The sequence below is a fragment of the Dendropsophus ebraccatus genome, chromosome 13, assembly GCF_027789765.1.
Source record: "Dendropsophus ebraccatus isolate aDenEbr1 chromosome 13, aDenEbr1.pat, whole genome shotgun sequence".
In the NCBI taxonomy this organism is placed as follows: Eukaryota; Metazoa; Chordata; class Amphibia; order Anura; family Hylidae; genus Dendropsophus; species Dendropsophus ebraccatus.
The window spans coordinates 39374483-39518661 of NC_091466.1; the positions used below are offsets into that span (position 1 = coordinate 39374483).

Here is a 144179-nt window from a genome sequence, read left to right on the forward strand (position 1 = left end):
CACGGATCTCACATTGATATTACACAGAGAGGGATGCCCCGCATCACATCCAAGAGAGTCCAGCCTGGCCCAAAGTGGTTCTGGGTATAAAAACTGGCATCAAAGTGGGCACATAGCCATTTTTTTCCTAATTTGAATAAGTAACAGGTGTTTTCAAAGGGTTAAATGAGTTTGGGCCACTGATCTCACACTGATAATACACAGAGAGGGATCCCGCGCATCACATCCAAGAGAGTCCAGCCTGGCCCAAAGTGGTTCTGGGTATAAAAACTGGCATCAAAGTGGGCAGATTGGCATTTTTTTTCCTAATTTGAATAAGTAACAGGTGTTTTCAAAGGGTTAAATGAGTTTGGGCCACTGATCTCACACTGATAAAACACAGAGAGGGATCCCGCGCATCACATACAAGAGAGTCCAGCCTGGCCCAAAGTGGTTCTGGGTATAAAAACTGGCATCAAAGTGGGCAGATGGGCATTTTTGTCCTATTTTGAATAAGTAACAGGTGTTTTCAAAGGGTTAAATGAGTTTGGGCCACTGATCTCACACTGATAATACACAGAGAGGGATGCCCCGCATCACACTGATAATACACAGAGAGGGATGCCCTGTGGGTCCTTACCAGACTTTGGAGCAAATGCCAAACTTTACTGAAACGGTAATGAGGATTAAGGTAAAACACACCTCTATCCATGGTGTTTTTGGTGCAATAAGGAGCTATCAGCAGTTTAGATTAATCTAACTGGCTGACAGTTCCCCTTTATTAATGGTCATTATTTGCCCTTATTTTTACTTTGTTTAAACATAGCCTAAAGGGGTATTCCTGGAAAAATTGAAAAAAAAAGAACCAAAATTAACCCTTAACTAAAGAACTTATATATTCCTTGTTGGCTTTACTCGGAGATTGCTGGTCCAGTCACATGATGCAACCTTTCTTACAGTGATGTCCTACTTCCTTTCATCTTCTTGGGTATGGTGACGTCAGCACTTGGGGGCAAAGCCATCTCTCGTACCCAGAACGGCCTTCCTACACGTGCGCAGTGCGATCATTAGTATTGCAGCATGCATCTGCTAATCCCACTGGGTACAGGGACATCAATGCTCCCGTAATCAGGTTCTGCTGGCTACAAGGGCGGTCTTACTGGCTACAAAGGGGTCCTATATGGCTATTAGGGGACCCTGACATTGCAGGCAACACATAGGACAAACATATTTCAATGGCCCTGTTCACACATCTGTACAAGTGTTCAGGTCCACGTCCCGCGGTACAAAAAAATAAAGGATAGATTATAGTGCGGACTTGCATTTGCGGCACAAATCATTGTCTTCTACATAGTGCTCCGTAAACTGCGTAGCACTGTTACTGCACATTCATAGTGCGGTCCACCATTACAGGTCCGTATTCACTGGCTGAACTATGGATGTGTGAATGAGGCCTAACATAGCCTAAAGCAGACCTGTCAGCAGAAAACATTGCTGCAGGTATTGTTACTATAGAAATGTATTCAGGGTTAGCCGAGAAATGTTTAATAAGACGAGATGGGACAGCGAATTCTGGGATCCTGTTATGCTGACAAATGCCTCCTGAGTACTTTAGCCCTGTTTGCTTAAAGGGGTAGTGCGGCGCTAAACATTTATTCACAAAATACCCAGAACCACTTTGGGCCAGGCTGGACTCTCTTGGATGTGATGCGGGGGATCCCTCTCTGTGTAATATCAATGTGAGATCCGTGGCCCAAACTCATTTAACCCTTTGAAAATAGCTGTTACTTATTCAAATCAGGAAAAAATTCCAATCTGCCAACTTTGATGCCAGTTTTTATACCCAGAACCACTTTGGGCCAGGCTGGACTCTCTTGGATGTGATGCGGGGCATGCCCATCTGTGTGTACGTAGTGTGAGATCAGTGGCCCAAACTCATTTAACCCTTTGAAAATAGCTGTTACTTATTCAAATCATGAAAAATGGCTATGTGCCCACTTTGATGCCAGTTTTTATACCCAGAACCACTTTGGGCCAGGCTGGAGTCTCTTGGATGTGATGCGGGGCATCCCTCTCTGTGTAATATCAATGTGAGATCAGTGGCCCAAACTCATTTAACCCTTTGAAAATACCTGTTACTTATTCAAATTGGGAAAAATGCCAATCTGCCCACTTTGATGCCAGTTTTTATACCCAGAACCACTTTGGGCCAGGCTGGACTCTCTTGGATGTGATGCGGGGCATCCCTCTCTGTGTATTATCAGTGTGAGATCAGTGGCCCAAACTCATTTAACCCTTTGAAAATAGCTGTTACTTATTCAAATCATGAAAAATGCCTATGTGCCCACTTTGATGCCAGTTTTTATACCCAGAACCACTTTGGGCCAGGCTGGACTCTCTTGGTTGTGATGCGGGGCATCCCTCTCTGTGTAATATCAATGTGAGATCAGTGGCCCAAACTCATTTAACCCTTTGAAAATAGCTGTTACTTATTCAAATCATGAAAAATGCCTATGTGCCCACTTTGATGCCAGTTTTTATACCCAGAACCACTTTGGGCCAGGCTGGACTCTCTTGGATGTGATGCGGGGCATCCCTCTCTGTGTATTATCAGTGTGAGATCAGTGGCCCAAACTCATTTAACCCTTTGAAAATACCTGTTACTTATTCAAATTAGGAAAAAATGCCAATCTGCCCACTTTGCTGCCAGTTTTTATACCCAGAACCACTTTGGACCAGGCTGAACTCTCTTGGATGTGATGCGGGGCATCCCTCTCTGTGTATTATCAGTGTGAGATCAGTGGCCCAAACTCATTTAACCCTTTGAAAACAGCTGTTACTTATTCAAATCATGAAAAATGGCTATGTGCCCACTTTGATGCCAGTTTTTATACCCAGAACCACTTTGGGCCAGGCTGGACTCTCTTGGTTGTGATGCGGGGCATCCCTCTCTGTGTATTATCAGTGTGAGATCAGTGGCCCAAACTCATTTAACCCTTTGAAAACACCTGTTACTTATTCAAATTAGGAAAAAATGCCAATCTGCCCACTTTGATGCCAGTTTTTATACCCAGAACCACTTTGGGCCAGGCTGGAGTCTCTTGGATGTGATGCGGGGCATGCCTATCTGTGTGTATGTAGTGTGAGATCAGTGGCCCAAACTCATTTAACCCTTTGAAAATAGCTGTTACTTATTCAAATCATGAAAAATGGCTATGTGCCCACTTTGATGCCAGTTTTTATACCCAGAACCACTTTGGGCCAGGCTGGACTCTCTTGGATGTGATGCGGGGCATCCCTATCTGTGTGTACGTAGTGTGAGATCAGTGGCCCAAACTCATTTAACCCTTTGAAAACAGCTGTTACTTATTCAAATTAGGAAAAAATGACAACCTGCCCACTTTGATGCCAGTTTTTATACCCAGAACCACTTTGGGCCAGGCTGGACTCTCTTGGATGTGATGCGGGGCATCCCTCTCTGTGTATTATCAGTGTGAGATCAGTGGCCCAAACTCATTTAACCCTTTGAAAATAGCTGTTACTTATTCAAATCATGAAAAATGGCTATGTGCCCACTTTGATGCCAGTTTTTATACCCAGAACCACTTTGGGCCAGGCTGGACTCTCTTGGTTGTGATGCGGGGCATCCCTCTCTGTGTATTATCAGTGTGAGATCCGTGGCCCAAACTCATTTAACCCTTTGAAAATAGCTGTTACTTATTCAAATCATGAAAAATGCCTATGTGCCCACTTTGATGCCAGTTTTTATACCCAGAACCACTTTGGGCCAGGCTGGACTCTCTTGGATGTGATGCGGGGGATCCCTCTCTGTGTATTATCAGTGTGAGATCAGTGGCCCAAACTCATTTAACCCTTTGAAAACACCTGTTACTTATTCAAAATAGGACAAAAATGCCCATCTGCCAACTTTGATGCCAGTTTTTATACCCAGAACCACTTTGGGCCAGGCTGGACTGTTTTGGATGTGATGCGGGGCATGCCTATCTGTGTGTATGTAGTGTGAGATCAGTGGCCCAAACTCATTTAACCCTTTGAAAACAGCTGTTACTTATTCAAATCATGAAAAATGGCTATGTGCCCACTTTGATGCCAGTTTTTATACCCAGAACCACTTTGGGCCAGGCTGGACTCTCTTGGTTGTGATGCGGGGCATCCCTCTCTGTGTATTATCAGTGTGAGATCAGTGGCCCAAACTCATTTAACCCTTTGAAAACACCTGTTACTTATTCAAATTAGGAAAAAATGCCAATCTGCCCACTTTGCTGCCAGTTTTTATACCCAGAACCACTTTGGACCAGGCTGGACTCTCTTGGATGTGATGCGGGGCATCCCTCTCTGTGTATTATCAGTGTGAGATCAGTGGCCCAAACTCATTTAACCCTTTGAAAATAGCTGTTACTTATTCAAATCATGAAAAATGGCTCTGTGCCCACTTTGATGCCAGTTTTTATACCCAAAACCACTTTGGGCCAGGCTGGACTCTGTTGGATGTGATGCGGGGGATCCCTCTCTGTGTATTATCAGTGTGAGATCAGTGGCCCAAACTCATTTAACCCTTTGAAAACACCTGTTACTTATTCAAATTAGGAAAAAATGCCAATCTGCCCACTTTGATGCCAGTTTTTATACCCAGAACCACTTTGGGCCAGGCTGGACTCTCTTGGATGTGATGCGGGGCATGCCCATCTGTGTGTATGTAGTGTGAGATCAGTGGCCCAAACTCATTTAACCCTTTGAAAATAGCTGTTACTTATTCAAATCATGAAAAATGGCTATGTGCCCACTTTGATGCCAGTTTTTATACCCAGAACCACTTTGGGCCAGGCTGGACTCTCTTGGGTATGATGCGGGGCATCCCTCTCTGTGTATTATCAGTGTGAGATCAGTGGCCCAAACTCATTTAACCCTTTGAAAATATCTGTTACTTATTCAAATTGGGAAAAATGCCAATCTGCCCACTTTGATGCCAGTTTTTATACCCAGAACCACTTTGGGCCAGGCTGGACTCTCTTGGTTGTGATGCGGGGCATGCCTATCTGTGTGTACGTAGTGTGAGATCAGTGGCCCAAACTCATTTAACCCTTTGAAAATAGCTGTTACTTATTCAAATCATGAAAAATGGCTATGTGCCCACTTTGATGCCAGTTTTTATACCCAGAACCACTTTGGGCCAGGCTGGACTCTCTTGGATGTGATGCGGGGCATCCCTCTCTGTGTAATATCAATGTGAGATCAGTGGCCCAAACTCATTTAACCCTTTGAAAATACCTGTTACTTATTCAAATTGGGAAAAATGCCAATCTGCCCACTTTGATGCCAGTTTTTATACCCAGAACCACTTTGGGCCAGGCTGGACTCTCTTGGATGTGATGCGGGGGATCCCTCTCTGTGTATTATCAGTGTGAGATCAGTGGCCCAAACTCATTTAACCCTTTGAAAATACCTGTTACTTATTCAAATTGGGAAAAATGCCAATCTGCCCACTTTGATGCCAGTTTTTATACCCAGAACCACTTTGGGCCAGGCTGGACTCTCTTGGATGTGATGCGGGGCATGCCTATCTGTGTGTACGTAGTGTGAGATCAGTGGCCCAAACTCATTTAACCCTTTGAAAATAGCTGTTACTTATTCAAATCATGAAAAATGGCTATATGCCCACTTTGATGCCAGTTTTTATACCCAGAACCACTTTGGGCCAGGCTGGACTCTCTTGGATGTGATGCGGGGCATCCCTCTCTGTGTATTATCAGTGTGAGATCAGTGGCCCAAAGTCAATTTTATTCTTAAACAATAATTTTGTGGTTTTACTTTCATGCCCATTTTTATGCCAACCGTGGGGTCTTTTTTGCCATTTTTATCACCAGTCCTCTCAGGGCCCCTCACTTACGGTAGGGTATGAATATTATACATTTTCTGTAAGAATAATAGCTAAAACAGGAAAAAGAAAAAATCCTCTGAATAAGAAACTGCCGAATAAGAAACCAACTTCAGCCCCGAATAAGAAACTGGCCGAATAAGAAACCAACTTCAGCCTCGTAAAACAAATGGATTTTTGATAGTTTTAGAACTGGGTAAGCCAGGTGAGCAATACTAAATACTTCTGCAGCTGGTTTATTTTTAACCCCTCTCTGAAGTATCCCTTTAAATTGACTCATTGACATTTTTGCACCCCCCTCCTGCAGGCTTGGATCCCCAATGCTTCCCCACCACCACATGCACAGTTAGTGGACCCCTTTTACATTCACACTTGGCACCCCGATTGTTCCCTGCCCCCACCTGAACCGTCTCCAATAACCTGCAGTCCTACTGGCACTGAGGAAAGAAACTGAGCGCCGAGCGAGCATATACAGCGCACAGTCACATGACAGCTAAAGCCACGTGACTGCTCACATCCTAGCGACTCCAGTCTAGCATTTACTGTGGCGGAAGCGGGGAGGTTGCCCCGACCATACATTTTGGCGACTCCTTAGTCATGTGTAAAATGCAATGGCTTCTGCTAGATAATATCACCATTAAAGTTTATCTTTAGTCAGTTGTCTAGAATGGAGTTATTGTGGTGAGGACCTTCAGGGAGCAACTCCATTCCAGACGCAACTGACTACAATTCCTAGCGTGCTTCACGGAGCGCAGTGACAGACAGACTCTGATTCCTACAACTCCCAGCTGCCTTTGCGGCGACACCCGGAAGAGAAGGTGCTGTTGGCAGATTCTAGCTGACATCGGGCAGCTGAAAGATCAGTGATCATGAATGTGGTGCTGGCGGTCAAGCAGTATGTGTCCAAGATGATAGAAGACAGCGGGCCTGGCATGAAGGTGCTGCTTATGGACAAGGAGACGGTAAGAGGCTGGAGGATACAGGATACATGGGATGGCTCTGGCTCACCAATGACAAGTGGCTCTTTTTATTTACATACATTTTGCATCTTATGCTGCCCCCTCCCCTGCCCCCACATATGTCCCTTATTTAATATCTGTAATGCAACAAAAAATGTTGTGCCCACCAGGGGTAAGGACCATCATCTCCCCAGCTGTTGCAAAATTACAATTCCCATCATGCCCAGACAGCCATAGCATCAACTTTGGCTGCCCAGGCATGATGGGAATTGTAGTTTTGCTACAGCCTCCACATCCCTGCTTAGACTATAGTACATTGCAGAACATTCATCATATGTGGTGCCCCCACAATGCTGCCATAACCATTTATTACCAATGGGGGTCCTCATTGATTATAAAGAGCCCATCATCTGTAGACAGATATTCTGCAGGCACCACTACTGTTAAAGGGGTTATCCAGCGCTACAAAAACATGGCCACTTTTCCCCCTACTGTTGACTCCAGTTCAGGTGCGGTTTATAATTAAGCTCCATTTACTTCAATGGAACGGAGTTTCAAAACCCCACCCAAACTGGAGTCGAGAGTAGGGGGAAAGTGGCCATGTTTTTGTAGCGCTGGCTAACCTTTTTAAGTGCATCTCATCCTGTCTTTATGACAAATCCACTAATGTTCTCATGTGTCCCTTTCCTACAGACAAGTGTGGTCAGTATGGTTTACACCCAGTCCGAGATCCTGCAGAAAGAGGTCTACCTGTTTGAACGCATTGACTCGGCCAATCGGGAAAGCATGAAGCACCTGAAGGCCATATGTTTCCTTAGGCCCACCAAGGTAATGTTGGAATGGTGTAGACACAACGGGTTAATACATCTGTGGGAGCTTTTCTGCTTGATTTTGATTGACCCCCATGAGAACCTACAGATTCAGGACCCCTGGGAGACAGCAGTATGCTATGAATGTTTCTTCTAAACTAGCTGACATTTTCTCTGCAGTCTGTAGGGAAGTGGCTACCTGGTATAGAATGTAACATAATGGCATAAAGGAGTATAACATGATGTTTATGGCACATTCACACTAATAGCACAAAGGACAGTCCTTTCCAAAGGTAGGACCCTGGGTATAGTCCATAAATACCTGTTTATGGAATATCTTTTTTAGGTTATGTCCACACAATGTCTTTTTTCAGACTGCCATATTTTGATTATTACGTATGTAAAAAACACTTGTCTGAATATCGCAGTAAGGCGTATTAGGGTGAGTAACTTTTATGTTAATATGTACCTGTCATTTTCAAAAACTTTTGGCACGTCATAGAAGATAGAGGGTCCGACAGCATCCAGTGGTAAGGTTCGGAGTTTTATTGCAGCATCTTCAGGTACATCAGGAAAATGTGATGTTTAGACTGGTCTTTATTATTATGATCAGTATTATTGCTTGATAAAGACTGGTTAGGTTGAAATGGATCACATTTTCCTGATGTACCTGGACATGCTGCAATAAAACTCTAGATCAGGGGTGGGGAACCTTTTCCATGTCGAGGGCCGGTCGGGCATTAATAAAATCATTCGAGGGCCGCATACCGTGCGCGGCAGTTAGTAGCGGGGGTTTGGAGCACCCAGGACAAGGCATAGTATTGTTCCCCTAGTGCCCCTGCTATTGTAGTTAACCCCCAGTGATGCCCCTTGTAGTCTAGTTAACCCCCAAGTCATGTCCCTGGTAGCCTAGTTAACCCCCATCAGTCATGTCCCTGGTAGCCTAGTTATTCCCCCCCCATCAGTCATGTCTCTGGTAGCCTAGTTGTCCCCCCCATCAGTCATGTCCCTGGTAGCCTAGTTGTCCCCCCCCCCCCATCAGTCATGTCCCTGGTAGCCTAGTTATTCCCCCCCCCATCAGTCATGTCTCTGGTAGCCTAGTTGTCCCCCCCCATCAGTCATGTCTCTGGTAGCCTAGTTGTCCCCCCCATCAGTCATGTCTCTGGTAGCCTAGTTGTCCCCCCCATCAGTCATGTCTCTGGTAGCCTAGTTGTCCCCCCCATCAGTCATGTCCCTGGTAGCCTAGTTGTCCCCCCCATCAGTCATGTCCCTGGTAGCCTAGTTGTCCCCCCCATCAGTCATGTCCCTGGTGGCCTAGTTGCCCCCCCCCCCATCAGGCATGTCCCTGGTAGCCTAGTTAACCCCCATCAGGCATGTCCCTGGTAGCCTAGTTGTCCCCCCCCCCATCAGTTATGTCCCTGGTAGCCTAGTTATTCCCCCACCCCCATCAGTCATGTCTCTGGTAGCCTAGTTATTCCCCCCCCCATCAGGCATGTCCCTGGTAGCCTAGTTATCCCCCCCCCATCAGGCATGTCCCTGGTAGCCTAGTTATTCCCCCCCCCCATCAGTCATGTCTCTGGTAGCCTAGTTGTCCCCCCCCATCAGGCATGTCCCTGGTAGCCTAGTTGTCCCCCCCATCAGTCATGTCCCTGGTAGCCTAGTTGTCCCCCCCCATCAGTCATGTCCCTGGTAGCCTAGTTGTCCCCCCCATCAGGCATGTCCCTGGTAGCCTAGTTGTCCCCCCCCCATCAGTCATGTCCCTGGTAGCCTAGTTGTCCCCCCCCATCAGTCATGTCCCTGGTAGCCTAGTTGTCCCCCCCCATCAGTCTTGTCCCTGGTAGCCTAGTTGTCCCCCCCCATCAGTCATGTCCCTGGTAGCCTAGTTGTCCCCATCAGTCATGTCCCTGGTAGCCTAGTTGTCCCCCCCCCATCAGTCATGTCCCTGGTTGCCTAGTTGTCCCCCCCCCCCATCAGTCATGTCCCTGGTAGCCTAGTTATTCCCCCCCCCCCCCCCCATCAGTCATGTCTCTGGTAGCCTAGTTATTCCCCCCCCCATCAGGCATGTCCCTGGTAGCCTAGTTGTCCCCCCCCATCAGGCATGTCCCTGGTAGCCTAGTTGTCCCCCCCATCAGTCATGTCCCTGGTGGCCTAGTTAACCCCCAAATAAAAAAATAAACATCCCACTCACCTTACCTCCGGTCCCACGCTGTCCAGGTCCTCTTCTCTCCCAGGTCCTCTGTGCCGGTCTTCTCCTGCAGGCGGCGCGCGATGAAATGACGTCATCGCGCGCGGCCCGCAGGAGACTAAAGACACGCGCCGCTCTGTTGGGGAAGAAGCCGGCACAGACAGCATCCTCCGGTGTCCGGCAGCTGTCACAGACACCAGAGGATGCGGTGTATGCCGGCTTCTTCCCCAGCAGAGCGGCGAGCATCACAGGGGAGCTGCGGGCCGCGGGCCGCATCGGGAGGTCTCAGGGGCCGGATGCGGCCCGAGGGCCGGAGGTTCCCCACCCCTGCTCTAGATGCTGTTGGATCCGCTATCTTCTCTGTGCTACAATTGTGCCAGTGTCTTGGATTACTGGCCCTCTGGCGTTCATCCGACACCACACCAACTATGTGGACTTTATAGAAAAAGGTGCTGTTGGACTCTTCTCTGCTGTTACGTCATAGAGACATGTCAAAAGTTTCAAAGTGTTAAGACCACTACTGGTCATTAGAGCTGGTAGAACAGCTTGGCTAAGTGCTTCATCTCGCTGTAGGAGACAATCTCCTAACATTTAGAATGGAGACTGTTGGCAGGCAGTAAGGGAGTGAAGCACTCCACCCAGTTCTTGGTGGGGATTTAGGTGTTTAAACAATTAGTATATTTGACATGTCTCTCAGACTGTTGCACCACTTTTTACTTGCTCAAAATCCACTCTAATATTATGTTTTTTCCCTTTAAAAGGAAAATGTTGAATATCTGATCAAGGAGCTACGACGACCAAAGTACAGTGTCTACTTCCTATGTGAGTATGTTTTAAAGGATCTGAATGTCCAGCTTAAAGGGATTGTCCAGCAAAAAAAAATTTTCTTTCAAATCAACTGTGTATAAAGTTGTATAGATTTGTAATTTACCTCTATTTAAAAATCTCAAGTCTTCCCATACTTATAAGCTACTACATGTCCTGCAGGAAATGTTGTTTTATTTACATTCAGACACAGTGCTCTCTGCTGACATCTCTGTCCGAAACAGGAACTGTCCTCAGCAGGAGAGGTTTTCTAAAGGGATTTGCTGCTGCTGCTGGACAGTTGCTGATATGGACAGAGGTGTCATCAGAGAGCACTGTTTTTAAATGTAAATAAAACAACACTTCCTGCATGACATATAGTAGCTTATAAGTATGGAAAGTCTTGAGATTTTTAAATAGAAGTAAATTACAAATCTATATAACTTTCTGACACCAGTTGATTTGAAAGAAAACCATTTTCGCTGGACAACCCCTTTAAAATTGAAGACATTCAAGCTAAGGGCCTTTTTGAACCGTGAACTATACTGAGCCTATTACATGGCTCAGTGATTGTGTGGACAGGGCCGCAGGGACATTGCCAACAGTGTCCGTGCAGCCCTTGCTTTGAAGGGGTACTCCGGCATCGGTATATAGGAAAAAAATTAAAGATCTTTGGGGAGATTTATCATCATTATAGACCATTTTTTTGGAGTGAAAATGTCGCAAAATTTTGCGCACCCGCATAGCTGCGCAAAATTTTGCGACATTTCACCTACTTAGACTGATCATGCCTACTTCAGCTTAAGCTGAAAGTAAGCATGATTTATCACGTGCGACTATCTAAAATGGTCGCACATGTGTCGCAAACTCACTCCACACTAGAGGTGGTCTATTTCACCACCTATACTGTGGAGAGAGTTTGCTCCGTGGGTCGGGTGCAGTGCACCCGGTCCACGGAGTGTAAAGGGTTAAGTAGTGATGCAGCAGCATCACTACTAAGCCCCTGGGGCTGTACAGTAAGGAGGGGTGCTTAGCGCACCCCTCCTTGCAGTACAGAAGCAGGGAATCCCCTTAATTAAGCCGGGATTCCCTGCCTACAGGGTTTCCCACTCAAAAGCAGAAAGCAGTGTGGTGCTGGGCGGGAAATTTAAAATCCTGGCACAGAAGTTACAGTCTGGCTCCCAGGGGCTTGACCCTTGGGAGACAGACTGTAACTGCCATGCCCATGCTGGAGGTCACCCAGCTTTCCCAGCATCCTGTAAGGTTAACCCTTACAGGATGCTGGGAAAGTTGGGTGACCTCCAGCATGGGCGTTACAGTCTGGCTCCCAGGGTACTTAACCCCCTGGGAGTCAGACTGTTCTGGCACTACATCTGCACCAGCAAGGAAGGGGGTTAAGTGCCCCCTTCCTTCCTGGGGCAGATGCAGTGCGATCTCCATGGGGAAGGGGGGGGTTGATGTTGGGGCTGGGGGTTACCTACTGAGTCTTCTTCAGCAGTTGGCAGCAGCCCCCGAATGTCCCGATAAGCTCCGCCCCCGCTACAGTAAGCCCCACCCCTGAAATCGGCACGGAGCTTATCATCGCGGGGGCGGAGCTTACCGGGACATTCGGGGACTGCTGCCAACTGCTGAAGAAGACTCAGCAGGTAACCCCCAGCCCCTAGCCTCAACCCCCCCCCCTTCCCCATGGAGATCGCACTGCATCTGCCCCAGCAAGGAAGGGGGCACTTAACCCCCCTCCTTGCTGGTGCAGGTGCAGTGCCAGAACAGTCTGGTCCCCAGGGGGTTAAGTCCCTGGGAGCCAGACTGTAACTCCCATGCCCATGCTGAAGGTCACCCAGCTTTCCCAGGATACTGTAAGGGTTAACCTTACAGGATGCTGGGAAAGCTGGGTGACTTCCAGCATAGGCATGGGAGTTACAGTCTGGCTCCCCGGGACTTAACCCCTTGCTTGCTATTTGTTTTTGCTTTTTTCTTTTCAAGATACCGCATGCAGAGGATTACGTCAGATTCGTTTGGACTACGTCGATGACTGGTGGACTTTACTGTTCAATAAAATGGTCAACGAGGGGTGTGGGGGTTTATTTGAATAAAAACATTTTCTCGGTGTGTTGTGTTTTCTTTCATTACTTTACAGACTTAGTAGTGGAAGCTGTCTAATAGACGGAATCCATTACTAAGTCAGGGCCTAGTGTTAGCCGGTATAAAATGGCTAACACTAACCCCGCCATTATTACCCCAGTACCCAATGCCACCAGGGGTACTGGGAAGAGCCGGGTGCCAGTGGTCCCGGAGCATCAAAATTGGCGCTCCTGGACTGGGGCAGCAGCAGGCTGGTAATATTTAGGCCGGGGGGGGCCTAAACCAATGGCTCTTCCCACCCTGGTGTTACCAGCAGGCTGCTGTTGCTTGGTTTTTATCCCGGCTGGTTATGAAAATAGGGGGAACCCTATGCGGGTTTTTTTTTTTTTAAATAAATAATTTAAAAAAAAAACGCATAGGGTTCCCCCTATTGTGATAAGCAGCCGGGTTAATAACCAAGCAACAGCAGCCTGGTAACACAACAGGGTGGGAAGAGCCATTGGTGTAGGCCCTCCCCAGCCTAAATATTACCAGCCTGCTGCCGCCCCAGTCCAGGAGCGCCAATTTTGACGCTCCGGGACCACTGGCACCCGGCTCTTCCCAGTACCCCTGGTGGCATTGGGTACTGGGGTAATAATGGGGGGGTTAGTGTTAGCCATTTTATACCGGCTAACACTAAGCCCTGACTTAGTAATGGATTCTGTCTATCAGACAGCTTCCACTACTAAGTCTGTAAAGTAATGAAAGAAAACACAACACACCGAGAAAATGTTTTTATTCAAATAAACCCCCCCCCCCCCACACCCCTCGTTGACCATTTTATTGAACAGTAAAGTCCGCCGGTCATCGACGTAGTCCAAACGAATCCGACGTAATCCTCTGCATGCGGTATCTGGAAAAGAAAGGGAGAAGAAAATGCTCATTACCTAGGAGGCAAACCAGGGCCAATGAGACTATTTAGAGACAATTTTTAGACTATTCAGAGACAATTCTGAGCCAAACAAATCAGCACCACAGAAAATAGACCAGGCTTATCCCTGATAGTAAATTGCACTTTAAATACACCAGTCTATTCATGCCAAAGCAGAAATAGACCACATCTAGAAAAATCCCCTGTTGATAAATCTCCCCCCTTGTGCTTACTTCTCCATACTCCCCTGTGTCCTGCCATGTCTCTGGGTCTCTTCTAACCACATCTGCCGCCACTTTCACAGACGAACCAGTCTTGGAAGTGACAGCCTGCTCAGCCAATCACTGGCCACTGCAGTCTCCAGTCACTACACAGACTGGACCATCTGCAGCAGAGTCAGCAGGAGACCCAGAGATACTGCAGGAGGACACTGGGGAAGCATGGAGCTGTAAGCATAACATGTTTATTATTTTCTGGTTACCGACGCTGGAGTACTCCTTTAATCAGCTGTCAGCTGGTTAAAGCTATTACACAGAGCGATGTGTGGCTGGTGATTTTTAAACTTGCTGACAGACAGTGAACAGCAGACGAGTAAACGATTGCTTGCGACTCAGCTGATTGTTGTTTTTTTTTTTTTTTTTTTTTTTTTTTTTTTATTACACAGTGCTATATCTGCCAAATTTGACCTATGTTCAGCATAGCGACCCATCACTTTTAGGTTACAAACCCACTTGGCGGGTCTGCAGCGAGTCTCCATGCTGCGTTTTTGCAGCGAGACTCGCTGCAGATCCCGGCCCTATGCTTTTAATGGCAGACAAACACGCAGCAGGGATGTACATCCCTGCTGCGAGTTTGTCTGCAGCCCACCCCATTAACCCCCCGGCCGCCGGAGCTGATACTTCCCCTGATCCCGGCTCCGGCGGTTCCCGAGGTCTTCAGCAAGCCGGAGCGGGGACCAGGTGAAGTATATGCTCCAGCCAGCCGCAGCCCCGGCCGCCCGATCGCCCCCGCAGCCCCGGCCGCCCGATCGCCCCCCCCCCCCCCCCCCCCCCCCCCCCGCAGCACCGATCGCACGCCCCCCCCGCAGCCCCGATCGCCCCCCCCCCCCCCCAGCCCCGGCCGCCCGATCGCCCCCCCGCAGCACCGATCGCTTACACGCCCCCCTGCAGCCCCGGCCGCTCGATCGGGGGGGGGCGTGCGATCGGTGCTGCGGGGGGGCGTGCGATCGGTGCTGCGGGGGGGCGATCGGGCGGCCGGGGCTGCGGGGGGGGCGATCGGGCGGCCGGGGCTGCGGGGGGGGGGCGATCGGGCGGGGGGGGGCGATCGGGCGGCCGGGGCTGCGGGGGGGGCGATCGGGCGGCCGGGGCTGCGGGCGGCTGGCTGGAGCATATACTTCACCTGGTCCCCGCTCCGGCTTGCTGAAGACATCGGGAACCGCCGGAGCCGGGATCAGGTGAAGTATCAGCTCCGGCGGCCGGGGGGTTAATGGGGAGGGCTGCAGACAAACTCGCAGCAGGGATGTACATCCCTGCTGCGTGTTTGTCTGCCATTAAAAGCATAGGGCCGGGATCTGCAGCGAGTCTCGCTGCAAAAACGCAGCATGGAGACTCGCTGCAGACCCGCCAAGTGGGTTTGTAACCTTAATGTGATTAGCAACACTGAAGAGATTTGCCTGCCTTATTATTCATGTGGCTCAGCACATAGTTGAGAACAGGGACACATTAAGGGACCAGTTTAGGGGGGCACTTTTATGTTCCTAATGCCCCTACGTAAACATTTCTCACTCTGTGAATTCTTCATTACTTTTATATTGTACTGATCCTGAGTTACATCCTGTACATCTTGCTGGGAGGTTCAGGTGTAAAGTCTGCAGAATACTGATTGCAGCTCTGGAGTATCATACAGAATGTAACTCATGATGAGTAATGCATGTGCATAGTGACTCTGCCAGCATTATATTGAGTGCAGCTGTAGAGTATGATACAGTATGTAACTCAGAATGCATACAGGATAACTCCACCAGTAGAATGGTAAGTACATCTCTGAAGTATAATACAATGACTTTGAATTTTTTTTATAGATAAACTGAAATTGGCTTCTAAGGTGGCCATACCCTTTATAAAAACCCAGGAAGACTAGCAATGCATTTTAAAATTGTGCAGTTTGTACCAAAGTTATTATAGCATGAAATAAGGTGTAATTCAGTTTTTTTATTTTAGATTTTAGCAATGTGATAAGCAAGAGTGATGTAAAGTCTCTGTCTGAGGCAGATGAACAGGAGGTGGTGGCAGAAGTGCAGGTAAGCATACCCCTTTATTTATTGGTAAGCTCATCTTCTGTACATGGGTTGCTGTGTGTAGAATCTCATCCAGCTTTACAAATTTGCAGCATTTCTGTCCTATGTAATTTCACTCTTTGTAACATGGTTGACCACATTTTTGTGTACGCTATAAGGCTATGTTCACACAGCGTAAAAGTACGGCTGTTGTTGCCATCGGCAACAACGGCCGTACTTTCTACGGTGTGGAACACTTTCTATTGTTCTATGAGATCCCGGCCGGAGCGTATACACATAGTATTCGCTCCGGCCGGAATCCCATGCGGGGCCGCAAAGAACTGACTTGTCAGTTTTCTGCGGCCACAATTCAGTGGATTGCGGCCGCAGAAAGACCTGTCAGTTAACACAATAAGGCAAGCGGCTCTGGGCAGGTCACAGAACGGCTGGTCTCATACATAGTGTTTTATTTTTTTTTTAAGTATACTTTTATAAAATTTTATTCAAATATATATATATATATATATATATATATATATATATATATATACATATATAATTTTTTTTTTTTTTTAAACAAGGACAATAACAGTAGTCCATACTCCTAATAAAAAGAAATAACAAATGTACAAAAACTATACAGACATCAACAAAGCATACCATAATGACATCTACCTCCAAATGACAGGGTTAACACTTCTAGAGTAGCCATAATTGATCTGTTTCTTGATCCTTATATACCAAGGGCTCCAGATGGCGGCCAAAATGGTCGCCAATGCGACTGATATCTTGCAAATGGCGCCCAGGTTTATTAATCTGGGCGCCATTTGCTACTGGCCCCGGCGGCGGCTGTCTCTTTAAGGACTTCCGCACGCTGCACCGAAGCACGTGGCGCCTCTGCGGCCGTCCGTCCAGTGAATGACGGACGTGCTGGATGACGTGTGCGGGGACACGCTTCTCCAGTGACGTCATTCATTGGACAGACTGCCGCAGAGGCGCCACACTCCTCCAGCTCCTCTCTCCCGCCTCTCCTCACCCAGCGGTTCTTCAAGTACACCCCAGCGGCACCAATTTGTGGATAGTGTGTGTGAGTACAACCGGAGGGACGGCAGGGGTGGCGGCCGGCCACTAATCTGTGTGGGGGGACCGCGGCCTGGGCGGCTGATTGGTAGTGTCTGTTGTGATGGCGGCCAGGTGCGGTAGTCAGTGCGTGTGGGGCGCTGGGGGGGGGGTATGTATAGACTGCACAGTACCACTTCCCTCAGTGTCAGTATGTATAGACTGCACAGTACCACTTCCCTTAGTGTCAGTATGTATAGACTGCACAGTACCACTTCCCTCAGTGTCTGTATGTATAGACTGCACAGTACCACTTCCCTCAGTGTCAGTATGTATAGACTGCACAGTACCATTTCCATCAGTGTCTGTATGTATAGACTGCACAGTACCACTTCCCTCAGTGTCTGTATGTATAGACTGCACAGTACCACTTCCCTCAGTGTCTGTATGTATAGACTGCACAGTACCACTTCCCTCAGTGTCTGTATGTATACACTGCACAGTACCACTTCCCTCAGTGTGTGTGTATGTATACACTGCACAGTACCACTTCCCTCAGTGTCTGTATATACACTGCACAGTACCACTTCCCTCAGTGTGTGTGTATATACACTGCACAGTACCACTTCCCTCAGTGTCAGTATGTATAGACTGCACAGTACCACTTCCCTCAGTGTGTGTGTGTGTGTGTGTGTATACACTGCACAGTACCACTTCCCTCAGTGTCTGTATGTATATACACTGCACAGTACCACTTCCCTCAGTGTCTGTATGTATAGACAGCACAGTACCACTTCCCTCAGTGTCTGTATGTATAGACTGCACAGTACCACTTCCCTCAGTGTCTGTATGTATAGACTGCACAGTACCACTTCCCTCAGTGTCTGTATGTATAGACTGCACAGTACCACTTCCCTCAGTGTCAGTATGTATAGACTGCACAGTACCACTTCCCTCAGTGTCTGTATGTATACACTGCACAGTACCACTTCCCTCAGTGTGTGTGTATGTATACACTGCACAGTACCACTTCCCTCAGTGTCTGTATATACACTGCACAGTACCACTTCCCTCAGTGTCTGTATATACACTGCACAGTACCTCTTCCCTCAGTGTGTGTGTGTGTGTGTGTATATACACTGCACAGTACCACTTCCCTCAGTGTGTGTGTGTGTATATACACTGCACAGTACCACTTCCTCAGTGTGTGTGTATATACACTGCACAGTACCTCTTCCCTCAGTGTGTGTGTATATACACTGCACAGTACCACTTCCCTCAGTGTCTGTATGTATATACACTGCACAGTACCTCTTCCCTCAGTGTGTGTGTATATACACTGCACAGTACCACTTCCCTCAGTGTCTGTATGTATATACACTGCACAATACCTCTTCCCTCAGTGTCTGTATGTATATACACTGCACAGTACCACTTCCCTCAGTGTCTGTATGTATATACACTGCACAGTACCACTTCCCTCAGTGTCTGTATGTATATACACTGCACAGTACCACTTCCCTCAGTGTCTGTATGTATATACACTGCACAGTACCACTTCCCTCAGTGTCTGTATGTATATACACTGCACAGTACCACTTCCCTCAGTGTCTGTATGTATATACACTGACTCAGAACCTGACTTGTAGACCACCTCACACATTCTAGTGGACTGTATATTGTTGTCAAGTTGCAAGCTTTTAAGTTCAAGTTCAGAAGAGTAAGCCTCATTAAAAGGCTAGCCAAGTGAAGCTGAAGTACTGAGTCAGACTGTATATGGTTGTCAAGTTGCAAGTTTCCATGTTGAACGTTTTCAAACTAAGAAAAGAGAGAATCTAAAGGAGGAGGATGCTGCCGTGGCCTCTGCACACAGTAAGTCCCATTTAACATAACATTAATTTTACATGTTTTAAAATGTTGGCGACCAAATATTCTATTTGGCGCCTAAATTTTTCAGGTTAGGAGCCAATGGCTCCTAGGTAATTTTTTAGTCTGGAGCCCTGTATAATATATATATATATATATATATATATATATATATATATATATATATATATATATATATATATATATAATTATATAATTATGATGGAAGTCAATGAAAAATAGATCAAAACAATGGATTTTTTTTTGTTTGTTTGTTTGCTTTCTTCAATAAACTTTGAACAGAATGTAAAAATGCAGTGTGAACCCAGTCTAAGGCTATGTTCACACAACTTCAAAATGTTATTTTATAACAATGGCCATTATTTGCGTTTTATAAAAACGGTTTACTTTTGTGTTATAGTTTATGGACAATCATATGTACATGTTGACCTTATTATTTACTGCGTACTGACCTTACCTTGTCCATTATTTTTTTGTTACTGTTTACAGGAATTTTATGGAGACTATATTGCTGTGAATCCTCACGTCTTTTCTTTAAACATAGTAGGCTGCTATCAGGTAAGATAACCTCTTGGTTCTTCTGATTGGCTGAAAAAGCTCATTGACAGGCAGGATGCATCATGTTTTAGACATTTCATATTGGCCTTTTATAAATGCTCCAGGGTTTTTTCTAGAACCAGAATTTCTCTGAAATGTGAACAGTATACAGTTCCCTGCTCTTTATACTGCCCACAAAACAGCAGAACCATTCGTATGTTACAGGTAGTATGTTGAGGTAGTGGCCTTTGTGTTGTGCATGTTGCTTGACATCTATTTCCATCTGTTTAAGGCAGACTGGTATACTAGGCCCAAACTTTTTCTGGTTGGCCAACAAGGACGAATAAATGGAGCTGTGGGTCACGGGGCAACTTGCGGCTCCATCCAAAACAAAGCCGGGCATGGAGAATGGACCCCCCGCAATCTCATACTTGTCCCCTATCCTATGGTTTTCAATTGGGAAACCGTTTTTTAAGTTTGTTTTTTTTTCCAGATGGATAAATAAATATATAGCAAAAATTACTCTCCATAGGGAGGAGGTGGGGGGATGTTTTGAGTGGCCCTCATATGGATTATGCGCATATGTAAGAGGATGTCCTCTTTTATTTTACATACATTAAAGCTATCAAATTCCAATCGAGATTCACCAGCACTAGAAGTCCCAGGATTAGGCAGTCAGCAATCAGACAATCACATCAATAAATCGATGCTATGAGTGGTGCTCAGCTGTCACACATAGTCCATGTATAAATATAACTGAAGAGAAGTCTCAAGCGGCACTCACCCTAAAAAACACCTTTATTGCACAATAAAACGCATGTTAGCACTTCAGAGAACGCTCACTCCCGATCCATGACTGTTTCGCACCCCCTGTTGATTTCTCAAGGCATGCAGTTCATGTATTTACATCTCCTGTTTACTTTTCCGTTGTAGGGAAGGAACTGGGATCCTCTTCAGCTGTCGAGAACTACACAAGGACTGACCGCTCTGCTCCTCTCCCTCAAGAAATGTCCCATGATCCGCTACCAGCTCTCTTCAGAAATGGCCAAGAGGCTGGCAGAGGGAGTGAAGGTGGGGGCAAGTCACTGGTGTCTGATCTTGTTCAGATTATGATTCAGGATTATTTATTTTTTCATCCATTATTTTTCCAGCAAGTCATTACGAAAGAGTATGAACTGTTTGATTTCCGTCGCACAGAGGTGCCCCCTCTGCTTCTCATCCTGGACCGCTCCGATGATGCCATTACACCACTACTCAACCAGGCGAGCTTTTTTATGTTTTTTCTTTGCATTATTATGCAAGGGGATTAAAATAATTAATCTCTGTGATGTGACACATTGTTATCCCTCAATAGTGATGGCTTGGAATATATGAGAGTGACTATAAAGCAATTGCATGTATGTTTATATCGCTATTTTTCTTTGTTCCTAAAGTGGGCCTACCAGGCTATGGTTCATGAGTTACTTGGCATCAACAACAATCGCATTGACCTGTCCCGTGTGCCTGGAATTAGTAAGGATCTAAAAGAAGTTGTTCTTTCTGCAGAAAATGATGAATTCTATGCTAATGTAAGTCAAACACAAAATTGATCCAAATTAAAATCCCTTGAACCACTTAGATGTCGCAGCCACCATTGAAGGAAGCACCAAAAGAGTCACTATTCCTGCAGTACTGTAATAGTACTATGCCATATTCTCTTTTCCTGCAATACTGTAATAGTACAATCCCATATCCTGTCTATTCCTGCAGTACTGTAATAGTACAATGCCATATTCTCTCTTTTCCTGCAATACTGTAATAGTACAATCCCATATCCTGTCTATTCCTGCAGTACTGTAACAGTACAATGCCATATACTGTATATTCATGTAGTACTGTATTGGTACAATCCCATATCCTGTCTATTCCTGCAGTACGGTAATAGTACAGTGCCATATCCTGTCTATTCCTGCAGTACTGTAATAGTACAATTCCATATCATATCTACTCCTGCAGTACTCTAAAAGAACAATCCCTTATCCTGTCTATTCCTACAGTACTGTAACAGTGCAATGCCATATCCTGTATATTCATGTAGTACTGTATTGGTACAATCAGATATCCGGTCTATTCCTGCAGTACTATAATAGTACAGTGCCATATCCTGTCTATTCCTGCAGTACTGTAATAGTACAATCCCATATCATATCTACTCCTGCAGTACTCTAAAAAACAATCCCTTATCCTGTCTATTCCTACAGTACTGTAATAGTACAATGCCATATCCTGCCTACACCTGCAGTGTTGTTGCTGTGAGCTAAGTCTGTCCTGCAAGATTGTAATAGTTAGAGATGAGCGAACCGGGTTCGGGTTCGGGTCCATCCGAACCCGAACGTTCGGCATTTGATTAGCTGGGGCTGCTGAACTTGGATAAAGCTCTAAGGTTGTCTGGAAAAGGTGGATGCAGCCAATGACTATATCCATTTTTTCCACATAGCCTCAGGGCTTTATCCAAGCTCAGCAGCCACCGCTAATCAAATGCAGAAAGTTTGGGTTCGGATCGACTCGAGCATGCTCGATCTTCGCTCATCTCTAGTAATAGGACATTGCTGTAAGCTATGTTTAATGTGTGGGTAAAGGTTAAATAATGAATAGGTCAGCGGTAGTTGCTAACTCATGAATTTTTATAAGCTGACCAGGCTCCGCCCTCTTTATGAACATGTTTTCAGAAACTTTTGCTCTCTAATACACTGTATCAGTAACAATCACTAGCCTTCAAGTTATCCATTTTTTAAGGGATGTCCAAGATTAGTGTTGAGTGAACTTTACGTGGCCGGACTCAAACGCTCGGCATTAAGCCCCCAACATCGGGAGAAATTGGATGCTGCCCTAGGGCTGCAAGGAAAACATGGATACAGCATCCATGTTTTCCAGGATTTCCTAGGGTGGCATCCAATTTCTCTAGGCACTTGGAATTGAATGCCCAGTGGTCGAGTGGCCGCACTTGGACACTTTTCTGAAGTTTGCTAACCAATATCCAGGATTAGAAAAACACATTTGGTTTCTCCAAAATCAATGCCACTCTTGTCCTCGGGTTGTGTGTGATATTACAACTTCGCTCCATTCAGTTTCTGAAGGAAAGTAGACATGTTTTTCTTATCCTGGACAACCCTTTTAAATGCCTCTGTGGAACAGTACTAAGATTATTCCATGTGCCTTTTTGCAGAACATGTACTTGAATTTTGGAGAAATTGGAACCAACATTAAGAATCTGATGGAAGATTTCCAAAGGAAAAAACCCAAAGAACAGCAGAAGCTAGAGTCCATTGCTGATATGAAGGTAAAAGATTGTATAACTTAATAGTCGGACTCCCTACAAAGCTAAGAAGACATTCTGTGTGTGTTTAGCAAGAGACAAGCACAAGGATTGTAGGATCTCTTGTTGATCACATCTTTTATGCAAGCATTTAAATAATTTCTAGTTAATGTAAATGTGCAGATAAACATGATGACGTTAATAGGCCACACAAACAATCTAGCAGTCATTTGTGTGGGTTGGCCATATACTTAATTGAGCCATATAAAGGCCCTAAAAATGAGCACCGATTTGTGGTGCTACATCAGGCCATTTGAAAGTCCCCTTATGGTGTGTTTACACAGAGAGACTTATCTGACAGATCTTTGAATCCAAATCCAGGAACAGACTATAAATAGAGAACGGGTCATAAAGAAAAGACTGAGATCTATCTTTTTTTTCAAATCCATTCCTGGCTTTGGATTAAAAAATCTGTCAGATAAATCTGTGTGTAAACGCACCATAATGGTTGCATGTTGACTGTCAGCACAGCTGGATCTTATTTCTTTTGTCATGGGACAACAGAGTAGATGCATGTGTGCCTACTTTACACCTGGAGATATTAAAAAGGTGAAGAACAGGGGAGTTATTAGTTTTATACCCAGGTATGGGTGATTAGAATGAATAACCTACACTGACTTCCCTTCCTTTCACGCCTCCACCAGTGCGGACAAAGTTACATAGTTCCTCTCATAGAATAAACTAGAAAATGTACCCGGCGCTGCCTGGGTATAAAGTTTCAGTGTGTTAATTAGATTTATTCTAAGGTGCCCAGGAGGCCAATCTATGTCCATGTTTTTTTTGTTTAAGGGGAAATCGCCAGTAGCCCTATATGCCCCTATATACCCGACAATTCTGTTTATGTAAATTGTAGCTTATGCACATTAGAAATAAACTAAAAACTTCAAACATCCATCCTGTATACCCGTAGTGTATAGTGGGGGGTGGGGGCTGTATATCTGTGGTGTATAGTTGAGGGGGTCCTGTATACCTGTAGTGTGTAATTGTGGGGGTTGTATACCTGTAGTGTATAGTTGAGGGAGGTCCTGTCTACCAGTAGTGTATAATTGGGGGGAGGGGCTGTGTACCTGTACTTTTTAGTTAGGGAAGTACTGTATACCTGCAGTGTATAGCTGGTAGAGGTCCTGTATACCTGTACTGTATAGTTTGGGGTCCTGTATACCTGTAATATATCGTTGGTGAAAGTGATGTATAGTTGGTGGAGGTCTTTTATACCTGTAGTTTATAGTTTGCGGGTCCTGGATACCTTTAGTTTATGGTTGGTAGAGGTCTTGTATACCTGTAGTGTATAGTTTGGGATCCTTTAAACCTGTAGTATAGAGTTGGTGGGGGTTGTGTATACCTGTAGTATAGAGTTGGTGGAGGTGCTATATACCTGTAATATAGAGTTGGTAGAGATCTTATATACCTGAAGTATATAGTTTGAGGGTCCTGTATACCTGTAGTATATAGTTGGTGGAGTTCCTGTATACCTGTAGTATAAAGTTTGGGGGTCCTGTATACCTGTAGTGTATAGATTGGGGGTCCTGTATACCTGTAGTATATAGTTGATGGAGGTTCTGTATACCTGTAGTGTATAGTTTGGGATCCTTTAAACCTGTAGTATAGAGTTGGTGGAGGTGCTGTATACCTGTAGTATAGAGTTGGTAGAGATCTTATATACCTGAAGTATATAGTTTGAGGGTCCTGTATACCTGTAGTATATAGTTGGTGGAGTTCCTGTATACCTGTAGTGTATAGTTTTGGGGTCCTTTATACCTGTAGTGTATAGTTTGGGGTCCTGTATACATGTAGTGTATATATATGATGAAGGTCCTGTATACCTGTAGTGTATACTTTTGGGTTCCTGTATACCTGTATGGCAGTGTTATCCAGTCACAGTATGGCAGTATTGGTCAGGTCTGGTATGGCAGTGTTATCCAGTCACAGTGTGGCAGTATTGGTCAGGTCTGGTATGGCGGTATTGGTCAGGTCTGATATGGAGGTGTTAAATGTGACCTCTGGAGCTATTATCTACCAATCTCTCATGATGCTAATTAGTGAGTGAGGATGGGGGGTCCTCAGGTTTAGTGCTTAGGACAGCAGCAGCTGGTAATACTGCCCTGTATACATGTACTGTATAGATGGAGTAGGGGGTCCTGTATACATGTACTGTATAGATGGAGTAGGGGGTCCTGTATACATGTACTGTATAGATGGAGTAGGGGGTCCTGTATACATGTACTGTATAGATGGAGTAGGGGGCCCTGTATACATGTACTGTATAGATGGAGTAGGGGGTCTACCAGTTATTACTGTGGATGTTGTGAGGCAGCTACCTTAGCAACCATTGCTCCCTGTGAAAATGAAAGTAGTAATCCTATTGGTTGCTAAGGCTCTCAACTGCCATTTCCTCTGGGCAGCTGCAGCTAATTATGTCCCCTGTGTGTGCAGTGTGGAGATTTTCCCATTCATCTCTATGGGGCGCTCTTCTGCATCCCCCTCCTCTTCTGTACATCTGGCGGGGACTGGACCTTTGCTATAACTTTCCCGGGCACCCAATGTATCTGTGTGCCAAATTTGGGGTCAAACGGTTCAGGCGTTTGGAAGTCTATATGGGACAGACAGACTTTTATTTTTATGATATAGATGTTACTTTTCATTTAGATGTCTGTGACTGCAGTGTGCTATAAAAATTCTATTTTATGTTGCAGTGAAGTGCAATAGAGGTGTGGCCCAGGGAGTTTAGCTCTAATCTACCTGGGCGATACCTCTTTGGCACTTCACAGCAGCATAAAACAGTATTTTTTAACACACTGCAGTCACAGACCGCCAATGAAGTAACGTGTATCAAAGTAATGCTAATGGAGTAATGTATATCCTTTCCATATGAACTATGTAACATTGTCAGCACTTTGGCACTCAATTTCCAGTTGACAGGTTTACCTTAAATGGGTTCTGTCATTAAAAACATTTTTGCATATTCCAACAGAGGCTTCAATATCTAGCCCCCTCCCCCAAACCCACCCTATCCCTGGACAGAGCCCCGCTGCCGGTCCAACCACAGAGATCTGGCCAAGGCTCAATATGCAACTGAGCACAGATGAGTCCGATGGCCATAGGAAATTACTGGAGCAGTGATTTCCTTTGGCCAACGGACTCATCTCCGCTCATTTGTATATTAAGAGCAGATGAGCCGTGGACAGATCTCTGCAACGAAATCGGGAGGGGGTACCTATGCGGCTGTCCAGGGGTAGGGTGGGTTCGGGGGGGCTGCCTGGGTTGACAGGTTCCCTTTAAGTTATAACATTGACCACTAGGTGTCACTAATTTTAGCTGCACTGCCCATTGTCAAAGATTAAACATCAATAATTATAGCGCACTTGACTGTGAAAAGTAAGGGAGGGAGATTTAAAGCTCTGCTCTAACGCTGTCAATCAAAGTGCAGGGATAGCGCAACAGACATCAGAGGGACACAGACAGAGAGGCATCATTTCAACATTTAGATACTCTCTATATATATGAATGTGACATCTATAATTGATTTAATTTCATTCTTACAGTATAAGGCTGGGTTCACACTACGTATATTTCAGTCAGTATTGTGGTCCTCATATTGCTACCAAAACCAGGAGTGGATTAAATACACAGAAAGGATCTGTTCACACAATGTTGAAATTAAGCGGATGGCCGCCATATAACAGTAAATAACTGCCATTATTTCAATATAACAGCCGTTGTTTTAAAATAACAGCAAATATTTGCCATTAACCCATTAGTGACCTCCATGCTACCTTTTCACGGCGGCCACTAATGGGCTTTATTCCGATGCGTACGCCTTTTAACGGCGGGCCTATCGGAATAAATTACCGCCCGGCGGCGGCTGCAAGACGGGTGATCAGCGGTCAATGTGACCGCTGACACCCTCCTGTAACTGCCCGGAGCAGAGGATTCTCCGCTCCGGGCAGTTTAACCCGTGAAATGCCGCTGTCAAACCGTGACAGCGGCATCTAACAGGTCCCGGTGGATCCCGGACGGCGCCGTGGGTCACTTACGTGATTGCAATGTCCCGCGGCGCTCCCCGGTCCTCCGATGTCTCCATGGTGATACCGGGGTCCTAATGAAGGTCCCCGGGGTCTCCATGGAGATGCCTCATGCTGACAGGGGTTGCCGTGGCTATTGCCTGTCAGCATGAGGCATGATACAATACATTGCAGTACATCAGGTACTGCAATGTATTGTATCAGTGATCAAAGAATTTTACACTAGTGTACAGTAATGTACACTAGTGTAAAAGTGAAAAAAGTGTGCACCAAACACAACACAGCCCCCCCCAGCTCCCCCCAATAATAAAGATGCATTACATTCCCTATACCCAATAAAACGTGACATAAGTGATCAAAAACACAAATCCTATACATATTTGGTATCGCCACGTCCCTAACGACTCAATCTATAAAATGATATCAATAATTATATCGCACGACACACGCTGTAAAAAAAAACTAAAAAAAAAGTACCAGAATAGCTGTATTTTATCAATCCACTTTAGAAAATACGTCATAAAAGAGATCAAAAAGTCATATACATATAAAACTTGGTATCAATAGAAACTACAGATCTTCCCGCAAAAAATAAGCCCAAAACCAGCTCTGTCGCGCAAAAGATGAGAACGCTATGGATCTTGCAATGCAGGGACAGTTTTTGTGGGTTTTTGCTAGGAAGATAGTTTCTATTGTGCCAAAGTGATAATAGTTAAAAAAACCTACACAAATGTGGTATCGCCATAACCATAGCGACCCAGAGAATACATGTATTATGTTATTAGTGACCGCCGTTACGGAATTTTACGGCGATCACTAATAGGCTCTATTCTGCTGCCATCAGCTCTTTATGGCAATGGTGCAGAATAGTGCAGCGGCGCCGGTAATGCCCGCAGCCCCCTCCTCTCAGCTATCGGAGGTAGCTGAGGGGTTGGGGCAGATCGCCGTTATTACCAGTATAACGGCGGCAACCGGTAACAGACATTGCCAGAGCAGCTGAACGTTTTCATCTCTTCTCACCGTGAATCCACAGTGAGAGGAGATGAGAACATGTCCCCCCCTGTCCCCAGAATTAACCCTAGTGACCTGGTCACTGACCCTCCCCTCCCAGACTCTGTTCACAGTGATGGATTCCTAAAAATGATCAAAGCTTCATTCTCTCCACCACCGGAGGTGGCGGAGAGCATGGGGCAATGATCTGTGACCACCCGGTGTGGTCCCAGTACAAGTGATCAGCGGTATATACTATATACCACTGATTTCTTGTTCCAAACGGTGATGGCACTTTTTACGCCTGTCACCAAAGTCAAGTGCCCTGGATTACCCGTAAGCACCCTGGATTACTTATAACCACCCCAGATTGCCCGTCACCACCCCAGATTGCCCGTCATCTCCCCCCAGATTGCCCGTCATCTCCCCCCAGATTGCCACAGACTGCCTGTAACCACCCCAGATTGCCCGTCATCTCCCCCCAGATTGCCCGTCATCTCCCCCCAGATTGCCACAGACTGCCCGTCGCAACCCCAGACTGCCCGTCGCAACCCCAGACTGCCCGTCGCAACCCCAGACTGCCCGTCGCAACCCCAGACTGCCCGTCGCAACCCCAGACTGCCCGTCGCAACCCCAGACTGCCCGTCGCTACCCCAGATTGCCCGTCGCAACCCCAGCCTGCCCGTCGCAACCCCAGCCTGCCCGTCGCAACCCCAGCCTGCCCGTCGCAACCCCAGACTGCCCGTCGCAACCCCAGATTGCCCGTCGCAACCCCAGATTGCCCGTCGCAACCCCAGATTGCCCGTCGCAACCCCAGATTGCCCGTCGCAACCCCAGATTGCCCGTCGCAACCCCAGATTGCCCGTCGCAACCCCAGATTGCCCGTCGCAACCCCAGATTGCCCGTCGCAACCCCAGATTGCCCGTCGCAACCCCAGATTGCCCGTCGCAACCCCAGATTGCCCGTCGCAACCCCAGATAGTCAGTAAACGCCACCAGATTGCCCATAACCACCCCATATAGCCAGTAAACACCCCATAACCACCCCATACAGCCAGTAAACACCCCCAGATTGCCCGTAACCACCCCAGATTGCCCATAACCCCACCAGATTGCCTGTTGCCACCTCGGATAGCCAGTAAACACCCCGAGATTGTCCATTACCACCCCAGATAACCAGTAAACACCCACATATTGCCTGTAACTAAAATGACACTCCTTCTCTTCTGAGCCCTGCTGTGTGCCCATACAGTGGTTTATGCCCACATATGGGGTACCATTGTACTCAGGAGAACCTCCATTACAAATTTTGGGGTGCTTTTTCTCCAATGTTCCTAGTGAAATTGAGAAATTTCAAACCAAACAAACATGTTATTGGAAAAATTCAAATTTTTTCCTTTTTTACGGTCTAGTTTTGAATACTTTGCTCTAATACCTGTGGGGTCAAAATGCTCACCACACCCCAAGATGAATTCCTTGAGGGGTGTACTTTCCAAAATGGGGTGACTTTTGGGGGGGTTCTATTCTGCTGACACTACAGGGGCTTTGCAAACGCACCTGGCGCTCAGAAACTTCTTCAGCAAAATCTGAACTGAAAATGCTAATAGGCGCTCCTTCCCTTCTGAGCCCCGCTGTGTGCCCATACAGTGGTTTACGCTCACATATGGGGTACCATTGTACTCAGGAGAACCTGCGTTACAAAATTTGTGGTGCATTTTCTCTCATGTTTATTATGAAAATGAGATACTTTAATCTTAACAAATATATTATTGGAAAATTTCTATTTTCCATTTTTTTCTGGCTTATTTGTGAATACTTTCCTCCAGCCCCTGTAGGGTTAAAATGCTCATTATACCCCTAGATTAATTCTTTAAGGTGTCTAGTTTCCAAAATGGGGTCACTTATGGGGGTTTCCAGTATACAAGCCTCCTAAATCAACTTAAAAAAAGAACTGGTCCCTAAAAAAATCAGTTTTGGAAATTTCATGAAAATTTGATAATTTGCTGATAATTTCTAAGCCCCCTAACACCCTAAAAAAGTGAAATATGTTTATGGAAATGAAGCCAGAATAAAGAGGACATATTGATAATGTGACTTACTAACTAATTTTTGTCATGTGCCTTTTTTTTTTTAGAAGCAAATAATTTCAAAGTTCGTAAAGTGCAAAATTTTCAAATTTTTCATTATATTTTGATGTTTTTCACAAAAAACACAAAAGACAGTGACCAAATTTTGCCACTAACATAAAGTACCATGTGTTACGAAAAAACTATCTCAGAATCGCTAGCATACGTTAAAGCATCATTGAGCTATAAGCACATAAAGTGAGACAGGTCAGATTTTGAAAAATGAGCCTGGTCATTAAGGCCCAAACAGGCTTGGTCCCTAAGGGGTTAAATGGCGGCCATCCACTCAATTTCAACATTGTGTGAACAGATCCTTTCTGTGTTTTTAATCCACTCCTGGTTTTGGTTGCAATATGAGGACCACAATACTGACTGAAATATACGTAGTGTGAACCCAGCCTTAGGGTGCGTTTACACAGACAGATTTATCTGACAGATTTTGGAAGCCAAAGCCAGGAATGGATTTGAAAAGAGGATAGATTCCAGTCTTTCCTTTATGACCTGATCCCTGTTTATAGTCTGTTCCGGGTTTGGGCTTCAAAGATCTGTCAGATAAATCTGTCTGTGTAAACGCACCATAAGGCTATGTTCACACAATGTAAGTTTCGTACTAATCACGGCCATTGTTGCAACGGGCATGATTGGTACAGAACCTATGTTGTGCTGCAGGGTATACACTCTGGCCGGGATTCATAGCGGTGCCGTAGAAAACTGACATGCAGTGCACACTATGGAGCGAGCGTCTCCGGCTGCACGCTACAAAGTGTGCAGTGGGGATCATCCGGACAGTACTGCAGTACCGGCCAGGATGATCTATTCTGAGACCGGCTGTTCAGTGACCTGGCCGGGTCACGTAACGGCCTGTCTCATACTATGTGTGAACATACTGTAGCCTAAGGTTGTAACAATGTATGACACGGCCGTTGTTGGCAGTGCCAAATAATAGCCGCTGTTTTGCATGTTTATCCAGCCGATACAGCATTATCGATATAAGCATTAATTGATTTATACTGTACAAATATAATGAAATTATAGATATCACAATCCTATACACAAAGTATAAATGATAGGTTATCTCCTGACAGGGCCGGCTCCAGCTTTTTGTGGGCCCCTTTGAGGAGCAAATCATGGAGAGACAGGCGAGGAAAGATTTGCAGCAGAAGAAACATGCGGCTGCTGCATATCTTTCTCCTCCTGTATCTCCTGATCTCTGCAGTAGTCAGGACTCTGGAGGAGTCAGACCCAGTCACAGGATTATATATATATATATCATGCTGGTGCTGCTAGTTCTCTAGTATACAGCTCCTTCTGTGTGTGTGTGTATGTATATACACACACACACACACACACACAGAAGGAGCTGTATACTAGAGAACTAGCAGCACCAGCATTATATATATATATATATATATATATATATATATATATATATATATATATATATATATATATATATATATATTTATTTATAATATGAACATGGTGAGACATCTAGTTCTCCTATATACAGGCCCTGCTGTGATATACAGTGTGTGTATATATATATATATATATATATATATATATATATATATATATATATATATATATAATATATACACACACACACACACTGTATATTACTGCAGGGCCTGAATATAGGAGAACTAGAGGTCTCACCATGTTCATATGATAGATAGGAGATAGATAGATAGATAGATAGATAGATAGATAGATAGATAGATAGATAGATAGATAGATAAATAGATAGATAAATAGATAGATAGATAGGAGATAGGGAAATAGATAGATAGATACAGATATCTAGTTGTTTTGTGTATAGAGGTCCTGCTGTAATATATATATATATATATATATATATATATATATATATATATATATATATATATATATATATATATATCTATCCTGCTGTAATAGATATAGATATATTACAGCAGGACCTCTATACACAAAACAAGTAGAAGAACCAGCACATACAGGACACTTAGTTTGCAGAGCCTACCTGCTGCCCTCTATCAGGTCATGTGTCCGATCACATGACCCGTGACATCATCAAAGGTCCTTCAGACTCAAAGGTCCTCTTTCCTACTCGGCTGTAGGGAAGATTTGTGATGGAAGACAGGTGCTCGGGGGCCCCAGTATGGATCGGCGGGCCCCTAACTGTCACATGCGGCCTCTAGGGGCCCAGTCCCCTTTGTTACTACACTTTTTTTTCTTTTTTACTAACAAAAAAAATGTAGTAACAAACGGGAGTGGGCCCCTAGAGGAGCTGGGGGCCCCGGCATTTGCCCTACTTAGCCGGGTGCTGACGCCGGCCCTGTCTCCTGAACTTAATGTTGAGTTGATGCTTCTCTGTCTCTCTGATGTCTGTTGCACTCTCCCTGCACTGTGATTGACAGCATGAGAGCAGAGCTTTGAATCTCCTGCCCTTACTTCCAGGATGCCATTAAAACTTTGCTTTATTATTGACCAGCATTCATTGAAAATGGCCAGTTGAACTAAAATAGGGACAACTAATGGCCAATGTTATAACTTTGAATTACACATTAATGATGGGTAATCTTTTTAAGATTTAGCGATTCAACTAATCACTGTCCATTCTAATATGGTACACCACTAGATGGCAGAAAGAGCCCTATTTTATTTATTTTTTTTGGCACATGTCAACACCTCTCGGTATAGGAATAAGATATTAAAAACTACATTAGGGATCCACTTTCCATCTAGTAGCTTTCATTTTATTGTTTTTTTTGTGTTCTTGAAGCAGTCACTAACTATGGCCCTGAAATGGCAAAAAAATTGGTAGTTTCAAAAGTAGTACAGTGGTGCCTTGGATTACGAGCATAATTCGTTCATGCAGCACTCTCTGTCCAGGGAGAGAGGGGTTACAGCTATGAAGAGATTACCTCCACAGTCCTGTCCCCTGATGTGAGCCCCAGCCTGAAGTGGATCTGCTATGATTTGGAAGGTGAGGGAGACTTCCTGGGTCAGAGTACAGGGCTGTAGACCACGCTATGAAGACCATTCCCCTCCCCCACTCGCGCTCCCACCCAGTACAGGGAGCTCTTAAACCAAAGCAATGCTCTTATACCAAGTCACAATTTTGAAAACTGTGAGCTCTTAAACCAAAACCCTCTTAAACCAAGTTACTCTTAAACCAAGGTACCACTGTAATTCCTCTGCCAGCCAGAATTAGCATAGCTAATGTATTAAGAAATTGCTACACTGGCCATTCTGTAACCTGTTTGAGGTAGCTTCAGACATGGAGCTTCACTATTGATAATTGCTAGGAGGCTTCAAAAAAAAACTTAAACACACAGATCTTACTATAATAGTATGCATACATGGACTTTAGCAAACCCATGTAAATGTAAGGCTTTACAGTAAGTGGCACTATGAACAAACCACACATCGTTAGATCCTTCTCAGTAGATTGTATTGGAAGCTAAACTGACATCTTTTTCCAACACTTGTCCAGTCCTACACAGAGGCACAGGTGGCGCCTTGTTACCAATAGCAGTAATGATGAGGTACCTACTTATCACAGAGTAGGTAAAGAGGTAAGCAAAAACCTGGTTAATTTTTTTGCTGACCTTTACGGCCTATGGACAGACTTTTGCTTATTTTCCAGGCTTTTGTAGAAAACTACCCACAGTTCAAGAAAATGTCTGGTACTGTGTCCAAACATGTGACTGTGGTGGGGGAGCTGTCACGGCTGGTGAGTGAGCGCCATCTAATGGAGGTGTCTGAAGTTGAACAGGAGTTGGCCTGTCAGAATGACCATTCCAATGCGTTACAGGTGAGATCACACCCCCAATGTAGTGTCTGTAATTGGTCCTCAACCTCCCTCCTACATTATACAGAATATTAAAGTGAACACTCGCTGGCTGTTGTGGGGATCAGAATTTAATGCCCTAGATAATGCAATCAATAGCGATTGGTGGTTAGATGTCATTTGTTGGGCCTTTCCATTGATCGCTTGTATAGGTTCCATAGGACAATGAAAATTGTGATCACTATAGCAAGAAGGTTAACCTCCTAAACAACAGCACAATACAAAGTAAATGAGCAGGAGAGAATATAATTATAATGAATATTTGGCGTGGCCACCACTTGCCTTTAATACTTCATCAATACAAATACATCAAATGTGTTAAGCAGGAAGACCAATAAATTCACAGCAGTTACAAAAGTGTAGAGTAGGAAGCAGGGATGATTTGGAATGTTTATATAACAAATAATAAAACATAACCTTTTAAAGTAAAAATGTATAATGTAAGGGGAGGGCAAGAAAAGAGGGAAGTTTGGGTAAATTAAATGTTAATTAATGTGTTCTTCAGAAGATCTTTAATAATGGCTCACCCTGTAAGTCCAAGTGCCTCCTTCTGGACCCATTGTACATCCCATGGAGCCCAAACTGCCTCAAAAAGCTCAAATGTATTGTTTTATCATTGCTATCAGGTACTCCATGGTACACATATCCAGCATGCGTGCCAAGAAATCATTGAGTCAGAGGAGGGGATCTCTTCCAAAACTTAGCAATAAGGCAGCGAGCAGCCGTAAAAAGATGTAGCAACAATATTTTTGCAACCCAATAACTGTGAGGGTGGACACAGTGGTGGTTTGAAATAGGGAAATGACGTAAATGAAGTAAATAATGGTATTGAGCGAATGCTGGCAGTTGGTGATCTGGGCATAGAGTAGTAAAAGGTAAGATTGACTTAATATGAGGGTCGACAATGTCAGCAAACCAAAATCGCTTATTGTTAAACAAGGGTTAAGTCATTTGGCTGGGAAAATGGGATGAAATCAAAATCATAGGAAATGAAATGTCATAGAAGATGGTTTAGAGCCTAGTGGAAACCTTGATACAGGTTCTCCATATATGTCTAGTAAATACTAGAGGTCCCAAAGCAGAAACTGGGAGTGTCAAAAGTAGACCATAGAAGTGAGTTAGGATGGATTGGGGTCTTCCAAAGCTTCTGCACTTCCATCCACTTTGTGTAGGCTGGCAAAGCAGACCACGCCAGAATGCAGCGGAAATGTGCCACCCAGTAAAAGCACAGAACATCAGGTAATGCCAGACCCCCAGACTCTTAAAGGTTTGCCTATGGGGCCTACTTGAGACGCAGGATGGATGCCTGAACTGTCTTAATGGTACTAATAGGAACCTGAACCTGTAGGGACTCTAAATAATTAAGGATTTTTCGCAAAATCATCATTTTCTACTGCAGCCATTCGTCCTAAGGGTGCGTTCACATGTACAGGATCTGCAGCAGATTTGATGCAGTGTTCAGTTATTTAGTTACATTGATATCTGTGCCATCAAATCTGCTGTGGATCTTGCATGTGTGAATGCACCCTAAGAGAGAAAGTGGCAAGGTATTTCATTTGTCTAATAAGATCTATAAATCTATGAAAATTATGTGTGTGTGTGTGTGTGTGTGTGTGTGTGTGTGTATATATATATATATATATATATATATATATATATATATATATATATATATATATATAATAAATATTTAGTTCAACTTACACTTCCATAAATATATAAGTCAGAAGTCTGTCAGTGATACTTATAATTAGACTTCAGGATTAAAAGTAAGGGGTTTGGGATGTTTATAGGAAGGGCTTCAGTTTTCAGTATATTTATTTTATATCCAGCTTTCCAAAATGGCTCAACAGAGCATTGAGGTTTGAAAGCGAAGTGTGCAAGGTTATTGGCAAGGAAAGTTTAAATTCTTTCCCTCAGACCTGTACCTCATGTATGTCTGCATGACCACCGCCAGGGGCTCAATACAAAAAACAAAGATAAGGGGTGAAAGAGGACACCCCTGCTATTATAATTGTGCATAGGAGTGGATGTAAGATTTAACTGTTTAAATAAAATTACATTTTTGCTGAGGGATATATGTCCTTTTCAGCATTCAGGGAGGCAGGAACGAGACGTGACCTATATTAAGGGGGCGGGGTCTAATTTAAGACCAGTGTTGACAAATGTTCCCTGGCTCGGACTGGCCCACAGGGGAGCAGGGGAATCCCCTGGTGGGCCCTACCCATTGGTGGGCCCCTGAGCAGGAGGTCTGCATCCCTGTTTAGCAGCTTCGGGATGCAAACTTGCTTTATATCTCATATGTTTTGAAAGTTATAACGACAGGTACACTTTAGGTCTCACTCCTTTTGCAGAGTTGGTTGCAGCCCCCTTCCACATTGGCACATTTGTATATATTGTTGAAAATGGTGGCATCTGCTAATCTATGGATCATAGATGACTGTAAGAATAAAGAGACCCTATACACTACTTCAGGAATTAACCCCTCACCCACTCACATGGCTGTTACTTTGAGAAGGCCACGCTCTACCACATCAAAGGGTTATCAATTATGGTCATTGTACATGTCCTTCAGTTGCCTTATTCTCTGCACAAAGCCACAATTAAGAGACGTTGTGCCCAGTAGTGGCAAGGTTATGCCAAGCCATAACCCCCCCTTCCCGTGCTCTCTGGAAGTTGATGACACAGTCTTGTGTGTAGGTCTGGGATGCTGAATAAGAGACTGTTTGTACCCAGAATCCCATCGTATGAATAATGAGCCAGAGACTCCATAAGTGTCATGCAAACAATGGAGGGGCTGTGCAGCGCACACAAACGTCACTGGCACACTGTGTTCTTTCCATTCAGTCTATGATGTGTCTGCTGTGTTGCCCTCTGAAGGTTACATACCAACAGGGTGACAGACATGTGGTGCACAAGACATTTATCCCTGTCTGTTAAAGGGGTAGTGCGGTGGTAAACAATTATTCACAGAATAACACACATTACAAAGTTATACAACTTTGTAATGTATGTTATGTCTGTGAATGGCCCCCTTCCCCGTGTCCCACCACCCCCACCCGTGTACCCGGAAGTGTGGTGCGCTATACATACCTGTCACGTGCCGACTCGTCTCCGATCTTCAGTCAGCGATGACGTCTTCGGCCGAATCCCTCCGTCCGTCCCGAGTGCCGGCCGACCTCTGCCGCGTCATCAGCTGCTCAGCTGCGATTGGCTGAGCCAAACTGTGCCGTCCGAAGACGACATCGCTGACTGAAGATCGGAGACAGGTATGTATAGCGCACCACACTTCCGGGTACACGGGTGGGGGTGGTGGGACACAGGGAAGGGGGCCATTTACAGACATAACATACATTACAAAGTTGTATAACTTTGTAATGTGTGTTATTCTTTGAATAATTGTTTACCGCCGCACTACCCCTTTAAAGATTCCATTACTTTCCCTAGCTTACCAAGACTCCTAAATGGCAAATATTTTCCTATTGTTACAAAATATATATATTAATTTGAATTAATACTTTAGGGAAGATTTATCACACATGGTGTAAAGTGAAACTGGCTCAGTTGCCCCTAGCATCCAATTGGATTTCATCTTTCATTTTCCAAAGAATCTGAGGAATGAAAAGTGGAATCTGATAGGTTGCTAAGGGCAACTAAGCCAGTTTCACTTTACACCCTGTTTGATAAATCTCCCCTCTTGTGTTTTCACAATGCCCTTTTAAACAGCCTGTCTATCCGTAAATGTCTTTTAGCTTAACATAGATCTAATCTGCATAATAAGATGAATTAACTTATAATTACATTACTGGAGTAAATGTTCTTACATTACTTGTCCTGTACCAGTTTGCATTGTACCTCAGAGCTGCACTCTGAATTCTGCAAGCTTTCGAAATGCCTTTGCATTTCCTCCTTATTTAGTAGAAATCTTTACACTAGCCACTGATCAATAATCTGCTTTGCTTTGTTAAAAACCAATCCCCCCTGTATTTTAGCTGTATTCCGCACGGGCGTGGAATGCCTGTAACAGACTTCTCCCCCCGCCCAGGCAGCATCTGTGATAAGATGCTGGGAGCCGGGGAACTGTATATATATAGATATGCGCTGCGCTGTAATGAATCAGCCGCAGCGCATATCTGTACAGTTCCCCCGCTCCCTATTTTTTTTGCTATATAGAGCAAGGCCTGCACGGACCTCGCTAAATATCAAGCCATGTAATAGACTCAGTAAACGAGACTCGTTGACATTAGCTATTGGCCGTGTAATACCGCCCCAAAGGTCCCTATACACTTCATGCTGATGCAGGCTGAGCCCACCGCTTCTTTCATCAGTATAAAATGTATAGGAAGCCTCCAGAGACTCCACCGATAGATACTGTTGGCAGAGGTAAGGGTCAAGTATGATGGAGTTTCACTGCCTGACCCTTTTGTTCTCTGAAAAATAACCCCTTCATCCCCAGGGAGAATTGTGTTGAATGTTCATGTGTATGGGAGGATGGGAGGAATAACTGTTGGCCCAATGATCGATTGTTTGGCCACCCTAAAGCTATAAAATATTTTGACCATTCAGTTTTAGTTAGCTTAGGGCATGATAAGAATTTTTGCAATATACGATAATAAACTAAAATGAACAGTTTTTTTAAATACATGAAGATGAATGTCCTGTCAGCTCTGTGTCTACTTCTGTGTTAAAGGGGTAGTGCGGCGTTAAGAAATTATTCAAAGAATAACACACATTACAAAGTTATACAACTTTAGGCTGGGTTCACACTACTTATATTTGAGGCTGTATATTTCAGGCCTCATAGCAACCAAAACCAGGAGTGGATTGAAAACACAGAAAGAATCTGTTCACACAATGTTGAAACTGAGTGGATGGCCCTCATATAACGGAAAATAACTGCCATTATTTCAATATAACAGCCGTTGTTTTAAAATAACAGCAAATATTTGCCATTAAATGACGGCCATCCACTCAATTACAACATTATGTGAACAGAGCCTTTCTGTGTTTTCAATCCACTCCTGGTTTTGGTTGCTATGAGGATCTTACTTGAGGACCAAATACAGCCTCAAATATACGTAGTGTGAACATAGCCTTGTAATGTATGTTATGTCTGTGAATCGCCTCGTTCCCCGTGTCCCACCATCCCCACCCGTGTACTCGGAAGTGTGGTGCAGCGTCACTCGCTGAAGATCAAAGACGGGTGTCGGCACGTGACAGGTGAGTATAGCGCACCACACTTCCAGGTACACGGGTGTGGGTGGGGGGACATGGGGAAGGGGGCCATTCACAGACATAACATACATTACAAAGTTGTATAACTTTTAATTTTTAAATTGTGCAGTCCTGCTTGCCATGCCCCTCCCTGGAAATCCGTACTGTGTACGGACTCTGACAGCAGCATCAGATAACACACAGCACACTATGTGTAAGTACACAGTACACAGCCCTCCCCTCTCCCCCTCATGGACTTCACTAAGGGCCCTATTACATCAACAGATTATCTGACAGATGTTTGTAAGCCGAAGCCAGGAATCGATTCGAAAAGACGAGAAATCTCATTCTTGCCTTTATGACCTGTACCCTGTTTATAGTCCATTCCTTGCCTTGGCTCAAAAAAAATCTGTCAGGTAATCGGTGATAGGGCCCTAAGAAACAAAACATCCTCCCCCACCTTCTCCACTTACCAAGCACATTCTCTCATCCCGACTCCCCCCCCCCCCCCCCCGTCCCCCCCCACAGAGGTCACTTAGCAGAGCTGAAGTCCCGGGTGTTGTCTGAGGAGCAGCGAAGGGGAGGAGCTGGATGAAGGGACAAGTGTATCCAGTGCTTCACCAGCCACCAGAACATGCCAGCCATGACTCCAATGTACTACATGAGGGAGAGTGGGTGAGTCACTGAGGAGAGGACTACAAGTCCCAGCACAACACAGCTGTAGTCCTTCCATAGTTCACATAACACTCACTATCAGCATATACAAGCCTTTCCCAGCGAATGTGTCTGCAGCTCATGGTAGTTCACCAGCACTCCATGGCTAGTTGCCACCAATATTTTTAAATTTTTCTTTTTTTGTCCCTACTTTTAGAATGTGAAACGCCTCCTGCAGAACCAGCGTTTGTCGGAATTGGATGCCACACGTTTAGTCATGCTGTATGCCCTGCACTATGAGCGGCACAGCAGTAATGCTCTGCAGAGTCTCCTCACTGACCTCCGTACTCGGGGAGTGTCGGAAAAGTATCGGAGGGTAAGTGTTGTCCTTAATTCTCCATAATTTTGTCATTATGTAAGTAGATTGTAACTTCTCTGGTTGTGTTGGTCAGCTGGTGTCTTCTGTGGTGGAATTTGGTGGCAAAAGAGTGCGAGGCAGCGATCTCTTCAGTCCAAAGGATGCTGTGGCCATCACCAAGCAGTTCTTTAAGGGACTAAAGGTCAGTGATGTTATGACAAACCATCAACGTTATTATGTCTTTGTGGACAGTAGGCAATTTAGAGCCACGTTCACATCTCATATTTTCATCCCCTTGAGATGTCCTCTTTTATTGTTGGCTGAATTCTTTAGTAGCACAGGATGCAACAACACAAATACAATGTAGATTCCTTTTTATTCTGCCCTATGGAACGGGAACAGAATAGGCATTTTAGAGTGATGATATATCCTGTACTCTTCAATACAGATAGATTCCTGTGATTGTGCCAACCTTTAATGAAAAAGAAAGTAGAAAAATAATCAAGTGATAGTAAATGCAGTGACTAGCATCAGCTCATGCCATTTGCACCTTTTTAAGGGGGAGGGGGAATACATTGGGCAGCAAGTGAATAGTCCAGAAACCGGAATAATGGGTATGGGACTGTGTAGTATACAACATTTAGCTGGGTACATTAGAATAGGGGAAAAGTTAGTTTTGCCTGGACAACCTCTTTAAACTTTTAGGCTATGTTCACACACAGTAAGAGACCGGCCGTTCTGCGACCTCGGCCGGGTCACGGAACGGCCAGTCTCTGCCCATTAGAGCTTCCCCCTACACACTATAGAGCCAGCGGCCGGAGCCGCTCGCTTTACAGTGTGAGCTGACAGGGTTTCCTGCGGCCGCAATTCATTGAATTGCGGCCGCAGAAAACTGACATGTCAGTTATTTGCGGGGCCGCACGGGATCCCGGCCGGAGCGTATACGATGTGTATACGCTCCAGCCGGGATCCCATTGAAACTAAAGCATTGTTCCACCCTGCAAAAACTAAGGCCGTCACCATCAGCAACAACGGTCGTAGTTTTACGTAGTGTGAACATAGCTGTTGCTGCCCAGTCGCAGAACATAACAAACAGGCTATCCTTTTCCCCAGGTGTTCTCCTGCGTCATCTTCAGGCCTGTTTATATTTTGCGTCAGGACAGAAACATGGTAAAAGTTTAATTTAGAGGAATATCACTTCAATTCTGCATAATAGAAACCTTGTCCCTAACTAGTAAACACTCATGTTATGCTGCTGATTTTAAAGGGAACCTGTCACCCCCCCCCTGTGCCGGGGTGACAGGCTCCCGACCCCCCGCTACAGCCCCCTATACTCACCTGATCCCACCGGGTCCCGCTTCTGGATCCTTTCGGGTCACGGAGATCTCAGCCGCTGCAGCCCAGCACGAGCGCGCTGAGAGATGAGTTCAACGCTCATAGAGAATGACGGAGTGCTGGACTCTCCGTCATTCTCTATGCGCGCCGGGCTGCAGCGGCTGAGATCTCCGTGACCCGACCGGATCCAGAAGCGGGACCCGGCGGGATCAGGTGAGTATAGGGGGCTGTAGCGGGGGGTCGGGAGCCTGTCACTCCGGCACGGAGGGTGACAGGTTTTCCTGGGCTTAAAGGGAACCTGTCATTCCTACAATAACATCTGCAGAGGAAAAAGAATATAGAAACCCACACTATTGGATTGTGCTGCAGATTCATACTTTGACTTCCCCACAGTCAGATGTTTCTGCAACATGTGGCTGAGGTTTCTTTTAATCTCATCTACTTTGCTGCTACTGTAAAAGCTAAAAGAAACAAATGATATCATATCCGAATGTGTTCACCTATGTGTTTTTATGTAGGGGGTGGAGAATGTGTACACCCAGCACCAGCCGTTCCTCCTTGATACCCTGGACCAGCTTATTAAGGGGAAACTAAAAGACAACATGTACCCATATGTGGGACCCAGCACACTGCGAGACCGGTAAGACACGTCACTGCCCCGAGACAAGATATCTGAAAAGTTACTTGCCCTCTTAACCTTTCAGGATTTTTAAGGTTCATATAGTAAAAAATTTACTCTTTTTATTCCTTTTGTAATTTAAATGGTTTATTCCCTTGTATTGAAGTGATGACTTAAAACTAAGATATGTCATCACTTTTTGATCAGTATGGTCAAGCATCTAGGATATCCACCAATCCTGAGACTAAATCCTGACCACCCACTATTGTGCAGCAAATGGCACTGAATTATTGGGGGCCCTAGAAGTTGGGGCCCTATGAGGACCTGTCACTAGGCAAACATAAGGAAACCAGGAGACTCGCCTAATTGCTGCTGCCTCCTGACTTCCCGTGAAAAAAAAAAAACATATATATGTTTCCCAGACAACCCCATTAGGATAAATTCCGGTGGATTCCGTCGTTAGTGCGTGGGCCTTTCAGCCGGCTCCGTAGACACCATTCTATGGGCGGGCTGATTCCGCTGTCCGCCAAAAGAATAGACATGTCAGTTCTTTCGGCGGACAGCAGAATTGGCCCGTCCATTAAATGGTGTCTATGGCACAGGCGGATATGTGCGCCGCCGTGTACGGGTATGAATGCTGGAATCCGCTGGCACTTATCTGCAAGGATTCCGTAGTGGGAACCTTCCCTCAGAGGGAAATGCATTACGATCTGCCTTTATAGAAGCCCATGTTCTATCCACATATGATAATGACATATATACTTTGTAAGTGTAAGTGTTGTGGTAATGTTTGTGTGCCAACCCTGCTTGAATTATTCTGTAAAGTACTGCTCTGTCTGCAGGCCTCAAGATATCATAGTCTTTATGGTTGGAGGAGCAACTTATGAAGAAGCTCTAACAGTTTATAATCTGAACCGGACTACACCAGGGGTCCGCATTGTCCTTGGTGGAACCACCATTCATAATACAAAGAGGTAAGATGTGAGCTGCCTTCCATATCCATTGGATGGCATCAAAAATGTTGTCTGCCTGAATTATTTATCTGGGATTGCTTCATCTATCTTAACCTGTTCCCACATATGGGCATTACTCCATGTACATTTTAGCAGTGAATTTTATAGCATATGGACATACAGTGGCACCCATGGAATAAACAATCTCTGTATCCTGTGACGCAGAGATTTCTCTGCGACTATAGCGGTCTGTGACAGCTAATAGTCACCGCTAACTGTCGGACCAATCATACTGTCCCCTGATGGTGATCGCTGTGATCAGTCAAATGTTGATCAATGTGCTGTGGTCAGTCAAATGTTGACCAATCACAGGCATCAGGCATGACATTGTGACATTTACCAGCCCTGAGAACCTCATTTCTGTGAGAGTTGGTTGTGCTGCAGAGAGCGCCCCCCAAAAAAACAAAACAAAACTGAAAAAGCGCAAATATTTTCCCAAAGTGTCTGATTGGCACACCAACCTGGTGTTCCCCATTTCCCGATTTCTGCTCTGATATTGGTGCTGTACTCTGGTCCAGCACTGTCAGTGGTGTCCCAGAATGTGTCCCCTTTCCCCTAAACAACCTGGAGTGTTCCCGTAACCCTCTGATCGCTTACCAGCTTGTGCCCCAGATCGCTTGTCAGTGCCACGATTGCTGCTGCTGTGATTAGGCACCTGTTAATCAGCTGCCTATATTGTGCCTCCTGTCGGATCTGTGCCCATACCCTATATATCTTTCCTTTCTGAGCCATGCAGTGTGCCCCCATACAGGGTAATGCTTTACTCGGGAGAAATTGCTGAACACATTTTGGGGTGCTTTTAACTTGTTCCTTGTCAAAGGGCTAACTTTTAAATTAAAGGTACAAATTTATGTAAATTTTCATGGCCTAATGCTAAATGCTTTTCTCAAACACTTGTGGGGTATAAACGCTAATTATACCCCTAGCTGAATTCCTTGGGGCTATCGTTTCCAAAAAGGTCACTTTTCTTTTACCAATAATTAGAAAATCAATCAGTTGTTGTTTGTTTGTTTTTTGAAAATTGCAAATTTAATTAAAAAAAAAATCCGTGTGTGCTCTGCCCTGCCAGAAGCACCTCGCAATCCAGTGGGAGAGTCTGCCTCACAGTACAACCTCCCTCACCCTGGTCGCAGCGCTTCCTTATGGACGTTGTTTAGGGAGAAACCAGACAACCAAGAAGCACGTCTAATTCCCAAGGTGCAGGGCCACAGTGACCCCCAGATGCAGGCAGGCAGCACTGTTTGTGACGACCTCTAGCAGCCGGAGCTAAAGCTAGAAGAGTCTGAAGAGGGAGAGTGCCCCTGCTGTATCCCTACTGCCCATACACAGAAGTGGCAATCAGCAGCAGCCAGCCCCTAAAGAGCCCTTGGGACCATCACCAGTGGTAAGGCGGTGGAAGGAGCAGGAGAGTGACCCAGCCCCAGAGCACTGGAGAGCAGGGGGAGGAGTCAGTACCCCACGGCCACACCAGCTACTAAACTGCTACTACTACTACACCCCTCATCTATACCTGTACTACTACTACACCCCTAATCTATACCTATACTACTACACCCCTTATCCACCATACTTCTATACCTCTTATCCACTATACCGCTACTACTACACCCCACATCCACTTTACATCTACTACCACTACACTCCTTATCCAATTTACCTTTACTACTACTACAGCCCTTATCCACTATACCTCTACTAATACACCCATTATACACTACACTTCATTTCACTTTTTTAACATGGGATGTGATTGTTGGTGCTCTTTAAAGGGGTAGATGTCATTCCCTGCACCCCCCAGCAAACAGCTGATTTTGGGTATTCCATGACCAGCAGGGCATTTTCCCTGCAGTGGCAAGTCTGCCAAAATGGGAGCTGCTCATATAAAGTGACATTCTCTTGTGGCTCATAGAGAGTAATTTTATACAGCTTTATGATATATGTATGCCCTAGGAGAGCATATAGGCAGGGCTTGTCTTCATAAGATAAAAGTAAGTAAGTAAAAAGATCCCTGCATGTTAACTACACAGTTAACATAGGATTGCACAGAATCTGTGTAGTGTAACTGTAAGACTATCTATGATGCATTACTAATACTACAGCCTGCACATTGCACATAGGAGGGTCCCTACTTTCCTCCAACATTAATGCCCATTTATAGGTTATGCTCGTTCTGGTCTCCACTGTCATCATCTTTACAACAACAACCAAGTACTACGTACTGTCCCTGGATCCAGGGCATCTCATTACTGGTACATAACATCTGAAACATGAGCCAGGCTTTTTCCTCTGGTCTCTACGTAGTGTACTATCAGCCTAGCTGGACAGATTTCTGCTTGAAATGAATGCCGCTGCTCAGCTGACATTGGAGCCACACTTAACCGTGTATTTTCCAGTCCTGTCATCAGGTGCCGGAGAAAAGCGGGAAGCATTGGGTTACACGATCTGTGTAATGGGGCAGGTTGGCACTGAACGTTGTCAAGTGAATTGGTGGAAAAGGTTAAGCATTATACCAGTGGTAGCAAAACCTGGCAGTATGAGGTGATAGTGCCATATGGTCTTATATTTGATCAGTAACAAGCCTTTAAGGGGGTTTTCATAGAAGAATGATGGCTATCTCTTATTTTTAATCTATACTCTAGACTTCTGCATTACCTTATGTTGATCACTCTCGTACCTGGGCAGCTGTACCTTGCGTAGCCTGTCATCAGCAATGACAGTTGACTGTATAGACCATGGTAGCTTTTATGATGTAACCCCTGCCTTGCTATGATGCTGTTGCTGTTTCCTTTTCTGCTCACATAGCACCTTGTAAAGCCAGCACACGAGTAACACCCGCCCCCCAAACACCAAACATGATATCTATTGTACTATATATAGTAGTATAGCACTGTAAATTATCCACCAGCACAGTGCCAGACTGTTCACTGGCATAGCAGAAAGGAGTAGTGGATTTCCTGTGATCAGCCAGTGAAGGGATAGGAAGTCCAGTTGTGAGTACCACTGACAAAGAGCTCAGATCTGGCCTTCCCTTTGAAATGGAGAGGATGAAGAATAGCTGCACACTATGAACGGGTTCCTAGGAGCTCAATAACAGCCATGAGAGCCTAAAAATCTGCATGTCTCCAACCCAAATCTGTTTGAACACGTGGGCTTCATAGGTAGTTCCTCCCTATGCACTAGAATGAAGAGCAGCTCCCACATGGACAAACCACATTTACAGATTTATTGCACGTTTACATTGAAAGGGCAGTGTATTGGCAGATGTGGTAGTAGTGACAGAAATATCAGGGGAATTATAGGATTGGACATGGTAAAATCCAGCATAGCCAGCAGTTTAACATTAGTCATGTGTGCATGACCAGCTTTAAGGGGTTTTCAGACCTGGATGCAGCCAAATCATTGTACAACGACAAGTTTTAAACTTACTCTGCAAAAATCTATACCAGCTTTATGTAAATGGGAATATTCTTGTTTACTTCCAAGGGCAAAAAAACATGTAAAGATATGTGGTCTGTTTATCTGTGAGCTAAACATTCTGTACACTAGACTGATGTATTTTGCGAATTGCGATATAGTTATATATAGTTAGGGAGGTACAGGAAGGACCGTATTTACCACTAGTCACCCGTGTTCCTCTGCCGGGGGCACCAGGGAGCAGGGGGAAAGAAACATGTTGTTTTTTTTCCCCTGTCACTCCCCATTCAGACTTACCAGTAAATCTGGTGTCTTTTTGAGAGGTGTGGTGGTGGAATTGTTCAGGTCTTATATGGCAGTGTTATATAGTCAAGGTATGGTGGAAATTTGTTTATGTTTTAAACAGTTAAAAACCATGAAAAACGCAATTCAGACAATGTTTCTACGTGTAGAGAAATGCATGTGGCTGTAACCACTCTCCCCCATGCTCCCCAAGATGGGGCGTCTTCAGGTTTAGTGCCTAGGGCAGCAGCAGCTGTTGATATCGCCCTAATGTCACTGAGGTGGGGCTTCTCTGTCACGGAGTTTCCTTTCCCATCTCGGTCCGGCTATGTAATCCTAACCCCCCCATTTGTAATGTCTCTCGGGGATGACCTGTTAACCTAGGTATATTCGCAATGTGCAGCAGCAGGGGTTACAGTATTACTTCAAAATTCATTGAGAGGGGATGTTGAAAGGGGGTAGGTCCTTTTGCCGGACCTCTAAAGATCAGACTTTTATGACATTTTATGACAACCCATTTATCACATTGTTTTGCATTGATGCACTGGAAAAACAGAAGCCTTTCTCTAGTATTGGTACATGAGGCCCAGATGATCTGGTCACAGACAGGCTGGATATGGATATGTGCAGTACTTTCCACAGCATGGGTGGATAAAATATCCAGTGTTTTATATGAGAGAGAACAAGCTCAGGTGATGTGTCAGGGGGTCACCAGTAGGAATGTTTGTGCTGCTTCCTTGCCACCCCATGGCTCGCTCCTCTCCCAGAGCCTCTCAATTATTTACATGCGAGGCATGCTCAGGTAACAGGATTTGCATGGAGAGTTGAAACACTAAACGCTCACACACTAAGACACCATTAACCACTGTGTGGCCCGGTTACCGGTACACACCTTTTTCTTCCCAGAGATCACTTTTGCACAGTATCTTAGCCCCCCCTCCTGCTTAGGAACACAGGTTCTTTGGGGCTTGCAGACATGACAACTTCTTTCATTGATTTGTTCTGTAACTATAATGTAGAAGAAAAACTGGGGGGAAACAAGATTATGTAGCATTAAATTTAGTACCTTTGTTTGTAGTTTTACTTCGTTAATGCAGTGTGTTATGCCTATCTGGCATACGCTCTGTTGGTGGTCTGATCCCGACCACTGCTGCAAAGCATCAGCTACAGCATACAGATCACATATAATGTGGATGGTATAGGCATAGCTCCTTTACACTTTCCTACCTTTGCTTTGGCTATAATCCAGGGCTAGTTTCCAGTTTTATGTAACTAAATTTTAATTGCATATGAAGTTCTGCAACTTTCAGCTGGCAGTTTGTGACCTTTACAATCGTATCCAGTATAAGGTAAGCAGTCTAGACTCCAGACTGACTGTTTACCTGCACCGATACATTGTAGCAAAAATGTGTGTATAATGAAAAATTAGTTACCCCAGCTTCCTCCTGCCTTGTTAGAGTTCTAAAGCAGCCTATATAGAGGTAGGAGAATTCGTGAGAAATTAGGAGCTGCATACCCAATTGAAATATACCCCTTTACATTTAATCATGATGTGTTTAAAGTGTACCTGTCATTTGTAAAAACTTTTGATATGTCATGGAGACATGTAAAAAGTTTTGATCAACCCAGGTCTTAGTGTTCAGACCCTGACCGATCAGGAGAACGAGAGGGAAAGGACTAGCTGCAGCGTGGTCCACTCCCGATCTGTGTTAGAATGAAAGAGTCTGGCTTGGGGTAGCTTCACACGTAACTGATCTGCAGAGGATTTTACACTGCGAGTTCGCTTTGAAATCTGCTGCAGATCCCTTGTCGGTTATTTTAAACGAGAAGACATACTCGCAACAGGATTGACATCCCACTGCGAGTATGTAAATGCCGCCATGTTAACCCCGCTGCGAGTATGTCTTCTTATTCAAGATAACTGACAAGGGATCCGCAGAGGATTTTAATGCGAATACCCTTATAGTATAAATCTATAGGCTTGACTTATTTATTTCCCTACACAGAGCAAAGAGCGAACACGTTGCAGCGGGATCCTCTCCCCACTCGTTTTTCCGATTGATCAAAACTTTTGACATGCTAAGGGTACCTTGCTTAGTAGCACTCAGAATCCCTACCTATATATAATTTATATTATCATTCATCTCTGTGTGAGGTTGAGTGAGTTTGCAAAAGAAGGGTCCGTGGAGTCTCAGTTACGAGTCTCAGTTACGAGTCTCAAAACACGGGAATAGCCAGATATCCCTCCAGGGGAGGGAAGCCTATTGCCAAGGGGGTGCCTCCCAGTGGGGAGATCACCAAACCACCCTGATACGTAGCCCCTTAAGTCCCACTCTGTTGCGAGTATTGGAACATAAATAGGGAAATACCAGGGTGGCCCCTTATACGTCAAAGTCTAACTCTGTGGCGAGTATTGCGACATGACAAGGGTTTACTAAGGCAGGCATCCATCCACAGACGATCGTTTCGGGGTAGTTGCCCCTCGTCAGTGTGGAGTAGGATTCTGGCTAACAGGGGCAATGAAAAATAGACCAACAAAACACAGCAATCGCTGAACTCAGGGAGACCAGCGACAAAAAAAAAATCAGATAGAGTACTCACTAAAGAGTCTCCACTGATGCATTGCCCCCTATAAATTTAAATATGCAAAAGAAGGGTCCGTGGAGTCTCAGTTACGAGTCTCAAAACACGGGAATAGCCAGATATCCCTCCAGGGGAGGGAAGCCTATTGCCAAGGGGGTGCCTCCCAGTGGGGAGATCACCAAACCACCCTGATACGTAGCCCCTTAAGTCCCCCTGTTAGCCAGAATCCTACTCCACACTGACGAGGGGCAACTACCCCGAAACGATCGTCTGTGGATGGATGCCTGCCTTGGTAAACCCTTGTCATGTCGCAATACTCGCCACAGAGTTAGACTTTGACGTATAAGGGGCCACCCTGGTATTTCCCTATTTATGTTCCAATACTCGCAACCGAGTGGGACTTAAGGGGCTACGTATCAGGGTGGTTTGGTGATCTCCCCACTGGGAGGCACCCCCTTGGCAATAGGCTTCCCTCCCCTGGAGGGATATCTGGCTATTCCCGTGTTTTGAGACTCGTAACTGAGACTCCACGGACCCTTCTTTTGCATATTTAAATTTATAGGGGGCAATGCATCAGTGGAGACTCTTTAGTGAGTACTCTGTCTGATTTTTTTTTTTGTCGCTGGTCTCCCTGAGTTCAGCGATTGCTGTGTTTTGTTGAGTGAGTTTGTACATATATTACTTAGCTTAGGTACTGGGGTTTGTCTCGCTACAAGCTTGGTGACTGTTTTCACTTGAACACCTACAGCTCTAGAATATAATACTGGGTTTCAATCAGGATGACACAAGTTCCTTGCCTATTTTTGTCTGTAATGTCAGTTATGCAATATTTTCATAGACTTTCTGGCCCATAATTTACCATGCTGCATTTTAGGTGCAGTCAATTTATCTACTGTGCTGCTAACACCTTATATTGCTTATATATCCTAGTTGGTTTCTCTTGCTATGAGATTAATGACGGGATCCCATGAAATACAAAGGGATTTCAGCTCAAGCCACCCTCATAAGAGTCATCTAATCCCTTGGCCTAATTGTTATTTCCAGACCAGCTTACACCATCCGCCTGTGACGCACACGCGGCTCCCTGTAACCCACTAGTGAGTGGCAGAGAAAGCTTGGTATCGTCACGGAGATGATGGGCACTGTGTGCGCAGACATGCTTCCTATCCAGACTACTTTGCTTGCATCTCCAGATTAGCAATCTTCTTTCCTGAAATACTCTGCGCTGCTGCTAGCATTTTTGTAATCTAACTATCAATGGGAAATTGTTCTTTTTAAAGACCTCTTAATTCTTAGCTTGAGAATGAATTAGTTGACTGGATTACAGTAATATTACTTAGTGGTCATGTTATATTAGTCTGCAGCCTGCTTATATGTTCTACATATGTCTCTACTTTCAGTTTCCTGGAAGAAGTCCAAGCAGCTGGTTTCTACGGCCGTCCTTCAGAAACATACCAGGGGGCAACACGGTCATCAGTCAGGCGATGAAGACAATAATGTGGCATTCCTATCTGACCTTGTCCAGCCTTGCCTGTGCTGGGGGTCTATGTGTCATGCGGTGCACTACGTTCTTTCTCTCCTCCTGGAGACTCGTCTATTATACAATGTCTGTGTCATCTCCCCAGGGTTTATGAGTATGTTAGTTCTCAGTGCTTTTCATGGACAGCTATGAACATAGGGCTAAGAACCTTTGGATAACCACTTTTAAGGTCCCTGGTTGGTGCACCTTTTTCTACTAGAGTGACTGTCTATTAACATTTACCAAGTCCCTGGGTTTTTATGCTGTTAGTGAGCTGCTGAATAGTCCCATCCATGTAAATAACAGGACTATGGAGCTGATGGACTTACATGTTTAGGTATCCTTTTGGGGGCAAGAAAATAATCATTGTAATTAGACAGGGAGGGGCAATTCAGGAAACAGTGATATTACTGAAAAAGAGTGTGACTTATTTGATATGGGGATGGACTGTGAAAGAGAGCCTGATAGAAGATGTACATGTGCACCAAACCAAAAACACTAATCTTCCATGGTTCCAAAACAGCACTTTCCATTGGTCTCCTCAAGGGCCCAAGAGAATCCAGATCTGTCTTTGGTCTCATGTGAAATGGCATAACTTGATAAAGTGTTTCTGAAACATTAGGTATGTGTGTGGCCTGTTATTATTTAAAGAGGTCTCTTATGTGGTAAGGGACTTTTTTTTGGGGGGGGGGTCCTATCAGGTAACCCAGCAATGTTGTAATGCATGACTCCAAGCATCGATAGGGTCAACTGCTGGGCTTTTAGTTTATAAGCTCTTGCGAGCAGGTCTTCACTCCTAATTTACCGCTTCATAATTATATGTGTATATCTGTAATGTCGTCTTATTTTTGTCTATGTATGTACCCCTAGAATTGTAAAGTGCTGCGGAATGTGTTGCCGCTATATAAATAAAAATGACTTTTATCTGAGCACAGTTTTGACGAACCAGCTTTGAGGATGTGTCGGCATGTCCATATGCTGAGAACAGAGGTTTAAAATGGACGTGCTGGCACGTCCTAATGCAGGAAGGGGTTAAGATGAAAAGGGCACAGCAACATACCCCAACCACTTACGTCTGACACTGACAGGGAATGTTTACAGCGACAAAAAAATCTCTTGCACGTGACAGTATTGGCTATGGGGAGAAACAAACTATGCAGATTTTAAAGCCAGCTTGTCCGTTTATGTTGTAGGTTTGTCACAAATTAATATTAATGGGCACATCAGTCTGCAATAAAAAGATAGATATTAGGAGATGATTTTTAAGGCTATGTTCACACAATGTATGTTTTGCATAAATCACTGATGTTGTTGCAATATGCACCAACGGCCGTGATTTATGCAAAACATAAGTTGTATTTAAAAGAATGGAATCCCGTCTGGAGCGTATACACATAGTATATGCTCCGGCCAGGATTCCAACCGACCGCACGAACAACTGACATGTCAGTTTTGTGCGGCTGCTATTCATTGCATAGCGGCTATTCACTGCATAGCCATGGCAATACAGTGTATTGCTTAGTGAAAAGACCAGTTATTTTCACCAAGATACAGTCTTTTGGCTTACAGATTTGGCTATGAGGAGGAAGAGGGAGGACCTGCAGAGGCTGCTGACATCTGGAGATTGTTCATAAAATGTAAGTGCCTGTGTGTCTGTCTGTCTGTCTGTCTGTCTGTGGATGAGCACTGTGGATGCTTATGTGCATTGTGAAAGTGTGTGTTGCCTATGTAATGTGTACAGTATGTTTAAATGATGTGTATAAAGGATGTATATGTGTGTGTATATAGTGTATGCATGCTTCTACAGTATGTGTATGATAATGTATGCGTATATATAATACATGCAAGTTTCTGTTGTATGTTTATGATGTATGTACAGTAATGAGGTTTATTATGGCACTCAATCAGCACAGAGAGCAGATATTCACATAATTTATGTGCAGCTGCTTAAAAATTGTGTGAATATTTGCCCTCTGCATTGCAGCCTCTGTATGCGCCTCATTTACAACAGTTACACCAACTCAGGTAAATTGTATGTTACTGTGTGTGTAGAGGGAGCTCTGGTGCACATGGAATTTATGGAGAGGTTTGCTCTTCTATGTGAAATCTGATTTATTAAATTAAGGTTTTTTTTTAAAAAAGGTATACAAAACAATACAGTCGTACATCATATATATCAAGCAAGGCTGCCTTCCGCTAACAAGCGGAATAGAACATAGTAATAACAATACGAACAGTAAAACATTGAATGCCTGTCAGCTAATATATAAACAATCTATATATATATATATATATACATATAGAACACAAAAACTTGCTGTATCAGATGCATCCAACCGATGTACAACACAAACAGTAGAAGAATAAGAAGGAAAAGGAGAAAGATAGTGAAGAGATGAACTGTGCCCACAAAGCACCAAGCGCAGGCACGCAACATCAAGAGAAGAAAAAGAAACAAGGAGAGAACAAGATTCCCATCCAGAAAATGGAACCCCATCTCGCTGGGATCCAAAGACCGCCTTCAGATCCAAAAAGAAAAAAAAAAAATCCCAAAAAACAACCTCCATCATGACCCACGAAATTCATTGGAGCGGTGGTGGAAAATTTGGAGAGCCCCTAAACAGGGTCCATGCTCTCCACTTCTTGAAGTACACTGCATTACGATCATGATCCTCTGCAATCAGCTCCTCCTACCTACTGATCACATTGAGCTCTGTGAGCCATTCCGACACTGGAGTCTAAAGGGGAAGGGGAACTCCGGATAAGAAAAACTTGTTTTCTATTAAAAGTTATATAGATGTGTCTATACAATGTATTATTGTATCTGTACGGTTCTGCCACACTGGTAGCTAATAGAAATCCAGGAAGTGAAAAAATGGCCACTGTGCCAATTCACATTGTCTCCTGCTGCTATCCCCCCTTAGAAGAAAAATCTTCCATGCCTCTGTCTCACATTGTGTGTGTTTGATGATGAAGCATACAGGGGGCAGGGCGTGATGTCACAGGAGGCTTGGCTGGATAACCCAATCCCCTGACTAATTCGCCATCTCTAACCGGCCAGAAGCAGCTGCTGCACTAATTTTACTGATTGTATTGGGTGGGGGCTGTGATGATCACATGAGGGAAAGCATTGCATCCTGGGAAATGCCAAACCAGGAAGAACAGAAACACAAAACAGCAAAACCCCCCCAAACCAATGGATTTTTGATAATTTCAAAACTGGGATAGACAGGTAAGTAATGCGTTATGCTTCTCCAGAAGTTTCATTTTTATTAACCTCTACCCGGAGTTCCCATTTAATATGGCACATTGAGAAGAGTTAGTTATTGTCTTCCTCAAATAGGCTTAATACACCCGATATACACAATCCCAAAAATCCCATCACTAGACCCACATCGCCAGCAATCACCAGAAGCAGTTGGGTACATGTGGTGGATATCGGTAGGGCACCTATACCATCTCTATAGGATCTTGTAATTCTTTTCCTTTGCGTGCAAGGCCATGGAGAGACCTTGTGTAAGCGTACAGATCTTCTGGACCTGTTCATCAGTGAATGTCAGAGAGCAATCGGCTTCCCACTTCCCAAAGTGCACCTCTATTTAAATCCTGTGAGTCCTTGCACTGACAGGGGGGGTTAGGAGCGGTGAAGGAAATGCCAGGCTAGATAAATACTTTCATGTGTTCACACAGTATTTTATATGTACGTGTATAAAACAAAATCCAGCAGACAGAATGAAAAAGACAATTTCTGCATGAAGGAGATTTTGACATATTGCTATATATATATATATATATACATACCAAAGCAATTTTTCCCATAGGAAATCATAGAAATGCAGACAATTGGTTCCACACCCCAAAAGTAATGATTTATTATTCTGAATAACATGTAAAACAGATGAAACAAACATCCAGAAACAGCAGAATATATGATATTATAAGTTACTGTACAGTAATGGAGAGGATGGGAAACACGAGGGCTGACAGAGACTGCAGGGAGCATGAAGGAATGAGCAGGCCACATACATGCAGCGCTCTCTGTCCGGGGAGAGAGGGGTTACAGCTATGGAGAAATTACCTCCACAGTCCTGTCCCCTGATACAGGCCCCAGCCTGAAGTGCATCTGCTATGATTTGGAAGGTGAGGGAGACTTCCAGGGTCAGAGTACAGGGATGTAGACCCCGCTATTCAGGCCATGCTCCTCTTCCACTTGCCCTCCCACCAAGTACAGGGAGCTCTTAAACCAAAACGCTCTTAAACCAAGTTACTCTTAAACCAAGGTACCACTGTATATACAGTGGTTTGCAATAAATTAGTATATTAACAAATGAATTATTTTTTTTTTCCAGAGTCATTACATACAGAGTGAACTCTTTCAAGCGTTTTCAAGCGGTTAAAGTTGATGATTATGGATTACAGCCAAGAAAAACCCCAAAGTCAGTACTTCAGAAAATTAGAATACTTAACCCAAAACACCTGCAGTGGCTTCCTAAGTGTTATAAAAGGTCCCTTAAGGTGCGTTTACACGAAACGATAATTGGCCCGATCAGACGATTAACGATGTCGGAGTAACGATTTTTTTTCAGAACGATCATTGTTTAGACGGTACGATATATCATACGGAAAATCCTTTTGCGATCGATTTGGCGATCGCTTAAGCCTATCTGACACATTGGTTAAATCGGCGAACGACTGTTCACACGGAACGATTTGCGAATTTTTTGCAAACGACGAACTACTATTTGATAACAAGTTGAAAGATCAAAATTAACGATTTCTCGTTCGTCGTTTGATCGTTCGCTGCGTTTACACGTACGATTATCGTTCGAATTTGATCGTTATCGCGCAAATTCGCACGATAATCGTTACGTGTAAACGCACCTTTAGGGTCCATTTACACAGAAAGATTATCTGACAGATTATCTGCCAAAGATTTGAAACCAAAACCAATGACCTGATTTCTGTTTATAGTCTGTTCCTGGCTTTGGCTTCAAATCTTTGGCAGATAATCTGTCAGATAATCATTCTGTGTAAAAAGGCCCTAAGTCTGGTTCAGTATGAAACACAATCATGGGAAGACTGCTGACTTGACAGATATCCAGAAGGCAGTCATTCACACACTAAAGCGGTTATCCAGAATTAGATAAACATTATTGTTTTCTTCCAAAAATAACAGGGCCACCTCTAGCCTTAGGTTGTGTGTGGTATTGCAACTTGGCTGTAATAATTTTCATAGAACTCAGCTGCAATATTGCACCAAAACTGAACACAAATGTGGCACTGTTTTGGGGAGAAAGCAGACATTTTTTTTTCTAATCCTAGATAACCCCCTTAAGTGTCCCTAAACTCTCCTTGGAAAATAAGCTCACGCAGAACAAATGCAATGGTGTTTCTATACGTCCTTATGAGACTGTTACAGTATGTGTACTTATGTGCGCTCAGCTTTCCAGGGAAAGCCAAGTAAAAACAAATGGACACATTGCTTAACCAAGCACTTCTGTAGAAAAAGGTATGATACACTATATTTACACTTGTAAAACAGCACATATTTTGGGCTGTAAAAGGCCAATAATATGTCCCTCCTTTTGGTATGGAGGTATAACTAGAGGTATAACTAGTAGGAAGAGAGAAATTGTGATCCTGCTGTATAGAGCTCTAGTGCAACCACATCTTGAATACTGTGTCCAGTTTTGGAGACCACAGATCCGCCACATACAAACATGCCTGCGATAGATATCTATGCTAAAGTAATAAGAAATTAAATACAGTATTAGGCATGTCATTTTTTTTTGGCTCGCAGAGGAAATCAGTTGATTTTCTACAGCTGGCCTGCCGATAACGCAGCTAATTTTAAAGGGGTTATCCAGCGCTACAAAAACATGGCCACTTTCTTCCAGCACTTTTTTCCTGTGTGCTCAAAAGTTCACATACCCCGGCAGAATTTTTGCTTTCTTGTCCTATTTTCTGAGAATATGAATGATAACACAAAAACTTTTTTCCACTCATGGATAGTGGTTGGGTGTAGCCATTTACTGTCAAACTACTGTGTTTTTTGTTTTTAAATCATATTAACAACCGAAAACATCCAAATGACCCTGATCAAAAGTTGACATACCCCAGTTCTTAATTCTGGGGTATTAAGAATTAATGGGTACAAAAACACTTCACCCCTCTTCACACCCCTGTCAAAAAAAGTTTTTTTTAATAATGCGATTGCATCAGGTTGCACCACATGTGCTCATCAATAGCCTATGTTGCTGATCAATCCTGGCACCATCAAGCGGCTATTGGAGACCACATGGTGTGGGGATTCAGCCGCAATGTGGGAATGCAGCCTGATGCTAGGTTCTCACCTTGTACTTTGATAACAATGGCCGACATTTTGCAAATAATATTTGCACAATGACGGCCGTTGTTATAAAAGACAAACATTATTTTTACATTGTGTGAAACATGCCTAATGGTGAAAACCTCTTATTATTAGGGTTGTGTTCAAAATTAGCCAATCACATTTACACCCATGCTAAATAGTAGTCACTACACAGCTACATTTCAGTTCAGAGCAGTAGAGTGGAGTTTGTGCTGAAGGTTCAGAGTAGTAGAGAGGAGTTTGTGCTGAGAGTCCCAACCCAGGGTAGAAGTATGCTGTGCTGGAACTTTAGAAGAAGAAGTAGAATACTAAAGGATACTTATATAGAATAGAAGACTTGTGCCCATGTTTCGACCTTTGTTGTCGCTATACCACCTGTTGCCCTACAGTGTCGGGTGACCCGTCCCCTAGGGTGACACAAGCTTCAGACCTTGTTACCTGAGTTGAGCAAGGTGGCCAAAATTACCTTGTTACACCTGCGCTGCGAGATAGAGTACGTAGGCTTGTAGCAACTTTGCTCTATCCGGATCAGTTCCTCTTGTATCAGGATACTACCCTGCACTGTTAGAGATGTTCACAGCGTGGCTTGGGGTGATCTCCGACTTGTCCTCTCCTGAGTGGTTTAGCACTGCATAATAAGGATTTGTTGCTTTGAAGAAGAAAAGAGTCTCTGTGCTTCCCATACATCTGCCCACTACCACACTCTAGACTAGACTACAGGTGGGGGGACTTGCCAGAGCCCAGCTGGACTACAGCAGCGACCGTCTTGTCATGTGTCCTCTCTCTACCAAGACTGACTGACACTTCCTTTCCCAATGTGACAACTTCCTACAGGGTGTGTAATACCTCCTGTGAGTGGTGGAGAAGAAGGTGCAGAGAAAAAAAAGAGAATAGAGAGAGGAAAACAGAAAAGAGCTCTTAATGGTGCGCAGATTACCAACAAACAATAACCCCTTGTTCACTACAGCTGTGCAATATACAAGTGCATACACAAACTATAGCAACATCTAGTGGCAAAACTTAGGCATAACTTTATTACCACTTCACTTAGAGTACAGGCTTTTGCGAGGGGTGTATAGACCAGTAACACCCATGGTGGAACACCACACAGAAATTTCTTGCAAGTATTGGTTGTGTATTGCCCCCTAGATACAATCAAACAGAGACAGGTAAATTAGCAATAAATCATTTAAGCACTTAAAGTGTCGCTGTCTTTATATGATACTGTTGACATTTCAGAGAGACATGTCAAAAGTTTTTATTGGTCCGGGTCTCAGTCCTCCGAACCAAAGAAACCATCAGAACGAGCCGGGAGATGTCCACACCCAAAGCGGTCCTCTCTTGGCTCTGTGTCACATGACAAGTTGTACTTATAAAGTGGGTCTACGAGGCCATCTTTTTTCACTGACACAGAACGGGGAGCAAACCATTCTGCAGCGTGTTCCTACCCTGCTTGTTCTCATGATCAGTCAGGATCTAAACACTTGAACCTGGACAGATCAAAACTTTTGCCTTTTTCACCCATTTAAAGTAGTACTTTGAAATCCTATGTATTGTGCTGCCTGAAGTGTGTAGATAGCACAAACGTCCCACCGCTGATTACTTGTTATTACTATATAAAGACTACACTGGCTTTATGGTTATGCTCACACATAGCATTTAATTAGTGTTAATTAGCGCAATTTTGCCATAAAATAGCACTACAACCGCAAATCAAAACGCTAATTAAATGCTATGTGTAGACATACCCTATAAGGTGGATACTTAAGTGCTTAATTGATTTATTGTTAATTAACTCGGTCTCTGGTTATACCTAGGGGGAATTAATGTCCCCTTTATTTTTTTTCCTGGCCTAATGATTAATGGCCTACCCTCAGGCCCGATTTAACTGTTAATATGGTGGGAAATATTATCATAAACATTTCATATTTGGCAAACAAAATAATGACCAATAAGTGCCTAAACCAATGATGCAGTTACTCTTCTGTTTAAGGGTCCTTTTACATTACGGGATTTGGCTTCAAGATCGGCGCTCATTTGCGCTTGTTTTGCGCTTTTCCAATCCTTGGATGAACCGGTTGTTAGGCTATGTCCACACTACAGAATCCCCGCTTGCGGACACTGATGGACGCACGCATCTGTGCAGCCCAGGCAGCCAATTTGTCATGTCATGTAAAAGCACTGCAAACAAGCGCCAATCTACGGTCTTTGTGGACGACAAACAGTTAGGTGTAAAAGTATCCAAATAGTTTTAGCAGTTTGGAAAATGATCACAGAAAAATTGGGGCCTGCACTACCAAAAAATATTAGAGCAAAAGGGTGCTTCCTAAGACAGACCAATTAGCATACGCTACCAAAGAAACAGAGATATGTCATATATAGGAGCACTCCAAAGAATGTTTGAAAATACAAAAATAATTTTATTAATCGTACTAGAAAAATACAGAAAACACAGAAAATGGCAAAAGGAAAACAGATCCCTGCACATTAAAAACATTTAAAATTCCCAAAGAGGGAAAAACATGGTGGGACCCAAACAGTATTGGGACCCCCAAGCCAACATACGGTCATGTAATGTAGCTCAACCATCCCTCAAACATCATAGGCCGCAACGAGTCGCTCCCCTCCCTCTTTGTTTGGTGATATGCATGTTTGACTGATTTATTATAAACATGCATATCACCAAACAAAGAGGGAGGGAAGCGACTTGTTGCGGCCCATGATGTTTGAGGGATGGTTTAGCTACATTACATGACCGTATGTTGGCCTGGGGGTCCGCAATACTGTGTGGGTCCCACCGTGTTTTTCCCTCTTTGGGAATTTTAAATGTTTTTAATGTGCAGGGATCTGTTTTCCTTTGCCATTTTTCTGTGTTTTCTGTATTTTTCTAGTACGATTAATAAAATTATTTTTGTATTTTCAAACATTCTTTGAAGTGCTCCTATATATGACATATCTCTGTTTCTTCGGTAGAGTTTGGAAAATGAATTACAGCCGACACAGATTTCCTTTAATTTTATTATACACTAAACCAAGTCTATAATTGTACCACTACATCTCGGAATTTCCTCTTTGTGCTGTCACGTGATTTTCTTTAAGTTAGCTAATCACGAAATGCGGTTGCTGCATTTGCGTAAGAGATTCCAAGATGTCGAAATAAAGACATCAGATATTTGTCACCTTCATATAAAATGAGACGTCTTTCACAATAAATGTCTATTTGTAGTTCCACCAAAGTTACAGTCAAGTGACACCAGATTGGTACACAGTTGATAAGGTTGAAGAAAAGACAAGAGTCCCTCAAGTTCACTCTATACCCTACTGTGATGATCCAGAGGAAGGCAAAACCCCTTATGAGGCAGATGCTATTTGCCCCATCACAGGGAGAAAAATTCCTTCCTAACTCCAATATGGCAATTAGATTAAGGTCCTGGATCAGCGTCCTATCACATGAAATCTAGCGCCCATAACTTATAATATTATATTTATCAAGAAAAGCAATTAGGCCTCCCTAGAAGTTATTTAGTGACATCATGTGGCAGAGCTTTCCATAGTGTCACTGCTTTTACAGTAAAGAATCCCTGTTTGTGCTAAAGGTGAAACCTTCTTTCCTCTAGACCAGTGCTTCTCAAACTGTGAGGCAGGCCTCACCAGTAAGGCGCCGCCTAGTTGTTGGTGAGGCCCAGCTCGGGAGCCAGTTTTCACAAAAGTGACTATGATCTGCACAGTTCTTTTTTTCTTTTTCTTTTTTTAAACTAAGATCTACTGCTAAGGTGGGGTGGTGGGGCATAATCATTGTGTGAAAATGTCATGGTTGTTATTATATGTTGGTATTACCATACCTAGTAGCAACCAATGTCTAATGGACTGGAAAGGCAAATTTGTTTTGCATAATAAAATAGTCATAACTTTAAGGGAACCAAGCACCAAGATATGTTTTACGAAGTGTTCTGAGTAATGATGTTATAGAGCATGCGCCAGTGTTCCCTATCATATAGGCTTATTGTTTGTTTTTGTCTCACCCCGAAAACATTTATTTTTTATACTTTCCTGCATTGTATGAAAATCAGTGCTAACTAGGCATATGGGCAGAATCTCCTCCTCAACTAGTCATGGCTCTCGGGCTGTAGTCACGGCTTCAGGGCTGTAATCACTCCTTTCTGCGCTGTAATCCCACCTCTCTGGCCATGATTCCCAGGCCAGGAGCCTGCTACAGAGCCTATTACACAACTTCATAATCGAATGACCAGGGCTGCACAAACACAGGGGCGTAGCTAGGGGTTCAGCCTAAGGGGGGCGAGTAAGTCTCAGTGGGCCCCCAACCAGGTTACCCATAGGGAACCTCAGCAGATGACAATGCTTTCTGAATAATAAAGGGTATTTTCTACTATATTATTCATAGTGAACAGGGACTGAGAACAGTGGAAAAGTATAACCATGTAAAAATTAAAGGGGTTATCCAGCATTGCAAAAACATAGCTGCCTTTTTCCAGAAACCGCGCCACTCTCCTCCAAAGCTTGGGTGTGGTAGTGCAGCTCAGTTCCACTAAAAGAGAATGGAACCAAGTTGTAATACCAGAAACAACATAGAGGAAGCTATGGCGCTGTTTTTGTTTTTGAATTAGCCATCCATCCATTCTTCTATCTCTTTATCTCATATGCTGTCTAATAGAAATTAGACAGATAGATGAGGACTACACCATAGCTGATGGTCAATGACCAAATAGGCAATACCTGAAGGGTATACCTGTAATACTAAGAGTAAATGTATAGTACAAATGCTGGGTTATAACAATAAATAGTCCATTGACGTTCAAGGCAACTATACTAAATAACCTATATACAAAAAAAGCCAAACTACTGCAACATAACTAAATGGAATAATTACTTTACTAATTCATAGAAACAATACATGACAATACATTAAAAATGTAGGAGAAATCAGGCCGGATAATCATGGTGTACAGCTCATATGAGAGCAGCCAATTTATGCCTCCATGTAGTATTTAGACCCAATTCTAGCCCTCATATAGTTCGCAGGGTCCCTCTATGCTCTCATTTAGTAAAAAAGGCCACCATATAGAAGATAGACCCTCCCTGTGCACCCCTATATTGTAGTGAGGCCCCTCTGTACCTTCATATTGAAATTCAGCTTCTCTGTGCATCCATATGGTAGTTAGGCCTTTTGTGCCCCAATATAGTTATTATTTCCCTATCTATCTATCTATCTATCTATCTATCTATCTATCTATCTATCTATCTATCTATCTGTCTATCAGGCAATCCCCCCCCATGGTAGTATGCTTTATGTAGGCATCCCCTCCAGCCATCCAGCCACCCCCTTCCCCAGCAGTAATCTCCCTGGTAATCCTCCTGATGGTTAGACACCACCACCACTGGGAGTAGACTGTACCTCCAAATAAGATACCACCTTTTCAGTTAACCAGCACATCCCATACCCCAACCCCCATAGATAACATCCTTTTCAGGAGATAGCCCCACCCACCCCCATAGGTCTCCTCCTCTATAACTAAGGGGAAAAAAAGCCATACTTAATGGCTGTGCGGTTGCAGTACCGTAGTCTTCTGATGTCAACTCTCTCCCTGCTCTGTGAGCATACAAGTGACAACACTTATGTCCTACAGCTCTAAGGGAGGGAACGGCCTCTTGTGGGCACAACAGTGATTGGCAGGGTGGAAAGCCAATGCTCTCCTCGCCTTGTCAATCACCCTGCTGCATTCAACCGTATGTTCTCCTTGCATACAAGCGCATACAGCTAAATGGTCAGACACAACATTCGGTAGCCGGATGGGCCCCCCAGGAGCTCTGGTTGCTGGCCAGGGGCCACCTACAGCCAATGGACATTTGTTAAGTCTTTCTGCAAAAGCAATAGCATTTGCGGATAGCATTAACTAGAAAAATCTTTAGTGGGCCCCCTGCCTGTGTGGGCCCGGGAGCGGCCGCCCCCTCTGCCCCCACCAAATTACGCTACTGATCGTCAGCAATGTTCATGCAGCCTTTTGCTTTTATAATCTGTCAGTCACACATCTCTTATTACACAGAGGGATAAGCGGCTGACAGAAGATTATTTTTTGACATGCTGAAAGACAGCGATCAGCTATCACTCGTCTGCTGATCACTGTCTCTATTACACAGGGAGAGAAGCCTTACCAGAGATATCTAATTGTATGTAGCTTGATTTAAATAAGCACATGAGTATGAATTGATTGGCCTAATCACAAGATGTAGTTGAATCTTTTGTTACCAAATCCCCATATTTTGGTCAGATGACATTTCTATACTTAGATGTAGGATCTAGGTCAACTTCTCCATTCTCATGATTTTGACTTCTAAAAAGCATCATGTTTTTGATGATGATGATGATACTGATTGTGGATGGTACAGTCTAGATAAACCCATAAAATTGGGAAGCAACAATCTGCTGGTACACTGGACCTGGCCGTGTTACGCTTTTCCAAGATGCAAAAAAGGAAAACGGCAGGTGTCCTAAGGATCTAAAACTGGAGTGTTTTAATTATTGTATCGTATAACCAGCTTCGTGGAATTTACTAGAAATGGAAGATTTATGGGACGTTTCAAAGAGTTTATCAATCGGCTACTGAGTAAAGGACAACACCAGAGCTGACTCAAAAACTGTGATATCAGAAGAGAATAAAACATGGAGAGGGAGTGAACATAGAGCCTGCAGGAGAGGGAGAGACCTCTACAAATTAGAAAGTTGTTGTGTTCTCTGTTCACCTAATGGTACAGAGTCTGTCGCTGCATTCAGCTCAATTCAAATTTTCTTCAACAGGGGTTAGTACAAAAATCAGAGGGTAGAGGGGACATCCTTAGTGCGTTTTTTGATTGTAAAGGGCGCAGAAAAGACCTAGTTGACTCCAGAAGCAATAATGTCAGGAGAAACAACTTTAAATAAGGCAGAATATATCTGAAACAGCCAAGGCAGATTTATTTCATTTTTTAAATCTGTATTGAATTATAAAACATATTAGGGGAGGGAGACCATATAGAGCACGACAAGGAAGGGAAGGTAGGAGGTTAAACCAGCAATCAACAGTAGAGCCAATGTTCTGGTGCAGCTCATTTTGGAATAGGAACTTCTGAAAATTTTGAATTTTGAAATAAGCTCACACATCAAAGACCATATGTGAGATACTGTAAATCATATAACTAGTAAACATAGAAAAAATATAAGGGATTCAGTCCCTAAACTGAATTTTGGTGCTCAGTGACTGGTGCCAGATTATGTGGGGAGCCAATCTAGAGAAATGGTAAAAGGGTCTAGTAATTTATTAAAAGCCAATGGAGAAATATATGTATGAGAATAATCTCATTCAGAGAGGATGGGTGAGAGGAAGGTACAAAATTGGTCCAAGGTGACAAAAGGAGCATGTGTTGGTTTATTCTCCGCATTGAACCAGCAACCAATTCCACCATTGTGTATAGAAGAAGTATCTCCCGTAATGGTTGTAGGGGTGGTTGTTTTTCCAGAGGCATGATATGGTTGCTCTGGCTGCCAGGAGGAGGAACTGGGTAAGTGTGGTAGTATGTTGTTTCGAGAAGCCAGAAATTATAGGTAACTAGAACATGTACCCGGCGCTGCCTAAGGTCCTACTACACCAAACGATTATGAGCCGTACTTGGTCAATTACCAGCCGTTGTTTTGGCAGTTGGTGGGCTCTGGTGTTCAGGAGTAGCTTTGTCACAGTGGCCAGGAGTGGTAGTACTGACCTCTGGACACACACGCAACAGACCTTGAAGGAACAATAGTGTTGTGTGAGGGTGCAGGTGCGGCACAAGAAAGGTGACTGAGGAGTCGAGCGCTTAACCAGATGGTGTAACTTTATTGGTGGTAACTTCAGTGCAATAAAATAAAATAAATGGACCGCTCACAGTTGCTGGTGCAAATAGAAAAAATACTTTGAAATAGACTTCAGGTAGAAGTAAGTAGGTGGAATAAAACTTGGTGTAGTGTGGGTAGTGTAGGGGCCGTGTAAGGGCCCTTGTCTAATTAGTGCAGAACTCTGCTGGGATAATAGTGTAGATACTTGAAAGAAGAAAATCCTCATACTCACACCCCCTCACAACCCTATCCTATATAGGGCTGTGTCACAGGAAGGAAGATAGAGAGTGTGTGCACCTGTGATTGGTCAATATATAGCAAATAGCCAAACCTTTCCATACTGCAGCTGTGCGCAGGGAGAAAAGTGACACCTAGTGGCTGGAGTGGAAATCACAATTACTAGCTCTTGGTGTGACATCTGATGGAGGTACTTTTACCTAGGTATAACTAAGTAAACCACCTGTACTGAGGCACTACAATCGTTTGGTGTAATAGGTCATGTTAAAAGACCATGATCAGCCGACATGCACAATATCAGCTCATTTTGGTCTTTCAACATGTTGGAACACAACAATCAGTTCAACCGACAGTCTGCTGCTTGTTGCTCCGTGTAATATGAGCGGCCGCAGCAGAAAGCCATTGACCTCAATGGGCAGCCCGGATGATCTAAGGATCGCCCAGACAGCCCCTCACGCTGCTCCCTGTGGCCCCTCACACTGTTCCCTGTACACTGTCAGTGCATGTAATAGGACAAGCAGCGAGTGGGGAAGGAAGGGCAAGCGAGCGTTTACCTGACAGGTCGGCGCTCACTTCCCCCTTATATTGTGCTATGTAAAATGGTCTTAAGTGTCATTTCTGGAAGAAACCAGGCACTGCCCAATACCACCCCAACAGTAAAGCAGGGTGGTGGTGGCAGCATCATGCTGTGGTTTTTTTTTTAGCAGCTGGGGTTGAGGGTTGAGAGGAAAGATGAATGGGTACTTATGTCAATTAAATATTTTAGTTCGTCCTTTTCCAAAAAATTTCTAACATTCTGTTTTCACTTCATTATGGTGTATTGAGGGCAAAATAATGGGGGGGGAGTCTGATTTAATTATATTGTTAATTTTAGCACAAGATGCAACCTAACAAAATGTGAAAAAAGTGAAAGGGCCTGAAGACTTTTTTAAAGCATTGTAATTCAGTGCATTCCCAGAGGTTTCAGTCTGACCAATGGGTTTGAATAGAGAAAAGGTGAACAGTCTTTTGAATCTGCCCCACAATCTATCCATAAGGGAGGATGATGTAAAGCAATTGCAGTACACAAAACAACCAGACTCAGGAGATGTACACATGTCCAGATGGCAGTAATGCATCTGAATACCACTATTCTATGAGTGTCTGCACACATGGCGCTTTATCCCACTTTCTTTCTGTAAATTTCTGCTGTTTTTGCAATGTAATTTTCTCCTGAACAGTTGACACACAATAAGCCTTTACAAGTCTTAAAATTAGAACCAGGGCAATTCCTAGTCAGACCTCTAGAAGTATGGGCATCCTGATACATACAGGTTTCACTTACCAGTTTATTTTCCGTCCCATGCTGATTACTCCACATTGTATGAATCTATAATACAGTGCCCATAACCTGCTATGTATTGTACACTGAATGATATGGTATGGAGATTCACACTGTACAATTTCAATCTGGATTCACACACAGTATTTTTGCTCAGTATTTTAGTCCTCATATTGCAACCAAAACCAGGAGTGGATTGAAAACACAGAAAGGCTCTGTTCACACACTGTTGAAATTTAGTGGATGGCCGTCATTTATTGGACAAATAATGGCCGTTATTTTATAACAACGATGTTTTAAAATAACGCCCATTATTTGCCATTAAATGATTCCTCACTGATTCATGTGTCTTGGTAGGTTATGCACCCTTAGTAAGCTATTAATGTCACATCTGTGGCCATGTTCCAGTTTTTAGCAGCTTCTGAATGACGTGTCCACAGACAGCAAAGCAACACAACCCATTCTGGTCATAGTTTTCTAAGAAAACTTAGCAATTGTCATTTATTCACATAGAGTTGAAGGGGTTATCCAGCGCTACAAAAACATGGCCACTTTCCCCCTACTGTTTTTTTGAGCCAAAGCCAGGAACAGACTAGCAGAGAACAGGTAATAAAGGAAAGACTGAGATTTATCCTTTTTTCAAATCCACTCCTGGCCTTGGCTTAAACAATCTGTCAGAAAATCTGTTGGTGTAATAGGGCCCTAAGTGGACCTGGTGCCCTGACAAGCCATGACTTAACTGCGAAGGGAAAACAGAGTCTTAATTAACAGGGAAAGACCTAATCTCGGTGTGTATGTCTGCTGAGACTAACCAAAAGAGTCCCTGAGCTACATGAGGGCCCAGAGCATGCTTAATTTCCACCCACAATTTAGATTCATTTATTGTTCTGGGTCAGCTTTTTTTCCCAGCATTCACACTATGGTTGGCATACTCCATGTGCATACCTGTATTCTTTAGCGGAGCTACAGGGCAATCAGTAGCCATACATAGGGCCGTATTTACCACTAGGCACCTGTGGTCTGGTGCCTAGGGCAGCACCTTTCAGGGGTGCTAATTTTTAGTCTTGCACCTCCCGTTCACACTTACCAGTAAATCTGATGTCTTTTTACATGTGTGTGTGGGGGGTGGGGGTAAAGATGGTATTGGACAGGTCTGGTATAGCGGTGTTATCCAGTCACAGTATGTAGGTAGTGATATAGTCTGGTGTGGCAGTGTAAAATGTGATGCCCGGAGCTACTACCTACCAATCTACCCATCCTGTGGTGAGAATTCCGTCAGACAATATGCAGACCGCTTGTTTATTTTGTTTCTGTTTTAAGCAGGTAAAAACCATGAAAACACGATTCAGGCAATGTTTCTACAGAGAAACGCATGTGGCCAAAACCACGCTGCTATTTCTTCCCCATTAGTCATGTGCTGTTACCAGGATTATTGGCCATACACCTATTGGTTACTGCATGAGGATCTGGTTTCGGCTGCATGTGGTGACGTACAGTAAATGTGGGAACGCATCCCAATACCCCTATTACACCTACAGATATCTGACAGATTTTTGTAGCCAAACCGAGGACAGGATTTTAAAAGAGGAGAAATCTAGTCTTTGCTTTATGACTTCTCTTTTTATAGTCCGTTCCTGGCTTTGGCTGCAAAAATCTGCCAGGTAATCTGTCAGATATCTGTTGGTGTAATAGGGCCCTAAGCCTGATCAGATATCAATATGATGTTCAAAAACTAGAAAATCATTATGCTAATTGGTGAGTGAAAATGGGGCGTCCTCAGGTTTAGTGCCTAGGGCAGCAGCAGCTGTTAATACGGCCCTGGCCGTACAGGGGTGTATTGTGCATGATACAGTATGTAGTCCAAGGTTATGGGCACAGTATTTATTGGCTGAGATGGCGTCTGCACAGAACAATTGTTTACGAACACTGAGTTATGCAGAATTACGGAGCTGGGAATCGGCCATGATAGGTATATGTTGGCACCTCTATTTGTACACACATATATAGATTCTACATTTCTATGTAGACACTCAGTATTTTTAACTTAATTCATGTGTTATTTGATGTTGTTATGTCATTATGACAACACAAGGGTGTTACTAAGAGATAGGATCCAATGAAATTTGTTTGGGGGTTGAGACTTGTGTTAACATGATTATGTACATCTGTGTATCATCCAATCAAGGAAAATGTGCACACATAAATACGATTGCATTCGATTTTATGCTTTATTTTGCCAAAATGATGCACTTGTTATGTGGCTCTAAATTAATCTAAACATGGCTAAGTTGGACCAGGCCTCTGTGTCCACTGTGACATCATTGAGTGCTATTGAGTAAAGGATCATGACTGGCAATCCAGGCTGCCATCCGCAGTGTTGATGGTGAGCTGCTGCTGGCTTTACATCTTTGGAGTTCACTTTATATCTATGGTAACAGTAGGATATGTTATCATAAACATATGATATTACATATCACAAGCAATAGACAAAAAGTAAATCAGTGGCAGAATTGCACGAACGTTCCAGAGTTTTCTGACGTGCTGGTAAACCATCCATATGGACCTTATATGAATCACGTATTAAATGCATTACATCAAGGGATGTATGACCCCCTCAGTTACCATATAAGGAAAATAGAAAACATTGATGCTTATTATAGAATATTATGTGCTGTCGATATAAAAGACGTATGTAGCTATATATAGACATACATCTCATATTCTACCTAGCAGAGGATCAGTAAGAATGCTGATGTATAGGGCTTTGCTGAGTCCCTGCAGACTAGCTCTGACGTGTACTGTTGCTGCTGATCTCTCAGACAACCCTTTATTATAATTGGTCACACAGACAGGAATCTCCTGTGTTGACATCTATAGGACAGACCTTTCCTGTTACACGGTAGCTTTCCCACGATTGTGACGCCTTTTAAGGGAAGACCATTATACTCGTGTAGCCTAAAGAATTTTTTATTTTTCTACAGGAAATTGAACTTATATAATAAAAATACCTTTTTTGATGTGGACGGATGAAACTGACTGAAACTGATACATATACTGTGTATATATTATATATATATATATATATATATATATATATATATATATATATATATACATATACAGGATAATTTATGGATAGATAACTAGAAAGATAAAGTAATGTATGGATATATACAAATGGGAAAATAATTTTTTTGTATTGTGTATCTGATACACTGAAGATTTTGCAAGTTTTCTTACCTACAAAGCATGGAGAGGTCTGTAATTTTTATCATAGGTACAGTACAGCTACATTCACATGGACACCATATATGATGTCTGCAATCATTCGCAATCTTCATCTGCAAAAAAATTGTCTGTAATGCATTCGCATGGCATCTGTAATCCATATTTATTGCAATTTTTTTGTAGGTTATGGATCTGTAAAACTACAGATAATGTAAACAAACCAATTGAAATCAATGGACCCTAAATATTAAGTAGCCCTATAAGCAGGGATGATTCTAGCCTCTCTGCTGCCCGAGGCGAACTATAGGATGATGCCCCCCCTCCCCCCGTCAATCCGCCCACATTATAATCCAATACTGCCACTTCCCCCCAATGCTGTCCCCAGTAAACATAACGTTTGGTCCCTTGCTGCACAGAGGATGTCAGGAGAGGAGGGGGCTGATCTTATAGGGGAGGTCACAGCAGCACAGAGGAGGTCAGGAGAGGAGGGTGCTGATCTTATAGGGGAGGTCACAGCAGCACAGAGGAGGTCAGGAGAGGAGGGTGCTAATCCTATAGGAGAGGTCCCAGCAGCACAGAGGATGTCAGGAGAGGAGGGTGCTAATCCTATAGGAGAAGTCCCAGCAGCACAGAGGATGTCAGGAGAGGAGGGTGCTGATCTTTTAGGAGATGGTCCCCCTCTTCCCCCCCTTATAGATGGTCCCCTCTCCCTTATAGATGGTCCCCCTCTCCCCCCCCCCCTTATAGATGGTCCCCCTTTCCCCCCCCCCAAATAGATGGTCCCCCCTCTCCCCCCTCCCTTATAGATGATCCCCCTTTTCCCCCTCCCTTATAGATGGTCCCCCTCTCGGCCCCTCCCTTATAGATGGTCCCCCTCTCCCCCCTCCCTTATAGATGGTCCCCCTCTCCCCCCTCCCTTATAGATGGTCCCCCTCTCCCCCCTCCCTTATAGATGGTCCCCCTCTGCCCCCCTCCCTTATAAATGGTCCCCCTCTGCCCCCCTCCCTTATAGATGGTCCCCCTCTTCGAGCCTCTCTGGTCTGGTCCCCGGCTGATGCGCGGCTGCCGGAGGTGTCCTGTCCTGTCCCCGGCAGCGCGCACATCAGAGAGCTCCCCATGCACCTGTGGCTGTGACTTCCGGCGCACGGGGAGCTCTCTGATGCGCGCGCTGCCGGGGACAGGATGGGACACCTCCGGCAGCCGCGCATCACCCGGGGGGCTGCATTCCCACGTTCCGTGGAATGCATGTATCGGATTCCCCCCGCACCCGGACAGCATCTGTAGTTAGATGCTGGGAGCGGGGGAGACTGTATTCATAAGCGCCGCCCTGTAGTAACAGCACCGCGTGGCTGATTCATTACAGCGCGGCGCTTATGAATACAGTCTCCCCCGCTCCCAGCATCTAATTACAGATGCTGTCTGGGTGCGGGGGGACTCCGTTACATGCATTCCGGGAATCAGTGGCAGATTATAATGTGGGCGGCCGGGCATGGGCCCCCCAGAGCTTCGGGCCCCGGGCGGCCGCCCATATTATAATCCGCCATATTCCTCCCCCATGATGACAGCTGGTGGCGCCCCCTGAGGCAGACGACTCAGGTCGCCTCATCATTGCGGCGCCACTGCCTATAAGTGTAATGACAAAGGAAAAACCAAAGCCAGGTATCCATCTACATACAGCTGTTTCGGGGTGTTGCCCCTCATCAGTATGGAGCAGGATTCTGGCTAGGTGGGAGCAATGCCTAGTAGAGCCATAAAAGAAACAGATCGCTGATCTCAGGGAGACCAGCCAAACAATAACACTGCCGGCTGCTAGTGAAAGCGCTCAATGCAGTGAAATTCTAGGTGCATTGTCCCCTGGGAAACATGAATATGCAAAAGAAAAGCCCATGGAGTCTCGAAACACAGGACTAGCCAGATATCCCTCCGTGAAGGACCCAGCTAAGGGGTGGCTCCTTGGTTTTTCCCTTGTTATTACATTGACTTATAGGGCCATTTAATATGGTGGTTTTGGTGGTTTCCCTACAGGAGCCACCCCTTGGCTGGGTCCTTACAGAGGAATATCTGGCTAGTCCTGTGTTTCAAGACTCTTTAATGAGGCTCCACGGGCTCTTCATTTGCATATTCATGTTTCCCTGTGGGCAATGCACCTAGGATTTCACTGCATTGAGCGCTTTTACTAGCAGCCGGCAGTGTTACTGTTTGGCTAGTGTTCCTGAGATCAGCGATCTGTTTCTCTTAAGTATTCTTCTCAAGTATTTTCCTTCTGGCAGAGTACAGTACTACATTGGGTTCGGACTCTCAAGACAAACTCCTCTCCACTACTCTAAACTCTCTACTTTTCTCAGCACGCAACCAAGTCATCACTGCTATTCTACTTCCCGCCTCGGTATCTCTCAGTACAGATCTGGTGAATGCAAGTCTGTATCTCAACAGTCACTATTTATCCTGTGTCACGAAAGACTTACTAGTACAGAAATTTATTTAAGAAAGTTTATTTATTTGACTGGGACTCAGTGATCATTGCACCAGCATTTACACACAAGCTACACCGTCCTTGTGTCATTTCCCCTTTCTGTGGGTGGCGGTACCAACAATCCGGGTGGGTCATAACTCCACTCCAAACCACCGTGATAAGAGCCCAAGGGACCCATCACAACCCGGCAGATCACCGACCATTGAAGAGCAATGTAGCCAGCCACAAAAAACTAAAAGCAGGTTAGTCACGACAACCTCCTAACTGGCTGAGCTTTATTCCACTGACCAACCACTACAGTAGTGGCATCAAACAGTACCATCTAGCAAGTGACCGGTCGCAACTACGGGGCAGCCACCACAAAATTACAATGGATTTTTGCATGAAATACATATTTGGTACAATAAAAAACGTAATATTTTGTACAGAAATCTTGGTTGGCAATTAAAGAAGTTCAGACCTTTCTTCAGTTCTTGAACAAGTTTGTGCACACTGCAGCAGGACTTTTCTCCCACTACTTCCACTTTAGATCTTTTCCAGTTTCAGGTTTTCTTTCAGGTTGTGGGGCTGTCAGTAAGCAACATTGACTTTTAGCTCCCTCCAAAGTTTTCGGGTTCGGGTCTGGAGGCCAGCTAGGCCACTCCAGGACCTTGAAATGCTTCTCACAGAGCCTCTTCTTAGTTGCACAGGCTGTGTGTTTCAGGTCATTGTAATGCTGGAAGACCCAGCCATGACCCATCTTCAATGCTCTTACTCAAGGAAGGAGGTTGTTGGCCAAAATACCATGATACATGGCCCCATCCATCTTTCTTTCAATATGGTGCAGTTGTCCTGTACCCTTTGCAGAAAGGCACCCCCAAAGTATGATGTTTCCATCTATATGCTCCACAGTTGGGACTGTATTCTTGGGGTTGTACTCATCCTTCCTTATCACCCATCCTTCCTCCAAACACAGCAAGTGGAATTGATACCAAAATGTTCTACTTTAGCCTCATCTGTCCACATGTCCACTTCTGGATTATAAAGGTCGTCGTTGATGACTTCAGACGGGCCTTGACATGTGGTGGCATAAGCATCTTGCGTGCCCTGCAGGATTTTAATACATGACAGCATAGTTTATTACTAATGGTAATCTTTGGGACTGTGGTCCCAGCTCCCTTAAGTTCATTAACCAGGTCCTCCCCTGTAGTTCTGGTCTGATTCCTGACCTTTTTCAGACACATCCTTACCCCACTAGGCGAGATCTTGCATGGAGCCCCAGAACGATGAAGATTGACAGTAATCATGTGTTTCTTTCATTTTCTAATAATTGCGCCAAGAGTTGTTGCCTTCTCATCAAGCTGCTTGCCTATTGTCCTGTAGCCCATTCCAGCCTTGTGCAAGTCTACAATTTTGTCTCTGGAGTCCTTAGACAGCTCTTTGGTCTTGGCCATGATGGAGAAGTTGGAGTGTCATTGATTTTATTTCATGCATTGGAGTGTCCCCAGCCACTTCCTGGTGTGAGCGGGGACCCGGGTCGAGAAGTGTGAGGTCCGCTCAGCCAGTCTGCGGCCGAGGTGGGGCTCCACTACAGCTGCTGACTGGCTGAGCAGACCTCACACGTCACAGCCCGGGTCCCTGCTCAGGCCAGAAAATGGACAGGGAACTGGGGACCAGAGTGGCAGTATGTGGCCACCAGTGCTGGAGCGGAAGAGCTAAGAGCTCTTTATTTCTTTTATCCTCCCCCTTCCCAGCACTTGCTAAAAAAATGGGTCTGGACTTCTCCTTTAATGTTAATGTTGCATGATGCCACACAAGTATAAATACTGTCTATGCATGACCTGTACTTCCTTAACATCTGCTATGCATTTCCTGTAAGTTATATGTATGTACATGTTGGTTGTAGCCATAAAGGCAGCTGCAGTGGGGTCCGAGGAGAGGTCTACATGATGATAAAACTAAAGAAGACAGAGCAGCCTGTGGTTCATGCCACTATTCTCTCTTACGGATTCATCACAAGAGATGTTGGGGATGTGCCCTTCTGTCCTGGATGTATCTGTGCCCAGATAATAAGGCTCTTCAGCTGCTGTGGCACTACAAGTCACAGCATTTTAAACACTATTTCAGCAAGTCCTGACAGCCTTTATAGGCTGTGGGGTTCTCATATGTGTAAAGGTGACTAAACAATTTAGATAGCTGTCAGCCAACAGTTATTCCTCCTGACCATATACCCAAACACTCAGCCTGTGTATTAATGGAGGGCATGGAATAAGCAGCCGTGGAGCACATTTAGCAGCGGCTTATCTCCTGTAGGAATAAACGAATAAACGGCAGATTGAATCTTTTAAGGTCTATGTATATGTTGTCAAAATTGAATGCAATGAGTTTTTAACACATAAATGCATTTATGATACTTATCTGAGTATTTATTTATTTTTTACTGTTGCACAAGATATCTACACTGTGGAGCACAGTGTTCCTATATGTATTAACGTCTAATGTGTATCTGCACCCTAAGGCTATGTTCACACTACGTATATTTCCGACCGTATTGCGAACCGCGAATATACGCCCGTAGTTTTGAGGTTGATGCGTTCGCTTGAAAGTATACAATATATGGCCGCACAATGCACACTACGTATGAGCCTACGGCCGGATCGTACACGGCGCCGTGAAAAATGAACAAGACCATTGTTTGCGGCCGGAACTGTTCCAACTCATGGCCGTGGATTTCAATGCGGCCCCGTACGGAATACTTTTTTCAGCCAAATCGAACTTGATTTTTATATTAAAAGGTTCTGTGTGGTTTACTGGGCTGGGCGAAGATTTCCAAGTAAATGACCTGCTTCAGACCGCTTCGAAACAAGCTAGGAAGCATAACTATACTACGGGCGTATGTTCGCGGTACGCCTGTATGTTCGCAATTCGCCTGCATGTCTTTTTTTCACACAGCCGTAGTTTCAGCCGCACATGTCCGGCCGCATACAAACTACGGCCGGACGTATACGTAGTGTGAACATAGCCCAAACCTGGCCATAGACATGAGATAAATGTCAGTCCAAACACCAGACCCTACCTTTCCCCCCGACTTTTGAAGTTCTTTTGGGCCACAGTCTGAGGTTTATTATACACCAGCAGATGTTATAACATGGGTGTCATTTTTTTGACTCTATCTGTCGCTCCTTATCTGTGTTCAGCTGTAAAACAGCGAAAGGACATATATGTGACAGGAGGTTTACATTTCATGTCAAGGTCCAGCTCTATGCCTGCAGGATGATGGGGAATTAATCCGTCACTTGTTTTGTAGCTGCTGTGCGCTGGTGGTCAATGGCTTTTTTGGATGCTGAAGGGTTACATGAAGCTGGATGGGGAGGGGGCTTCTAGAGATGGGGATGACTGAGAGTCTGAAGGCATGAGGGGCCTCAGGATTACACAATCCCCCCTCCTCCTTCTCCACTTTATAGGAGGTATGGGGGGGGGGGGGGGTAAAATGAGAAACAAAGGAGGAAGCCTCCTCACTCTCTCACGTGTTGTCATGTAATGTGATGTGACATCAGAGCTGCTCTCCATAGATGGAGCTACTGCACAGTGGAGCAGAGAGGGGGCTGTGTGCTGAGCTGGGGACAGTGTTGGATGCTGGAGAGGCTTGGCTGCACTCACTGAAACCAGATCCTCTGTCTGATCTGCACAATACCAGGAGCCAGGCTGCATTACACCCACTCTCTGCAGGAGCTCCACACACCCTGCCTGCAGCCTGGCACTGAGAGCAGCAGCAGCATGAAGAAGAACATCTCTGCAAAAAGGGTAAGAGGGGCACAGTCCTTACAGGGGAGGGGGTTCTCTGTGTCTTCTGAGGAAAGGGGGGGGGGGGGTATATAGTGGCACATAGACACTGTATGTGGATACATGATGTAAATCCTATGCATTTGTGTGTCTGTGCTCCAGATAAATGCACTGCAAGCAGCTGCCCTGAGTAACTCAATGAATATGTCTGCAAATGACTATGAATGGATGGAGGAGCAGATCCTTAGATTATGGGGGCCAGTGTCTATGGCATTGCCCTCCTATCACCTGGATGGGCCTGTAAATGATGCTATGTGTGATAGTATGTGTAGCCTATGTTCCATGTACTTACATATACTGGGGTTAGTATATTATAGGGTGCCATGTGCCTCTGGCCTTACGCTACATATAAATGTGTGTGCAAAAATGGGGGACCATTTAAATGTGTACAAATAATACAATGTATTAAGAGGGATTCTGGTCTAGCTTCTTTATTTGTATATAGCAGCTCCTAATAACTGGCCTTCATAAAATGCAAATGTCTATCTACATTCATATTTATCTATCCATCCTATATCTATCAATCCTAATATATTCATATCTACTAATCTATCTATCTGGAATGAAGTATATATTAAGTAGTGTTATTGTGTATAAAGATGTGTAAGTTGATGGTGGGTGATGTCACCTGGGTCCTCTCCTCAGTTGGTATAAGCAGACATGATCTCCTCCTGTGTTTCCCTGGCCTCCCTGTGTTATATTCTCCTTATGTCACCTATTTCTTTCCCCTATGTATAGGGCCCTCTGGATGGGAATCAGGCCCCCAGCCAGCCGGAAAAAGTGGGCTGGATCCGGAAATACTGCGGGAAGGGCATCTTCAGGGAGATCTGGAAGAACAGATATGTGGTGATACGGGGAGATCAGCTGTACATGTCGGAGAAGGAGGTACAGACTTTATATGATCTGCAGGAATGTGCGTATTGTCTGTGTGCCATGGTAATGAATGCCATGGTGCACTTGCCTGAGGGCAGATGCTGGAAATGTATCCAATGTGACCCGTGAATGTACCGTGATACTTGTTCTTCTGACCTTGGCCGTCTAGACTGTAAGCTCTTCTGGATAGTGTTTTCCGTATTGATCTATTGTATATATATTTTATTTGTGAGCTATATCTGGGAAGCTGGTTGACCCATTATGACCAAAACTACAGGTACCACAGGGTTGGCACCCTTTTTTCTAAAGTGTTAAAGGTTAAAGTTTGGATGTATCACTCCGTGATGTTCTCTTCAGATCTCTGGCAAAGCTGAGTGACTCCCACTAAAGAGATACGCATCTCACACACCCCAATAGGAGGTGACATGGCAGCTATAACGTTGGTAACACAGCTATCCAGGAGGCAAATAATGTTAGCATTGCAGTTGTATTGTGGCCGATTGATGGTAACCATGACTACGTTATATTGGCTATTGTACATTCATTGTGATGATTTAGATATAGTTGGATACGGAGAGATCTGTGAAGATGCTGAATGCATGAATTGCTTAAGAGAACAATGGCATGTCTATGAGGTGATGTATTTAGGTAACTGGGATTAATATATTGTATATACTGTATATTTTGTTCATTTAAAGGGGATCAATACTAATGCTGCATCTTCTGGAAACTAAAATGAGATTTGATTACTGGGTGATAGAGGGAGAGGGGAGGTTGCTGACCGCATATGCTAAAAATAGATGCAAATCATTTCATATGACTATATTATGTACTGCTTGTCTGCATGTGCCTCTTGTCAGGTTCGGCATTGGTTACAGTTGCCTCAGTCATTCCTGAAATTGGGAAATTGCAGATACGTTCCAGCTTTATAAAGTTTAAAGTGTTAATATTCGAAACTATTAATATCAGTCAGTTATCCCTTAAAGGAGAAGTCTGGGGAAAATTTTTATTAAAGTATTGCATTGTCCCCCAAAAGTTATACAAATCACCCATATACACATATTACAGGAAATGCACATAAAGTTCTTTTTTCCCTGCCCTTACTACTGCATCAAGGCTTCACTTCCTGGATAACATGGTGATGTCACGACCCGAGCTGTGCGGGCTGTGGCTGCTGGAGAGGATGATGGCAGAGGGATGCTCAGTGTCCCTCCAGTGCCCTGTGTCCCTCAGTGTCCCCCTGCCATCATCCTCTCCAGCAGCCACAGCCCGCACATCTCTGGGAGTCGGGTCATGACATCACCATTTTATCCAGGAAGTGACATCACCATTTTACCAGGATGTGGAGCCTTGATCCAGTAGTAAGTGCAGGGAAAAAAGTACTTTATGTGCATGTAATAAGTGTATACTGGTGATTTGTATAACTTTTGGGGGGCAATACAATACTTAAATAAAAATTTTTGCCGGACATCTCCTTTAACTGCATCCATATGCCATGATTGTGGTGATACCTCTAGGACAGTGATCCCCAACCTGTGGCTCTCCTGATATTACAAAACTACATTTCCCAGCATGCGCAGACTTGCCTAGGACTCAGCAATAGTTTTTCAGAATGCTAATACTTGGCCAACAAGATAACATTTCTGACAGATATATGCTGAAATCTGTCAGGAAAAGTTGATGAATGAACACCTTGATAATAGATGAGCATTTATGTTGCCAACTTTGCTAAGCTGGATCAAGGCCACCAGGGACTGCTTTGATGACTTATGGTTCAATGATGACAGGTTCCCTTCAAGCAGACTTTATCAGTCAGTGATGGTCTGGTATATTGCTGGCCAGATGTATAAGGGGTCACCATACAATCATCTTCTATAAATGACCTGCAATATATGAAGGGGGGCGTACAAACCAGATATCCACTGGGCAAGTAGAGAGGTTCCTTCAGCAGCTTTGTCATAGGAGTGGTATAAGAATGTGCAATGATCTTGAGGTAAGGGGTGGCGCTGGATACAACTGCTGGATTGAACTATTAGTATTCTACTTAGGGTCTTTTTACACACACACACACACACACACACACACACACACACACACACACACATATCTGATTTTTAAGGACAAAGCCAGGAACAGACTATAAACAGAGAACAGGTTGTAAAGGAAAGACTGAGATTTCTCCTCTCTTTAAACCATTCTTGGCTTTGGCTTCAAGAATCTGTCAGATAAATCTCTCTGTGTAACTGGCAACTGATGACCAAAAGCAACAATGTGCTTTATATGCTTTATATTCAGAAAGAAGGGATTGCCCTCCTAAAATACTCAATGTCTATTTTTATATTTAGTGCCTGTATTAATTTCTATATTTGTAGGAAGGCCCAGATTACTGGCCCTGAAGTGTTCCCTTTCTCTTAGGCGGAATATAATGTTCTCTTTCTCTTGGAATTGTGAATGTGAATGGATCTTACCTGGGCACAGTAAGCCTTCTTTTATTGCAGGTACTTGAAAACTGTCCAGAGTATGTGCAGGTGTGTGCAAACTTCTGTGTGTATGCGTGCGGTTATATATATATATATATATATATATATATATATATATATATATGACAGAATCTGGGGGCTCCATATCTGTGGACAGTGTAGGAACCTGAGATGGTAAATACTGTGATACGACTGCTGGCCGGTGTTTCTTTATCTCTTCTTTGCTGCCAGTACCAGCTTTCAACAGAATAGCTGAGTCATGTCTGACAATCTGGTTGCTAGGCAAATACTGCCTAACAACCACAGTCTTCTTAAGGGCATTTTCAGGTAGCTCATCTGTGTAGGGGGATATGATTTCTCAGTGCAATAATTGTTCTTAAAATAATAAATAAATACAAAAATAAATTTTAATTTATATTTAGATATTAAAGGAATTAGGTATAGGTATTATTGTCTACTCTTAAAATTAGCATCGGCTTTTTATATTGTATACCTAGAAAATAATAATAATAATAATAATAATAATAATAATAATAATTAATATTATTATTATTATTATTATTATTATTATTATTATTATTATTATTATTATTATTATTATTATTATTATTATTATATAAAAATGTCCTAGACAGGTCAATGCCTTGTTGAAGATCAGTGTCCTAATCTCCCAACGTAGTCTGTACTGCCATGAGATAAAATCAATACCACAATCATTAGAAATGAATTGAATTAACTATGAATTTCCTAATATACTAGTAAGGGACATAGACTAGCTGGTTGATGTCAGATCGAGGTGTTAACGTTGCCGCGTAGACCTCTTTAGTGTCCTATAATGTTACCAAACTCTTTGATCTTAGTGTTCAGAAGCTGTTATATTCTGCTGCAGCATTTCTATAAATTTTCCAGGATGCAACTCGGGGAATAGGTGGGTGGGGAATTACATATGGTGTAATTCAAAGAGGATTATGGGAAATCTGAAACCTCACTCAAAGCAAGAAAGTCCCATGTGTACGTGTGAGTTTCCTTTTAATCCTGGGATTCGTGCAAATCAGCACACTACGCTGTAGTAAATCATAGGAAGTTTTTTCATATTTGCACTGGTATCTTAGTCTATTCTATAGCAACATAGACATTAAAATCTATGAAGTGGCATGTTAGTGGTCCTATATGAAAATTTAAGATGTTAACCAATAATTTACTCTTAAAGCCAACAAGACCTTGAATTGTTCTCTCCTGAATCTTTAACAATAGGCTGTAGAAATCTAGGCAGCCCTAGAAATAGAATCCTTGACAAGTTTGGGGGGTAAAGGGGGTGTAGAAGCACAAGCAGGGTAGGGGGAAAAGGTGGGGTACAGCAGGATCAGCTATCCAGAGCCTAAGTGGAAAAGGTTGTGCCATGAGAGCTGGTGTACCTTTCCTTCAAATTCAGTCTGTGCATGCCGTGTCTGCAAAAAAGACATCATGCAAAGAGAAAGTCAAGTCCTCCATTCTCATAAGATGGTTTACCTTGTATATCCAAAGTGAGATAGGTGGGGGTTCCGTCCACTTCCAATAGAGTGGTATACACACACTTGTCGCTATAATTTGAAAACGCAGCTAGGAGCATTTGAATGTAGTGTTGAAGAGTGAATAGAGCAAGAGTAGGATTAAAGCCCCTATTACACATGCTGTCAGCACTCGCTTGCTCCTCGTTTCCCGCTCACTGCCAGGGGGCTGCATGGGTGATCGCTAGATCGTCCGGGCAGCCCATAGAAGATAGAAGTGGTCTGCTGTTGCCGCTCCTATTCAACGGAGCAACAGCAGCACATCGCTGCTATCTTAAAGCCCTATTCCACGGGTCGTCAGAGAAGCAAACGAGCGCTCTCAGCGCTCGTTTGCTCCTCGTTCCCAGCTCGCTGCCGCCACTATTCAACGCGGCAGCAGCGAGTGGGTGAGTGCGGGAGGGGCGGCGGGGAGCTGCGGGGGGGCTGCCCGGGAGATCGCTGATCGTCCGGGCAGCCCATAGGATACAGCAGCGTCTGCTGCCAACGCTCCTATTCAACGGAGCGACGGCAGCAGATCGCTGCTATATCAGTCGCTTGTTTTTCAACATGTTGAAAAACAAGCGACTGCAACAATCAGCCGACATGAACGATGTCGGCTGATCGCTGCACTCTATTCCACGGGACGATTATCGTTCGTAGCGGCCACTATCGGCCGAGTACAGACGATAATCGTTCCGTGTAATAGGGCCTTTAGTCGTTTGTCTTTTAACATGTTGAAAGACAACGATTACCCGACATCGTTCATGACGGCTGATCATTGTCTTCTATTACACCAGATCATTATTGGCGGTAACGGACGATAGCGGATGAGTACTGGCGATAGTCGTTTCGTGTAATAGGGCCTAAATGTATGGAGGAATGATCCCTCCAAAGAGCCGCAGCATCAGCAAGTAGGGTCTGCAGAAGGCCAAATTGCATGTAATTTGACAGGAACATGGTACCCTATCACAGGATTTTATAGTCTGCTTCCAGGAAACTTGAGCTCACTGAGCCTTTATGCTCCAGGGTTAGGATCTTAGCAAGCTGCTGGTGAGAGTTAGCTGGAGGTCTTCACCCCCTATGTGAGAAGGAAGGGAGGGGCAGTTTGGAGAGACCAGCATAGAGTATAGAGAGAGGACTGGTAGTGAGTCACTGCATAATGTTTCAAAATAGGAATTGGAATATGGGTATTGATTACCCTAGGGTAGAGACAGAAGATAATGGCTCAATTGAGCCACTCTCCATACACCAAGATAGGATGTTTCGGGGATAGCACCAAGATCTTTGGGTGAGGGCCAATTAGAAGATGATATCATGTGAGTTACCCTAAACTTATTAGCTCAGAGCAGACCAAAGGCTTCTGATAATCCACAAGCATAAGGTCTATAGTAGGATGGGATCCTAAAGTTTCCAGATACTCCTTTGGCATGCAAGCAGGGAATCCAGCTTGGGGGATGTTGGTAAAAGATTGTTCAACTGCAACCCAAGGAGCTACAACAGGCTTGGACGGAGGGTAAGAGCGGCAGGAAGTTTAGTTAAAAGAGGCTATATAGGTCAGAGGGGAGAGAAACACGTACAACTACAATTTTGCATGCATTAGCATGGAAAGGAGCCGATCGGCTTGATCATGAATAAGAGATGGTCTGCATACACTACAACTTTGTCAGTGGTCTTCCCCACCTGAATCCCCCTCAGATCTGCTTGGGCTCTAACTTTATGGAGAAACGGTTCTAAAGTTAGCACACAAATAAGTAGGAAAAGGGGTCAGCCCTGCCTAGTACCACTATGAATACCGTACTAAAACTGTCATAAAGGATGCAAAAAAATAGAGTGACATAATCCAGATGAGGAAATTAGTCCCCAAACTCTGGAGGGTCTCCTTCATAAAGTTGACTTGGTCAAAAGCTTTTTCAGCATCTGTTGACAGCAACATCAATTTTTAGCTTTGCTTTATGTACCAAGGCAATTGCGCTCATTGTTTTCTCTCGAGCCTCACAATCAGACATGAACCCTGTTTGTTCCAGGTGAATGACATCCCCCAGCAAGGCAGACAGTCTGGTAGATAAAATTTTGGAGACAGGATTCAGATCCATATTCAAAGGGGAGATTGGTTGGTAACTAGCAAATAATGACATGTCTTTATCTTCTGCAACATGGGCTGTAGTCACATCTACAGGGAAAGATGCCTGTCTCTAGGGAATTAAAAACAGCTAGAAAATAAGGTGTCAGGAGTCCCTCTAGAAACTTGTAATAAAGCAAAGTCAGGCTATCTGGCCCCGGGCCTTTCCAGTTTGAGTAGATTTATTTGCTTTGCTCAGCTTGAGGTCTGACATAGGGGCCTCTAACAAAGAGAAGGCGTCCTCAGAGAGATGAGATAGTTCTGCACAAGCAATAGATATTTTGAACTCCATCTTGAAACCCAAAGTTGAGCATATTAGGATTGATTAGTGGAACAAAAATTTATATAGAAATCACAAAAGGCTCTTGCAATTCCCACCGGTAAGTATTCCACATGTCGATCATCAACAGAGATGAAGAGAACACATTTTGTGAGAGAAGCCTAAAGGCCCTATTCCATGGAACGATTATAGGCCGTTACGGACGATAATCGTCCCGTGAAATAGAGGGCAACGATCAGTCGACTATGTTCATGTCGGCTGGTCGTTGCATTGTTGTTTTTTTAACATGTTGAAAAACAGGCAACTGATATAGCAGCAATCTGCTGCCATCACTCTGAGAAAAAACCCTTAAAGGTGTCCATCTAATATCTCCATCCACAACCAGCACCCCCTCCAGCAACTTAGAACTTTATTTCTATAGCTCCATGCTTTCCTATATTGGAAAGACTGAGTAATATCCTGCCTTGTGGAGGAGACTTCCTGCACGTTTGCAAGTTCACTAGCCGCGGCTGATCTCTGAGTAGAAAGCTTTAGGCCTGAATGTTCCCACGTGTATCTTAGTTAATCCATATGTGAAAGCTTCTTTGCACTGCAATGACATCACCTGTCACTCAGCTATAGATAGTTACTGCACTCTGTGACTTTTTCATGTGACCTAGTTACTAATGGATGTCTGGCTTTTGTCTTAATGTGAGAGCAGGAGCAAACACTAGGTATAGCATTATGGGCATGTAGGTGGTATAAAAATGTACAGGGCAAGCAAAAAATAAAAATAAAGTAAAGCTGCTGCTCGCCAAGAATGATATTAGATTCATTATAATGATCTATTAATTTGTCAATTTGTCAATTAATATTATTACTTTGTATTATTTTTGCCATAGCTCTCTATATTTTCTGTAAAAATAAGATATTTATATAGAGAAAAACTATATGAAGCATTTAGGGCGAATTCTGCAGATTTACAATGTACTTCCATTGTGGAAAAATAATAATGCTGCAGAATTTCAGATACACAAAACGCTCAGTATGTCGCACATTGACCACACATTTTCACTGTGGACTTCACACCTTTAGGCTATGTTCACACAATGTATATTTTCTGTTAATCATGGCCGTTGTTGCAAATCGCAACACCTGCTGTGATTAATAGAAAATGTACGTTGCATTGAAGTCAGAGGAATCCTTGCCGGAGTGTATACACATAGTAACTGACTGACATGTCAGTATTTTGCGGCCGCTATTTATTGAACTGTCAGTTCACACAGTGGAAAGTGTGGCTTTACACTGTCTGCTATGTTGAATTGTGATGTGGGCGCACCCGAATGCGCCCTGCATCCCAATTCAACAGAAATTGGGTACCGGCCGGGAAGAACTTCACTGACACTGGCTGTTCTGTGACACGGCCAGGTCACAGAACGGCTGGTGTCTTAGGCCGGGTTCACACTACGTAAAAAACACGGCCGTATTTCATAACTACGTCCGTAGTTGCGCAAACAACGTCCGTTATTAAATGCGGACGTGATTTTTACGTAGTGTGAACATAGCCTTACTGTGTGTGTTAACCCGGCCTTAATGTAAGGAATGAAATCTATGTTGTATCTACAGCACAATCCCCCAGTATTATGTGCAGATTTTACTGTGGAATTGCCAAAAAATAGTGACGTCTGTATGGGTGTCAGAAAGAGTAGAGGTTCTGTATGCTGCCATATTAGCCCTCCATGTGGTTCGGCAGTGCTTTAGGAAAGAATTCTTCCATAGTACTGACAGAACTACTATCTTTTTTAATGGTCTTCTGATGAATCATTGTTTGCTGACACAGCCATACACATTTAATCCATATTGGCCATTACAGTTGTTATGGCCTCCCATATTCAATGACTGAATTAAGAACAACTGAGAATTCTTTGAATATTCTTTTCTTGAAAGATTGTAGATGAATGATCTTTCCTCAGTAAAAATCTTTCATTCTGAGAAAATTTTAAATACAGACGTTCATTGTTAACTTTTACCTAATAAATGATCATCTTGATTGAGGCATTTCAATGCCATCTTCTCATCTCCCATCTTCCCATCTTTTTTAAGAAGATCTGTGATTATGTAACACAGATTCGGTAACTAATCATGGAGTAATTGGTGGGAAAGGGGATGGGAAGTGTCCAGTCGAGAGAGACCAAGTTTTGATATTGCTTTATACTTCTCCCCATTTGGTGTATGTTTCTACCTAAACCCTTTCATGCATTGCATCTACTATTCATGTTGATAGGTAATCTTATAATGCCTGTGTACAATACTATGAGATTTGCTTACTCTTTATGTAGCAGTAATGTGAAATAAAACCTTGCTTTTAAGTCCCCTTTCCTTCCCGTTCTGCAGTTCTGCTCCCTGTCGTGCTGGATGATGAGATCAGTTGAGTGGGTTCCGTAATGAAAATATATTCTCCCTTCACACTGTCTGTTGTATAAACTTCCCAGCCCCCTTATGGTGACTAATACAAGGAATTCTGTTTTCTTAACCTTGCACGGCTTAGATTTATTCTTCACTGTAAAATAAAATAATTAAAAGAGGTGGCAAACTACTAAAATATCTCTACTCATATAATATAGTCATCATCTATGTCTATGTATAACACATGGAATCATTTGGAATCCGTAATTTAGAACTATAATATTCAGTGGTGCCAATGCATTCAAGCTTCCCCCTTCATATTTCCTTAGAAACAAGTCTTACTGCTGTGGTTAATGTCTCACATGATACAAAAGCACTCTGCCGAATATATAAGGCTATATGTATTGATATATGACGAATAGAACATATTCAAGGACATCGCCTACATCTAGAGAAAGGATGGTTTCCACACCAACACATAGGGGACTCTTTACTGTAAGAGCTTTGAAACTGTGGAACTCTCTGCCAGAAGAAGATGAACATGAGTAAGGGTCCTATCACATGGGCCGACTACGGCCCGATCATTTTAGTAAAAGAGCGCCAATCTGCTAGGTCGGCGCTTGTTTACTGGACCTATTAGATGGCCCGATAATTGGGCAGCAAGTGCTGCATGGACATCGTTAGCGATGTCCATGCAGCTCTTGCTCAAACACCTGATCCCTCACTTCTTCCTGATCCCGGTCTTTTCTCCTGTGCTCCGCAGGTTCCCGGTAGCAGCAGCATCTGAGCGTCCAGTCAGCTGACAGCCTGTGATTGGCTCGGCGGCCTGTCAGCTGACGATTTTAGGTCCAAGCCTAAACCAACATTTCATCAGCTGATTGTTGTTTCTATTACACGGAACGATAATCAACCATATCGAGCTGATTATCCCTCTGAGTAATAGGGCCACAGATGCCTTGGCATAGCAGTAAACCAGTGTAATGGAAATGGTGTTGAGGGAAAAGAATTTGATGCTCATTTGTTTTGGTTGGAAATAAGTTGAGCTCCAAACACATGGAAACAACCAATGTCACCTGTGTACTGTCCCTTTATGTGTTCAGTTCTTTGATGTGTTAATAAGTCAAGCCTATGAGACAGCTATCCATTACATGTAATAACTGACAACAGTAAATTTTTGGGCTGTGTTCTATGGTGTCTCTAAAGATTCTTATTGGTGGACTGGACTGAAATAAAATTCTCCTTAAATTCTTGATGGATAATATGCAGCATTTTCCACACTCCAAAAGAAGGAGACTTGACATTCTCCCATTCTTGAATATAAAGGAGACACATGGGAAGTAGTCGCTGCCGTTCTCCCCAGCAGTGAAGTAGCAGACATTTAATCCACTAGAATATGCATTCATTAGATAATGTTTTCTGATACTTTCTAAGGAGCTAACACAAGCGGATGGAAGTGTCTCGAGGCTGGCCCATCTCTAGCGCTGATACTGTTTGATGTCTTTTTTTTTCCCAAAAAACTTTGCATTGCTCCCTTAGGCAAGAGAAGCCATTCTGTGTTCTGTCAGATGGATACAGACATTTTTTTTTTTTTAGAAATTTACAACACTTTAGTTGCATTCTGACAGATACTTTGAAGATTCGATATTGTTTCTTGAAATTTGATGGTTGTCTTTAATAAAAAATAATTGACTGGCAATGGGTCACATGTGGGAGAGCCTTCAGTTTTGTTGGGAAATTGAGAGACTAAGGGTCCTTTTAGACCAAAAGATCCTCGGCCACCCATGGCCACAAACCAGTGCTGATCAGTGAGACACAAACACACACATTGGGACACACAAACTATCCCAGTATCAAGAAACCATTCAAAGAAGGGAAACTGACATCACGGATATGCATATATCCATGCTGATGATTTCTATATGCCAATTACGTCAGCAGTGTATACTTACCATCAATGCTGCTGTGTGATCTGGCATCTTCACTTTCTTTCTGACAGTGTCACAGATGCATCCTGCTTTCCGGACACTGCTGTATCTCACTCTGCAGGAGCAGGGGTGGCCTGAAGATATAGCAGTGGCTGAAGAGCGCAATGGAAGCAGGACGCTTGTGTGACACAGTCAGAAAGAAGGTTAAAGCGACTCTGTACCCACAATCTGCCCCCCCCCAAACCGCCTTAGGTTAGCTGCTTTCAATCCAAGATCTGTCCTGAGGTCCGTTCGGCAGGTGATGCAGTTATTGTCCTAAAAAAACAACTTTTAAACTTGCAGCCCCATGCCGAACAGCCGGGGCTTAGATTGTGTATGCATTAGGCTGGCACAACCTCTCTGTCCCTCCTCCCCCTCCCTCCTCATCATAAGGAATGCCCCAGGCAGATTGTCTCCTATTCCTGAGCTGTGTTAGCATGGCAAATGGGCTGGATCGTTAAGGCACCTGTGCAATGTTCAGACAGGAGAAAATGTTCCAGTGGCATTCCTAATGATGAAAAAAGTGGGGAGGAGGGACGGAGGGGTGGTGCAAAGTTAGGGCACAGATACTCTAAGCTCCAGCCGTTGGGCACGGGGCTGCAAGTTTAAAAGTTGTTTTTTAAGGACAATAACTGCATCACCTGCCGAATAGACCCCAGGTGAGATCCTGGATTAAAAGCAGCTATCTGAAGGTACAAATGGTTTGGGGGGTCAGATTGTGGGTACAGAGTTGCTTTAGGCTGGGTATATTTCAGTCAGTATTGTGGTCCTCATATTGTAACCAAAACCAGGAGTGGATTGAAAACACAGAAAAGCTCTGTTCACACAATGTTGAAAATGGGTGAATGGCCGCCATTTAATGGCAAATATTTGCTGTTATTTTAAAACAACTGCTGTTATATTGAAATAATGGCAGTTATTTACTGTTATATGGCGACCATCCACTCAATTTCAACATTGTGTGACCAGATCCTTTCTGTGTTTTTAATCCACTCCTGGTTTTGGTTGCAATATGAGGACCACAATACTGACTGAAATATACGTAGTGTGAGCCCAGCCTTAAGATGCAGGATCAGACAGCAATGCTGATGGTAAGTATGCACTGCATATGTGATAGGCATCTGGAAACTTTTGCTATTGGAGGCACATCTCAGTTTTCCTTCTCCTCGGCTAAACGTTGTCAATTTTACATGGTTGGTTATCGGCCACAGCAGCATTTCTAGTAACACTTGTTGCTGATAAATTGTACAACGGCCCTTTAGACTCTCCACTGGTACAGCAAAGTCTGTATTAAGTCTCCATATATCCAGTCCCAGAGATATCCGATATCTGAATATGTTTCTGCTGGTTTTAGGTAACCACCATAGAACAACAGGGATCTGACTCTTCATATCAGTTTATAAACTGTTTCTTACAGTATAGAGAAAGTCATATAACCCATGTTAACCTTATACATGTATAGACTGTCATTGCAATAAATCATTCACAATAGTTAGTAAGTTCCTAGGCCAAACTATTGGGCTTCTGACTAGAGATGAGCGAACCTGCCGAGGTTCGGGTTCGTATAAAATCTTAACTCTCGGCGTCTGATTCCCGCTGTCTGCCCGCTCCATAGCCATAGGCTGTATCCCAGTTTTCTAGGCGGTCCTCAGGCTGTATCCACACTCTCCACGGAGCGGGCAGACAGCAGGAATCAGACGCTGAGAGTTCAGGTTCATACAAACCCGAACCTCGGCAGGTTCGCTCATCTCTACTTCTGACCATTTGAAGAAGTTAAGTCACGGAGATCTGGGGTTGGGACACTGAAGTTTAAATAGAACTAGACTTTAACACCTAAATAGGTAACCTTAGCTGGACCTGTGCAACCAAATGTATCCTCTGCTGTACCTTCTGTAGGGCAGAATACTTACTGATTTGCATTTCCTAGTGTGAGCTACTTATCACACATTTACATTTATTATTACTGTTATAGCAAAAACCAACTGAGCACATGGGATTTGTGGCTTATACAATAAAAACTAGGTTTATCCCATTCAGGAAGACTTATGAACTTGGTATATATCTGCCAGTCATGTTGTGTTCATTTTCACCGGAAAAAAATACAGTATGGGAAAATTAAAATATACAACGGTACTACTTTGAAAATTAGTAGAAAAATAGAAATTAAAAGAAGGATGTCAACAGGGCCAGCATTTTGAGGGTTAAAATCTGTACTACTTGGATTGGCCCCGCAGGACTGTCTGAGTCTGGCTGTCGCAGACACTTTGAAAATTCTGAGCTCCCAAAGGCCAACTCAAGGGTTCCTATTGCTTTCCCAAGGGTCGAGCCATCAGAGAGGCTTGTCAAGTCTAAAAGCATTTCCCACAACAGCTGTGGTCACAATGGCTGCATTGTATGGTAACAAAGACAGCGTATTTCTATCTTGCCATACCTGTTATCATGATATCATAGTGTTCATATCATGCTGATTATGTCCTCTTTGCACAAATATGGCTTCTCGTGATCCACCGTCTCTATACCTATACCCTATAGGTAAATAATAATCTTTGAGTTGCCTTTCCTGCTATATTGTTGTTGTGTTTAGCCGTAGTTTAGCTGAGTGATAACTAATGTGGCTTTTATAGAGGTTAAAGAAGTGCTTGGTTGTGAATTTATATATCCCCTGTAAGAAGGATGAAGGAAACCCTACATATTTATCATGTCTTCACCCTCAAGGCTTGTCATACAGATTTCTCCTAAGCAGTTAACGCACCAAGAAATGCAAAGAGTAAGACGAAAAACATATTTTTTGGTGACGTCTGTGTAGCTTTGTCATATTCCACAGAAATGTATAAAGATACTCCTCACCCACAGAGGTCACTGTCCCCAGTGGGGCTCTCGGTAAAGTTAATGTCTGCTGACCAGCCCAGCCCGGTCGTGTTCTCTTACTACATGCTGTGTATGCTATCTTAATAGGGGTAGAGGGGGTAAAAAGGATCAGGATGGTTAAAATGCAACCACTCTGACCCTGGTTTCTGCAACTATTATTGATGGATTATTTCACCTCTGAATTTTTCATGTGCATGGTCAACATAGTCCTAGTTTTACTCTTGGCCAATTAATATGTCAGTGTGGTTTGTGGTTAAAGGAAACCAAGCACAGGAAGAACATTAGAGCTGACCCTGTCCTAGCAGAATACAGATCTGTGACTCAAGTGCAGATCACCACCATACACCTAGAGGCTGTAGTCGCGTTCTGTATCCCTCTAATATACCTTTGGTTTCAGTTCTTCATCATTTTCCTCTACTTGCTGTCAAGGAAGGGAAAGAAAACCAGGCCTATAGTTTACATTACTATTGAATATGCGTTCATAAATCTCCCTTCTGTACTGAAGGTTTGTTACTTTTCACCAACACTGATACATTATATAAGCCTGGTAGCCAGATGGTTTAGGATTTCCCAGATTGTGTAGTTTAGACAGGGGTGTCAAACTCAGGCCCTCCAGCTGATGGGAGTTGTAGTTTTGTAAGAGCTGGAGGGCCTGAGTTTGACACCAGTGGTTTAGAACAAACCACTGTGAGAATTGTCAGGTTTGTAAAGGTTTTCAGCCCCTGGATGTCCCTATTCACTGACAGCAAGCAGAGTTCAGATAGTTCAGATAGTTTAGATAGTCCATTGGCATTAGGTAATTAATATTAGAATAGATGAGTCCTGGATGACATCCCACAGGATGCAGCATAGAAGAAGCTGGAAGAGAATCAGTTTTTTTTTATCACTCACTGCAGATTTCTGAGGTTTTTTGTCGATTTGTTGGATCCTAAAATGACTCAATCATTGCCTGTAATGCAGTAATTCTAGGTAGTAATAGGCAGCTTCCTTCTATCATTTATTTGTCAGTCATTGGCTTCCGAGGTCAGGGTAACTTGCTTTCTTCTTCTTATAGATGAACATAACTAAGATGTGGAGGAAGGGGTTACCTTAGAAAATTCAGCACATGCCAAATGGCGGGGGTGGATGCACCTAAATCTGTGTGAACGTGCTATGCAGCTACGAGTGAAAACAGCTCACTTGGTGGGGGCCTAAGCATATTAATATATTGGGGGAAATAGTTTTAGTGGCTACAAGCTACATTCTTTATTACCTTATGTTCAGAACCGCGAACATGTATATACATTATAGTAATAGTTGGCAATCAATAAGAATAACTGTCCAGATTATATAGATATAGAATTCTTAGCCCCAAAGTCCCACCCTCACATGCTGCGCATAAACCATGATGTAAGCCACACTGCATGCCGGTGCAGTTACATAACCTGAAGATCGCAATGGCGTATTGCTCATTACATCATTGCATCTTATGGCTACGCTCAGTTCACACATAGTATTTCTGTCAGTCTTTGGGTCAGTAGTTTTTTAACCTAAACCAGGAGTGCCCCCCCACACACACACAAACACGGCCGGTGAGCGCTGCACATGTTGTCTTGTGTGTGCAGGTAGGCGGCCATGTCATAGCAGCACTTGGCGGCGGCTGTCCTGTAGTCCCCTCAGTGTGCAGGGACGCCGGACCAGACGGGTGGTGGGCGCTTGGATGGGACAGGTGCGGCAGGACGGGGCCTCGGACCAGACGGGTGGGGAGGGCGGACGGGATGGGCGGGGGTCGCTTGAACTGGACGGGGGGGTGTGGGGCGCATTCTCACCAGGGCCCTGCTGCTGCCCAACCTCCCGCTCTGATACCAGCGCCCCTGCACATAGCGTGCAGCGCTCGTGCCGGGCCGCTCGTGTGTATGCCGGGGCGCTCTAACAGGACGGGAGCAGGGACATAAAAATACATAGAAATACAAAAATACCGCAAATACCATCCTGGCTAAGTTGAAGTCGGTTAACCAACGCCAGTGATGGTATTGGTATTTTTTCGGTATACTGCCCAGCCCTGTCTCAGTCCCACTTCTGATTTTGGTTTCTGACAGAAATACTATGTGTGAACATAGCCTATGCCTGTTTGGTTGAATTGTGGCTTGTGATGTAATGTGACAGTGACATGATTGCTGCAAAAAAAACAAAAAAAAAAACCTGGTGGATTTTCTCTTGCAGGCCGCAGATTGCATACAATTAGTCCATAAACAGTTCAGACAATACCCCTATTTACAGAGCATTAATAAACTGTATGAAGGAGCAATATAACAGCCCCCCACACAGACACACAGTGTGTGAAGCTGCGACCATTCCTATGAACAGTGTCAGTTAGAGAGTGCCCGCATTGGTCAGCCTATACTAACCTATTCCTTGCTTTTTGGGTGGATCAGTCTTGTGCCTGGGGGACCTACAAAAGAGCCATCTGTAACCTCCCTTTAACCGTAGAAATGGCCCTGCACAGTGGCCTTAATGACATCCGGCTGCCACAGCCCTTAGGTGTATGGCCCTTGCTAAGGCTGGGTTCACACTGCGTTTTTGCCATTCGTCTTTTTCAACCATTTTATGCAAAAGAATGGATGAAAAATGGATGAGAACAAAGATGCATTTGTGTATATCCGTTTTTAACAGTTTTTTCCATTGACTTTCATTATAAAAAATGAATAAAAAAAAAACCAGATCAAAACGCATCAGTTTTTTGTGTACGCTAAAAAAAACATGCATTTTGATCCATTTTTTATTAATGGAAGTCAATGGAAAAACTGATCAAAACGATGCACACTAATGCTTCTGTTTTTTTCATGTGTTATTCATGGTTTTTTTTTTTGCAAAAAAGGATTCCAAAAACGTAGTGTGAACCCATCCTGACAGAACACTGTACAGCTAGACGGATCAAGCACGTCCCGTTAGTCTGTGGTTTAATATTTTATTTTTAGAAAAGATTATGTCTATTTGGTACTTTTGGCCAGCATCCACTACTGTTCTCCTTTGTGCATTTTTTATTTGAAAGCTGATATGACTGGTATCCATAGTGCCTCATTTCTAGAGAACCCACTGTAGGTTTCCTGAGCTTGATAAAAATTCTAGCACAAGCGTGTGTCTCATGAGATGTGCGGCTACGAACGTCTCCCCCACGACGAGGGGTTTCACAGGCCGCTTTGATTATGTCTGGCGGGAGAGCTTTGTTCTGAGGTTCACACCATGGAGGAAGATCACAATGTTCTGCATTTTAATCAGATGGATCCTTAGTAAGTTGTGTATCAGGATGATTATAGTCTCACTGCCCTACTTATACCAGAGAACAGTTTATATATCCTATAGATCCTGTTCTACTAAGCAATACTAAGGTTTATCGATCTCTTATTATGGAAATCATGATGTATGTTGCGCTGCAGCCGTTCGACTCTAATCGCTAGGACAATCCCAGGGTCTAGACATGTCTGATTGAGAATGTAATGTTGTGTTATGAAGGTACGGAGAGTAGGTTGCCAATCCAGATATTCAAATAGAATAGACCTGCGCACATCTTTTACACTATTTTTGTGTAGTTTCAGCTGGTCACATTTACACGTACAGGATCTGCAGCAGATTTGATGGTGCAGATTTGAATCTGCAACAGATCCGCAGCAGATTTGATGGCCCAGAGTTACTTTACATTGAATCTGCAACTTCAAATCTGCGCCATCAAATCTGCTGCAAATCAGCTGCAGATCCTGGCAGTGTGAACGCACCCTTATGGTATGAATCTTATATGCTGGAACTATACAAAAATTTTTTGGAAAAGAGGTGAGCACAAGTCGATTCTATTTGAAAGTATCACACAGTCTTGAATACATCCAGCAGCTCTGCAAAATCATACATTTTATGCTTAAAGGGAATGTGTTATCACTTTTAGGCTATGTTCAGACCTCGTAAGAGACCGGCCGCTCTGTGACCCGGACGGTTCACGGAACGGCCAGTCTCAGAAAAGATAATCTCGGCCGGTACTGCAGTACCAGCCAGGTGATCTTTAGCGCCGCTAAGTTCTGATACGGACACATCTGTGTGCGCCTGTATCAGAACTCCCCACTGCGCACTATGGAGCGTGCGGCCGAAGCCAGATGCTCATTAGTGTGCACTGACAGGGTTTTCTGTGGCCGCTATTCAGTGAATAGCGGACGCAGAAAACTGACCTGTCAGTTTTCTACGGCGCCGCTAGGAATCCCGACATAGTATACACTCCGACATAGTACACACTCCGGCCAGGATCCCTTCAGCCTGCAGCACTATGTAAGTTCCGTGGAAATCACGGCCGTTGAAACAACAGCCGTGATTTCCACGGAACTTACGTAGTGTGAACATAGTCCTATGCTGTGTGAACCTGAGTTAACAGGGTGATCCCCAATAGCTTCTCCCTGCCCTGCTGGCCTTCATTGAGAGAGCTATCATTCAAGGCTGATGGCATAGGGAGAAGCTGCCAACGACCGCATCATAGTTCAGGCAGCATGAAAGACAGCTAGGTTGTGTTCAGGCAGCATTAGATGGTGGGTCGGCCGCACCAAAAATGGTGCATTCAAAGTCTTTAAAACAAAGTTGCCTATACACTTTCCTAGGACTATTATTCCTATGATGTAACATTAGATATGTCTAAATGCTGATGAACATTATATTATTAAAGTGTACCTGTCATTTTGCAAAACTTTTGACATGTCATAGAGACATGCCAAAAGTTTTGATCGATTTGGGTCTGAGTGTTCAGGCCCGTACCGATCGAATTACACAGCAGCGCATCCTCCCTCGCACTCCTTAGACTTACATTAAGGGTACAAACACACACCGTCTACGCACCGTATTTACTGCTGCGATACGCAGCAGATACGCAGCAGATTAGATCTAAATAACTGAACACAGCATAAAATCTGCTGCAGATCTGCTGCGTATTTGCTGCGTATCTGCTGCGTATACGGTGTGTGTGTTTGTACCCTATGGGTGCGTCTGTTTTTTTTTTTTTAACACAAATAGAGGAGTGGCAGCACGTCTTCTCCCCTCATGTTCTCCCTATCAGTACGGATCTAAACACTCAGACCCGGACCGATCAAAACTTATGACACGTCTTTATGACTAGTCAAAAGTTTTATAAAATGACAGTGACACTGTAAAGGTTCGGCTTGGGACCTAAGGATGGAGCTGATGTTTTTTTATTTTTATTGTTACAACCCAAATAGCACTATAGTGGAAATTTACAATTTACTCAACTTTTATTAACTCTTGTTTGGAAGAACAAAAAAGCTATTTCACTATTGCCACCTAACCACCTAGCTACCATGGTCACTAATAATTGCACCATCATTAAGGTTAAACTGCTGGGATCGGTGCAGATATGGCCCTCTAGGCTAAGGCCCTTTTACACAAAACGATTATCGGCCGTATTCAGCTGATTGTTGCAGTCGTTTGTCTTTCACATGTTTAAAAAGATAAACAACTTAGATAGTAGCCATATGCTGCCGTCGCTCCGTGGAATAGGAGCGGCGGCAGAAGACTGCTGCTAACAGCTATGGGCTGCACAGACGATCTAGCAATCACCCGGGCAGCCCCTTTGAAGCTCGCCGTGGCCCCCTCTGCACTAACCTGCTCGCTGTCGACGCGCGTAATAGCGCCGGCAGTGAGCAGGGAACGGTCTTTAATAGGGTCTTTAGCCTAGGTGAATGGTCTGACTGTAGCCCAGCTGCTTTAACCCTTCTTCATGTTTGACAGTCTGGCTGCGATGGATTCTCCTCCTAACAACTTGTCTTTTACAGTTGTCTGTCAACCAGAAAGTCCCTAACAACCAGTCAAATAAATTCATCTGAACTGGCAATATACTATTGATGCCTTTGAAGTTATTTGTTTGTTTTTCTCTTTGTATGTGTACATCATACAACTAAGTGATCTAGGGGTCCTTTTACACGTACAGATAAATCGCTTAAGTGTTGTGGCCGATTAGAATCAGATACTAATGGTCCTTTTACACCGGACGATTGATCGCTCGTTTTTGCATAATATTCGAACGATAATCGTATGTGTAAACGCAGCGAACGATTAAACAACGAGCAAAAAATAGTTCATTTTGATCTTTCAACATGTTCTCAAATCATCGTCAATCATTCGCAAAAAATTCGCAGATCGTTCCGTGTAAACATTCTTTCAGTGATTTCACCTATGTGTGAGATAGGCTTAAACGATCGCAAAACGATCGCATAGCGAATTTTCCGTACGATGTATCGTTCCGTCTAAGCGCTGATCGTTATAAAAAAAACATTGTTCATTCAAAATCGTTAATCATGCGATCGGGGGAATTATCGCACCGTGTAAAAGTACCATAAAAGATGTTCTTTTTTTTCTAATATGTTTTTTATTTTCTGACTGTAATTTTTTTATACATTGTTATGTGGGCTGCCATCTTGCATGGGTTGATCTTAACAGCATTTAGTGATTATACTTTACAGCAAGACTCATGGACATAGACGGCAAGAGTCTGACCCCTTGAGATGAATGTGAAACATTACTGAACATATCTTTGAAAAGGTCAATCCACAGGGAGCTGCTATTGTCCTGTATTGATGCTGTCTATCTACTGGTATCACATGTTGCTGCAATGCTCAGTTTACAGCAGCATCCTCTTATCACTACAAACAAAACAGGAAGTCTCAGCTGTTTTACTTCCTCAGCGGTGAGAATGAAAACAGCTAAATTTTAGTATTATTTTATAATACAGATAGAAAAAAGTAATCAAAAGTTATTAAAAGATATGTTTAACATAAAAACAAAATTTAAACAATTATCCATTTTCTGATTACACATTCCCTTTAAGTCTTATTTTATTGTTTGTGAGAGAATTCTATTTTTATATGCTGTCCAGCGAAGGAAGTGAAGTGTTGCACAAAGTCACCCACGTGTCAGGCTGTCCTCCCCGAATAAACATTTGGCCCACTGCCCTTCAGGAATCTGACAGAAGAGACTTCCCATTTCTATTCCTGTATCCTTCTGTGAAATAAGATGTCACTGCTGGCATGTGCAGGACTCTGCTGTGACCCGCTAAAAAAAGGAAATCTGGAGCTCTCTGGCAAACTGTCTCTCCTTTCATAACAAAACCATAGAGTGGTCAAGAAATTGTAAGAGTAAGTGCCCAATTACACAGTCCGGTATTAAAGGGGTTATCCAGAGCTACAAAAACATAGCCACTTTTTTCCCTACTCTGGTCTTCAGTTCAGGTGGGGTTGCAATTAAAGGGGTTGTCCGGCGATAAAAAATTATTCACAGAATAACACACATTACAAAGTTATACAACTTTGTAATGTATGTTATGTCTGTGAATGGCCCCCTTCCCCGTGTTTCCCCCCACCCACGCTAGACCCGGAAGTGTGGTGCATTATACTCACCGCATCTCGTGTCGTCCACGGTCTCCGATCCTCAGCAGTGACGTCTTCTTCGGGAGGCCGGCGGATCTTCCCGAGTGCCAGCCGCCCTCTGCAGCGTCTTCCGAAGCTCAGCCGCGATTGGCTGAGCATAACTGTGCTCAGCCAATCGCGGCTGAGCAGCTGATGACGTGGCCGCGTCATCAGCCGCTCAGCCGCGATTGGCTGAGCACAGTTATGCTCAGCCAATCGCGGCTGAGCTTCGGATGACGCTGCAGAGGGCGGCCGGCACTCGGGAAGATCCGCCGGCCTCCCGAAGAAGACGTCACTGCTGAGGATCGGAGACCGTGGTCGGCACGTGACAGGTAATGTATAGCGCACCACACTTCCGGGTACTCGGGTGGGGGTGGTGGGACACGGGGAAGGGGGCCATTCACAGACATAACATACATTACAAAGTTGTATAACTTTGTAATGTGTGTTATTCTGTGAATAATTTTTTATCGCCGGACAACCCCTTTAAGCTTTATTTACTTCAATGGAACTGAGCAGCAAAACCCCACCCAAACTGGAGACAAGAGAGAGGGAAAAGTAGCCATGTTTTTGTAGCGCTGGATAACCCCTTTAAGGAGCAAGCAAGCACCAACCTGTCAGGTCAGCGATCGCTTGCTCCTCGTTCACTGTTCGCTGTCTGCGCTATCAATAGCTGATCTATTTATGCTGAAATAGTGGGTGCAATGTATAGTGGCATAAAATAGCTGATATTTAGTCAACCTTATCTCACAGTTATTTAGTCGAAGATGTATGGTTTTTTTTTAACGATAGTTCTACTTTACTTAGAGGAAACAATAGTTTGTCATGGTTGGTGTCCAGACTGTCACTCCACAGAATTATCTGGATCTCCCTACAATAGTATGATGTCTTTGGCTGTTTTCAGAATTTTCTTTGTTAGATCAGTGAACTGGGTAAAACCCCCCTGTTTAACAATCTTAGGGTAGCTTCACATGTACCGACTCGCAGCGTTAATAACGCTGCGAGTTGGCTAGGTCCTGGCAGATCACTTTCACTACATACACGCAGCGGTCTGAACGACCGCTGCGTGTATCTAATTCTGATGTCTGCTTAACCCCTTCAGCTGCCACACGGCTCCCGCTCTGTAGACATTACCTCTCCTCACTGCACGGGTTCCGGCGTACTGCTCTCCCGCCCGGCCAATCAGTGTGTTGCCCTGCCGGAGCCACTGATTGGCCGGGCGGGAGAGCAGTACGCCGGGACCCCGTGCAGCGAGGAGAGGTAATGTCTACAGAGCGGGAGCTGGGCGGCAGCTGAAGGGGTTAAGCGGCCGGCAGATTTACATACACGCAGTCGGTACGTGTGAAGCTACCCTAAGAGCGACTCTGTACCCACAATCTGCCCCCCACAAACCACTTGTACTGTCCAATAGCTGTCCTGGGGGCCGCTCGGCAGGTGATGCAGTTATTGTCCTAAAAACCAACTTTCAAACTTGCAGCCCTGTGTCAAATTGGCATGGCCTAGATTGTCTGTGCATTAGACTTGCACTGCCTCTCTGTCCCTCCTCCCTGCCGTCTTCATTATTAGAAATGCCCCTGGCAGCATTTTTCCTATTCACCACTTATCTAAACATTGCACAGGTGCTGGATTGTAAAGGCACATGTGCAGTGTTCTGACAAAGGATGAATAGAAAAAAACCTGCCCGGGGGCATTCCTAATGGTGAAATGGGTGGGGAGGAGGGACAGAGGGGAGGTGCAAGTCTAATGCACAGACACTCCAGGCCACGCCAATTTGACACAGGGCTGCATGTTTAAAAGTTGTTTTTTTTAGGACAATAACTACATCACCTGCTGAACAGACCCCAGGACAGATCTTGGATTAATAACAGCTATAAAAAGAAATAAGCGGCTAGGAAGGGGCAGATTGTGGGTACAGAGTCGCTTTAAGGCAGTATTAGATGACCTGACATTTGCTGTAAGCGAGTGCCGATCTGCTACATCGCTTACAGAGCCTATGACATGGTTCAATAATCATGCAGAAAGGTTTGCGCTGACATCTTTAGTCCCTGCAAATAGTAAAGTTCTACTTACCTCTACATGCTCCCCAGTCTCCTCCTGCCCTTTTGATGCTCAACGCAGCCCCCACTGAAGCTTCTGAAGCCGCCTTTGAAGTGACAGTCTGCTCAGCCAATTAGTGACTGAGATGGCACAGCGCTGCGGCCAGTGATTGGCCTGCCATTTTAGAGACTTAGAGCTTCAGAAGCTTCAGCGGCAGTTGCGGTGAACGGGGAAAAGGCAGCAGGACGCGTATTGAGGCGCAGCCTGGCGGCCGGTGATTTTTAAAATTGTTGAAAGACAATGATCAGCCAATGATCAGTTTCTCTGGCTAATCGTTATCTCTATTACATGGAGCAATATCTGCCCGAATCGGCCTGATTTGACAGGTAATCGTTCTGTGTAATAGGGTCCTTAGGACATCTTATAGACATGGTCATTTAAACCAAGTTCCAGTGACAGATTTCCTGAATTAATATATTAGATTCTTGTTGTCTTCTGCAGTGAAATCATAAAACCTCCCAATTGTTGGAAACCCTTTTGGCACAATAACTCTGTGGGCTTAAGGACTAGACAAAATGCACCTAAAGCCCCTATTACACGGGGCAATGTGGAGAGCAAGTGATCACTGACATTGAGTGAGGAGGAGAGGGTAAGAGCCAGGGGGCGCAGGGAGCTGTGGGGGGGCTGCCCCGTGATCCTCAGAGTGACAGCAGCAGATCGTTGCAAGGCTGATCGTTGGCATTTCAGCCTGTTGAATGACAGCGGTCTGCCGACGTCGTGCATGTCGGCTGATCGTTGTTTTCTATTACACAAAGCAATTATCGGACGAATTTGGCCGATAATCCCTTCGTGTAATTGTGCCTCAAATGTTGTTTTCTATTTGTAAGGTGGGGTGCTGAACACAATTCAAGTCCTGGGTTCAAATTTGAACAATTGAAACATCAGCATAGAGATTGTACAAATGTTCCGTCCAGGTAATTGGCTTTGTATACAATGTACACTATATATACACATAAGAGCAAAGATAGTCAAACATCTCAGGGCCAGACACAAATGTAGTGGAATTATCATATATGTGTATGAGGGTATGGAGGAACATAAAGATTAACAATGTTGAATTTCAGGACATAAGCCTGTCTGTCAGTGGTTTACTCTCACATGCATGCTCAACTGAACTGGGGAGTCAGGAGGCAGAGCTGTCAGCTAGGGGCTTTTCTTACACCGTATTTTTATTGTCTCAGTACATATGCGTCACTGTTTTCATCTTGTAGCTTGATTTAGACCAGGGATGGGAAACCTTTGGCCCTCCAGCTGTTGGAAAACTACAATTCCCATCATGCCTGGACAGCTGAAGCTAAAGCTTTGGCTGTCCAGGCATGATGGGAATTGTAGTTTTGCAACAGCTGGAGGGTGGTTTTCATAAAGTTACATTTATTTGCTGTATGGAAACAGCAACAACAAAAAAACATGCTATATACTTTCTTACTTTCTTAACATAAGTGTCTGTGTATGATGGATAGCAAAAAAAAAAACAGCACTAGACAAACAATACAGGTGTGGGTACACAACTCACCAAGCCCAATGTCCTCATAGATCCACAGTGAAAGAGCCAAAGGCAGCACTTCCAACCAAATGTGCACTTTATTCACATTAGGCTTCAGGGTTTCATACATTTTTCCTGCTTGAAAAGGGTTTTATACTGAAACATTGCAACTTGATGTGAATAAAGAGCACGTGTTTGGTTGGACTCTTATTATGTATAATGGATGCCATCAAGTCCTGTCAGAGCTATGCATCAGAGGTTTACCTCCAAACAAAATGGCACTATGCAGTATAAAAGAGCCTAGTGATTGGACTATATGGCTGAAAGTGTATGGCTGCCTTTAACCAGAATATGTTCTGTGTATGTTTGATTAGAAATTAGACTATAGGCCCCGTTAGGGAGGGGGATTTATGGGTGCGACAACAATTTCTGTATAGTGCTGCGGGATATATTGGTGCTACACAAGTAAATGAAAACCCATGCGTGGTGGTAATTAGCTTCTCCTAATGGTTATTCTGTGGTTTCTATAAAGGCTTAATCCTCCTCCTACTCCATAATAGCTTAGGCAGAATACTTTGATCCACTTAAAGTAATAGCATCTCCAAGCAGAACCATCTCTGGCTAGCATGTGTTGCCAGGAAAGAAGAGGTTAACACAACATGTGCCTTCTCGGAAGCTCCATTTTGAAACAAATGCTTTATTGATGGACTATTGACCAGTACCCCAGACATCCAGCTGTGCTATCTATCATGGGATCAACAAGGGGAGGGAGATTTCCCAGGATGCTCTGCTCATCCCTATCTCAGCACACCAATTATCCAGCAAAGCTTGTTGTTTAGAGAGGAAATGGGGTCCTGTATTCAGGAACAGAAACAGATGATTACCTTGTGTTTGAATGTACAATAGTGTCAGGAATATAAATGATTCTTAAGGACATACTTGGCAGCCATTTTTATGAAGTCTGGGGGGTTTCCAGGGTATGAAACTGATGGCTAGTATATGCTGTCATTCTGTGATTTGTGTGGATTCACGTCACTTGAATACTACCCACAGTGACATGGACAACAGTATCATTGCAATATCCTTCTACAGTAAAGGTCTATTTTTACTGTTGATCCATAAAAACCCCTCTAAAATGCCTATGCACAATACTGGCAATCTGTATATTTCTTTACATCCTATGAATGGGCATGCTCAACTTTGGGAGATGGAGTTAATAGGGTTCAAATATGGGTTTCAAATGGATGACCACACATCCATCACATTGACATGAATGCCATCAAAATCATTCTGCAGAAAACATGGTGTATTTTTGGACATTGAAAGACTTGTCAATTCTTGGGACAGGCAGAATTTTAAGAGGAGTTTGCGGTGCGAACTTCGCTTGAAATTCCTCGGCGGGTCCGTAGTGTGAACATACCCTAAGTGAATCTAGTCTGAGCTGAAATGCCTGCAACATCCCTGCACACCGAGGTCAAGCTATAATCAGAAAGTAGATGTCAATTATCCTTGCAGAGAACACTTCTGGCCTGGCCTACAAATGTTACAATTGATGGTGAGAAAGGCTTCTGATTCCAAGAAAAAAGGGATGCATATAGCCAGTGCAGAACTTCCATGCAGATGTAGTTATTGTCAGGACTGTACCTTTGTGGAGCTCGGTGTACCCCTTGGCTCGTGCTGTCCGGCTGAGTTTCTTGGTTTTGTGTTCTTTGTAAAGTGTTCATAGCCCAGTGTGATTCTGTTTCTATCTGGACATTCAGGGACTTAGGGTGCCTTTACACAGAGAGATTTATCTGACAGATCTTTGAAGCCAAAGCCAGGAACAGATTATAAACAGAGAACAGGTCATAAAAGGAAAGACTGAGATTTCTCCTCTTTCCAAATCCATTTCTGGCTTTGACTTAAAAAAAATCTGTCAGATATATCTGATAAATTTGTAAAGGCACCCTAAATTGCTTGCTACTTGGGCACATTTCCTACACAGTCTACTCCTGTTACATATATTCCTATATATTTATCTCCTGGTACTGATATTGGTACTGGTTGCTATGCTCCTGTTAAATCTTAGTCTGTTGTCTGTCCTGACATTCTTGCCTGACTTTGACTTTGCTTTTGGTTTTGTGAATGAGTACCTCTGCTACCTGTCAGTGTATGACCCGGACAGTTGTGTTTTTTCTGTCTTGTGTATTACATACTTGGTTCAGGGACTGTCGGCAAGTTACCTGCTGCTATCTGAGGCAGTCTGAGGGAAGCAGGCAGGGACACTGGTGGGTCACCAGGCAGGGCTTACTTGTCCGTGTTCCTGTTTGTTCTGACGGTTCATAACAGTTATAGTTATACATTTATATAATGTAAACATTAGATAAACAACGCATTTTGTGCCTTACTCTTTGAGCACTTTGGTAGGTCACATACATTTTCAAAGTTAAAGAAGTGCGTTTTAATTTGTGTAACACTTAAATACATTTACCCAATACTTTTGAAATAGTTTGTGGCCCCTGGCTATTCATACTAACTGTTAGAACTGGTGGTATTTTTGTTCAGAGAAGAGATGGGGAAGACACAGACAGTGGACCCTGCCCTTGTCCCTGCCAACTTGCCTAAATCAAGCTTAGGTGGCTGCGGACAACCAAGGTGACAGTCCCTAACTTAGATACGGTGGTAGACAAGACAGATAAACTAAATAGAGGATAGTAAACGGTACGAGGTCACAACAAGCGAACAGAAGAAGTACAAAAACAAAATCCAGCAATAGTGGTCAGGCCACAGGCAGAAAACCAGAATAGTCAAGGTACAGGTGCAAGGGTAAAAAAAGCCAGGGAATAATCACAGAAAAATGGCAGGGAAGCTGAGCTTGCAAGAGAGGAACTAGATTCAATAGCCAGCGAGGGGTTAATATCCTGGAGATGATCTATAGGAGGTTAAAGGGGTTGTCCAGCGAAAATCTTTTTCTTTCAAATTTACTGGTGTAAGAAAGTTGTATAGATTTGTAATTTACTTCTATTAAAAAATCTCAAGCCTTCCCATACTTAAATGCTGCTGTATGTCATGCAGGAAATGTTGTTTTATTTTCAGTCGGAGACAGTGCTCTCTGCTGACATCTCTGGCCGAGACAGGAACTGTCCAGAAAAGGAGAGGCTTGCTATGGGAATTCCCATAGAAAACCTCTCCTGCTCTGGAAAGTTCCTGTCTCGGCCAGAGATGTCAGCAGAGAGCACTGTCTCCGACTGAAAATAAAACAACATTTCCTGCATGACATACAGCAGCATTTAAGTATGGGAAGGCTTGAGATTTTTTAATAGAAGTAAATTACAAATCTATATAACTTTGTCACACCAGTTGATTTGAAAGAAAAAGATTTTCGCTGGACAACCCCTTTAATGGTCTGGTCCAGAATGTGATTGGACCATCCCCATAATCTCCAACCATAGACACCCTGACTGGCAGGGAGACCTGCCAGTCACAGAAACCACCAAAGCAAAACAAGGTCAATTGTGAAGTGACCAGAGGAAACTATGCAGTGAACAGATTGGGTGTGGTAAGGGAATCAGCTACAGAGGTAGACCTCATTTACACTATTCATGCCCCGATGATCGCGGCACGGATCCACTACCATTGCAGATCCCCCGTTGCCCGGCAGCAGAGATGAGGGGAGCGCATAATGTATTTACCTATTCTCTCGTGCCGGCCGGCTTACACACGCTCACCGGAAGTGGCCTGGACTATGCTGTCGGAAGAAGAAGGCAGCATAGTCCACGCCACTTCTGGTGAACATATAAGCCGGCCGTCATGGGGGAGTAGGTGAGTAGTCAGATGGGATGACAGGAGCGCACATTATGCACTCCTGTCATCTCTGCTGCCGGCAGGGCGGGACATCCGTGTCACAAGTTGCACTAGAACATGTCCTATTTTTTCGCCCCGCTGGATCGCAGTGGGGGTCTGGGCACAGAATGTGTGAATGGCTGCATATACTTAAATAGTTCCAAAAATTGTCCATGGTTGCGGATTCGTGACCATGTACAATTTTTTCGGGATGTGTGAATGCAGCCGTAGAAAGAGTAGGACAGTGTTCAATCAAATCGAAAAACAAGTAAAAACACAAAAAAACACTACCGACACCATCTCAACCCCACACCACGAGCCCAGAGTCGCGCCAAAGTTAATACAGGTACGAGCATGAGGGGCCAATGGACCCTCACTCGATGGAGCCGGTTTGAAAGGGATATGTAGATGGAATTGCCTGATAAGCCAGGGTCATGACACAGACATTTATTATGATGTAACCACATCTGTTCGGAGGTTCTTTTTTTGGAGTAAAAAGCCTTTCTCTCCACCATTGTAAAGATTTTTTTTTCCAGTACAGAAAGAATTCACAGGTTTAACCCAAACTTCTGTTTGATGAACCTTGCCAGGCCACACAAGGGATAGAAGCATGGGCGTCACACAGATTGGCCACATACAACCCTGTAATGAAAATTCCTGTGGCTTACTACCAAGATCTTCAGGGAGATAGAACTGGAAATCAAGCGCTGATGCACTGATATTGCTACAAATTACAGGGAAATCTTTCTTATTTTGTTGGTTAAATTCAAGTACACGATGGGAATCTTGTATTGAAAACTGAAGAAGTTGTCCATGGCAACTACTAGACCAGATATAAGCTTAGGACCTCTAGTTTTCTTACCTTCATGCATAAATACTGGATGAAAATGTCTTCTAAATGCTTTTGCCTTTAGAAATCTAGTTAATAAATAGTTCTGCTGACTGTCTGTCATAATGCCTTCTAGGTAAAGGATGAAAAGAATGGTCAAGAAATCTTTGACCTGAGTGACTATGAGAAGTGTGAGGAGCTGCGAAAATCAAGAAGCAGATCCAAGAAGAACCACAGTCGTTTTTCACTTGTAAGATCAAAACAACCGGGAAACACGGTACGTTAACACAGCAATGACAGCAATTATCACGGCCACATTACTGCAGGTGTTTTCTGTAGTTAAGGGAGCAGGCACTACTCACCATCCCCAATCCATGTGTGCTTTCCCCACACAGATAGTGCTCTAGATACATGAAAAAGTGGCCATTTATGCGTGCGTTTTTTAAGGCAGAAAGAAAAATCTATGTAAGGGTATGTGCACACTACAGAATCCCGACGGAACACTTGTCGCGGTTTCCGCAGGTCGCACCCGCTCGTGGACTCTAGCAGCCATGCACATATCCACGGCTCCCATAGACTCCATTCTATGGTTGGCCAGATTCCGCTGTCCGCCCAAACAATGAACACAATAATTTTTCAGGCGGACGGCTGAATCTGGCAAACCATAGAATGAAGCCTATGGTAGCAGTGGAGATGCGCACGGCCGTCAAAGTCCGCAAACTGGTGCGAGCTGCGGAATCTACACTGGTATTCTGTCGAGATTCCTTAGACTATTATTTCTAAGACTAATAGGAGGAAAAAAAACTAATTGGGTAAAAAAGTACCATAGCCATACTGCATTTTGGGAAAACTGCCACTGACTCAAAAAAATCTTATCAAATGAGAAAGAAATTCCACTAACAAATAGCACTGTAGGTGTAGAATGTTATTCTTTGCTATTGTCTCCCACCTGACATCTGGCTACATAGTTTTTTCCAGCAAAGAAGACATGAAGACATAGTGGAGGTCTAAAGCTTTCACTGTGTCCTTGTATTTGTTTTGCTGGGCTATATTGTGTGATGTGGGAGTAAAATTCCCATCTCTATATTGTTCTTTTTTAATTAGTTTGCTAGATACTATCTGCTGTTGTCAGCATATAAGAGAGGACGGGCAGCTGTTGTTATTACTAGATCATTTCTTCCGGATGGTGCTTTTATCCAGTATGGCTCTCATTTGTCAGAATGAATTTACATGGCCCTTCTATGATAAACAGTATCTTTCTTTGCAGATTTATGTGGATATTAAAGGGTTTTCTAAGATTTTTTCTTTGTGACTGATGTCCTCTGAATAGCCCATCAATAGCTGATCGGTAAGGGTATGTTTACACAGACAGATGTATCTGACAGATTATTGAAGCCAAAGCCAGTAACAGACTATAAACAGAGAACAGGTCATAAAGGAAGGACTGAGATTTCTCCTCTTTTCAAATCCATTTCTGGCTTTGGCTTCAGTAATCTGATAAATCTGTCTGTGAAAACGCTGCACCATAAGATTCTATTCAGCTGCAACGCCCAGATGTACACAATTTACAGGATCAGAAGCCTCGGCTCCATATTCTGTGTAGTGTTTTTGCCATGTTACTGCATCTCAGCAACTAGTCATTTTAGTGGGAGCTAAACTGCAGTAAGGCTGGGCTCATACTGGGTTTTGCAGTCCATTTAACATCTCTGTTTTAAATGGTTACTTTTAACGTACACAAAAAAGAAAAAGAAAGCATCCATTTCTATAATGGAAGTCAATGGGAAAATGGATCCAATCTGATTGCACACAATTGCATCCATTTTTGCATCTGTTTTTTTCATCCTTTTACTTTCATAAAACTTATACGTTAAACACAATGCAAAAACAAAGCGTGGACCCAGCCTAACACAGTGGAGCCACTTTATAACGGGCTATAAATTTTTATACAGGGCAAAACGAAAAAATCTGCCATAAAAGGGAAACTATCAGCAGGTGGCTATGTTCACACAATGCTTTTTCAGCTCCATTTAAAATTACGTCCGTCATTTTGAGTCTAAAATGACGGATGTCATTTAGCTGTCTGGCCATTTGGTTGTGTCTTTAATTGAAAAGTCCATTGAATTTAATAGTAAAAACTGTGAAAGGACATTAAAAAAAGAAAAACTGTGTGTGAACAACTGAAAAATAACGTCCGGTGTTGGCAAAAAACGTCTGAAAATAATTATCATGATCATTATTTTGACCTCCGTGCAGACAATACATTGTGTGCATTGGACGTCCGTCATCCCATTGACTTCAATGCATTACATTGAAGGCAATTCAATCGCGGCAAAAAACGGACGTCTTATTAAATAGCAAAGCGGACGCCTTTTCTCTTTTTTTAAAGTTGTGTGACGAATCTAACCTGCTGTGCACGGAGTGCCAAGGATGAAGGAAAGTCTCAATAGAAGGGGTGGGCCAGTCGGGGGTGGATAGGGGCTCTGGGGGGGCAGGGCGCCCTAAGTGTTCTAAACAGCCTTACTAGACACAGGATTAAACTACAAACTGCATAGGATTGGCTCCAAGGATGAAGGTAAGAAACTTACTTTCACCCTCAGTGCCCCTTGTGCAATAGGGAGCTATTGGCATGTAACCTGCTGATAGTTTCCCTTTAATAATATGTAATAATGGCTCTAAGGCTATTTTCACAAGACATTGTAGGGCAAGTTTGTTGTATGCATAGGATCCAGTAAAGTATGTACACTGTATGTTGCAGTGTGAAACTAGGGAGAACTGCAAAATTGGGGAAGTCTCAGTGGTTGAACTCTCAAAAGCCAAAGACATCATCCAGTCTTGTTGTGTGGTTTGTATTCCTTGTATTAGACCAGGGATGGGGAACCTTCAGCCCTCCAGCTGTTGGAAAACTACAATTGTCATCATGCCTGGACAGCCAAAGCTTCATTTTGGCTGTATAGGCATGATGGTAATTGTAGTTTTGCAACAGCTGGAGGGCCGACGATTACCCATCCCTTGATTAGACCATGGGTATTTAAAGTAAAATAACAGGAGACCTCATTTTCATCAGGCACCAAACCTGATCTTCCTTGCTGTCAGCCCAGAGGAAAAGGAGTCTTGGATCAACGCCTTGAACTCTGCCATCACTCGAGCCAAGAACCGCATCTTGGATGAGGTAAGCAGTATCCACCTGGGCTGCGGCCATGCAGCTGGCTGCTTTCTGTGCTCACATGGACCTCACATGTGGAAAATAAGAATAAAAGGCAAGCTTTTCCATTTTTTTCAATTAATACATCAATTAACCCTTCTTCTACAGTTGTGTATACTTCATGCAATCAGTGTGAATATTTCAGAATTCTTAGTTATTTTTTTATTTGGTTGCTGTTTGTAATTGTATTAAAGAAGTCATTTTAACATTATTATAGGTCACAGTAGAAGAAGAGAGTTTTCTGGCCCATCCAACCAGAGACAGAGCAAAGATACAACACTCTAGACGTCCCCCAACAAGAGGTCACCTTATGGCTGTGGTAAGTATTAGTATAAATATTCATCAGTGAATACTTTCAGGAAAAGAAATCTCCGACATGACAGAACATATAATGCTAAGCAACTAGCCGGCACAAATGACACTATGGGATTGTTGTAGTTGTAATGTAGCTTGCTATTGGTTTGCAGTTTTTTAGACAGGTGTGATGCATCGTGTTGGCCCAATTTACCCAATGAGGATGGTAAGTAAAAACTAAATCTTAGACAGTGTAAACCTAGATGACACAGTCTAAGAATGTGGCAGATTTATCACAGTGGCTCAGACTAGGCTAGGCTCAGACTGTCTAGTCCAAGTTTGTACTATCTATTAGTTGGCTTAGGTTACTCCAAAAATGTATGCCAAAATTTGGTGCATTTTTCTTAGAATAAAGCCACTGTCCCTTTTTGGAAAGCCATCATCAAGCAAGATGCAGAAATGTCTAAAGTGGCTACAACACATAACCCTCTGTTTGCTCTCCTGAATGTTACCTCTGTACCCACAATCTTCCCCCCTACTCCCAAACCACTTGTACTTTTGGATAGCTACTTTTAATCCAAGATCTGTCCTGGGGTCCATTCAGCAGGTGATGCAGTTATTGTCCTAAAAAATAACTTTTAAACTTGCAGCCCTGTGTCAAATTGGCGTGGCCTCAAGTGTCTGTGCCCTAGGCTTGCACCACCTCTCCGTCCCTCCTCCCCACCCTCTTCATCATTAGGAATGCCCCAGGCAGGATTTTTCCTATTCATCATTTGTCTAAACACTGCACATGTGCCCTAATGATGCAGCACATGTGCAGTGTACAGACAAGTGATGAATAGAAGAAATCCTTCTAGGGGCATTCCTAATGATGAGGGGAGGAGAGGCTGTGCAAGCTTAGGGTACAAACACTCTAGGCCATGGCAATTTGACACAGGGCTGCAAGTTTAAAAGTTGTTTTTTAGAGGACAGGGGTAGTTATGTGTGTGCAAGAAAGTAGCCGTGTTTTTTCTAACTCTGGATAATCCCTTTATAAGGGTGTGTTCACACGTACAGGATCCACATCAGATCCGCAGCAGATTTGATGCTGCAGATATCATTGTAACTAAATGACTGAACACAACATCCGCATCTGCTGTGTATCCTGTACATGTAAACACAGCCTTTAATATAAATTGACATCTTTACAATTACATAAAGGAAAATATATTTTAAAAAAATTTCAGCATCATCAAATCTCCATTTTCTTGTGTGATTTGGTGTTGTTCTGGAGAGATATTCTGAGCTTCTTCCTGTCCTCTGTAGATAACATAATATGGTGTGCAACCATTAAAAATAGTCTTTGTTTCCTCTCATTATGAATGCAAAAAACATGGCAACATTTAGCCACAAAGTAATAATGAGTAGACTAATAGAACTTTACTTGATTTTTCCCACCCAATGCTTAATGTTCTATATCAGGATCTTGTAGCTAGCATCCTAATACATCCAAGGCAATGTGTGCTCCATGCTATACAATTCTCCTGCATAGTCAACAGGTGTGAAATCTGGGGTCATTCGGGCTTACAGTAACCTTTGCCCAGCCAGTTCCCCTTTAATCTTCTCAGCTGTAAACACAGAAGGCGGCAGTGCACACTCATAAAAGCAGAGCTGTATTTACTGTCACAGTATAAGAATACCATCATTGCATAAGCATGTGTGTAAACATTTTGTCAATGTGAGCAATTAGTGCACTGGCATACACTGTTAGAGTACCCATTTATTTCTATCTAAGAAAGCTAACTGACAACAAAAGGGCCACCATTGAAACAACGACATGGATAGTCATCATACATTACCAGACCACCCTCTATTAAAGTGTACCTGTCATGATGCTGCACTGCTGGGTCATTGGTGAGTTCCTGTCTTCATCCGGAAGTTCTGGGGACCATAAATATAAACACTCACCATAATGCACGGAACCCATTTGGATCCAATAGAGGTTCCGATGCATTAAGGTGCGTTTTCGGATGCATGAAGACTCGAATTGCTGGATGAAAAGAGGAACTCGCAAATGATCCGGCAGAGCAGCATCATGACAGGTACACTTTGAATCTATATGATAGATAGATAGATAGACAGATAGATATTATAGTCTAATATTAAAAATACATGTTCAATATAGAGCCATATTGAAAAACAGCCATAGTTCAATGCAGTGTAACAGCCTGTGGCTAGTGTGTGGTTCGACCAGAGGCTCATTATGATGGAAGTGATGGGGAAAGTAGTTCCCTGTGGTCATAGTACAGTTCTCTATACAGCCACAGTGGCTTGAATGTTTTACTAAGCTTTCCCACTGTAAATGGATCCTGGTATAGCTTATACGTCTTCAGAACACTGCAGTCCACTCTTATCTACTCTGATGCACTCTTTGGGTATGTGCACACTGAGGAAAAGGCGAGGAATTAGGTGAGGAATTAAAGAGGAATTTCAACTTGAAATTCCTCCTGTAAAATATGTACAGAGCAAAGTCCCATTGTGTTCAATGGGTTTTCTGCTCTGTTGTTCACACTGCAGAATTTCCGAGCAGAATTTTCTGCTGTAGATCTGCTAGAGGAATCCTAAAGAAGTCAATGGGGGGCATAAATTCTGCTTGAATTCTGCCTGAAAACTTTCTGCTTCAATTCCTCGAGAATTGCTCAGTGTGCACATACCCTTTCTCAGGAGAGGCTAATTTGAAGGCTTCTCACAGAAGAGAGCTTGCACTACACCTCCTCTCACTAGAGAGGCTAGCTTTCAACTGACTGAACATCCTTCCTTGCAGTAGAGAGGCAGGCTCAGGGCTGGCTCCTCCATTTCCTCTGAAAGGTTCCTAACAATGTGTATGTACATATTTAAGAGGTTATCCAGTGTTTCAAAAACATGGCCACTTTCTTCCAGAGAAAGCACTGCTTATGTCTCCAGTTTGGGTTGAGTTTTGCAACTTAGTTCCATTAAAGTGAACAGAGATTAATTGCACTGCAGGAGCGGTGCTGCCTCTGGAAGAAACAGCTTTGCTGTTTTGTAACGCTGGTTAACCCCTTTAACTCTTCTGCTTCTCAGTTCTGCCTGGCACAATATAGTTTCAATAACAAAATGTAAGAAAGCATTATAAAACAGTATAAGGCTATGTTCACACTATGTAAAAGTACGGCCGTTGTTGCCATCGGCAACAATGACCATACTTTTTGCAGGGTGGAACAATGCCTTATTTTCAATGGGATCCCGGCCGGAGCGTATACACGGCCGGACCGTGTATGATGTGTATACGCTCCAGCCGGGATCCCGTGCGGGGCCGCAAATACCTGACATGTCAGTTTTCTGCAGCCGCAATTCAATGAATTGCAGCCGTAGGAAACCCTGTCATCCGGCCAGGATCATCCGGGCAGAGATCGGCCATTCCATGACCCAGCCGGGGTCAGGGAACGGCCGGTTGTTCACGTTCTATGAACAATGCCTAAGTACAATAAAACACATATGAAACAAGGCACTGGCTGGATCATCCATACAGAGATCTCATGATGTAAAACTGCAGAATATTCATTCAATGAATTGCAGCCGTAGGAAACCCTGTCAGTTCACACAATGAAGCGAGCGGCTCCGGCCGCTTGCTTCATTTTGTGTGCTACGGGAAGCTCTAATGCGGGCGCGCGCTGATGCGCCCGCATCAGAGCTCTGCGGCTGGAAAGATCATCCGGCCGGTACTTAAGTACCGGCCGGGATTATCCGGGCAGAGATCGCCTGTCCGTGACCCAGCCAGGGTTGTGTGAACAAAGCCTAAGTACAATAAAACACATATGAAACAAGGCACTGGCTGGATCATCCATACAGAGATCTCATGATGTAAAACTGCAGAATATGTTTAGTCAGGGTCACGCACCAGATGTGCGGTTATGTGGCCTGGGGGGTTATCAGGAAATCAGCAAAGTAAAAGCAAAGATATGAAAATAGTATAAGGCCAGTTTCATACATACAGTATTGCAGCTGCAAATGCTGCAAATTCCGCAACAAAATCCGCTGTGATAATGTGTCCTATCATTTTCTTTAACTTTATATACTTGTTGCAGATTTTTTATTCCACTGCGAGTAATGTAAAGCCCCTTCCCACTTAACTCGGCAGCTGCCGGGCTAATACATTACCTGTCCGTTCTGCAGCCTGCTTCAGGCTCCCGGCTCCCGCTCAGCCAATCAGTCGCTCTCCCACCACAGCCACTGATTGACTGAGCGGGACACCAGGTTAGCAGCAGATTTTACTGCAGAGCTCGCATGGTGAAATCCACTGCGATACTGTATGTGTGAACCTGAACTAAGAAAATAAAATGACGTATTTGCCAGTTTACTTTATATTTTATTAGCAGGAGTATATCTAGTGTGCAGTAAATGTTTAATGCTTCCAATTTTCAACATAGTTCAACAGTGTGGTTAAAACATTATTGGGGACATTTATGAAAGCTGCCCCTTGGCATACACCAGGGAGAATGCGCAGATTCGCCCCTTCTCCCTGTCGTAAGCCTGCCGTATCCTCTGCTCGCCTGATGGGCAAAAGGGGGAGGGGGGCATTGGTGTCAAGGTGGAAATGTGACCTCCTCCCACGCCTGGTTTACCATGATTTACGCCAGGCAGAAATCATGGCAGAAATCTATACCTGTTGAGGAGCAGGTGTAGATTTCTGTGCCCGCCATATGGCAGGTCAGGCTGGATACACTCAGAGGCTTGCGGAAACTTTGCATTTGGGGTCGGGGACTAATTTAAGACCATCGTACGAGTAAGCCGATCTTCATAAATGTCCTCCTATGTATCTATCCATTGTGCCATTCTGCCATTGTGCTGATGTATGTGTGCACGTTTGTTTGCAGGCATCTACCTCAACATCCGATGGAATGCTGACTTTAGACCTTATCCAGGAAGAAGATGCCTCTCCAGAAGAACAGAGCTGTGAGCAAAGCTTCAGAGTGGATCTGGATAAATCTGTGGCGCAGCTGGCATCAGTCCGTCGCAGATCAGACTCTGAAAACCTCAAGTGCCCAGAAAAGGGAAGGTCAGAAAACCTTCAGCAGGGCAAAGACCAAATACCCTGGGATAAATGGGCTACACACCGCGATTCATTTGGAAAGGGTACAACCTACACACCTCAGGTTCCCAAAAAATTGTCCTATTCTGAGAAGAACAAATGTGCCTCCATGGAGGAGATCTTGTCCCGTTCGGACTCTTCTGGACAGCGACCGATACCAAAAAAGGTACCGGAGTCAGATAAGCTGACGCGAATACAAGAACTGATCGCTCAGAAGATCGATAAAACTCAGGAACTTCTCACCGAGGTGAAAGAATGTGGGGATGGGAAAAAAAAGGGAAAGGAACCTTCTGGAAAGGTGGACTCTGAAAATGCCCTACAAGAAGCTGAGAGGCTATTAGGAGAAGCCTCTTTGAACTGGAAGCAGGCCAGGAAGGTCCTGCAGGAAATTAAAGAACTGAGAGACCTATATAAACAAGCAGACCTGCAGTCCCCTGACCTGAAACAGAAACTAAGCAGTCATTACAGAAAGAGCCTCATGTGAAGGGTGTGTGCATCTATGTTCTTATCTCCAAAAAGGAATATTTCCTGCTTTCTGGATTCACAATGCAAAGCCAAGGACCACGGCGTGCTGAGGAGCCCAGAAGAGAGGTGAAGTCTGGCTGTCTCCAGGAGGGTCCCTTGGCTTTGCTATTTTCTAAACCAACCCACTCAACTCGGATGGCTGTACATGCTGTAGAACGAAGCAGCAGGCCGTTGATATATATGCAGGGAGCCCCCATGGAGGCACTTGAATCCAATAACATTTGCTATCAATCTGCGCAACCATAGTCCTTAGGCTCTACAGTGTTAACAGTAAGTGCTGTCAAGGAGGTTGCGAGTCGTGGAGGGACTGGACGAGGCATGTGACAAACTGTATAGTCTTGTAGAATGTGCTATCCAATACAAGTCAACCCATTCCCATTGTTACACTTGTTTACATCTGCTTAGCTATTTTACCTTTTTTTTACTTCAGACGGCACCATGAAATTCAAAGTTATTCAATCTCAGAACACCTGTATTAAACTGTAGCATAAATTGGTACTTTGACTATGCACTTTTGTATCCAGGTGTATTTACCCTTGAAGTGATCTGTGAAGAATTGATTTGCTCTTCTACCCTTGACTGAACCAATATTAATTGCAAAGTAGCACACCACTTAATATTAACCTCAACACAAAATTGAAATCTATTATTTATCAGTCTCATACCCAAAATGTGTTAAGCTAAAATTGAGACAGCTGGCTATAGCTATTTACCCCCCTTTGCTTGAGTATGTTAAAGGCATGTTAAAAGTGGCTGGCACCCGCTCTACAGAAATCATAACATCACTGCTTAAAAATGTCTGCTGAAAAATGAATGGCTTTAAAGTGAATCTGCCCCCCCCCCTGCACTACTACCACCATCGCCACTACCAAAAGGTGTAAAGCTGGCAGCATTGAGCTTAATAAACCCTTTCATCTCTCAAGTGTTTGTGCCCCAGGGCTGCACAGGCAGTCTCCTCGCCTATGCCCACCGTTCTGCATAATGCCCTCCAATTAAGGCTCTGCAGGTGAAGTGAACTGTTTTTTTTTTCACACAAGTTTTCCATGTACGACATGATAGAGTGTATTGAGCTTAATGCTGCAGTGCTGCCAGCTTCAGACCTTTTGAGAGGATGGCAGAGTCACTTTTAGTGATGGGTGATTCAGGATTATATAAAGAGATGTACTTGATGTATTACCATAATGTTTAATTCAAGGACATCCACCCGCTCTACCATGAACAAACCTTTTAAGAATAATATTAATCAGCATCTGCATTGCAGAAACCAGACTGAAAAATTGAAAACTACCGGCTCCATGAATGCCAGACAGCCATTGTATAGCAAAGGCTGTGGAATATATGGTTTAAGGTTTGCTGAAGAGACCTTGATTTCAATCACCCTTACCCCAATGACATCTGGATCGGTATAGTGGATGTATAAAATCTATAACACATTTTAGCATTAGTGCTGCTGCTAGCAAGGTCCTGGGTAACTGCTTGTTTGAGAACCAACCCTCTAATTGGTTGGTATATATAATAAATTATTTTGACAAGCATTGGATTAGAAGGTTTTATTGGGTCCACTAGTAACAATGGATGGCATGTAGGCATATTGGGTGTAATAGTCACATGCAACATTTTATGATCCCCCCCCCCCCCCCCCCCCCCCGATTCACCCTACTATAATACAAAATCTTTCAGAACAACGATAGAATGGGTGATTGATTGAACATCTTATCATTTGTTCTTGCTTTCCAATGGATTTTTGCAAGATATTTTTTTTATTACCTTTGACAATAATGTTTATCCTAAGCACATGATGAACCAAAAACAGGAACATCAAACTCCGGCTCACCTATCTAAACTATAATGACATGTTATAGTTTATATATAAAATAATTAATATAAAAGTTGAGTAACTTTGTAAATACATTATATGACTTAAGTTATACTGTTCATGGTTTACATCTTGTATTATACTTGAGAGCTGCCTTCACTATTCACTACATGCATAAATTACAATATTTACCCAGTACTGATTCTTACTTATATGATATATTATACTCCAAAGCTGTATTTACCATTCTGCAGGTTGGGCCACTGAGTACAAATATACTACAGAACTGCACTCACTATTCCAATAATGGGGTCACTGTGTACAAACATTATATGACTTATTATGATTTACATTCTGTATCATCCAGAGCTTTATTCACAATTCTGCTGGGGGAGTCATTATGGACAAGCATTAAATTACTTATCTGGGAGTGATTCTGCGATACAGCATCCATTATATTCCAAAGCTTCTCTCATTGTTCTAATGCTGTAGTTACTATGTGCATTCATTACATAACTTATCCGGTACTGATTCTCAGTTACACCCTGTATTATACTCCAGAGCTGCACTCACTATTTTACTGGTAAAATCACATTATTTTCATGTATTATCAACCAGCAGAAATGTGAATGTTGCTCTGAATAAATCAAATGAATGTAATGTATGGACTTGTACATCAACAGAATGGTGAGTGCAGCTCTGAAGAATACAGGCTATTACTCAGCATTAGTATAGCATGAGCAATATAGGTACTTACATAGTTACTCAACTTTGCACACAGATTATTCTGTATTTAAACTATGTTCAAAAGTGAGCACGCTTTAGGCCACCTTTGAATGTTATTTTTTTATTACTGCCTTGTATTTATTATGGTCCAGAAATCATTTACCCCATTAGTCTATATTTAATTTTTTCTTCTGCACCCGTCATGTTTTTTTACATAGAGTGCAGGCCCTGGCTTCTTAAGGGCCAGTTCACACGGAGTAAAACTGGCGGAATTCTGCGGCAGAGAATCCCACCAGCCTCCGTGTCATACTGGCAGTCTATAGGAGCTTCCTCTCTCCGCGCGGAAGAATGGACATGTCAATTCTTCCAAGCGGAGAGGCGCAGAGAGAGACGGCTCCCATAGACTTCCAATATGACACGGAGGCTGGTGGGATTCTCTCGGCAGAATTCTGCCAGTTTTACTTCGTGTGAATGCAGCCCTAGGCTATGTTCACACGACGTCAAAAATATTGAAAAGGTGGCCGATTTTCATATTTAAAATAACGTCCATTTTTGCTGCGGTTTAACTGACTGCAATGGCAATGCATTGAAGTCAATGGGAAAACGGACTTCCAATGTACACAATGCATTGAATAACGGATGTTTTTACCGCGGACGTCAAAAAAAAGAACATGATCATTATTTTCGGACGTCTTTTGCAAACAGTGGACGTTTTTTATTAGTAGTTCACACACAGTTTTTATTTTTACACCGTTCTTTCTCCTTTTTTACTATTAAATTCAATGTACTTTTTAATTAAGCCGCACCCAAAGGCCAATTAGTAATCCCAAACTTAAATAATGTGCAAACACCAGTCATTGCACTAAGGAGAGGCCAGACAGCAAAAATACCAGACGTCATTTTAAATGGAGCTGAAAAAATGTTGTGTGAACATAGCCTTAGAGTGAAATCCATTACAGGAGCTGCCTTTCGGAGCAGAGTTCCCAGGCTCTCTCTTTCCTTTCCTGAATGACCTCCCAAGTTGATTTATGCACAGATCAAAGTTAAAATTAAACGTCCCCCAGTTTTCCAGGACTGGATCCAGCTTTTCCCTGGCAATCGGGGTGGAGCGGCAGGGAGCGGAGCGCAGAGCAAACAAAGCGATTTGCTTTGTTTAGATCAGTGATTCGTTCATCTCTACTAGACACAGAACCAAATAGCCTATCTGATGGCTTTCACTCTGAATCGGAGGAGCCAGCACTAAATGTCAAACATGCATACTGCAGGAGAAACTCAGCAATTGTTTTTAATGAAGATCTATGGGAACATTTTTTTTGCACATAAGCACAAAGCAATAATAAAAAAAATACATTCACAGGTGTCCATAGCCAAAGTCATATGGCCACGTAATATATTAGATCTCCCCAACCACAGCGCTGCCGAATCTAAAATAAATATTATTATTATTATTATTAACCACAGGGTGTTGTTGTATTACTGCCATGGACACTACTGACTAGTGAGGAGGGAGATATTAGTAGGCGAGCCTTTACCATCAACTGGCACAAAGTAACTGGAACTTTAAGTCTTTAAGTAACCCATTGTCTTTTAATTGTGATGCAGTGAATCTATGTACATTTCTGAGGAAACAGAACTTCCAGAGGAAATTGTTCATTTATGACTAAATTAGTTCTTTTTATAAAGGGCCTAAATTAGTTCTTTACTCCACAGCATTTTACATAGCTATTATCACACAAATCGTTCCCTGTCCCCATTAGTGCTCACAATCTAAGTTACAAACTCACCTATCTGTATCTCCAGTTCAGGTGTGATTTGCAATTAAGCTCTATTCATTTCAATGGAACTAAGTTGCAATACCCCACCCAAACTGTAGATAAGAATGGTGTTGTCTCTGGAAGAAAATGGGCATTTTTTTTTCTAACACTGGATAACCCCTTTAACTTAAATAAATTCTGCACAACTCTACTCAATAGGTGGGGTACAAAGCACACTTCAAAAAAGTGCTTTTTTTTAAATGTATTAATCTGATGACTTTGGGTCCCTCTACACTTAAAGATTTTTCGGCCACAGGTGGCAGCAGACAAGCACCAATGAGCGAGATTGGTGCTTGTTTGCAGTGTCTTTACACAGCACTATTAATCCTTCGTGCGGCAATGGAAACTGACAGCACAGATATGCATATATCCATGCTGGCGGTTTCCAGATCACACAAGCATTGCATACATACCTTCTACACTGCTGTGCGATCTGACATCCCACTTTCCGGCACTCCCATCCTGCTTTGTGGCCGCTGCTGTATCTTCAGGCCGCTCCCATCTCCTCCAGCTGTCAATCATTCTGGAGGCGGCAGTGGCCTGAAGATACAGCAGTGGCTGGAGAGTGGGATGCCGGATCACTCAGCAGTGTAGAAGGTATGTATGCAGTGCTTGTGTGATTTGGAAACTGACAGCACGGATATATGCTGTCAGTTTCCCTTTGCTATAGGCCACGCATTTCCTGTTTTTTCCAGCTTCTTGGCTGTTCGCTGTCACTTTTGCAATGGACGATTATCTGCTGAAGGAGTGTTTCTAGCAATGCTCCAGGCTGATAATCAGCCTGTGTGAAAGTCCCTTTAAGAGCTATGACTATGTCATTGGTGACACATCAGCTGTTACTGGAATTGCTCTTTAGTGGACTTGTATTATAATAATGTGTCCCAGTCACCCATCCATTACCTGCGGGAGGGTAATGGGTCATGTTAAGAGCTCAGCCCTTCCTCACATGCACTTGGTAAATCATAGACTTGGCACATTGTCTCATATTTCCGTAAGCCCTATATTTGCAGGAAGTGAAATAACAGCTCAGGATTTGCTCTGGAAAACAGCTGCATTGCGTGTGATGTTGAGAGTTTCCACATCTTGGCTATGTGTGACCAACAGCTGTATAACACATATGTGACTCATGTGAGAAAGGTGTTACTGGCTTCCTGGGGTGATGATCTCTATTTGAATGCAGATTTTTTTCTTCTATCATGTTCTCTGATGTTAACTATTTTTAGATCATTTATAAAACAGTCTTATAAAAACTCTTATGCACAAGTGTCAACATGAAATGGATTCATGAGATTAGAAGAGGAAGTCTGATTTGTTTACAGAAACTGCCCCACCCTTGTACATTGGCTATGTCTGGTATTGCAGCTCAACTCTAGTTACTTGAATGATAAACACAATCCAACAAGAAGAGTCAGTGGTGGCAATAAACCATCAGTGGTGGCAATAAACCGTAGATAGTTGTCCCCCAACTGCTCATTCAGCATACAGTTATTCCACCTGCTGCCATATATATGTGGTAACACATTGTCTCCTATGAGAACTAAGGATAGGGAATTGAAACCGAGCATGCTTCATCTTATGTGTATGGCCACCTTAGGCCATTGTCTGTCACACTTTGTGTTTCTAACCTACACCATAGAACACATGGACTATAACAGGTAACTTCCGAAATCAGCCACATAGGCAAAAATGTGCTGAATCATGACTACTGAATCCTGCATAGTAGCAAGCTCAAAAAGCATATAGGAGGGAATTTATCATTGTTTTACGTAGTTTCTTGCAACTTTTTAAAAGTTTATATGACTCTCAGAATGGTTCTGTTTGTACGTACATTTGCAGTGTCACGTCTAATTTAACAAATGCTACTTTTTTTCCACAAAGGTGCAAAACCACTCCAGTCCAAACCACACTTACATACTCTGGGGTTGGGGTAGAAGGGAAAATCATGTGAATGAAAATAATGCAAATATGGGTGAAATGGCACACCCAATTTTTTAAAATTTCCCCTTTGATATTTTAGTGTATGTGCAATGACCTCCTTACTATGGAGGTTTGATGAATGCATAAGAAAAGAAAAAAAGGTACTGTCATTTTCTATGGATTTACATATTTGCAGCGGATTGTTCATTCTGCTGCGAGTATGTTAAGCCCCTCTTACTTAACCCAGCGCTGTCCGGCTAATATGTTACCTGGCCTACAAGTATGTAAACCCATAGAAAATGACAGTTCACAGGATCCTGTATGTGTGAAGCTACCCTAATGCATTCATGTTACCACTGGATGATTAGTTCCAACTGGATAAGACCGTTTGCTGCAGTTCTCGCTGTGTTCTTGGATACCCCTAGGGTCTCTCCATTGTGCTGTTACTGGTGTTACTGTGCCCCAACAGTCCAGGTAAGCATACCCTATAGCAGTTAATACTTACCTGTTGTTAACTGCCAGTCCTGCACATAGCGCATTCATAGTTTATAAAGAGCATAGATTTCTCAATCTGTCATCTTATTTGTCATGAAACTACTATTTTTAAGCATTCAGAGTAAGAGTTCTGTTGTCATGGAAGCAGCTTTGCGCTCATCATAAAGTTGATCGCTCATTAAAGGACTCTCACACCTTAAAGGGGTTATCCCGTGCAACAAAAACATGGTCACTTTCTTCCAGAGACAGCACCACTCATGTGCTTTTGTCAGAAAATTGTCCGTTTTGTGGTATACTGTTCTGCATCTTTTACTAATGGTGTGCGGCACAAAAATGCCAGAAATTCAACGCACCTGTCATTTTCTGTTTTAAAAACTGAAAAGTGGTCATGGCGTGTCCCTTTAAAAGCCGCCATAACCGACACATTTATTAAACAAACCGATATTTTTTCATTCTATATATCAGCCACTTCTAGTGTGGTGGGAAGGTCGGGTCTTAGTTTTGCCATGTAAAAAACCCACCAGATTTACTAAGAACAATGGGACTTAGTAAATGAGTAAACTCACACTCACTGAGTTCAATGTACTAGCCCTATAAATTGGAATACGGTGGCCTGAAACTCAGCCAATGTGGGATGTCTGCATGGCGACTTGATCTTCTATTGCATGCTAATCTGGAGAGAGTCATTGTGACAAGTACCTTTTAAATTTCATTGGCCAAGTCAACATATAGGCCCAGATTTATCAAAGGGTATAAAATATACACTGGTGTAAACTGCCCACAGCAACCAATCACAGCTCCCCTTTTATTTCACCAGAATGAAAGCTGAGCTGTGATTGGTTGCTGTGGGCAGTTTACACACTGTATATTTTACACCCTTTAATAAATCTCTTCCATAAAGTACATTTTGAAGCTATTTTGTACTGGTTTTATGTTCAACTTACAGCTGAGTCTGCAGTTAAAATTCTTGTCGGAAAAACTGACAGCACAGATATGCAAATATTTGTGCTTCCAGTTCCAGTAACCTACAAAGTGTGCGTCCTCTAAGTACCTAGGTTACCTTGCTGTGTGATCCTGCGTCTTTGAAAAAAAAACATTCTTTATTTCGGGCTGGCAGTGTCACAAAGTTGGGTCTGGGACACTGTCTGCGCCCACACCGCTCTATGGCCGCTGCTCTGTCTCCAGGCCCCCCTGCCTCTCCCAGAATGAATGATAGTCAGCTCATCTTTGGCTCTGCTGGATTTCAACCTGAGCCAGTTGTCAATCATTCCCAGAGGAGGCTGGGAGTGGCCCGACACAGTGTCACAGATGCTGTGAGCCAAAAATAAAGCCCCAGGTATGTTTGGCGCCCGCTTTGCAGGTAACTGGAAATTGGCAGCACTGATATATGCATGTTTATCTTGAATTCATTTAGCTCTACCCCAGTATGATACATGTGGCCTTGCTGCCCCATCTGTGTAATTGTCATTTCAATTCCCATGTGCTAACAGAAAATCTGCAAGATTTTAAATTTAGCTTTGGTTGGGAGGGCTTTTGTTGTGGGCCTTTGGTTAACCATATGGGTGCTTATTGCTATTATAAGGCCCCCTTAATACAGTATATATAACAATATATAAATACAGTGTTTCTTTTTAAATAACATGGTGGTGTTTATTTTATTAAGTTTGTAACATGCTTTTTTTTCTGGTGTTTTTGAAGTCCTAATCTGTGGGAAAAAAAGGCCAAAAAGGCCCTACCCAGAGCATTGTGAAATACTGTATTGCCACTGATCCAAAACCCCTGAAAAACTAGACAAGCCAAAATTCTGTTTATGTAGTGCGTTTTATATTTCACAAAAAAAAAAAAACAACAAAATTATTTTTTAGCACGACATTGTATGTGAACCCCTGTTGTATGTTGAATTTTTAAACAGTTGGCCAGCCATGTAACCACAACACCTTTCGATTTATTGCTCATGTTCTCTTTGAATTTGTTTAGGCAAAACCAACAAACAGGTTGGGGTTATTTTAGTCCTCATTTGGTTGATCCTACAACTTGCAGCACTGGACTGTTTAGCTGTTTCCAGTTATGACTGGATGTGTAAATAAATAGAGATAGATAGATAGATAGATAGATAGATAGATAGATAGATAGATAGATAGATAGATAGATAGATATATTTTATATTGGTTTTCCTACATTGCTATTCCCCTATGCAAAACCTTTTATTGGCAGCCATGTAGATCTTGTTGTGGGGAGGACAAAAATGAGCGTATTAAAAAAAAAATTATTTCACACAAAACATATTTACTAACGTATTGCACCATTTTTTGTGACTGGGTGGGCCACGTAGTACATCAATATCTTGCACCAAAAAAACACACTGTACACCTCATTTGTGGGCCCATCTCCTAGATCATGTCGTCATTTTAGGCGACATTACAAATAGTCAAAAAAGTCAATGGTTGCCCAGAGCAATTAGGCCTCTAAGAGCTAGAATGTGACTGGCGACTGACTGGGAAATATATTTCCCCTATACTATCCATGCATGACACTAGCATCCATATTATGTACTGGAAAAACCATAGACATTATACCATATATGGCCATAGATATCAATATCGGCCTAAAGGGAAACAGTAGCAACCAATCAGAGCGGTTCAAAAAACAAGAGCTGCATTCTGATTGACACTTGACAATATGAGGCCCTATGTGTAGCTGCACAGATATACAGGTGTATGTTATACAATGCCTTGTTTTATAGAGGAAATGAGTTCTTTGTATTCACACTGAATACAAATCCCATCATTATTTGTAAGGATATGACTATTTTTCTTTGTTGTATAATAATGACAGTAAATAGGATATAAGAATCTTGAGCTGATATGTGCTTTCTGTATCTTAAGCCGCCTCTGACGCTGTCCTTCTGATGCTCTGAGACTTGATCCTTGTGACTGTTTTATGGTGCTTATGGAGGATCTGTCACATTTTACCCAGTGGAGAACACAATATTATCCTTTTACATTGAGGTACAAGGTGCCTCGCACCTCTTTCATGTCAGCACCTTGTATTGGATGTGTGCCTTCCACTGGGTATAGACAACTGGTAGATTTTTGTGTTATTTCTAATGCAACTTTACAGAATGATGTTATAAATATACGTTTTGTTTTTTTTTCCTTTCTGTTTAAAAGTTTGTACAATGTGTCAAACTTTCTCTTCTTCCGCTGGGGAAGATCTCTGCACTGATATTTTGGGCTTTTGGTCTTTCCCTGGCCAGTCGCCGATAGCAGAAATGTTACAGATTAAAAGCTGTGATTCTAAATAAACAATATGATGATTTTACAGAAAAAAACCTTGTCTTTAGTCCTTTTTTTTCTTTGAGACTTTAAGTGTACCTGTCATGACATATAAAAACCTCAAGCAAATATATAGTTAATGCTTGCCTTATTTATGCTGTCAGTTTTAAAGGGGTTATTATCCGGGTAACAAAAACAATATTCTAAATGATCCCCGTTTGCAATACCACCCTATGTCTAATATACATGTATAATATTGCACACTTTCCCTGTTTTTTTCTCATTCTTATCGGCTTTGGATGTGTGAAATCCTCTACTCTTGGTCCACTCAGACCACGCTCAGCTCCCTCTTTCCCCCTCCCTTTGTGGTCACAGGACATGTCATCTCCTCTCTGGGGGCTGTCTATTAGCTGTCTATTGACTTGGTAACCCGACCCCCAGGAGATATTATCTGCATCATCTCCATGCACCTGTGTTGCTTCCATAGACTTACATGTGTCCCTGAGCCTAGATTTCTGTAATATGAAAAGTTATAGTTCTATCTCTGCTTTCTGTCAGTGAAGGCAAGCATATGTATATTGTAATATTGTAAGTGTTATGGATAGTCTTAGAGTCTGGATGGAACTAGAATGTTTTCATTCACAGTCAGCAAGCAGAGATCTGAACCTACACCTACACCCCCCACCCCTGGTAAACAGATGCCCGTTATGCAGCACATAGCTACACCATGCGTGCGTCAGCTCTGCTACATCATCGGCTAGTATGGAATACATACTGGGGTAAGGTGATGCAAAGTCAGTGAAAAAATCTGTCCTGTGTTTACTGTGCAATAGTAATGACAGCAGTGGTCAGGAAAGAGGGGGTAAGTATGCAAATGGATCAATCAGGCAAATGTGTGATGTGAGCCCCCAGTGATGTTGTGTTGGAGGATTGGGCAGTCACTTGCTAGGTGGTGAAGTGTGACTCCACTCCGGTGGTGGTTGGCTGAGATACAGCAGGACCTTGGGGTGTTACTTCGTGATGCCAGTGCCGAGTAGGCACACAGGTGTGAGGGCATGCCTGCTTTTATTTTACAAGGCCAGTAGTACCTTTTACCCCTGTGGTCCTGCCGGGTTGCTACGGGGGCCCTTGCGATAGTGTGATTGCGAATGGCAAGAGAGGTGTAGTGATCCTCCCGGACTATTGGAACCGCCACCCACAGAAAGGGGAAGTGTGCCAAGGTTACTGACGACACTGAAGTGACACTGACGAAGCCGCCCGGAGCGGCGATACGCGTGGGGTTACCATCCTTCCTGCCACATAGGGACTCCTTCACTCTTAGTTGGTATTATTTATTTTTCATATTGTTTTTCATCTTTTTTGCCTATGTATTTATACTTTTTGTAGTCCTCTCATGGCTTATTGAGCTTATCTATGTAGCAGGTAGCAACCTCCCACATCATAGGAGGATGCCGTTTTTTGGTTTTTAATGTTTTTAATCTCTTTTTGTGTAGCCGGTACTAATAAAGCTTATTTATATTTTGTTATTTCAAGTGTGCGCCTTACTTTTTTACCCTATGCCTTCCCTCTCCCTCTTTCTTTGCATGTATTATAATTACATAGGGTAGTAGGCTGCACTCCACTTTATCAGACCATTATTGTGGTGCCCACCCCCCCCCCCACTAGTCTCAGGTGGTGAAGTGTGACTCCACTCCGGTGGTGGTTGGCTGAGATACAGCAGGACCTTGGGGTGTTACTTCGTGATGCCAGTGCCGAGTAGGCACACAGGTGTGAGGGCATGCCTGCTTTTATTTTACAAGGCCAGTAGTACCTTTTACCCCTGTGGTCCTGCCGGGTTGCTACGGGGGCCCTTGCGATAGTGTGATTGCGAATGGCAAGAGAGGTGTAGTGATCCTCCCGGACTATTGGAACCGCCACCCACAGAAAGGGGAAGTGTGCCAAGGTTATGTTATACACTGTGTCAGTGGAAAGCAAAATATCACAGAGTCTCTTTAACTTAAATAAGCTTGTTTTACTAAGAAAATACGTGTTTGAGGCAAGGTTACACGATTACAATGTTTTTCTTGATAAAGCACTTGATATTACACTTGACAATAGTTCCAGACTGATATTTGGCAATACAGCAACCGAATCTGCAGTAGGGATGTAGTATAGGATACAGTCGCGCCGACTGAGAGGTGTACTGAGTGATACAGAGAAGCAGAGTAGCAGGAGGAGGAGGACGTTGTGAGAGTCTCAACCCAAGTACTATGCTCTGCCGGGATGTTGGAGAATGAGTTAGAAGAATACTTAGAAGTAGAAGAATACTTGTGTCCGTGTATTAACCTGACAGTCTTCACACCACCTAATGCCAACTAGATTTGGCTGAACCCTCCTAGAGGGCGATATAAGTCCCCAGACCTTGTTACCTGGAATGAGCGGAATGCAGAGGGTTCCCTGCTGACAATCGTGCTTCGAGATTGAGTTCCTAGGCTTATCGCAACTTTGCTCCATCCGGATCAGTTCCAAGCTTACTGCTGTCTGTGGATACTGTCCTGCTCTGTGACTCTCCTAGTCCACGGTGTGGGTTGAGATTGTCTCTGATTGTCCTCTCCTGAGAAGAGTTTTAACACTGCATAGTGTTGTGTCGCGTTACTGAGAAGAAAACTGTGTGTTGTCTTGCATCCTACCCATACGGGGTTGTAGCTAAGATTGACCTACTCTTCCTGTCTCCCACGTGACCTTCTTCCTCAGCGTAACTAACGTGCGCTGTGAGTGGGTGAAAAGTGCAACAGAAGAAGTAAAGAGAGAGCCGATAGGAAAGAAGAACAGATTCCCATTGGTCTGCAGATTCATGTGACACATAAAGAAACAATAACCCTTCATACACTTCAGCTGTGCAGCTTCCAAATACACATATCTAATACAGTGACATCTAGTGGCGAAACTTTAGTACTACCTTCATCACCACTTAAGTACAATAAGTAAAGACTTTTACGAAGGGTGTATATGACAGTAACACCCGTGGTAAGACACCACAAATGTATAATGGGAAATGTAGTTTCCTATCTTGGTTAAAGATCAGCCGAATGCACATTTCTGCGTGTAGTGGTCAACAGCCAACGGCTGATGACTGTGTAAACATAATAAAGTTTACACTTACCTATGCTCCCTTGGTGTTCTACAGCCTTCTGCTGGTGTTTCCTTCTCACCCTGACACTTCTTTCCCCATCTCTTCAATGAAAGGACACTCATTGGTTGTGACATCCTGTATCAGTGAGTGATTGGCTGAGCAGCTTGTCTCTGAGAAGACGAGGCCAGAAGCGTAAGCTGGGACCCACCACTGGGACTGCCACCAATTACTACAATGGAGGTCCTGAGCCACCAATTTCTACCCAAACTGCCTTGAGGAGGAGTTCAAAATGAGAAGCATGTGCACTACCGCTATGGTCAAAATGTATAGGGTTGACAGGAAGAGCTTCATTAGGCCAAATACTTTAGTAGGAAATTCAGAGTTAATAGAGGATTTTCCCACAGGACCCTAATTCAGAATTAATAGAGGACTTTCCCATAGGACCCTAATCTCAGAGCAGAGAGCAGCTACAAGTGTCTCTTGCTCTAGAGCAATGCTTCTCAATTCCAGTCCTTAGGCCTCACCAACAGGTCCTGTTTTGAGGATTTCCTTAGTATTTCACAGGTGATATAATTATACTCAGTGCACAGGTATTATCACAGGTGTTCTTTGTATGGGAAATCCTCAAAACATGACCTGCTCTAGAGGACCCAGCTTGTCCATGCATTACACAGAAAGCCCATTTATTTCAATAGTACTTAAAGGGGAACTGTGAGCAGGTTAGACGAATCTAACCTGCGGATATGTCTCTATTGCACAGGAGACGAGGAGGAGGAAGGTATGCCCTCGACCCCGTTCCAATGCAGTTAGTCATGTACCTCACGGTCTGGTAAAACTGTTAGGAGCACTGCCCGCATTGGCGCTATGGGGACGGGCAATTTTCCTAATGGTCTCACTAAACCGTGGGGAACATGACTGACTGCACCGTAACAGCACCAAGAAGGAAGGTAAGACACATACCTTCCTCCTCAGCGCCTCCTGTGCAATAGGCATATAACAGCAGGTTATATAATTAAAAACCTGCTGATAGTTCCCCTTCAAATTCTCCTGTTGTGGTGCCGCAGGGAAATTGAACACTCACTTCCAGGTTACTGCACAGATTACAGGGACACCCTGCAATTAGCTTATTGTTGGGTTCGATGCAGAACAGCGAACCCCTTTCTTTATAGGGCTTTTCATACCTTATGTCTAGTGAATCATTTCATACGAGGACTAGGTGGTATAAAAGCCAGTGGTTAGAGATGCTAATCACCTGAATTATTGATTGGGGGGGGGGGGTAACATTTAGCCTGGTGTAAATCTACCCTTCAAACAGGCATGGCAGCCAATTAAATCATTGTCTTTTAACAAATAAAGACAAGTGAGTAGCTATTAATAGACCCAGTAGAAAGGAATGAACAGGCAGGTTTTCGGTCCACTGATGGCGCTCTCTCAAGGTTATCTGGTTTATTAAATGACTTTTATAGCTCCTCTGATTGAGCAGAAATAGAAACACTGTCCATTCAGCCCTACTGAAGTATGAAGATAAACTGGGGCATGAATTAGTGGTGAAAGCAGGACAGTAAAAGTCCTTCCCCATGAAGTGATGTTACGCCAATAGAACAGACAGATAAAGTGTTACAACTGATCAGAGTACAGAGAATAGGCTAGGAGAACAATCCAATCTTGACATATTGTATGTTCTGCATTTTTACATAGTTTATATGGGTGAAAATTATTTTTATTAAAAGTGTTTGTGCAAGACAGGCAAGTAATGGAATTAAATAGTGATAATGCTTAGGGTCCTTTTAGATGAGCAAGCCCAATTTGACTTGGTTGACCAACACTTGTTAAAAATACAATTTATATGGGGCACAGAATTTGCATAGGGAGATGTGGTGCAGACAATGTTAGGCCCACATAGAAGATACAAGCAGCTGACTAATAAACGTTTGCCTGTTTGTTGGCTTCTCACTAGGCCTTTTACATGGGGCAATAATCAGAAATATATGTAATGAAGAAAATGAATGTGGCACTCACCGTATCCAGTAACAGGCTTAGTCTTTATTCGTCAAAATGACACAAACGCTGGGGAGGGGATGGTGTAGGGTGCAGGACACGTACTGCACCCTACACCATCCCCTCCCCAGCATTTGTGTCATTTTGACAAAATAAGACTGGGCCTGTCATTGGATACGGTGAGTGCGGCATTCATTTTCTTCATTACAAGTTTTATCATGACTGTATACTACCCAAGAGTCTCCCTAATTACAGCCTATTCAGAGTAGAGTAGTGCCGGTGCCCTGTACCTGTTTCTGCAAATCAGAAATATATACCCCCCTCCCCATGTTAAAATCTATCTACTCTATGTATCTGTCTATCTATCAGTCACGAGTACACTGATTGACGTACAATGACCCCTACAGATTCAATATGAATGAAGAAGGAGGAGAGATGTCCGTATATATTATTGCAGATTTACTGTGTATGTCATCTAAAACATGGATAGCTAATACGCTAAAGTATATTTTAACCAAACACAATGTCATAGAAGAAAAATCTAAAATTTAACTAGGTAAAAAAGACTAGTTCCTGAAATGGGGATAGCAAAATAAAACTTTCCGGAAGACTCGTTTTAGGTGTTGGGGTAGTGTTTCATATATTTCTCTTCATCGCTGTTTCTATCAGCACATAGTCGGCACATTTCACTCTAGTCGTATAATACTGCTGACTAGCTGGCAGGAAGGGGCATCTGAATCCCCCCTCCCGCTTCCATTGTCTATTTGTGGATAACAGGAGCTAAACAGAGTCTTTCCTTTGTCCTTTGTAGTAGATGGTTTACTGTACCATATGACCAAGAAAAATATGATCTGGGCCAGAGACAGGTTGTGCTGTAAGCAGATTAATATCTCCAGAAAGATTTCCCAGGCTGCGCTCAGTCATGCAGCCACTCTGCCCTGCCTCCCCAAGCAGCCTTTTATTTTCTCTGCTCTCCTCTGGCTCAGCCAATCAGAGACTACTGTTTCCTTCTCTCCATATAAGGCCAAGAAGCAGTGAGGGAGTCCTGGCCGTCCTGATTGTGAGCTGATGTCAGGGACCGTGTTACCCAGCACTTTACACATCCTTCCTTATAATCCTTACAGTCGCCAGGATTCCCTGTGTGCCACCGTGCAAAGTGCCACCTACTGGGGAATGTTTAACCCCCTCAGGACCAGTTTTCTAAAGGAACACTCTGTCTATCATCAGATATAGCCATATCTTTTTAATTCTTTTTTCATTTCTTGTTTTTTTTTTTTTTTTTTATAAACAATGTTGTCAATAAATTGTCAAATCAAATAATAAACGAATGCGAACAAGTACAATAAAGAACACAGAAGTATGAAAAGGATAAAGAGGGAAGGGAGAGAAAGAATGAAAGAGGGAAAATTGGGAGGGGGCAGATTCGGGTCTTGAGTCTGCAATATTCTGTTGTGTGTATATATATATATATATATATATATATATATATATATATACAGTAATAGCTTGGTTTTCGAACGCTTTGGAACTCGAACTGCTTGGTATTCGAACAAACGTTTTTTGAACGTTTTGCGAGCGTGGATGGTGGGTTGTACCTGGTGAGTTAAGCAGTGGTAAGGTTTCACATACAGTACAGTGCTGTATAAGACTGCTGGAGTGCATATACAGTGCAGTAGTAGTACAGGCAGTGCACCACCATCTCCTATACATTACAGTGCTGGGATGGGGGGGGGGGGGGGGGCGCTATACAGTAAAGGATGGGTGAGGAGTTGGTGACTACTGTACTATAATTGCTGGTTCTGATGAACATTTCTTATGTTTAATGTCCTGTACAGTATAGTGCTGTTCTGTACTGTACTGTAGTGATTATACTGAGCACTTATCAGTGTAATAAATGAGTATTGTAGGTAATTATTGGTGGCTGCTGGAATCAATTAATCACATTTACATTATTTCCTATGGGAAGACACTGTTCGGTTTTCAAACTGCTTGGTTCTCAAACTGACTTCCAGAACCAATTAGTTCAAGAACCGAGGTACCACTGTATATGTGTATATATATATATATATATATATATATATATATATATATATATATATGAAATTAATTTTTGTGTGGTATGAAGTGCTATACAATAGGTCTTGTGAACACTAGTAAACTATTGAACAATAGATGGGACAGTCATAGACTTTCATAGGAGGAGGTAATACATTTACTACTCTATTTAGTAGATGGTAATAAGCAGAAGTACAGCAGGGGACATTGCTGTAAAATAGAATGAAGAGCCCCAGTTTCCCTCTGAGATCAGAAGTTATTCAGGGTATGTGCAAAACATGAAATATTGGCCCTCCAGCTTTGCAAAACTACAATTCCTATCATGCCTGGATAGCCTTTACCCAGGCATAATGGGAATTGTAGTTTTGCAACAACTGGAGGGTGGAAACTTCCCCATCTCTGATGTAGAGGATGGTGAGGATTGGTGAGGATTGGTGAGTCACATCATATTCATTAAGGTGGGAAGTCAGTAAAGATTATTACAGGACTCTACTCCATCTGTCCATAATTTGTGGTTAGTTTTTTGGGGGAATTTAGAAAAGATAACAGTTTTGTTTAAAGGATCAGTAGTCTGTGTTTATGGTCGGTTCTCCATTGATTTGAAAGTTAAAGAGGTTGTTAAGGCAAAATTAACTTGCCCTCTATCCGCAGCTGCCGATCAAGTGTTGTACCGAGAGTACAAAAGCTACAATGGGCCGTGAGATCTGTATATAGAAAAGCAAGAAGTGTAGGAAGTATGTAAATGGATTCCAGGCCTCCAGGTGGATATCATGCTTGGAATCTGCTGAAATGTAGTCATATGCCAAGGTGTAGTCAGAATTCCCCAGATAAAACAGACAAGGGTGTGAAGGTACAGAGCATGCTGTGAAGTCAAGGTAAGTCTAGAAAAGGATGGGCAACTAGCCAACCCAAGGGACCCTATAATAGTAAGTGGTAAAGAGAAACTTGGTAAAGATAGCAACAACTGAAAACTGTATATTCCAAAGTACTAAAGCAAAACAAAAGATGAAGAGCATAGGCCAAGGTCGGGGCAGGCAGAGTCCACTCACAAACAGTAAAAGGGCAGAAGGTTAGAGAAAGAGGATTTCTCTAATGGATAGTGATCAGGAGGTCAGACAGGCAGCAGAGAGACAGATGAGGTCAGGAAATAAGTCAAGTCAGAAACATGCACCTCACATGAACCTGAGAACCTTGTTTCTCAAGCAGAGAGTGATGAAAGATCCTTCAAAAGCTTGAGGTGAAAAGACTGGGAAAGAACTTTGGTTTGCACTGTCCCTTTAAGAGGCCAGAATTTATCATGTGTTTGGCAGCACAAGGATTTGATCAGGAGCGATTATTCATTGGCCAGATTGGTTGTCATCCATATGAGATGCAAAAATAAAAAAAATGATTGAGTGGCATTTTATTTTACACATATACAGCAAAAAGCAATTTATGCTATGGGAAAATTATAGAATTCCCTCTGGTTTACCAAAGGTAAGGTCACCTGTCAATCAAATTTATTTATTTCAAGAGTGTCTGTGTGGAAAAGTGTAAATTACTTTGTCCAAGAAAATGTTTATTTATAAAATTGTGTCAGTCATTTAATAAGTTAACGCCCTTCACACTGCCTTTTTTGTTGCAAAAACCCAATTTTTAAAAATGATGCAATAATAGTAAATACAATAAAAAAAAAAAATAATAACTATATTGCATTTCCATCAGAGGAAATGAGTGAAAGAAAACAAACTGTTGCTGGTAGGCAGGTGAGTTACGCCTAGACCACAGCTCCAACACAGGCTAGATGATTCAACTACATCTGATTGCAGATCAGTCCTCTGTTGGCAGATACTGACTGACATCTGAGTGAGCAGAAGGCCGGGCAGCATTGATTATTCATGAAGAAAAAGGAGTAGGAAGGAGGGATGTGTGTGGCACAAACGCTAAGCCACAACTCCTCTTTGACTCTTCATTACAGAAGGAGACCAGAGATTGTGCATAATCCACTTTACGGACAAATTACCAAATGGTATCATGTTCACAAGGGGACTGCCAGCTAATCTAACTGCTGACAGATTCCTTCTAATGTCATTTTTTGTTTACATAATGGTAAAAAGTTTTCTACTATTTTTAAGGTTTAGACCTACATGAGAGTTATGAGCTTCAGGAAATAAGGATTTCCTCTGTTTTTTTGCCAGTGTGATCGGCCTGCCAGCTGCCCATGTCATTGGCTGGTTGTACACTGCTTAGTGTAAGTGCTAAGTGTAACATTCCTTAATAAACACCCACATCTGGAGATCACAAGCTGCCGACTCACGCAAAGCTTTATTTAGATTTTTCACTCCTCTGCTTTTGCAAAGAACCTCAGGAAGCCCTTAATTATAGCACTCCATCGCGTTTCACGCCTACGCCCAGACAAGCTACAGGATCCAGGATGGAGCCTTATATCACAGAGATTTGAATTGGATGTTATAGCCTATTGTTCCAGAAACTACAAAAGCCCCATGTTTGTTTTTAAGGGGAATTAATAGGATTACCAGAGAATCTCACTACTGAAGACAAAGGCAAGGTATGCATTAGATCAGGGATGGGAAACCTTCAGCCCTCTAGCTGTTGCAAAACTACAATTCCCATCATGCCTGGACAGCCAAAGCTTTAGCTTTAACTGACCAGGCATGATGGGAATTGTAGTTTTCCAACAACTGAAGGGCCAAAGGTTCCCCATTCCTGCATTAGATAATGTTATGATGTAGAAATTATCCTGCTGAAAGAGGTGAACTTGATCTGCAGCAATGTTTAGGCACATGGTACATGTCAAAGTAACATCACAAGGTTTCTTAGCAAAATATTGCCAAAAGAATCACACAGCCTTGGTTGGTTTGCCTTCTTTCTCTCCTATCATTGTCCACAAAGAAAAGTTGATTCATCACACCAGAGTTTTCTTTCCTCAATTGGTGTTTTTGCCACCAATCATCGGCTGTAAGGGCCCATTCACACTACGGAATTGTCACCAAAATTCCGTTCGGAACTCCCAACCCATGGACTCCACGCCGAATCCCGCCTGCTATCTCTTTCAATGGGAGGCCTTGCGCACCTCCATTGTCTGGGCCTCTCTGCTCTAAGAATTGACTTGAGAGGCGCGGAGAGCAGACGCACACAAGGCCTCCCATTGAAAGAGATAGCAGACGAGTCCACGGGCAGGGATTCCGAGTGGAATTTCGGCACTGTTTCTGTACTCTGAACGAGCCCTAAGACTCCATATTACAGCTGGATCATCTTAATGTAAAACAAAACCCACCAGGCTATATATACAACAATATAAGTTGTATCATATATAGTAAATATTATGTGGCTAATGTTACTAATATAGGACCATGGTAATTACATAAAACACACCAAGTGGTGGGATCTCTGCAGTTGTTATTAGCTAAGGCTGTGTTCACACAATGTAAAAAAAACAGGGCAAATAATTATGCTTATTAACCCCTTCCCGCACAAGGGCGTAACTGTACAACCTCATGCGGGTGGGGGAGTTCAGAGCGGGGACGTGGTCCGATTGCCGTGCCCACCAAATAAGTATTCAGAAGCAACTGTCAAAGTTGACAGCTGCATCTGAATACTGTGTTTAAGCCATCCCTGGTGTCTAGTGGTGTGGATCGCCCCCCGTGCGACATAGTCATGAAGGGGCGATCCTTGTAACCGGCACCGGCCGGGGTCTGCGCCGTAATGGCGCTGATCCCAGCTCGGCATTCTATTGTTTTCGGCTGCAGCAGCTGAAAGCAATAGAATGCCCATTTAATGGATCTATACAGTATAACTATACTGCATAGATCTCTATGACAGATCACTGTGCATATACTAGAAGTCCCCCAGGGGGCTTCTAGTATATGTGTAAAAAAAAAAAAAGTTGTATTGTTAATAAATAATCCCCTCCCCTAATAAAAGTTCGAATCACCTGCCTTTTCCCATTTTATAAATAAAAATAAAAAAATAAACACACGTTTGGTATCGCAGCGTGCGTAATCACCCGAACTATAAAGTTATTTAATTCCTGATCCCTTATGGTAAACGGCGTAAGCGCAAAAAAATTCCAAAGTGCAAAATTGCTCATTTTTGGTTGCATCAAATCCAGAAAAATTGTAATACAAAACGATCAGAAAGTCGCATATGCGCAAACAAGGCACTGATAGAAAGAACACATCATGATGCAAAAAATTACACCTCACAGCCCCATAGACCAAAGGATAAAAGCGATATAAACATGGGAATAGAGTAATTTTAAGCAACGTTTATTTTCTGTAAAAGGTTTTATTTTTTTTACGAGCAATTAATTAATATAACTTATCGTTGCATAACGTTTTAATCGTACTGACTTGAGGAACATATATAACATGTCAGTTTTTCCATAGGATACACGGCGTAAAAATTAAGCTCCCCAAAGAAAAAGAATTGTGGTTTTTTTTTCAATTTCACTGCGCATATAATTTTTTCTGGTTTCGCAGCATATTTTATGCAAAAATTGCAAAGTACAATTAGTGACACAAAAAATAAGGGCTCATGTGGCTCTGTAGGTGTAAAAATGCAACTGCTATGGCCATTTAAGCACAAGGAGGAAAAAACTAAAGCGCAAAAACGAACATTAGCCCGGTCCAGAAGGGGTTAACAATAGCCGTGATTTGCACTTATTTTCACATTGTGTGCACATAGCCTAAACAGTTTATTGCTAACCAGTAGGCTAACAAAAAAGTTTGGTGAAGGAATTGTGTTATATAACTCAAAACTCATCTGCATTGCATTCTTACATAACCCTTTGGTTGACACACATAACAGTATGGCACCCAAAGAGTTAAGTGAGGATGCATTGCATCTCCACTTAATCCCTTGGGGACCAAATTGATCTCATACTTCCCTCATCCCAGCAAGAAAGGGGGTTAAGTGCCCTCTTTACTGGGATGGGTGCAGTGAGGTGGGGGGAGCATTCATACTTACCATAGACGTCTTCTTTCTTTACCAGACTTGGCACACTGAGGTTGATGTGTGCCGGGCTCTGGCTCCTGAAATGTTTGCTTAGCCAATCAGTCAGATTCCGTGGACTACACTAATGACCAGCAGATTTTTGTGTTGAATAAAATGGTTCACAAGGAGTGTGGGGTGTTTGTATTTGAATAAAACATAGTTTTCAATTGTCATTTTTTACAGGCTTAGTAGTGAAAGTTGTGGAAGTAGTGGAAGCCGCCTAATAGTCAGCATCCATTACTAAGGCACGATGTAGTCTAAGCCAGTAAAATAGCTAAAACAAACCCCCCATTATTTCCCCCTGTACCCAGACTCTGTATATACTGTGGCAGTCCACTTTGCCGGCCCTGGTGCTGTGTATACAGACAATGCACTGACACAGTATATACAAACACTGGCAGCAATCTTTTCCGTGCCCAAGGGGGGGGGGTTACTTCAGGGAAGAGTAGGGATAGGTGCAGTGAGAAAACAGCAAGAAAAAAAAAAATAGATTTAAATCAAGTATCATCCATAATGTTAAAAAGATCAAGATTATATTTTTTGGCCATATCGCCCAGACCTAGTTTAAGTTTTTATCCGTTTCAGCAGCATAAAAACATAAACATTAAAGCGACTCTGTAACCAAGAGCGTCTCTGCCCCTCCCCCCAAAACGGCTTGTACCGTCGGATTGAAGCTTTTAATCCAAGATCTGTCCTTTGGTCCATTCAGCAGGTGATGCAGCTATTGTCCTACACAACAACTTTTAAACTTGCAGCCCTGTGTCAAATTGGCGTGGCCTAGAGTGTCTGTGCCCTAGGCCTGCACTGCCTCTCTGTCCCTCCTCATCGCCCTCTTCATCATTCTCCTAATCCCCACTTGTCTGAACACTGAACATGGGCTTTAACGATCCAGCACATGTGAAGTGTTCAGACAAGTGATGAACAGGAGAAATCCTGCCTGGGGTGTTCCCAATGAAGAGGGAGGTGGGGAGGAGGGACAGAGAGGCGGTGCAGGCCTAGGTCACGCCAATTTGACACAGGGCTGCAAGTTTAAAAGTAGTTTTTTAGGAAAATAACTGCATCACCTGCCAAACAAACCCCAGGACGGATCTTGGATTAAAAGCAGCTATCTGATGGTACAAGCAGTTTTGGGGGAGCAGATTGTGGGTACAGAGTCGCTTTAAAGGAGCATTCCGCAATTTTTTTTAATCCCTTGCCCTGCTGCACACTGGCACCGCTCTTCTGACCCCTCTTCTGTCTCCAGGGCTATTGAAGGCAGAGACAGAAGAGAGGTGAGAAGAGCGGTGATGTCACTGTGCGGGATTTGAGCGGTGCTGCAGGACCGAACTGAAGCTGCGCTGTGGGACACCAATCATCATTGGTGAGTATATGTGCTAGTGTGTAGCCGGGGGAGGGATAAAAAAAAAATTGTGAAGTGCTTCTTTAAACATACACAAAAAATGCAATGTGAACCCTGCCTAATGCAAACTGCAATAAACAACCTGCCTGTCTGTTTTCGGCTTCCTGATTACCTGGCCATCAGAAGTGGGACCCACATCTATCAGACATTCATAAATGTTTAGATGGCGACATCTCTTTGAATAGGCCTGTGTGAGTGGTAGGATTGACCCAGGCAAAGCTACATTTCAAGCTTTCTTTGGAGCTGATGAAGATCCAGGCATTGTAAGGTAACCATGGAAACTCATCATAACTAAGCTGATCCAAATAAAAATACAAAATATGTTGCAAGTATAATACAGACGTGAGACGGGTGGGCACTGACCTCATCAACATCTCTATTACCATGTTAGTAGATATTAGATGGGTGCTGTGTGGGGAAAACTGCAGCCAAATGGCATACATGGGCTCATCTGCCAATTACATCTGCTTTATGATTTTTTTTACATTTTACCTGCATTGCTTTAGGCTAGTTTCACACCTGTTTTGAAGGCTCAGTTTGCCTCAATGGCAGATTCCATTCGGACCATTGTACAATGAAGATGAACGGAGCCCAAGAGACCCCTCTTATTTTAATCCGTCAGGTTTCCTCTTCACGCCCCCATCATTTTTTAGGATTATAACAGAGCAAAAAATTAAATAAAATACTGCATGCAGCATTTTATTTTTCTATTCCATTACTTAAATGGATTCAGCAGGGGAGGCCGAGAATGAAGTCTCCAACACAGATGTTAACGCAGACTTATAATAATCAGGACAGGAAAAAAATGCTCGCATTTTTTTTTAGACACGATACAACTGCAGCAAACCATCAGGTATGAGTAGCAGAGCAAGCAAAGTTTACCCTGTGCAATGGTAAACTTTTGGCTATGTTCCCACTATGTAAAAATATCGAGAAATAACGGCCATTGTTGCAAAACAACAGACGTTATTATTAGCCATGTCTAGATATGACACGTGTATGTGAAAAGGGATTGGTGAAGTGTCATTGTTATTATTGGACTATGGGGGCGGAAGCATGTTACATATATGTAAAACAGAGGGCAGCGGAAATTATCTGACCCTAGGATGACACATACTTGGGAGCAGGACCTTTGTGGATGGGACACCCTCAGCTTACTTGATTATCCGTGTTGGTGGCTGATAAGCCTTATTTCTCAAGTTACAACTTACAAGTTCTTGGCGCGATGGAAGAAGATTATATATCTGCATCTAATTAACACATCTATGTTGGAAGGAGGTGACAGCTCTTTCCAAGTATACAATTAATTTTGCATAATGGAACATGGGGATTAAAAGCTGTACTTTCTGTACTTGTGTTTAACCCTCCGTGTAGTTATCTGCTATGTAAATAATACTGTCCATCAATATCAACTAGTTGATTCAACTGGCATACACGAAGTGGAACCCCTAAAGTTGCTCCTGGACACTGGCACTTTCTGCAGGGTTATTGCTGTTTTTAGTAAACTACAGTAATGTCGGATAGTAGTTAAAGAGCTCAGAGCAAGATCATATTTACATATTTTATTACCCTTAACACTCAGGCCATATACACCCCATTAGCGTTATGTCACCTGTTGAAATAATTTAATTCAGATACAGGGCTGTCTTACCCATTGGGCAGGGTAGTCGGCCCTCTGTGAAATCTCCCCCCCCCCCTGCTTCTCCATGGCCCGCAGCGTTTCTATGTCTGCTCACATTGCATACCCTGTCACCCAGTCCGTCCGCTAGCTCCTCTCTACTAACCCAGACTCCTCCCCCCGGCAGTTGCGACCCCTGAGGGCAGAGGTGTAGCAAGCCGGTACATTTTGTAGCAGTATTGACCCATGTGGATTAAACGTAATGGGCAAAATGTATTTATTTTCTCCAGGTTACAGCATGGTGGCAGCAGCTACATCAAAAGTATTTTGCCTTTTTTTTTTATATATGGCCATCTTAAAGAGGTATTCCCAACTGAGGTAGTTATGCCCCGTCCAGATAATGCACAGGATAAGACATAACTAAGAGATCGCATGCACTCTGACCATTAGGGTCCCCCATAATCTCAAGAATGAGGACCCCACAATTCTTGCAGAATAGCTGAAATTCTCGCAGCTGTTGACCTCTATGGAACCGCTGAGGAGACTCAGTTTGCCAGAGCCCATACTGAATCCAAAAATGGGACGCAATCTCACGGCTCAGCAATTGTTATTGTAAGTGCTATGTGATCAAAATTCTCAGGCGCATCATAATGTTTCTGATTTTTTTATCTTGCTAAATCAGGTTTTGCCAATGAAAAAAATGGATGAATTTTTTTTAAGCACATGTTTTTGCAATGTGTTTTTTATGCGTTCTCTGCAGGTCTCAAATGCAAATGCGGGAACAGAGATTTAGGAAGCAGGGATGAATCGAGCCTAACAAAAATTAATGCATTGCCAATGCCTAAACTGACAGTTGTGCAAAGGGGTTTAGCTTCTTTCTTAGAACTGCCAAAATGATATCACATAAATAAAGAGGCTATGACATGTCAGGGCCATTATGCGTCCCTCATAAAGAGGAAATCATTCCCTGCCCATGGCTGTATTTCTCTATACAAAGCAAGAGAAAAAATGGAATTCTGCAAAAGGAGAGAAAAAAAAATCTAAAACATTTTGTATGCTTCATTCAAAAAAGAACCCACATTTCAATCATAACTTCCTTACAAGGCCAGCCCGACATGGCCTCCATACATAGTAACAGCATAATTCAGGATGTCATTCGGTGTGAATGGGGGCTTTTCACAGTCTGCACACAGGACTACTTGTTCAGTGAAGCACCACGTTCTAGGGCTTACTCTAATGGCAGCCCCCCCTTCCTCTTGCTCCATTCAGCTGGCAGGCACAAGGAAAGCTGAAGACAGACAGTTGTCCACCAGCATTTTACAGCCCCGAGCTGGTGCAGCTGTCCCTTCCTGAGGATGCACTTTTGGTGACGAGAACTTCAGAAGAGATATTTTTTTTTACAGAAAGAGAGGAACAATGGAAGTTTTGTTGCACCATATATACACCAAAGTCATAAAGTAGAACTCATTTGGTGACACAACTGGTTGAAGTGACCAAAAAGTAGAGATGATAAAAAGATACTTGACAAAATGCAATAAGGCTGTAGCAGATCTGCAACGGATCTGAATAAACTTAAACACGGCTGAGTTTGACCAGGCCTCTGTTTCTGCTGTGACCTTATTGCGTGGTATTGTATGAAGGAGCTGGACCGGCAATCTAGGAGCCCACTTACGGTGTGGATAGTGGTCTGGTGCTGGCTTTACCTCCTTGGAATTTGCATACTTGACAACAAGGATCTTCAACAGTGATTGAAGGCTGGGCAGGAGCACAGGGAGGACAAGGCATACATGTGGTTCATGTGCATTATTGCCACATGTATGTACAAATCCAGTAGAACAAATGGCAATTATTTATAGAAAAGCACCAATAGATTTTTAAAGAGGAAAACACTGAACGTCTGTGTGGTCTACTTTTTTTTTTTATAGGATACAGCTAAATGGAATGCTGCGGAGGTCTGCTGTATTCCATCTACCAAACTTAAATGCATATGTATTGAACAGAGGCCAAAATCTTTGACCTCTGTCAGGTACATCAGGAGGGGGGCTATGGAGTTAATTAAAGGGGTTGGCCACTTTATAGTAAAATTGCTCAGTATACAGTATTAGTAACTGTACTCACTGTATATACTGACAGCAGCTCCCTGTGTGCCTCTGAGAGCTAAAATCAGACTTCCCTCATCCAGGCTGGGCTGCCCTGCTATGTGGTGTTTTGGTCCATAAGATTGTTTACATGGAGGAGCATGTGACCAGGCCCTCCCCCCAGTGTCCACCACTGAGCCTGTATATGTCTATGGAGGACACAGGGGACAGGGCATGGTCACATGCTCATCCATGTCAACCATTTTGTGGACTGAAACAAAACAGAGCAGGGCAGGACAGCCTGATGAAGGGGAGGCTGATTTTAGCTCTATGAGGTACACAGGGAGCAGCTGTCAGTATATACATTGAGCACACTTACTAATACTTTGTACTGACCTATTTTACTATAAAGTGGCCAACCCCTTTAACGACCTATCATATCCACAAGTGTTAAATTGAACTTGTGGGACCTGCTTAAAGCATATAAATGGGAAAGGTTTTTCTGATCTCTAGCATTAGAGTATTAACAGAAACAATCAGTATGAAATTTTATGCCAAGGTTTGTGAGGGGTAAAAGATAAAAAAATAAAATAAACAACCTAAACTCACCCATTCTTGTGCCCCGTAGCGCTGTTCCCTAGTCCCGCTAACAGCTGCTGGTGAACTGTAGCTCTTCTAGCTGTAACTTCACGTACCAGGCTGAGTGATTGCCTGCTTAGCCAATCAGTGACTTGGGTAGGACACCATGCCAGTCACTGATTGGCTAAGCAGACGAAAATGACATGTCAAATCGAAGAGCAAAGGTGCACAAGAAAGCCCATTGAATCAAAGGGACAGGTGGAATTTCAATCGGCATCTGCTGCACGGGTTCCGCTTAAAATTCCACAACTTTTGTTCAGCGTGAAAAGGCCCTAACAGTATCAGCAGTTTGAAAAGGTAGGAACAGAGTATGCATAAAAAAAACATACAGTACACATACTACAGTTTGCCATACACACCATGGTTCACACTATGCAGTGTCGGACTGGGATCCTTGGGGCCCACCAAAGAAGAATCGGTAAAAAGTGACATACTGACCCGGCCCTATCCTTGATTCATCTAGATCTGCGACAACTCCCTTGTGAATGACATGTTTTCAGTCGAACTATAACTCTCAGAATACCTTACACTCATGAAGCTTTAATGTAGGGTATGTTGGGAGTTGTAGCTTCAGACAGAACAAACCTTTAATAATTGATTGTTGTGCAGAAGCTTCTGGTGGCCGTAATCTGTTACAACCATCAGCCCTCAAGGTCCAGCACTATATGCAGTGGCAGCTCATATGTACTACAACTCCCAGCATATGCTGAGGGATGCAGACTATCAGTAAATGCTAGGAGTTGTAGTGCTTGCAGCTGTACAGAGTTATGTGAGGGCTCAGTGTGTGGAAGTGACCCCAGAACAGAACTAATATATTATCACCATACTATACCTTTAAACATACCATCACACTGTTACTGACTATATCATCCATCATCATACTACTACTCCTTCATCCTCCTGCTCCTCCATTATCATACTATTACCCCTTCATCCTCCTGCTCCTCCATCATCATACTAC

The 144179-nt window shown here is 43.4% G+C and overlaps 2 protein-coding genes across 2 annotated transcripts; both read left to right on the top strand.

Moving 5' to 3' along the window:
- The first annotated feature begins 6643 nt into the window (after positions 1 to 6643).
- On the top strand, positions 6644 to 51324 carry VPS45 (vacuolar protein sorting 45 homolog). Its single transcript, XM_069949294.1, has 15 exons — positions 6644 to 6837; positions 7528 to 7662; positions 10590 to 10650; positions 15844 to 15923; positions 19335 to 19403; positions 20316 to 20453; positions 20534 to 20644; positions 20816 to 20950; positions 22588 to 22701; positions 33509 to 33676; positions 39798 to 39956; positions 40033 to 40140; positions 41792 to 41913; positions 42735 to 42866; positions 50585 to 51324. The coding sequence occupies exons 1-15, from the start codon at positions 6745 to 6747 to the stop codon at positions 50670 to 50672; spliced, it is 1713 nt and encodes a 570-aa protein (XP_069805395.1). The 5' UTR covers positions 6644 to 6744; the 3' UTR covers positions 50673 to 51324.
- Positions 51325 to 75761: 24437 nt separating this feature from the next.
- On the top strand, positions 75762 to 115777 carry PLEKHO1 (pleckstrin homology domain containing O1). The gene is made up of 6 exons (XM_069949965.1): positions 75762 to 75979; positions 76757 to 76903; positions 106308 to 106448; positions 109236 to 109340; positions 109591 to 109692; positions 114542 to 115777. Exons 1-6 carry the CDS (start codon positions 75953 to 75955, stop codon positions 115238 to 115240), a joined length of 1221 nt encoding a protein of 406 aa, XP_069806066.1. The 5' UTR covers positions 75762 to 75952; the 3' UTR covers positions 115241 to 115777.
- Positions 115778 to 144179: the final 28402 nt, after the last annotated feature.

Bases quoted from the DNA above. Each gene is read 5' to 3' on its own strand.
- VPS45 (XM_069949294.1), top strand. From the start codon at position 6,745: ATGAATGTGGTGCTGGCGGTCAAGCAGTATGTGTCCAAGATGATAGAA. The intron at 10,651-15,843 runs GTGAGTATGTTT...TTTTTATTTTAG, and splicing joins GTACAGTGTCTACTTCCTAT to ATTTTAGCAATGTGATAAGC. The intron at 20,645-20,815 runs GCGAGCTTTTTT...TTGTTCCTAAAG, and splicing joins TTACACCACTACTCAACCAG to TGGGCCTACCAGGCTATGGT.
- PLEKHO1 (XM_069949965.1), top strand. From the start codon at position 75,953: ATGAAGAAGAACATCTCTGCAAAAAGG. The intron at 75,980-76,756 runs GTAAGAGGGGCA...CCCTATGTATAG, and splicing joins AGAACATCTCTGCAAAAAGG to GGCCCTCTGGATGGGAATCA. The intron at 109,693-114,541 runs GTAAGTATTAGT...GTTTGTTTGCAG, and splicing joins GAGGTCACCTTATGGCTGTG to GCATCTACCTCAACATCCGA.